At 38.0% G+C, this 109,709-nt stretch overlaps 6 protein-coding genes and 1 non-coding gene across 8 annotated transcripts; 3 read left to right on the top strand and 4 right to left on the bottom strand.

Annotated features, from left to right (window-relative positions):
* Window positions 1–13,199: 13,199 nt before the first annotated feature.
* On the top strand, window positions 13,200–30,968 carry LOC145785080 (tyrosine-protein kinase Src42A-like). The gene is made up of 10 exons (XM_082596781.1): window positions 13,200–13,362; window positions 14,355–14,471; window positions 20,364–20,502; window positions 22,077–22,198; window positions 22,769–22,932; window positions 25,946–26,114; window positions 26,368–26,526; window positions 26,993–27,171; window positions 27,673–27,829; window positions 28,253–30,968. The coding sequence occupies exons 1-10, from the start codon at window positions 13,269–13,271 to the stop codon at window positions 28,462–28,464; spliced, it is 1,512 nt and encodes a 503-aa protein (XP_082452907.1). The 5' UTR covers window positions 13,200–13,268; the 3' UTR covers window positions 28,465–30,968.
* Window positions 30,969–51,110: 20,142 nt separating this feature from the next.
* Window positions 51,111–56,648, top strand: LOC145785718 (N-acetyllactosaminide beta-1,6-N-acetylglucosaminyl-transferase-like). Its single transcript, XM_082597412.1, has 4 exons — window positions 51,111–51,810; window positions 52,636–52,760; window positions 54,384–54,709; window positions 55,414–56,648. Exons 1-4 carry the CDS (start codon window positions 51,133–51,135, stop codon window positions 55,584–55,586), a joined length of 1,302 nt encoding a protein of 433 aa, XP_082453538.1. The 5' UTR covers window positions 51,111–51,132; the 3' UTR covers window positions 55,587–56,648.
* A 3,202-nt stretch (window positions 56,649–59,850) lies between these two features.
* On the bottom strand, window positions 59,851–68,050 carry LOC145785717 (N-acetyllactosaminide beta-1,6-N-acetylglucosaminyl-transferase-like). Its single transcript, XM_082597411.1, has 4 exons — window positions 67,336–68,050; window positions 66,536–66,660; window positions 65,268–65,593; window positions 59,851–61,801 (listed from the first exon to the last, which is right to left on the bottom strand). The coding sequence occupies exons 1-4, from the start codon at window positions 68,011–68,013 to the stop codon at window positions 61,629–61,631; spliced, it is 1,302 nt and encodes a 433-aa protein (XP_082453537.1). The 5' UTR covers window positions 68,014–68,050; the 3' UTR covers window positions 59,851–61,628.
* Window positions 68,051–76,191: 8,141 nt separating this feature from the next.
* On the bottom strand, window positions 76,192–80,574 carry LOC145785280 (uncharacterized). Its single transcript, XM_082596955.1, has one exon. The coding sequence runs from the start codon at window positions 80,572–80,574 to the stop codon at window positions 76,192–76,194; it is 4,383 nt and encodes a 1,460-aa protein (XP_082453081.1).
* Window positions 80,575–87,167: 6,593 nt separating this feature from the next.
* On the top strand, window positions 87,168–88,530 carry LOC145785842 (uncharacterized). The gene is made up of 2 exons (XM_082597550.1): window positions 87,168–87,659; window positions 88,137–88,530. The coding sequence occupies exons 1-2, from the start codon at window positions 87,451–87,453 to the stop codon at window positions 88,528–88,530; spliced, it is 603 nt and encodes a 200-aa protein (XP_082453676.1). The 5' UTR covers window positions 87,168–87,450.
* A 77-nt stretch (window positions 88,531–88,607) lies between these two features.
* LOC145785841 (uncharacterized) lies at window positions 88,608–93,457 on the bottom strand. Of its 2 annotated transcripts, XM_082597548.1 has the most exons (10): window positions 93,108–93,457; window positions 92,743–92,872; window positions 92,204–92,450; window positions 91,601–91,778; window positions 90,897–91,431; window positions 90,450–90,636; window positions 89,976–90,218; window positions 89,611–89,782; window positions 89,320–89,468; window positions 88,608–89,110 (listed from the first exon to the last, which is right to left on the bottom strand). In XM_082597548.1, exons 1-10 carry the CDS (start codon window positions 93,332–93,334, stop codon window positions 88,914–88,916), a joined length of 2,265 nt encoding a protein of 754 aa, XP_082453674.1. In that variant the 5' UTR covers window positions 93,335–93,457; the 3' UTR covers window positions 88,608–88,913. The 2 variants fall into 2 exon arrangements, with proteins under 2 accessions (XP_082453674.1, XP_082453675.1); XM_082597549.1 differs by lacking the exon at window positions 89,320–89,468 and having other exon boundaries at window positions 88,971–89,110.
* A 14,563-nt stretch (window positions 93,458–108,020) lies between these two features.
* On the bottom strand, window positions 108,021–108,122 carry LOC145786049 (U6 spliceosomal RNA). The gene has a single exon (XR_014291267.1). It is a non-coding gene; the product is annotated as a U6 spliceosomal RNA (small nuclear RNA).
* Between the last annotated feature and the right edge of the window lie 1,587 nt (window positions 108,123–109,709).

A 109,709-nucleotide genomic window follows, 5' to 3' on the forward strand; every position in this document is an offset into this window, starting at 1 on the left:
GCAAAAAACAAATCAACAAGAGTAGGCTACTATGCAACTTCACAATGCCCGTGGACTTTGAACAACTTTTACTAGTGTTCATCAAAATCGACAGTAATTAAAAATAAATTTAAGACAACACAGCAGCATATACAGAGGAATGATCAAACAACATCACAATTAATGCTCAACATGAAAAAGTCAAGTACATTTATCACAAAGGATACACACATGATGGTGAGTGGTGACAAATTACAGTAGTACAATTACAAACGATAAGTAAAGTTACCAACTAAATTGCTAACGATTAAGCAAACGTATCGCAACAATAAAACATTAAAATAACGCAACAATAAAATAAATGCAAAGTTTCAAATCAAAACATTCGCATCTTCCAAGCTCTACGTCATTCTGGCAGAATAATTTTTCCGCTTTCCGCCTATAAAATTCATCCGTGAAAAAGTGCTAGATATGTAATGCGACCTGAGCTACTTTTGACAAATCTCAAATAAAACTATAATCCGCAACACATGCCACTTAAATTTTACATGCATCGGATTCAGTATTGAATTACCTTTCCAGGGGTGTGCACCAATAAGTGGGCATTTGGTAGGAACTCCCAGCAGAACGCTTCAAAGATGGAAGATATATTTACGATGATCAAGAGAATAATGCAGCTTTTGCATAATTGACACCTCTCCAATAAACCTCAAATAAAACCATAATCCGCAACACATACCACTTAAATTTTACATGCATCGGATTCAGTATTGAATTACCTTTCCAGGGATGTGCACCAATAGGTTGGCATTTGATAGAAACTCCCAGCAGAACGGTTCAAAGATGGAGGATATATTTATGATAGACATTAAAATAATACGATTTTTGCATAATTAACACTTCTCCAAACATCTTCAAATAAAACTATAATCCACAACACGTGCCACTTTATAGTATTATTTGAGGTTTATTGGAGAGGTGTCAATTATGCAAAAATCGTATTATTTTAATGTCTATCGTAACTATCCTATCCTCCATCTTTGAACCGTTCTGCTGGGAGTTCCTACCAAATTGCCCACCTATTGGTGCACACCAATGTTGCCTATAAGAAAATTTTACGCTGAGCAAATATTTAATATAGTGTGCATGAGCATTTTAATGCTGAGTTAAAATGAAATACCAACTTTGTGAACCGAGTTTGGGAACCATTGGTCTAGAAGAAGTTTAATAAAAAGCTAACAAATTGTGTTTGTTTGTGAAGCAAAAACAAAGAATTGTGATGTAACAAAAGGGTAGCAAAAGGGTAGCCTACTGTATGCTCATGTGCATCAGCACACGGTATAAATGCTATAAACGCAGAAGCGTTCTGTCCAAAAATAATGTTAAAGATTATTTTACTTTTAAATTTGGAAATTGCAAGTGTGCAAGAATGAGATTTTACTGCGCAAATAATCTGATGGTACTGCGCATTTGCTCAGTTGCGCACCTTAGAGGGAACAATGGTGCACACCCCTGGAAAGATAATATAATACTGAATCCGATGCATGTAAAATTTAAGTGGCACGTGCTGCGGATTATAGTTTTATTTGAGGTTTATTGGAGAAGTGTCAATTATGCAAAAACTGCATTATTCTCTTGATCATCGTAAATATATCTTCCATCTTTGAAGCGTTCTGCTGGGAGTTCCTACCAAATGCCCACTTATTGGTGCACACCCCTGGAAAGGTAATTCAATACTGAATCCGATGCATGTAAAATTTAAGTGGCATGTGTTGCGGATTATAGTTTTATTTGAAGTTTATTGGAGAAGTGTCAATCATACAAAAATTGCATTATTTTCTTGATCATCGTAATATCTTCCATCTTTGAACCGTTTTGCTGAGAGTTCCTACCAAATGCTCACCTATCGATGCACACCCTTGGAAAGGTAATTCAATACTGAATCCAATTCATGTAAAATTTAAGTGGCACGTGTTGTGGATTATAATTTTATTCGAAGATGTTTGGACAAGTGTCAATTATGCAAAAAACGTATTATTTTATCATTTATTGTCAATATATCCTCCATCTTTAAACCGTTCTGCTGGGAGTTTCTACCAAATGCCCACCTATTGGTGCACACCCCTAGAAAGGTAATTCAATACTGAATCCGATGCATGTAAAATTTAAGTGGCATGTGTTGCAGGTTATAGTTTTATTTGAGGTTTATTGGAGAGGTGTCAATTATGCAAAAATTGCATTATTCTCTTGATAATCATCAATATATCTTCCATCTTTGAACCGCTCTGCTAGGAGTTCCTACCAAATGCCCACTTTTTGGTGCACATCCCTGGAAAGGTAATGCAATACTGAATCCGATGCATGTAAAATTTAAGTGGCACGTGTTGTGGATTATAGTTTTATTCGAAGATGTTTGGACAAGTGTCAATTATGCAAAAATTGTATTATTTTAATGTCTATCATAAATATATCCTCCATCTTTGATCCGTTCTGCTGGGAGTTCCTACCAAATGCCCACTTATTGGTGCACATCCCTGGAAAGGTAATTCAATACTGAATCCGATGCATGTAAAATTTAAGTAGCACGTAATGCGGATTATAGTTTTATTTGAGGTTTATTGGAGAACTGTCAATTATGCAAAAATTGTATTATTTTAATATTTATTGTCAATATATCCTCCATCTTTGAACTGTCCTGCTGAGAGTTCCTTCTAAATGCCCACCTATTGGTGCAGACCCCTGAAAAGTTAATTCAATACTGAATCCGATGCATAAAAATTTAAGTGGCATGTGTTGCGGATTATAGTTTTATTTGAGATTTGTCGAAAGTAGCTCTCAGGTTGCATTATATACCTCGCACTTATTCATGGATGACTTTTATAGGCGGAAAGCGGAAAAATTATTCTGCCAGAATGACGGTGATAAACAAGGTTGCCAGGTCCGCGGTTTTCCCGCGGAATTGGGCTTGTTTGGTTGAAGAGTTGCGGGAAAAATTGAGCAGTCGCGGGTTGCGGGTTTTTGGGCTTGTTTTTATTTTTTACTGCGGGTTTTTGGGCTTGTTTTTTTGAGCAATATTAAGCATAAAATTGCAAAAAATCGCAACCATTTTCATTGAAATTCTATAAATTTCACTTTGCAGTGAATAAATCAGAGTGAATTTTTTTCTGTTGAACTGGATTACTGTAGCGCATCTAGCGCCTTAGTGTAAAAGTGATGGAAACTTCACGTGAAGGAGAAATGGCATGGTTGCTAGTTTGATCTATTAATTATTAGCCTACCTGCTCCCAGTGCTCTGTCTTACTTTCTACTAGAGTGTCTAGTAGGGTTATATACCGTACCGTAGAGGCAGGCGCGGATTTATGGGGGGGCCCAGGGGGCCCGGCCCCCCCCCCCGAAATTTTGTGAAAAATTGTATGTTTCCGCATCAAATGGTTTGATATGCTTCTAAACAGCTGATATTAGTCCCTCGGCATCACAATTGATGAAAATGGTTGTTTTAATGTCTATTTTCTAGCATATCGTATATGTCGTACAGTCGTAGTATCATTGTTCACATCCTGTAGCGCACCCAGCATGGGGCTAAGGGGGCTCAAGCCCCCCCCAAATCCACCACCAAAAAAATTAATTTTTGTATGTTCTCCATTTATACCTTTTGCTTACAGGTTAGTTATGAATAAGACAAAACAATACAACAGGACTGAGCATCATAACATTATATTTTACATATTTACAAATAGTTTTAACACGTCGAAGGTTTTCGGCTTAACTTTAGCCCCCATCAAGAATCAGAAAATATTTATAAAAATGCAATAAATTTCAACTTCTTGAAGGTAAAATTACATTATAGGAAAAGGCAACTACATAAATAACTACAAAAAATTGCACCGCAGGGAACGTGATACATCAAGTAAATGTTGAAGAGAATGGACGCGCCCCCAGCAAATAATTGTTTGTTTAAATTTGGGTTGTAGCGTTTGATCAACAGTGCTTCCTATCATAACAGTGAATTTTAGTGTCAAATTGGGATTTGCTTTTGCGTGAAATTTTAAATGAGTCGGCAGAGAAATTTCGATCTGTGCAAAAAGAACAATCCATGATATGGTCTTTGATGGCACTTTTCTCCAACTCCCTAAAGTTCAGATGCTCCCGTACTCTCGTGGTCAAATGTCTGGTGGACGTACCGATATGCCGTACGTCAATACCGAATCACACGGACATGTAAAACTGCATACGACATTTGAGTAGAGAGGCGAAGGCGTCTGGGACTTTAGTTGAAAATACGAACTAAATTGGAATGTTTTGTAAGTAGGAAAAACGTCCACGTCAAATTTACTGTTTAAAAAATTAGTGTTTTGTTTCAAACTGTTTTCGTGCTAGTTCTTGTTTTAGCACTTATTTGTGTTGGCAAACGGAAAGCTAATTCTATTTTGTCATACATGACAAAAAATATCGAGATCTATACATAGAAGATTGCGACAGTGGAAGTAGGGATGAAGATGGTGCTAGTAGCATGGGCAGGCGCGGATTTATTGGCGGGCAAGCCCCCCCCCCCGAAATTTTGTGAGGAATTGTTAAAATTGTATGTTTCCGCATCAAATGGATTGATATGCCTCCAAATAGCTGATCTTAGTCCCACGGCGGACTTAACTTATCCCGAAAGGGGATAATTTTTTGTTATTATTATGGTTGAAATTATCCATCGATCAGACTCCGTTATTTTCTTTCATAGAACTTCAAATACATTTCAATAGCAACATTTGTTGGAGCTGACTTAGCTGAAACCAAATGACGTCAGTGAAACAATCTGAAACCTTGAATGGCTGTTTTATAGTTTTTAGTCTTCACATGATCTTCATTATAATTTCAATCAATCACCATATAAGCCTGCAAACATACAAACATCCAATTGGTCATGGACACTGCATACAGGGTTTTAAACCAGATTTCAAGTTTACTTTGCATGAATTTAAGACAAATGTACGACTAGTCCAATTGATGTCAAGTTATCTTGTTGTGTATCGCGATTTCGAATAATAAATTCTCTTCAGCACAACTTTATAACAGGCATAGTAAAATCTTCAGTAGGTCAGTTTAAGAATGCAGCAGTTAAGTTTAGAAAGAAATCAACAATAGTGAAATCAACAATAGTGTTTTTACTTTGCATGCTTAGCAATTTTTTTTCAAGCAAAATTTATTTTTTAAACATTCACAATTGATGAAAATGGCTGTTTTAATGTCTATTTTATAGCATATCGTAAATGTCGTAGCATCATTGTTCATATCTGTTTTATCTTTTTCTTTCTTTTTAATTAATTTTTATATTTTCTGCCCCCCTCCCCGAAAAAAATTCCTAGATCCGCGCCTGAGCATGGGATTCACTAGGCCAACTTCTAGTCTGATTGAGAGAACAAATCCTGATATATCGGCAACCGGTGGATTGTAAGTGCTTTTAAATACCGTATTAATCAAAGGGATGGGCATTGGCCTATTGTCACTGTCACTATTGTCGCAAATCATTCGGCCTGCATTTCTGAATTAGCCCCTCCCTAAATTTTTTTCTGGGTGCGCTACTGTTCATATCTGTTTAGCTTTTTTTTTTTTTTAATTGATTTTCAAATTTTCTGGCCCTCCCCGAAAACAACTCTTAGATTCGCGCCTGCGTAGAGGTCATACCGTAGGAATTCGAATGCAACAGCAACTTCTGCATAACATACTACGTATTCGGGGCTACATGGCTCGTTCTAGTGTTTGTTGCAACAAATTTCAACCGACACGAGCCATGTATTGTTTGTTTACCTCGGATATGTACTCAGTTGCGCCTCTATACTGCTGCATTGACACTGGCTGCTTTGTAAAGCGCTGAGGAGCAACGCATTCTGCGATGGATACAGCGCTATATAAAAACTAACATTATTATTATTATTATATGTATACTGCTGAAAGCGACTCCCAAGCTAACAACGCTAGTGATGTAGTAACTAACTCAGACACTGTTTTTGAACCGCTGATGTGATTTCCAAAGTGTAACAATTTAATGTGTAAGGTTGAGTGTAAATCGTTGCATTTATGTGTACTTTTACAGTATTTAATATGAAGGTTGAAGACTCGAAGGTAGCATCAAACAACATAATATTCCAGCAACTAATCTGTTGAACAATCATTTAGTGGTACAAGCAATTAGGCAGAAAGTAGACAGAATGACAAAATAGTTTCAATGTTTCCTTCATCATTGTTTTTTGTGGGCAACGTTTTTGTTGTTTCTTGATTCAATTAATTTTAAATCTTTATTGTATCTTGCATTATTCATCATTTAGGACTGTGCCTTGCTGTTTAGGTGTTTTTTTTGCAGTGTAAGAAATAAAATCTCTGATGATTGATTGTGTTTCGTCAATTTGGACTGATTTTGTGAACGAATTCTTCTAATTTTGGGCTAGTTTGTACAAGCAACAGTATTGGGCTATTTTGGGCTAGTTTGAAATTGCTTTTGGGCTGGAAATTTTGAATATATCTGGCAACCCTGGTGATAAATCTGCCATAATGACTCTCAGTGGTGCGGTACCACTATGTTACGGTTCGGTACCTACTTGATCCAGAATGATGTTGTTTACTGTTTAGGTCTGCTGTATTGGCTACTCTAAAATAACCTTCTTTTAAACCAAAAATTTTTCGTATCAAAACAAATGTAATGTATGTTTTAAACAGTCCTACATTAATTGTAAGGTTGAGTTAAACTTTCATACCAGATGCAGTTTCCACTTTCAGACTAAGCAGTTTTAATAATGTGAAAGTCTTTTAATAATAAGATGGTGCATTCTGACCTCTTTAAATTGTGCAAACTAAGCAAAAAAAAACTACAAAAACTCATATTACGATATACCAGTACATTAGAAAAAACAATTATTGCCATGACAAGGTAGCGATTGACCGGTAAACTGTATAGTCGTCACGTCACCCTGTCAATGTGGCAATTTGTGTAGTGTAGGCCATAGCCTAGTTACCAATTGTACATGATTAATGCATCCTGGTCTAACTATTATTAGACCGAGAGACTACGACAGAAGATTTCACCCCATAAGGTACAAAAGGTTTGACCCCTTGAAGTTACTGGGGTCAACCATGTCACTCACAAAAAGTATGGAAGATTGACCGCACCGGGTGGATCTGGACCCTAGAGCCCCCTAAAAAGCCCAAAAAGGGGGTTAATTTCACCCCATAAGGTACATGGACCAAACTTGGTGAAAACGAAGTTCTATGTCAGGACATCACAAAAATATCAAATCTAACAATATTTTCGAGTGGAAAGGTGATGTAAGACTCCCCCCAAAGTGACCCCCCAGGGGGTTAATTTCACCCCATAAGGTACATGGACCAAAGTTGGTCAAAACGAAGTCTTATGTCAGGACATCACAAAAATATCAAATCTAACAATATTTTCGGGTGGAAAGGTGATGTAAGATGCCTTCAAAGTGACTTCCCTTAATGTGACCCCCTCGGAAGGTTTATTCCACCCCATAAGGTACATGGACCAAACTTGGTCAAAATGAAGTCTTATGTCAGGACATCACAAAAATATCAAATCTAACAATATTTTCGGGTGGAAAGGTGATGTAAGATGCCTTCAAAGTGACTTCCCTTAATGCAGGGGTTCTTAACCGGGGGTAAATTTACCCCCTGGGGGTAAATTTCACCTACCGAGGGGGTAAATTTACTGAATCATAAATTAAGGCAAACTTCATTTTTTTCAGTTATTAAAAAACTGGTAGGTAGAGTGGTAGTGTTGCTCTCGATTTTGATTCAAAATTATGCCTATTGTAAGTTTTCGTCTCTTTTATCTCCACGGAAGTAGACTACCAGTTTCATTTCAGCAGCGTATGTATGCTACATTTTCACTGTACACAACCTAATTAGGACTTCGACCACAAAGACGAAATTTGAGCTAGTAAGGCAAGAATTAGTCTTCAGCTCGACGAGTCAACTGACTTGTCGAACTGTGCATATTTGTTGGTTTACTGTCGATATGTGCATGCTGGTGAGTTGAAAAAGATATTCTTGATGTGCAAAAGTTTAGAGACGACTACCAAAGCGGTTAATGTTCTGGAAAAAATAGATAATTTTTTTCAACAAAATAATATATCCTGGAATTATGTGGGTTCACTTTGCACAGACGGTGCCCCTTCTATGCTCGGTGCTAAGTCTGGCTTTACAACTCTGGTGTAAAAACGCGCACCTAACATCATTTCTACTCACTGTGCCCTTCATCGACATGCACTGGCAAGTAAAACCCTTCCAGAATATTTGAAAGCAGTATTGAAGCATATGGTTAATGTGTGAATTTTATCAGGGCATGTGCTCTTAGTCATCGTCTTTTCAAAGTGGTTTGTGATCAGATGGGATCAGAACACTCTGTTCTCCTTTATCACACCGAAGTTCGGTGGCCCTCTAGGGGTCTTGTTTTGTCTCGAGTTGTCGAACTACATGGTGAAATTGAGATTTTTCTTCGAGAACGCAAATCCCGTTGAGTAAGCACTTTGGCGACAACAAATTTATTGGTGCATCGGCTTACTTGACAGACATTTTTTCAAGTTTGAACCAGCTCAATATGCAAATGCAAGGAAAAAGCGATACCATTATAGATGTAGGCCTACATGATAAAATTCAGGGCTTTCAGACAAAATTAGATCTGCGGAGTAGAAGAGTTCAAAAAGGAATTTGCACAAATTTTCCAACATTTGATGATTGGAAAATCAGTAGAAGTCGCAACGAGATTTCTGACCACGAAATCTGGACACGGACATCACAAGGGGCCACCAAAACCGTGGGGGTAAATTTTACTTTTTTCATTCGGCAAGGGGTAAACGAGACAAAAAAGGTTAAGAACCCCTGCCTTAATGTGACCCCCTCGGAAGGTTTATTCCACCCCATAAGGTACATGGACCAAACTTGGTCAAAATGAAGTCTTATGTCAGGACATCACAAAAATATCAAATCTAACAATATTTTCGGGTGGAAAGGTGGTGTAAGATGACTTCAAAGTGACTTTCCTTAATGTGACCCCCTCGGAAGGTGTATTTCACCCCATAAAGTACATGGACCAAACTTGGTCAAAACGAAGTCTTATGTCAGGACATCACAAAAATATCAAATCTAACAATATTTTCGGGTGGAAAGGTGATGTAAGATGTCATCAAAGTGACCCCCAGAGGGTTTATTTCACCATAGAGTACATGGACCAAACGTGGTCAAAACGAAGTCTTCTAGGGCACCACAAAATATCAAATCTAACAATACTCTCAGTTGGAAAGGTGATAAAAGACCTACCCAAAAGTGAATCTCCTCCTATAGTTTAATTTACTTCATCCCTTTCTCGAACCAACCTTGGTGTAACGAAAGTGCTATGCCAGGACAGTACGAATGGATTAAATTTAAAAATATTTTTATATAGGTTTTGATGAAATACATTCACAAGCTGTCCCATGATGCATGAAATGGAACTATAGCCTACTTTACAAAAAGTTTTTGTATAAATCATATTAAGTCAATCGAAAAAAGGCAACAGGACATGACAATACATGGCTTTGTAACACCAAAAACAGAAAGTACGTAAGAAGCATATAGGCTACAGTAGCCAGAAAATTGATCCAAGATCTTGATACCACCACTAAATGTGGACTTAATCGAACAACTGACTATCCAAATCAAAACGTTTCGAAATGAATCATTTGGAACGTTAATTTAGGCAGTAATGAACATTTTCCAGCTGCTACAATAAATAACCCAATAAACCCAATGTAGTAAATTTTTGTTTAATGCCATTTGCTTCATGTCTCCAATCAGTTATTGTAACTGTTCATTCATAAACAGAGATTGTTTGTGTAAATGTAAACGGTAACTCAATTGGTTAGCGCGTCACTTCTGGAACGAAGAAGCTTCAAGATCAATAGCGGCGCTGGTTCGACTCTCGGGGTGTGCGCTTGAGCAACGCACGTTAAGGGCTGCTCTCCATTCAGCGGCATCTAATGGATGGAATAATTCCCCGACAACAAGCCTTCAACAATCGGAAACTTCACTCTGTCAATCTCGGTGACCGGGCCTGCGCCAGTGATTCAAAGCCTCTACAAGTATGCGAAACTGCCAGGATTAAGCTCTGCAAGAAGCTTTCCCAGTCCGAGGATAAAGATTCAATCAATCAATCAATCACTGGTGTCGCTTTTACTTTCTTCGTCTTATTCTTCAGATTCATACAATTCTCCTGTTATATACAGAGAAATAAAGACTGTACGAAACAATTGCTATTATGCACTACAGATATGCGTAACATACAATAGTAATTTTATTATCTTTTACAGACGTCTATTTTTCTTCGAATAATGCAACATTGCAACTTACTATTAACTGGAAAAAGTTCAACATTTATTTGTTATTTAGTGCACCCAGGCATTTTTCTCAAGATTGCAGAAACTATTGGTTATAGGTTCCTAAAACGAAACTTTACAGCCAGTTATTGGCTAATGTTTACAGTAAGAAAGTAAACGACTGATAGACCAGGAGAAAGTTTTATATTTATAAAGGGTAACCCAAGCGACATCCAATGCTGTTTACCTTCTTCTTGACTTTCCTGGATGAGATCAGATTCCACGCAGAGACATCTAAAGATGCTTTATACCTTTACCTTCAAACCACACCACTTTATAAGAACCTCCTTCTTCTTTCCAGCCATACTCTAGCAGCAACGTTGCTGCTTGTTCACTTCTAGTTGAAGATAACCACCATCTTGTGATGAGATGTGTGCGCCTTGTCTTCTGGAGAAGTACTCGTAAACAAAGTGGTAGAGTACTACTATCTACAGTAGCTTCTGGTATGCATGATATCCTTTCATTTTCTTTTTTGGGTTTGTAGCCGTCTAAAAACATTTGTAAACGGACTTCGTTGACATAATTAATTTTCTTGTTTTTGTACATGTTACACACAAAGTTCTCTATGGCGATGATAGTGTCTTCACTAATTTCTTTGTTGTGTCCGAGTTGGCTAAAAGCTGCCTGCGCTTCGTGGTTTCCTTGGAGTAATTTCAGCGGCCGCACTTTCCCTTTCCTGCTAAATGACGAGGTGTAATCAGAATCTGTAAAGGCATGATATGCAGGTAAACACTTGCAAATCGTCACTCCAAGTGCGGTAGGCCTATGCAGCTGGTTGATGTTGATGTACCGCTGCGTGTTATTGCTTTGCAAGCCAGCTTCTATCCATATCTTTAATGAAGGATCAAAAGTTCCATAGCAACCTAAGCCAATTACAAGACAGTCAGTGTCAGACGTGCGGATAACCACATTGCTTGGGGCTGGTACATCGCAGACAGCTTGCTTTATCTCTGTATATAACAGGAGAATTGTATGAATCTGAAGAATAAGATGAAGAAAGTGAAAGCGACAGCAGTGACAATGAAGAATAAAGAAACGACCGTTTACATTTACACGAACAATCTCTGTTTATGAATGAACAGTTACGATAACTGATTGGAGACATGAAGCAAATGGCATTAAATAAAAATTTACTGCATTGGGTTTATTAGGTTATTTATTGTAGCAGCTGGAAAATGTTCATTACTGCCTAAATTAACGTTCCAAATGATTCATTTCGAAACGTTTTGATTTGGATAGTCAGCTGTTCGATTAAGTCCACATTTAGTGGTGGTATCAAGATCTTGGATCAATTTTCTGGCTACTGTAGCCTATATGCTTCTTGTGTACTTTCTGTTTTTGGTGTTACAAAGCCATGTATTGTCATGTCCTGTTGCCTTTTTTCGATTGACTTAATATGATTTATACAAAAACTTTTTGTAAAGTAGGCTATAGTTCCATTTCATGCATCATGGGACAGCTTGTGAATGTATTTCATCAAAACCTATATAAAAATATTTTTAAATTTAATCCATTCGTACTGTCCTGGCATAGCACTTTCGTTACACCAAGGTTGGTTCGAGAAAGGGATGAAGTAAATTAAACTATAGGAGGAGATTCACTTTTGGGTAGGTCTTTTATCACCTTTCCAACTGAGAGTATTGTTAGATTTGATATTTTGTGGTGCCCTAGAAGACTTCGTTTTGACCACGTTTGGTCCATGTACTCTATGGTGAAATAAACCCTCTGGGGGTCACTTTGATGACATCTTACATCACCTTTCCACCCGAAAATATTGTTAGATTTGATATTTTTGTGATGTCCTGACATAAGACTTCGTTTTGACCAAGTTTGGTCCATGTACTTTATGGGGTGAAATACACCTTCCGAGGGGGTCACATTAAGGAAAGTCACTTTGAAGTCATCTTACACCACCTTTCCACCCGAAAATATTGTTAGATTTGATATTTTTGTGATGTCCTGACATAAGACTTCATTTTGACCAAGTTTGGTCCATGTACCTTATGGGGTGGAATAAACCTTCCGAGGGGGTCACATTAAGGGAAGTCACTTTGAAGGCATCTTACATCACCTTTCCACCCGAAAATATTGTTAGATTTGATATTTTTGTGATGTCCTGACATAAGACTTCGTTTTGACCAACTTTGGTCCATGTACCTTATGGGGTGAAATTAACCCCCTGGGGGGTCACTTTGGGGGGAGTCTTACATCACCTTTCCACTCGAAAATATTGTTAGATTTGATATTTTTGTGATGTCCTGACATAGAACTTCGTTTTCACCAAGTTTGGTCCATGTACCTTATGGGGTGAAATTAACCCCCTTTTTGGGCTTTTTAGGGGGCTCTAGGGTCCAGATCCACCCGGTGCGGTCAATCTTCCATACTTTTTGTGAGTGACATGGTTGACCCCAGTAACTTCAAGGGGTCAAACCTTTTGTACCTTATGGGGTGAAATCTTCTGTCGTAGGCTCCCAGACTATATTATATATTATATGCAGGCTAAGAAAACCTTATAACTATGAATTGACAATGTGCAAACCTTCTTTAGGGTCATAAGCTAGTAACTACCGGTACCCTTTTACTAATTGTACAAGCCTAACCTTGTAAAGTTTGTGTAGTTTGCAAGTTTTGTGCAATTTAAAGATGCTCAACCATTCTCAAAGCGAAAATTCAAACAGTAAAGTGATTTTAATACTATTATTGCAATAAGTAAACAACTGATTACTTTTTTAATGTGTGTTTAATTTGAAAATTAGTGTTTTGCTGAAACAAACTTTTATTTTAGCATTGAGAATGGCTGCTAAAGTATTGAATATTGATGGTTGACAAAGTTCAAGTTTGATATCTTCCAAAACTTGTACTACGGCAGTTTTTAAAATGGGGATATGCATATCGCGGATACGGCGATGCTTTGTACCTGATGAAAATGAAGCACATAATTCAGGTGCTGTCCAAATGTCACCAGTAAAACGTAAGTACCATGGTTGTATTAATCTTACAATGCAATGACAGAATATTGGTATGAATTGTTCATCAGAATACTTTTGCGGTTCATGATATATATGATATATATAATATATGCATTATGCTTTAGTATTATATGTGGATATTTCATTGGAAAACATAACTTTACAGGGAAGTATTTTCTTTGGTGTTGTTCAAGTTTAGATGACTGAAGTAAATTGCAAGTAATATCAAGAAAATTAAATTTTGTTATGTTTATGAATTTAGAACTTGGAGTTTGTCATGACTTTAAAAATTTAAAACTCAGCATCAATGTAATTTTTCCTCGCATTGAATCTTGATAATTTAATGTGAAAATGTATGTTTTCTATCATATCAAATTTTTGTCATATGCATGCAATTAAAAAAAACCTTTCAAGTGACCCTTTATAGCACAATGTTGCAAATTTGCAACACATTGTAGTGCTAAATAATTTATGTTTGTGATCCTAGGTTACACCTTTTTTTTAAAAAAATTCTGACAATTTGATTGTTTTCTTTGGCCGCTAGGAGTTGACCAATGCCACAGGCGATATGTGCATTGTGCAGCCTATTCTTGTATTGCTGCAGTAGGCTACTACAATGATACAAAAAATTAGATTTATCCAAGGACATGAACTTGACCACAGTCACACACACAGCTTGAACAATTGCACCTCCGAAGCCGGAGTTTTGCCAGAGCTGGAACCGGAGCCAAATGTTGTTCTATCACTATCTATTTGGCAGGCACCTAATTGTCTGCACCTAAAGACGTGGACCCAATATTGCGGATCTAACAATCAAAATGTCGACCATCTAATCAAAGAGTGTCCAGTGACTACAATCAGTAGTAGATGAAAATCAATATATATACATGTGGTGATACTTTCTAACCCTTGTTGAAACATTTCAAACACCACACATGAAATATGCAAACCATATGACTACTTGAGTAGGTTATTAAAAGTTATTTGTGTTTAGCGCAAAGATTTCAACCTGAAGTTCGTATTCCTCAGTCAACCATAAGAAGCGAAGATGTTTATATTGCATTGTATGATTATGAAGCTCGGACGGCAGATGATTTGAGTTTCAAAACTGGTAAGTAAGCAAAAATATATACTTTCAATAGTCAAAAATGTTATATTTGTTTATTTTACTTTGGTACCAGTAATCACTGAATTTTTATTCAAAATCATGTAATGGCCAATTCCCAATATAATTAGCTAATCCTTTTCATACAATTTTGGTAAAGAGGTGACTTTCTTCAACCATAGACAGATAAAACCAAGCAACCACCCGGCATTTAACATAGCCTAATACATTAAAATGGACATAAACTATAAACTACAAACGTTTTCAGCCGTACACATGTTAGCCCTTTTCAAGTAACGAAAAATAACTGATTTTACATCTACATTGAAAATAAATGACTGATCTACACAATGAATTGAAAAACAAAATGCATAAGAATGAAATCGCAAAGCAGGGAAGAAAGGCACATCACATGGCGGTTAATTACGCGAGGCAAAAAAAACGCATCACATGACGAATTAAGAAAAGGCGTTAAGCAGATAGGAAGTGCCAACAGCAAACAATTGCGTATTGAGGCGAGGATTGCAGGATTTTATGAGCAAAGCGTCGTGGATTTTGAAAGCTCAAGGACTTGCTTCTGTCTGATAAAAGGCCTCCACAAATGACTTTTCTTTCCTTATCGCCGTTTCATGCGATGGCACCAACACACTCATCCTCGGAGTCATAACTGGTGTTGGTGTCACTCTTGTCGGTATCAACTGCTTGATGTTTTCTGCAATAGTCAAATGATTTCTGTTTGATTTTTATTCACGCATTGTTGCCATAATCATCATCATCACGTGCCGTCTCCGATCCGAAGGTTGGCTGTCATTTTCTTCCACAAGTCACGTTCTTCCGCTACTCTTTTTGTTTCTCCAATGCTTGACAAATCAGCCCACTGCATTATGTCATCTCCCGATGTTCGTCTCCTTTTTCCCCTGCACTTCGTTGCCATAATAATCTCCAAAAACGAGTTGTTTTTTTAATTTTAAATTGGAAAGTAGCGGGAGTGTGTCTGAAAGAAATGTAGCGCCTCTCCGTCTCCGCTACCGCTACATTAATCTAAGACTACAATCAAAATGTAGCGCCCCTACCATTACAACAACCAAAAAAGTAGTGTGCCACTGTCAACCTCTGATAGTGAGCAAGCAGGGTTGAGAAAAACCCGGGTTTTTTTAAAAAAGCCCAACCCGCCCGGGTTTTTTCAAAAAAAACCCGGGTTTTTTTGGGTTTTATTGGTTTTTTTTAAAAAAGATGCAAAAAAAGGTAGATTCATGCTTATTTCACCTCAAAACTACTTTTTACGAATGAAGTGCCTTTCACTCACAGTACATGCTTGCATAACTCAATAAAATAATGCACTAAGGCTGTTGTTGCTTTGCATCATCCATTAATTTCAAGATCAAGTTGGATGTTGCATATCCACTGATTTCTATACCAAGTTGATGCTACCGTGGTAGAAATCACATTATTGCATCATTTGCTTTAGATTTGAAGGCAAGGAGCATTTATGCCATCATGTTTAAATATTTTTTATCATTTATATATACATACTATATATAGTAATGGATAAGCAATTGAGCGATTGCGTGGCCAATGGCCATTTAGGCAAATGCTCTGAAACAGCCAAGCGTTAGAATCCAGAATCTGCGGTCCACGACATTAAGGCGCGAACAAAACGGCGCAGACAAAACGGCGCCAAAGTCAACGTAACCAGCTCAGAACCTTTTCCTCATTTTGTTAACATTTTTTGGTCAATTCCTCTTTGTCATGAGTTGCCAAGGGTGGTGGGGGGGGGGGACTTGTATACCAGCTCCAAAAATCCTTATTCACACATAAACTTTCGTTATGGTTGCAAAGTATTATCGTTCTATAAATTGAACTTGTTGCGTTGACTTTGGCGCCGTTATGTCTGCGCCGTTTTGTTCGCGCCTTAATGTCCTGCTTCGCAAAATCTGTAATTGGTAAATAGCTTCCTAAATTGCATTTCACATCATATATACAGACTACAGTAGAGTAGTACTTTCAGCAGTTTAACTATAAGGCCTTCTTGCATAAATGAGTTTTAGTGTAGAATACACAAAGGGGCATTACTTGATTTCTGTGTACTGTACAATATCCACTGCGTTTTCAGTTTATTCTTGGAAATTTACTTCACAATCACATCCTTAAGTCCTAATTTAAAGTTTGTTTTAAGTGCCTTGTAGTGTTTTTGTTCATTTTTTCAATTTTCTAATAAAAACTGGACAAATATGATGCTCTGGGTTTTTTTATTGGTTTTTTTAAGTGGGTTTTTTTGAAAAAACCCACCCGGGTTTTTTTGGGTCGGGTAAAATACCGACAACCCTGTGAGCAAGTACTCGTGCGTATCATCAATGAGTAATCAGATCATCTTTGTGTCTTCATTCTTATTACTTTCCAGTTCATAAACTTTTTGTACCACTATATATCTTAATTATTAAGTATATACTTTTTACATTTCTGAATTGAAAAAGTAACTTTCTCAGTTTAGTGGTGCTGAACCCTTTGTTTAACTTTTGGAAGCTAACACAGAGGGGTCTGCTACTATGGTGTCCGACGTTTTTTTCGTAAACAGTTTTTCGTAAAACAATTGTTCGTAAGCAATTGTTCGTAACATCAATTCTTTGTAAAGCAATTCTTCGTAAAGCAATTCTTCGGGCATGCAATTGACCATAATACTAATTGTTCGTAAACAAATGTTCATAAAAGTTAGGCTACGGCTTTTAAAAAAAAAACAGTTACAATTGTTTACGAACAATCAATTAGGGTAGCCTATATGCTAGAGATGTGCTAATTGTGCTTAAAGACGTGCTGTACCTGTAGAGTGTAGAGTCCCTGATTCAGAATGACATTACAGTTTGTGAGCAGCGAAAAAGGAAAACCAAAACTTTTGTATAGTGGCCAGCTTTATTACAAAGATTATAGTGCACTTAACGCACAAGGGCAAGAAACTACTTATTGGAAATGTGAGCATTTAATAAGAAATGTCCTGCACGAGTAACAACTGCTATGGCCGCCATTGTACAATCCAGAGGTGAGCACAATCATGCTGAAGATGCTGGTCATGTCGAAGCAGCAAAGGTTATGGAAAGTATTCGTTGTGCAGCAAAAGACAGTCGTGATGCCTCAAGTTAACTCGTCTCAGCAAAAACTATTGGACTCAGTCAACCCACGGCAGCAAAACTGCCAAGTGTGCAGAGCATGAAAAGGGCAGTCACCCAAGTGCAATTGAAGGAAAATGCAGGCCCGGCAATCCCACATCCTCTCCGTGACATTGTGCTTCCAGTAGAGTACAAGCAAACGTTTGCTGGTGTAACATTCTTGGCCGATGATTCTGGGCCTGGAGATAACCGTATGGTCCTCTTTGCCACTGAAAGAAATCTGCAGCTCCTTGCCCGTTCAAAGCACTGGTATGCTGACGGCACCTTCAAGACAGTGCCTGCACTGTTTGAACAGCTTTACACAATACACGGACTGAAGGAAAACACTTCAGTGCCTCTGGTGTATGCCCTGCTAGGGGACAAAAGGAGAGGGACATACATTCATCTGCTGCAAAAATCAAGGAGTTGTTACCTGCTGTTGCAGAGACAATCATGACTGACTTTGAGATGGCCATGGTTAATGCAGTAAGCAGAGAGTACCCACTTTCAACTCACCGTGGCTGTTTCTTCCATTTGTGCCAGTGCATTTGGAGAAAGACGCAATCAAGTGGCCTGAAGGAGCAGTACGAGACAAGTGCAGAGTTTGCTCTGAGGCTGCGCATGTTGTCTTCTCTGGCCTTTGTGCCTATTGATAAAGTCAGCTGGGCCTTTGACATTCTCATTGATGGGAATGTATTACCAGATGTTGCTCAGCCAGTAATTGACTACTTTGAAGACACTTGGGTTGGGCGCCCAGATCGTCGTCAAGGGCGCCGTCCTCCAATGTTTGCAACTCAAATGTGGAACTGCTATGATGGCGTCCTCAGTGGCCTTCCCCAAAACTAATAATATCATTGAAGGATGGCACAGAGGGTTCATGTTCCAGGTATCTGCAAATCATCCAGATATTTGGAAGTTCATATCTGCAATCAAGCGAGAGCAAAACCTAAATGAGGTTCGCATTGAACAGTATGTCAGTGGCCAGGCAAGACCCCCTCCAAAGAAGAAGTACAAGAAGTAGGCTACAAATTTGCATTACGCACCTTCATCGGAAATTGCAAGACAAACCTTGCTGTTGCGAAAAATTGTTCACGAACAATTCACCTATCACCTGTTTACGAATAATTGACCTATACGAAGAATTGATGCATACGAAGAATTGCTTTACGAAGAATTGCTTTACGAAGAATTGATTTTACGAACAATTGTTTACGAACAATTGCTTTACGAACAATTGCTTTACGAACAACTGTTTACGAACAATTCACCTATAACCTGCTACTATTCGGCGAGTCTAATTCGGCTCGTCCGATTCGGCGAGTGCCCTATTCGGCGATTTTTTGAATTTATTTTTTTAAATTATCGGGTACCGTAGCCTAATTGTCATTGCCGCTTTTGCATCGTTTTAACGTCGCTAAACGTTCAAATAACCCGCTAACCCTTAACCCCCTAACCCTTAAACCCCTAACCCTTAAACCCCTAACCCTTAACCCCCTAACCCTTAACCCCCTAACCCTTAACCCCCTAACCCTTAACCCCCTAACCCTTAACCCCCTAACCCTTAACCCCCTAACCCTTAACCCCCTAACCCTTAACCCCCTAACCCTTAACCCCCTAACCCTTAACCCCCTAACCCTTAACCCCCTAACCCTTAACCCCCTAATCCTTAACCCCCTAACCCTTAACCCCCTAACCCTTAACCCCCTAACCCTTATCCTCCTAACCCTTAACCCCCTAACCCCTAACTCTAAAACGGCAATGATAATTAGGCTACGGTACCCAATAATTTAAAAAAAAAATTAAAAAATCGCCGAATAGGGAACTCGCCGAAAAGGGCTCTCGCCGAATAGGGCACTCGCCGAATCGGACTAGCCGAATTGGACTCGCCGAAACGGGCCATTGCGAACACAGAGTTATATGCATAGTTGCATACGGTAACAGGGTTTTAACGATATTGTTTGTTTCTTTTAAAAACTGTTGTATTACCGGTACCGTAGGACTTTTTCATGTTTTTCTTTCTAAATCATTTACAATGGTTTCATGCAATGTTTTAAGCAATAATGGTATGCATTAAACATTACAAAGAAACTGTGACAACTGAAAACTCAACTGCAATAGGGAATTCGTGATAAGCGTACCGGTACTAGTAATTTAGGTTTAACTAAGTTTTGTGAGTTGGAAGTGCGGCAACCTGCTGATGTTAAAATATTTAAAAGCTCAAGTGAGTTATTTTCAGGATATATTGCTGTGTGGAAAAGTTGTTATTTTTTCAATAAAGAAACTTTTTTTAGTTATGAGTGATATTGAAACGCGGTTTAAAATTGAAGCAAAACCTAGTTATATATATAGGCTATACACTATACAGTATATAAATCATTATTTGTTCAACTACAAAAAGTGAACAAATAATGATTTACATTAGTTCTGTCTTTTAAACATTGAGCACTTTTATTTGCAACTGCTGCAATCAACTTGTGGATTATATATACAGTATATATATTATATACATATATATATAATATACAGTATATATATATATATATATACAAAAAGATGGTCCAAAAAAACTGGTCAAGGAATTTGGAAGTTTTTTTTTGTTTTTTTTAAAGTACAAGAGATCGAAATTGCATTTAATCCCAACCGAAGCCATGAGAGACGTACAGGTTTACAAACATAGTTTGATGTTTATAGTGAATTTATCTTTGGTTGTATGAAGCATGCATTCCATGTGCAACACTTTTATTTTTCCTTTTTGTAGGAGATCAAATGGTGATGCTAAACCGTGATGAAGGAGATTGGTGGAGAGCCAAGTTGCTTCACCCAAGTCCAACCTCTTCTAATGAAGGATACATCCCATCCAACTACGTCGCCAAGCATAATTCGTTGCATTCCCAATCGTAAGTTTGAATTTTTTACTAAATCTTTATTCCATATACAATATGCAGTGGATCATAATCAAAGCATATGTTTTTTGGTTGTGGAAATCCTTCACTAAGAATTTTACTTCCGAAGTTTAAATTACTTCTAATTTGTTTTCCTTAGCACCACTGATGGAGGTTAACAGAATGTATGAAACTTTTCCTTGTTAGTTTTTGATCCATTCTTGTACATGAGTGAGCAATGAGATGAAAGTATCGTGAAGGAAACTAATTATTTATTGTACAGTTACTATTGTAAACTAGACAACACATGTCCGCAAATTTCTCCTAAGGCTAGCTTGCATGTCACATTTATGTTTCTGTTAGGTACATTTTGTATGACGTCGTATATGCGTAATTACGTATGCAAGCTTACTAGGTTAAACCACTTAATAAACAAATTTAGTTCGCGGACATGGCAGTAAAACCTACCCTCCGCCCTTTAGGCTTGTCAGCCACTGCATCCGATCGATCAAATAGCAAACTTGCGATATACGTCAAACCATAATTTTGTGTTTGTACAATTTTTATGATGTTATTTCAATTGTCCTTTCCTTTCATATTTAAACCAACCATCTCTGTTTGGCTGATATGTGATTGCTCTGTTTGCTCACCAATATTTCTTGTTGTCTCTCCGGATTAGCTTGCTAAATTTAGCCTTCACTAAATTTTAATGCCATTCATATGCTGTTGCTAAATGTTTTGCGAGGTAGTAAAGAATGCCTCAAACTGAAAGCAACTTGATTATCTTGTAAACTAGCACTCAGCAAATGGTCCACGATAGTTATATACACTTTACAAAGCAAAGATGCAACGGGTGGTAAAATTTGTTTTTAGTCATCGTCAATACCCTGCTAACGAACCTTAAATCCATACTTGGTGTTTTTATGTGATCAATTTTCTCATGAGCGTAGCGCACGTGGTTTTACAAAGTTAGACTACAAAGTATATAGCCTACTTCTATGACAAGGATTTCCCGATAGGCTACGCAAGTGCGCAACACGCTCAAAGAGACCTGTTTTTTTTTTTTGCAATATTTTTTACCTATTTCCCTGCGGTACCGATAGAATCACAGCATCTTGTTATTCTGACCTTTCTAATAGAACAATGTTGGTCGGATTACGGAGCTCTGGTTGGATTTATAAAATTAAAAAGAAATCACAGCTGTTCTCGTTTAAGAAGACGCTTCAGCTGTCAACTATCGGATGCTCCATTGCTTTAGCTTTGGGAGTGAAGTAATTTTACAATACCGTAAACAGATGACTGACAGTAACTTAATGGGATTGGATAGCATTGTTCAAAACATAAAATGCACTAATAATGTAACAACATAATAAGCTCAAACGTCGTCAGTTCCATTAGTTTTCTTCTTACAGTTAGTTCCTTCTTACACACATTCTCTGCAAGAAATAAACAAAAAACCACGTCCTTTGAATATATGATGCTATAAGGAGTTAGGGACGGGATATGACCCTAAAGATATATGCGCTTCATCCAGTGAAGAGCGAGTCGATTGTCTATCTTAGTGTCTCCATGATTCATCTTTTTTGCAGGTGGTTCCATGGCAACATCAAGCGCACTGATGCGGAACGGTTACTCCTCATGCCTCACAACAGAGATGCTTCATTCCTCGTACGAGGAAGTGAAAGCAAACCCGGAGACTACTCACTCTCGGGTAAGAAGAAACCAGACAAAGCTTTTTGGTGTGCTGTTCAGTAACAACTTTGCTTTATAACTTAGGTTTTCTTAGTAGCCTACCCCCTTGTGACACAAAAATTCAAGCGAAGGGCACACTGAAATAGCCGGGTTGGCCAAACGCTTGACACACCCAATCTTGTGATTCTTTTTCGACATCCAGTGACGATAAATTTTGATAAATTCTTAGTTTTTTATATTAATGGATGGTCTAGGTTGCTGAAGCATTACCACCAATGGCAGCTACGTCTGTGTTCAGACGTCTGTGTTCAGCTGCCATTTGTCTACCCCACATCTTTGTTCAGAAGTTATAACTTGGTTGTACAGTAGTTACACAATGGGTGTTTTTAATATCAATGAGTGCGGCAACAGGGTTGTGTTATATGTATTTTCAGCTGAATTGTTGTTTCCCGGCAAGGATTTATTATATATGTTTAACTGTCTACTTTTTGTTGTTAAGCTTTCTGTGCTCTTGGTATTGTGACAACAAATTTAACTGCCCCACAAACCTAATAATTTGATGAGACATCTTTTACACACCTTCCTCCAGTGCGTGACCAGAACGAAGCCAAGCACTATCGCATTCGCAAAGCTGATGTTGGTGGCTTCTTCATCGCACGGCGAGCTATCTTTCCCACATTAGCAGAACTGGTGCAGCATTATCAGAACGATGCAGATGGGCTCTGTGTACGACTTGGAACACCGTGTCTTGTTGTAAGTAGCTTGTCACATATTAAATAGAGAAACTGATATTGAGAGCAACACTCAAACATTTACTCAACGTTCAGATTTGCTTGTGCTTGCTGTAAATACAAGTTGTGAGGCTATGGAGTTGGACGTCTTGTGTACACAATTTAGGGTGATGACTAAATTTTTTTTTGAGGAAATCGAAAATGCCTGCTATGGGAAACGATGAACTTTTTTATGTGTACCAAGAATGTGAAATTTTTTTTTTTAAATTTTTCAAAAACCTCCCCCACCAATTGATATTTCTAACGTCACCTAAGTACATTTTTCTCCTTTTTTATTCCTCATACATTGTTTAAACTTGTTACAGACTCCTTACCATACTAAAAAGGTGGCCCACAGTATGGTGAAGATTTTGAAAAAAAAATTGTTGAAAAAAGTCGAGGGGGTCCAGAGATTTTACCCTTTTTGTCATTACTTTTCACAACAGCGCCTCTAGCGGAAAAATTTTAATTAGTGTAACTTCAAGAGTTCTTAAGCGATTTCGACAAATTTTTTTGTCAGATGGTTTATTTTTGATACTGGGTGACTTGGTAGTTTGTTAGTTGTTACATTTTTACCACTAGATGGCAGTAATTTGTTTTTTTTTAGTGTAAAACTTGCAAAATCCTCAAATCGACTGCATGATACCCAAATTTATCGTATATTTCCATGTTCTTTTGCAATGTTTCAATATAATCAGTAAAACAACACTTGCAAGTTAATTTCATTTTGTGTTGAACTTGTTGTAGGCTATTTGCATCCATCTTATGAAAATGTCATCCATTTTACGAAAAAGGAGGAAAAGGTTTGCGAAAGGGAGGCGCTAAGCGCCACAGAAAAGTCTTGCGTGACAATATCCAGGGAACCACCAAGCCCGCTATCAGGCGACTCGCTCGTTGAGGCGGTGTCAAGCGCACTTCCGGCTTAATTTACGAAGAAACCCGAGGCGTGTTGAAGGTCTTCCTTGAGAACATGATCCGCGACGCCGTCACCTACACCGAGCACGCTAAACGAAAGACCGCCTCCGCCCTCGATGTCGTTTACGCGCTGAAGCGCCAAGGACGAACCCTGTACGGTTTCGGCGGTTAGAAGACTCATCAATGACAGCAACAACAACCTTTTCGTTGTTTCCAGCTCTTATAACGCTACGCCACACTGCGATGGAGTAGGGAGAGTAACCCCTTCTTCATTCAGAGTGGAGCACACACCCAATGCTTTGTGCGTAGACAAAGAATGGCGAACCACCATTTTTGTTGCTGACAATGTTGACGATCTCCTTTCTTTTCAAACCCATCTTCTTCTGATATTGTGCTCTCGGAATAACTGGAGGCCCTGTCACTTTCAGAATCGTCATCTTTGCTGGACAATTCAGCTATTGTTGAAGCAGGAGGAATTTGTAACTTTAGCCTTTTTGAAGGGTGTATTGCAGAGAGTGGGGAAGGTTTCAGAGTGGTGTAACCAACTCTTCCACGTGACTCAATTTGCTTTTTGTAAAGCTCTTTATCTTCGTTAGACAGCCACTTTCCATCACTCTTAGTAATATCAAAAATGATAGGTAAGTCTTCTTTAAATTTTTCGTTTGGCCTTCGTTTAGATTTTTCGTATTGTGAAACCAACTTGTCGAAACGGGCAATGATTGCCTGTTTACTGAGAACTGGAAAACTAAATGTTTGCCACAACTGGGTCAGTTCTTCTTGCATTGTTGCCATTCTTACTTTTTTTAGCTTTTCAGCTTCCAGCAGCACATGATATCGACCTAAAACCTGGTGATTTGATGGCAGCCGAACACAGGTATTCAAATTCTCCATTCTTGGCAGGTCTCGTCGTTTAGTGTAGCTGGAGGAAGGTAGATTTGCAGCCCAAATTCCTTTGTTCTTGGATACAGCAGTATTCGATTTCAAAAACGACATACTTTTAAAAGTATGGTATAGGTTACAGACAGGTAATTCCTAACAAAACTAAAAATGATAATCTTTATGCCATATAATTACGATATTAACTGCTCTGGACCACATTTACAGCTAATTAACAATCTATAGGCCCATTATTCAATTTCGTAACAGTTGCATGGACAAGGATTAACGAAACATTGGTTCACCATGTTTATTACCATCAAAGTACATAAAGAATGAGCTACCACACAAATGAAAAAGGAGTGGCAGAAATCTATCTCACTCATGATATGCAATCCAAAACAACCAGTTAAGCACCCCCAACTCGGCAACTAAAAAACTAACCCGATAACTAGGCTAACTTGAATTCAATTGCATGATAAATTGCATGATATAGGCCCATTAAATAGACTAAGTTACACTTTCAAGATTTTATGTACAGTACAACAAGCTGCTAATAATTAATAGATCAAATGATTTCAATTATTCTTTTAAATTATTAGCAACTTACAATGCTATTAAAAACTCTTGTCTGGTCTAGCTTTATAGGGTATCAGTTCAGATATAAAGCACTAGTGCCCTCTAGTGACAAAAAGATATCAAAATAAAGTAACAATAAACCTCCTCTGCATTCAAAATGAGCTTATTGACAAAAAAATTTACCGAAATCGCTTAAGAATTCTAGAAGTTGCACTAAATAAAAATTTTCCGCTAGAGGCGCTGTTGCAAAAAGTAATGACAAAAAGGGTAAAATCTCAGAACCCCCTCGACTTTTTTTGACAATTTTTTTTTCAAAATCTTCACCATACTGTGGGCCACCTTTTTAGTATGGTAAGGAATCTGTAACAAGCTTAAACAATGTATGAGGAATAAAAAAGGAGAAAAATGTACCTAGGTGACGTCAGAAATATCAATTGGTGGGGGAGGTTTTTAAAAAATTTTCAAAAAAAAAATTCACATTCTTGGTATGCATAAAAAAGTTCATCGATTCCCATAGCAGGCAAAAAAATTTTTTTTTAGTCATCACCCTAGCACATGCTTTCAATGATTTTTTATATGTTACCAAATAGCGCTTTCAAACGATTTTCACTTTTTTCATGGCCTAGGTTGAAATACCTCAGACCGCCGGTTTATCGCATGACCTCGCAGACAAATGGGAAATAGACCGAACTTCCATCACCCTGTCGACGAAGCTAGGCGAAGGCCAGTTTGGCGAAGTATATGAAGGCCGATGGAACAAAACCACCAAAGTTGCAGTCAAAACTTTAAAAAGAGGTAATTGCCGCACTGAGCAATAAACTTTGCTTCAAATACCTCTTGCCGTTTAATGCTGAATTCCGGTGAAATCTAGTAGTATTTGGTAACTTAACATCCAAAAGAAGTCAGTTAAATATACTTATATATTCTTCGTCTTTTTCATCTTCGAGTTTCTATACCAGAGTCTGGCTCCCGCTCTGAGCAAACAAGTAAATTTCAGTATCCAATCCACTTTTCCGAAAGCTCGCATTAGTGATTTCATCCATTGCAGGTACCATGGACAAGAACGAGTTCTTACGAGAGGCGCAGATCATGAAGAAGCTTCGTCACCCAAAACTGGTGCAGCTTTACGCTGTCTGTACTCGTTCTGACCCGATCTATATCATTACAGAGTTGATGTGCAACGGGGCTCTAAACTCTTATTTACAAGGTTTGTGTGCTGCTCGGAAGTTTGTCAGAAAGGATTTTTACTTTAGCTTTTATGGAACCTGTCTGTAGTTCATCATACTGTCTGTTTGAGTCTTGAAAAGATGTTTTAAATAACTTTGAATGATAAATACCATCGTGACGTTAAATCGGTCACTACGCTTTTAATTCGACGCTTAAGCATGAATATTGAATATACAGTACAGTAGCTCGTTAAGTCAAATTTTCAATTGTTTTCGAGTTCCATCGTATCCGCGCCCACGCCCGGTGGTTGAAGTTTTAAATGAAGTGGACGGGAAGGCAAGGAAGCCAATCTTTGTGACCACCTCCAGCCATGCCTTTAAGTGTCCTGCTAAAGACACAGCCGCATGCTCTTGAGCGGTGTCGAACCGGCGCTTTTTCAATTGCCATTCCAGCCCTCTCACCAATCGGCTGGGTAGTTGATTTTACGTGATGTTGTTCTTTATCAGGTGAGGGCAGAGATCTTGCAATGCCAACGTTGATTGAGATGGGAGGCCAGGTAGCAGCAGGGATGGCGTATCTGGAGGTGAACAACTACATTCACAGGGACTTGGCTGCTAGGAATATCTTGGTTGGAGTAAACAATGTCTGCAAGGTCGCTGACTTTGGACTTGCTAGGGTCACTCAGGTTAGTCAAGTCTGAATATTCATTATTTTTACTAATGTTATTGTTCAGTTTACTGCTCGATTATTATTTTGGACAGGGTTTTAAATATATATTCAAATACTGTTTCACTTGTATTGCTGTACTGTTAAATTGCATGTTTGAATTTCATTCAACTGATTCTTTTTACATTTAAAGTGGCAGCAAAAAGCATTCTGTCTTCCTGGCATCATGAGTGAGCATCAAACTTGCCAATTTTGTTGTCGGTCGAATGCTACTACAACATTCAGACGTTTTTTTACTCATTCTTTGAGCCCAATGAAAGGAATGCTTGATTTATCCCATATGGATATTTGTGTTTTCTTACTCAAGACCTTGCCAAATGCTTTTATATCGTTGTTTAAATACAAAAATCAGTGTAGTTGCTATTTTACATGGTCGCCTGACATTGAAACGATGTAAAAATGGCAACTTCACTGGCTGAGTAAGGTCACATGCAACAACTGTTTGTCCTTTTTATCATAGAATGAAATTTACGAGCCCCATGAAGGGGCAAAGTTCCCCATCAAATGGACAGCCCCTGAGGCGGCCACCATGCAAAGGTTCACCATCAAGTCCGACGTGTGGTCCTTTGGAATCCTGTTGACGGAACTAGTTGGGAAGGGGAGGATTCCATACGCAGGTCTGTACATGTGTCGTGTATGTGTAGTTGTGCGTGTGTGTAATTGTGTCTCAAAAGTTGAGGATGCTTATACTGTGAGTTGTCTGCATTTTAACAGTTTGCATGTGAACGCTTGATAAAAGTTTGGTTCTGAACTTCGGATTGTCGTGACCAAATTCCTGCTTAATTTAAAAAAGTGGTTTTACATGTTCTATCAATGAAACTGAAAATTCTGTTTTCACTGTGAAATCAATTTTCTATAAGCAATATTAAAGCATTAGATAATTGGGTTGTCACGCAAAAGCTACTGCTTTGAGCCGAAGTGATGAGTTTATGTTGTAAGCACCAGTAGAAATTGAACTGGAAAATATAATACAAGCTCCTCGCAAAAGAAAAGTGTTCATAGAGAAACAGACCAAACGTCAACCAACTCCAACACTTTAGGTATGAACAACAGAGAAGTGTTGCAACAAGTTGAACAAGGCTACCGGATGCCAAAGCTTCCGAGCTGTCCGGATGCTTTGTATGAGATCATGCTTGAATGCTGGCATCGCGATCCTCAGCTCCGACCCTCGTTTGAAACTCTACAGTGGAAGTTGGAAGAGTTTTACTTCACGGACGACGGTGTCTACAGAGAGTCGGATAGCGTTATATGAGAGCGTTAGTAACAAGACTTTTTCTCTTCCTAGCCAAGGTCTATAAATCATGCTTTATGAAAATAACTGCAAGTTAATCGTTAAGTTAAATCTTTGACAATCATTTACTTTATGGCTAGAATTAAAACGCGCGATTTAACTTTCATATTTTTGTTATTCTTGTGTTTATTCACTAATGATACCTTGCGCATGTTGCAAGCTCAATTTTGCATTGATTTAAACTTTTTAAAGTCTACACGTCTTGTATAATACTTGTATTTATGACAGTGCAGTGTTGAGGATCATCACGATGACAAGTGTGAGGTGTTGATCGAAACTGTTGGTTCAGAATTATCATGACGGTGTATTTAGATAAATTGTTATCTGGTGTTTCTAAAAACTCAAATCAATTGTTCCAGTCCCGGTACTTGATAAAACGATAAGAAAATAACAACAACGAAACCATATCGTTAATTTTAGTGTTTTGAGACATGGTCGTCTGAAATGAATGGCCTTGACATCGCACACGACCCTTCAGAGCTGAAAGTGAAGTATTTTTATTTCCAAGGTTTGTGATTTGAGCTATTCAAACACATTCCCCAGCAGTTTAGAAATACTGCTGTTTATCCTGACAACGCACTTAGAAGTTTCTTTCTCGGCTGTGATTAGCTTTGCAACGCTCGATGACATTGTTATTCAGTAATATATCTGGCAAACGCTCTTATACAATTACTTTTAGGATACCCTCTCAAAAGTTTCAATAATCGCTCGGTACATTGTTTTGTTGATTATTTTTGGTACGATTTTATTTCAACCCGCTCATACTTGTATTTCCTCTTGCATTACATTTCCATTGCAAAGTATCAAATACTGTATCGACAACTGTTTCACAAGATTTAGCTCGAGCTTACTGAGAAACAAGCTCAACTACTGTAGTTCCAACAAATGCCTTTAAACCTTGGTGCCTTCCTTGATATATTTGAAGCTTTAAACAAAATCGCATTTCTATGAACAATTGAAATTCGTCGACTTCCTCTCCCAAACATCTGTTGCATGATTTTGAGTTCAACCAACAAAGTCGTTGGGTTCGCCCAATAACTTTTCATCAGCAGCCACTAGATTATTTTTGATGAACATGAACAATCTGCAGTCGGATTTTTATGTGCCTTTATTTTCACGTATTGATTTTTTTAATTTTTACCAAGTTTTAACCTAATTATCATTCATATATTTTGATCCTATCTTCGGCACTTTGAATAAATTGTTTTTTCAGTTTTTTGTTTCCTTCGTTGATTCCAAAGCTTGTTATTTTGATATCAACGTCTTTCACAGCCATCTGAAATGAAAGTACCAATTTTATTACAAATATCTCCTTCCTGACTATAACAAATCTGTTGTTATATCTTTACGGTTGACGGTAATTCAGTGTAATTACCCAAACAACAAAATTCTTTTTATGTTGATTTAATGTCAGACGTTGAATCAATGTAAAAGTGACGGATTTTCTTCTCTGGGTGGTTGCCAACATGTGTTTCACCCATGCCAGGGGTGTGCAATCGTTTTTATTCCATGGCTATTCATCTTTTTGTAAATGAACGTTTAATTTAAAAATGTTAACGTTGTTCGCATTACTTGGTTGCAGTATGTGCTTCACGGCCTTATAAAAGATCCCGTGAGTCACGTAATGCACACCCCTTTTTCTAGCTAATCATATATTTTATTCAATAGATTGAGTTTCGCTGTTAGCAGCATGATCGTTGCTTACTTCACAATGTAGATCCTAACGACCTGTTTTAGCCTGATGCTGCGAGTTCGCTGTGGTAATAGCAAATTGCACTAGCTTTCGGAACACAGTTCCCCCGTCATGTGCTATGACGAATGGTGTTGAAGTCAGGGAGTCGTTGTTTTATGCGGTTCTTTGGTTTAGCTTGAGGTTGCTGTCTGTTGATTTTCTGTGTTGTTAGGCGTTATTGCTGTACGGTTTATTCCCGCCTTCTTGTTCAGCTGATTTGCACAAAAGACGAAATCGTGCCTTAGAGTGATTGTTTTCCAAATCACCCCTTTCTGTAGGTTGCTTGTTACTATGCATTAAATTAATGCAAAAATAACGTTGCCGGTTGAAATTTCTAGTCATTGCAATCTGAACAAAGGTACAAAGAAGTAGATGTCAGTTAAGAACATTTTCAGAAAGTGATGTTTGTTGCACTGGTGGAACGGATTACCCAGACAACAAACTCCGGCATTATACATTGATTCAACGTCTGTAGACGTTAACTGTTTAGTTTTTGAGCCGTTTGCTGAACATGAGTTTAGTATCTACATTTTATCATTATTACTTTTTATGTTAGATTGGTTTTCTACAAACTCAATTTTCATTTGTTGGTGCTTCGTCCTGATTTATATTGTTTTAACCTCTTTAGTTTTGTTTTAAATTTTGTGCTAAACGTTGCTTTATCTTTCTCTATACATTCATGTGGTGCCTTTCATTGAAATGCATTAAAGAAAATTAAAATACGTGGCTCTGATGTGTAGTGGTTCATACAGGATTTGGTTGAAAATCTTCTTGGATTTTTAACATCAATGATAAGCATAATCAGGGGTAGTCAGAGAAGGGCAAAGTGGGCAATTGCCCCTCTCTCCTTCCCGAAATATTTTGAATAAACATTTCACCTGTCACAGCATCATTTGACTGAGTCTTACTTCAGATTTAGGCCGAAAGTTGAGAGGATGATTTGGCACCGGGATCAACGAATCTTTCGGTCGTCGAAACATGGCAATGAAAACTAAAACGGTGTACAATTTTTTTTTTTGTATTTGTGGAAGCAAAATAAGTTTAAAAAAAGTACAAATGGTGCAAAATCACTCAACTACGTTAATCATGGCATTGACATTTTTTAAATTACAGATAGGCCTACCGCAAACACCAGAGTTGGGTCAATTACACAGTTTTTAGTTCACTTACACTATTAAATCGTTTAATTACAATTACATTGTTCTGAAATTGTCAAATTACAACTAGGCCTCTTCTAAATCTAATAAATTACAGTTTCAATTACAAAATGAAATGTCCATAATTTTATGTTTACCAATGATTTTTTACAGCTTGATGGTATCAAAGACAGATAGAGTAGCATTTGATCAAGATTGGGTTGCCACTTGCATTGCAATGTAGAAGTCCCTTTTTAAATCCCAACTAGCGGCTTCATCAAAGTATTGGTATCACGCGTGCAACTTACCAAATGTATGCTAATTATGATTTGAACCAAATGTTTTTAAAATTACACAAAGCAAAAGTTTCAATTATAATTACAGTTACATGAAAATGTGTAATTAATTACATTTAATTGCAATTGATTCAACGTTTGCGAAAAGCCTTTACCAACTTTCTAGGCTATGCTGCAACATTCAAAACTTCATTTCAAACGCACGTTTTCAATGTGATTTGAAGCAGCGCCGGATTATCCATACATCTAAACAAGCTGAAGATTTGTCCTGGGCCCACGAAAAGTCGTCCCACTAAGTATAAGAAAATTACTCATTCAAAAGAGACAATTTAAACAAATTTAAAATCGTCAATGCTTTTTTTAAAAACAAGGTAGGCCTACGCAATCGTTGGAACATGCTTGATCAGTAGAAGTCGTGATATTGCAACAGGATAGGTGCACACAAACAGTGTAAAATAGCCAGAGAACGGTTTGCCAAACTGTGTGTTGAGAGTCGCAAGTGTGCCGCGAATACCTGGTGATTTGATGCTGCAGCTGTTGGGTAAAGCTGCGAACTGTCCAATTGGTTTACTTTAGAAAGATGGATTTGCTTTTGTGTTACAGCAGACTTACGATAAATTGTCCACAATTCACTGTGTAAATCTGTTGACCATCAGAGCACTTTCAACTCCCACTGTATAACTGCATAATAAACAAGTAGCGGGAGGTTAATTTTAATTTGAACTGTATAGGCCTGATGTTAAGATACAACAGTATATTCTAGTTAAAAATTTGAAATTCTCCCAATCCTAAAAATTAATTTTCTCCTCAAATCGCCTTACCTATATATTGTATTGACGTCACATTTTGCTTATGGCATATAAAGTTGAAATATTATTTGCTACTTTACTAAAACACGTTGGAAATGTTGCAAGGCAACCGCAAACTTTGTTGTGGTCTCGATTTTGTAGTTTTGTCGATAAATTTCGTTTTTACGGATAGTAGGTCTACATGTAGGCCTATTTTGTTGGCTACTGAGGGTCTCATTGGTAACCTACCGGGCCCAAATTATTCTCTCAACGGCCCTAAGTATTGATCACACTACGCATCCATTTGGATCACTGAAAAATTCAAAAGAAGATTTATGGAAAGTTCATTTACGAAGTCACGCTTCATTGCACAAACATCGCGTTATAACTCCTCCACATCTTATTCTTGCTTCCTACTATCCCAAAACTCAGTGTTTAAACAATATTTTGTATTTGACCATTTAACCTACCTAATAAACCCAAAACTTGGAATGCAATATTATTCATCAATCTATTTTCCTTAACACTACGTCAAGATTCCAAGTAAAAACAGAAAAACAACTTGCTTTAAGCTATTTTTTTAATCAGTTTAAAATGATGAACAAATATTACCACGTTTTAGTTCAGTTCAGTTTTTTTTATTTCTGACCATCACAACGAAAAAAAAAACAATATATGCCAAACATAGCAGAGGTCTAGAAAAAGGTAGAAGCGACAAAACGCGGACGCAATAACGGCATGATACCAAAGCAAAGAAATACCTGCCTTTAAGACTAATAGCTGCAGAGAGAACCTTTGCGTTGTCCTTTCTTGGTCTCATGTGTAGTGATGTGTTGGCGAGGAATCCAACGATCTCAATGAAGGGAAATTGGTGTGTTTTCATTTGTGGTCGCTTACAACTCGCCATAGCCGGTCAAATGCAAATGGCTGAAGATTGTAAGCTACTACAGCACCGTATTTGCGAACAACCTCGCCAAAACTGCACTCATGGACAACCAACTGGCCGTAATCAACAAATCCAACTTTCGTACTCAAAGACGCAGTAGCTCAACTTTGTTCAGCGCCAGGCCAGGCGTTTTACTCATTTTCAGATGTTTATAATACAATTTTGGTAAAGAGGTCACTTTCTTTAACCATAGACAGGTAAAACCAAGCAACCACACGGCATTTAACATAATACATTAAAGTGAACATAAACGTAGTTGCTTGGTTTTATCTGTTATTATCAGATGTGTGCAATAGCGCGCTGCTTTTGTAGTGTAGGCCTAACTAATTTTTTGGTAGCGACAGCAAAAGCGGTGTTTCAATTTTGTTAGAATAGCGGCTACAGTAACGGCACTACTATTTGTTCAATGTAGCGGGTAGGCGCTGCATTTGCTTCAGTTGTACCTCCACTATCCGCTACTTTCCAATTTAAAGCTGAAAAAACTGACTCGTTGTCAGAGATTTTTGATGGAAACACTGGAATGTAACAGTGCAATTACATCCAGAACGAATAATACCATTCACCTTGATAAAATAGCCTACATTTTTCATAACGACGAATGATGATGTAGGTAAATGCGGTACTCAACGTGACATCATTCGTTTTCAAGATCACTTTGACTTCACAAAGTCCTTAAATAAAGCTTTTCAGTATCAAATCAAACCAACAGTAGCGGAAGCGAGCTAGTTTTGAGCCGAGCAGTGCGTTACTTTTTATCTACTGGTAGCCTTGTAAGTAAGCCGTAGGGGGGAGCGTCGCTCTTGTAGCTTCTTGTAGCGGTAGCTACTTTCAAAGTACCGGATGCCCACGTCCCTGGCCCACCTCTGTTCATTTTATTATGAGCTGTCAGTAAATCTACGCTAAAAATCTAATTTAAAACTCCCTTACAATCCAAATCTACGTAAATCTACGCGGGGGAGAGTGGGGTTAGTTGGAAGGCGGGGTTAGTTGAAAAATAATCATTGTTTAACTCTCGATAACTTTTTTAAATATTTACTGCCAACATGTGAAGTAGTTTATAAAAACACATAATCCATGTTAGTTTCGATTTGTTAAGTCAAGGTATACCTGTTTGGCTGACAATTTTCTATTTTCTTACTTTCGAAGTAAAATTTTTGGCGTATTAAAAAACATCTTATGCGTCGATATTGTTAAAGATAGGCAGAATTTTTTTGGTGTGTGTCATCTGTAGGTGTTCTACAACACTAAGAAATGAACAAATTTTAGTCCAATGCGCCATGCTTGAATATTTTAGGAAAATAGTTTGTCATATGCTAATGGGGCTAGTTGGAAAATAGTGGGTGGGGTTAGTTGGAAAGTGGTTTGATAACGGTATGACTATGTAGTATGATACGAGTATGTCGTCGTGGTATGATAATAAGTAGTATAAGCTCCAATGTATTTGTTTTAAGCAGACATACATTGTAAAATTTTAATTTGAATAACTTGGAAAGTGTTATATATACGGCATCACAAGTTTTAACAATGCATTTATTAAAAAATGGTTTTACGATGATTAGGTGTAGAATTCATTGCATATTGATTTGAAAGCAGGTAAACATATTTGCTTACAACCCCATGTAAATGTTTGTTGGTTGAAAAAAGAGTATCCAGTTCATTAGTGGGCATTAAACTGACGTTTTTCAACTAACCCCAGGCATGGGGTTAGTTGAAAAATCAATTGTATGTTTGTTTATTTTAAATTTTCATTAAAAGCTGAATTGACTCAATACTTACTTTTGGTTGCATGATAGAGGACACCATAGATGATAATTTAAGCCACTTCACGTTGTCAGGTTATGCACCCATTGTTTTAAATTTCAATTTAAAAAAAAAATCTTTCCGATTAGCCCCACTCTCCCCTAAATCTCGTCCGCCCCGTTAGCTCACTGGTTACGCGCCCGGCTCAAGATCAAGCGGCGCTGTTCGACTCTCGGGGCGTGCGCTTGAGCAACGCACTTCAGGACTGCTCTCCATTCAGCGGCACCTAGTGAATGGAATAATTCCCCGGCAACAACCCTTCAACAATCGAAAAACTTCACTCTGTCAATCTCGGTAACCGGTCCTGCGTCAAGAGCCTCTAGAAATATGCGAAACTACCAGTAATAACCTATAAAGGCTTTGTCAGTTCGAGGATAGAGATTTAAAACCAACCAACCAAAACTTGAGACTCATACACCGCAATTGTTAGAGTTTGCATTCCCAACAATTAACCCATTTTCAGCGACATGTAAAACAGCAGAAATCGCCCCAATCTGTCACAAATTTCCAGGGCAAATGCATAATACAGAGTGCCAACCAAACCATTTGTTTCAGCAGGTCAATTGCCCTTTTGATTTGTAATTAGAATAACGTTGAATTTGCGCTGTTTTTTTGCTCTCCGTGACGTGGCCTGCCTGCAGACCCAGTTGTTTCACTAATCGCTTCAGCCGCTTGACGGGAGCCGTTGTGTGTGGAGAGACCATTTACCTTGCGTTAAAATTCAGTATTGGTAAAACAAGCAAGATATGATACCAGGACGTCTTTACGAGATGCGTAGGCTACTTTGGATTTGAGTTTAACCATTTTGACGTTCATAAGTGTGTACAAAAAAACAGGTTTTTATCCCCACTTCAAACTCAATAAATAAAAACACATAAACGATAGCAAATTAGGAATGTGAAAGGAAGGAGGGATTGCATGCAAACATTAAGCTCCTACTTTTGTAACCATCACTCAGAAAAGAAATGTAAGCTAAATAATAATGGAGTCATAAATTGGCACTAGCTATAGATCTAGATACAACAGGTTTTCTTGAGATTAAGGTTAAAATCTTCTAGGCGGATTCTAACGTTTTATTGTGATATTAAAAGGGAAAAAGAAAGGCTGTAGCAGTGGCGGATTTAGGGCAATATTTTAGGGGGCGCCAAAGAAGTATGGAACAACCTCGTCGCAAATGGCTTGGGAAATTTTTTTGCGTTTTTATCAATAAAATTGCCTATTTAAGTCAGGTAGGCTACCAGTCATTCCCACATCACAAATCAACACCACAAGTGACAATCAGTTGTAAAGTTGAGGCAATGCCATAATGCCGCTCGTGGCAATTGAAAGCAATAGCGAACGTGAAATGATAATTTAAGTATTTTTCACTAAAATTTTAGGCTATACAATGACAGTGATTGCTCCAAGTGAATGAAAAGGGGTAACTACCAAAATCCATTTCAATAAATCACCAACTTAGAGTGCCTGAAGCTTACTGGTGCATAGCCCAAAAAAATAAATTTAGCTAAGATGTGTTCAAGACCAGATCCAGCTTTACTGTCCAAAAGGTTGATGTATGGCATTCCATCCTAGCATCTCTCTGTCTAAACTGCCATAAAATCTGGATTGCTACCATGCATTATATTATTTAAACTTGAGTTAAAAAAGGTTTCTTTATTAGTTATTAGTATTTTATATAATGTCCATTGACTCTTGTACCGTTATCAGCGGTTAGTAGGTCTACTTGCCGAGACTAAACATCACGCATTGTTTTACGTTAGTAAAATGGAAGTTTACAAGTTAAAAAGTATAGCATAAAAAGGAAATTTGCATGCAGATATAAAAAAATAAATTGGAATTTTAGGGGGCGCCGCGGCGCCCCGGCGCCATAGGTACATCCGCCCCTTGGCTGCTGCCTATTAGTGTATTACGGGACTTCTTTGCCTTCGTACTTCGTTCACAGACTCGATTCAGTAAGCTGTAGTGAGATGCTGTCTGGAAATTAAACTGTGGAACAAGTGACAGGAATGTGGTAACAGATAAGGTTGAAACAGTTGCACTGACAATATGCAGGTTTATTAAGGCAACTCTTACAATTTGGGATTCTCTAGCCCAGACAGCAAAATCAGTCATTTTCTTGTATTGATTCAACGTTTTCAGATATTGAAGCACGTTTGAAGGCTTTGAATCAATGTAAAAATGAAAAATTTTGCTGTCTGGGACGCCTTTGAATGGGTCAGACTATATTGCAAAAGCATTGTGAAAGTTTTATCGAAAATTTAAAATTGCAGTAAATATTACATTCAGTTTATTTGGCCGGAAAAGATTTAGGTTATTAGTTATTTAGCTAAATAAGTAACCCACACGTTGGCATGAAAAAGTGAAGACACGGTTTGCAACTAGATTTCGCTTCATCGATTTGGAAACGGCGAAAAGAAAAAATTTGGAAGAAGAAAGCTTGTCCGCCTGAAGCTAAATTGTGTGCGCTTTCATACAGTAATCAGGAAGAGCAATGCAATATTTCTTTTACATAGAACTGCTATGACCCACAAAAAAATCTATTTTACCAGCCTACATAGTGAATAACCAGAATATCGTTAAATCAAACATGGAATTGAGCAGGATTTAGGTTTCTTTTCTAACTTTGAAAAACCTAGTAGCCTATGTTTAGGGGGATAGTCAGAGGGAGGGTGAGGGGACAATTGTCCTCTAAAGATCTAAAATGCATGTTGTTTTGCTTTTAGCGTTTTGAAATTAGATTTTTGAGCTTTTCCTCTTGTGTGACTGAATGGGATAATTGCAATTGACAGAATGGGATAGAAAAAGCAAGAGCTAAAGTTTAAAACAAACTGATCTGAACTGCCCAAGTGCAAAGCGTTTCCCTCTATCCCCGTTAGCAAACAAAACTCATTCTGTTTAGATTTCATCCACGGATTTAAACGTTTAATCAATGCAAACGTAGGCTAACAATTTCACTTGCTGAGATAACCCAAGTAGCAAGATTGGTCGATTTCATATTGATTCAACGTCTGCAAACGTTGAATCAATATAAACAGGGGCAATTTTGTTGGCTGGTAAATGATTTATGGCAATTGAAAAGTGGCACTTACTTTGGTTAGTGTTTTTCATCACCTTGTTGGTGACCTTCTGTATTATTCTGAAAACCTACGCTGTTCGTGATGTCATCCAGGTTACGTTTCCAGGAAGAACGAAGAAAAAACGTAACAGTTGGCTAAAGACTAAAGTAAGTCAACACTTTGTCGTCATTTGAGTGGCGTAGTGCCGTAGAGGGTGAAGGCGGTAGTAGTTGTTTAGATGACGTGGATTTGATTCTCAGCCCTGCCATAACTCTTTTTTTTCTTTGCCAAACAAAGTTCAAAGCAAGAATCAAATGTCTGACTGAGTGCTAGAAGAGTCACATTTGGACGACAGCTACTTACATTTTGTGATTGCTTGGGGTTGTCGCGGCTGCAATTGGGATCTGATACTAGGAATTAACATGTTTTAGTGGCTTCCCTATAATACAGAAGGCACTGTCGGTATTGAGCAAACACAGACAGCTCAGTTTTTGTGGGCAAAAAAAAAGTACAAACACAACGAATGGCAAATAGTTCGAACAACAAGATGGCAGAGAAAGACCAAAAGATAAGCGAAGCCAGCTGCCACCACCCACCAGTCAAGAGTTTTTACAAGGCTTGGCAGAGCTGTTTCCCAATTTCGCAGATGTAATTGAATGTGTGTAGTGAAATATAATACAAAAGGTTAAAGAATTAAGTTATTACAAAACTTCCCAGTTTTAGCATCGTAGAAAAATGACATATGAAGATGGCAGTGTTGTTAGCAAAGGTAAATTTTGATATAACTTATAAAGTTGTATAATGTTTTAGTGAGTGAGGGGCGAATGTGGCGATCGCCCCCATTCCCCAAAACACATAAAATTAGTTTTATTCACGGTGTGTAGTTGGTTGGTTGGTTTTGAAGCTATCCTCGGACTGACAAAGCCTTTGATAGGTTATTTCTGGTAGTTTCGCATACTTGTAGAGCCTCTTGATGCAGGGCCGATTACCGAGATTGGCAGAGTGAAGTTTTTCGATTGTTGAAGTGCTGTAGCCGGGGAATTATTCCATTCATCAGGTGTCGCTGAATGGAGAGCAGTCCTTAACATGCGATGCTCAAGCGCACACCCCGAGAGTCGAACTTGCGCCGCGTAATCTTGAGCCGGTCGCGTAACCACTGAGCTAACGTATTTACAAGGTCGGGTTAATGTAGATTGTAGACCTACCCCATACACAGGCCCGGATTTAGGGGGGGGCAGAGGGGGCAGTTGCCCCGGGCCCCCCGACTTTTGAAGGGCCCCCTATGTGGAAAAAAATGTGATTTTATGTTATTTTTTTCCTTTTGGCCTTTAAAGTTTCTGCAAAATTCTGTGTAGTACTGGACTGATGCTACTGTAGACGTAGAGATGATTTTTCGCGCCGTAGGAGCGAAAAATTGTTTTGCACGGGGGCCCCCCGATTTAAAAGTGCCCCGGGCCCCCCATCAGCTAAATCCGGTCCTGCCTATAAACCTCATTGTGTTTTGTTGAAATCATTCCCCTCCCCCCAAAGGCTACTTTTTTGATCCGCCCTTGATCATTACAGTCAATAGCTTGGTAAGCATCATTTAGAGATAGAATAATCCTTGTGTAAATTAGTTTGACTGCATGCCATAGGTCATTGTGAGTTGTGACTGATTGCAGTCGGTCTCATCAGATCACGAATTGCTGCGCGGCCCGGAAGTAAGCTTCTGCATTTGCGATGTATTGATTGACGCATTCGCACAGACTTAATTACCCTATAGCTCAAGGGTGGGCAACCAACGGCACACGGGCCGGATACGGCCCGTGTGTTGCTTTTGTGTAGCCCGCGTCAACATTCAAAACAGATCAAACTGATCCATATATCTGGTCCGTAAAATGGTGTTTTTTCCTGGATCGCCAGATGTAATTTATGCTGTATATATGCACGGTACCAACTTGGTTTTTATGCTACAAGTGTTGTAAAATGATTGTGCGTGTGTGTGTGTGCATTAGAACTGTATCATTATAGGGTTGTGCTAAATGGGCACAAAATCAGAAAAGATAAAGTTTGTAGACACGCACAATCTTAACAGCAACATGCTTTGCAGAGGCGGTCAAAGAAGGTGAAAGAAATATTTAAGTGAGTTACGCAGTGTCAAAGCTGGCAGCAGAAAACATGTGTGAAAAGAGAATTTATAAAGGATGGCAGTTACAGAGATCTTTTGTCCAGAGAAAAAGCCGTTATTTTCAGCCATCAGATATCCGAGGGCAGTTACACGACGAATTGAAGACATTTCTGTGAATGTGAGGGAGTTTAAAAAACGCTGAAATGGCAAACTCAAATGAGGTAAAAGCAAGAATAGGTTTCATAAATGCGAGTTAAAATACTTCAAGTTAGCTTCGCCTTTTATGCTAGTGAATGAGTGTAGCCTATCATTGCGGCTCACCATCGCATAACCACTAGCCTACCTCATTTGGCCCTTGCCTGCAAAAAAATGCCAACCCTTGTATAGCTCATACAATCATCAGCTTTTCCAGCTTGTAGCTCAGCGAAAGCTAACAGAGCATTTGAAGAAAAAAGAGAAGGAAATAAAGATTAAGTAAATGAGATCACTATAACCGAAACTTCAACCGCCTGTTTTGCACATTGCATATAGGCTTGCAATGGTTTAGTTTGGCCGTCTAGTCACTCGAGCAAGCTATTGAGTATCAATTTCATTTGAATATCATTTTAAGGAAAATCATGAATTGGCCTTACAATGCCCTAATTTTAAACTACGAAGAGGGTGACAAAAAAATCAAGTAAAATAATCGAGGCAGTATAATGTGAAAGTCAAGTTTTAATGAACAACAGAGTTAAGGAAAGGGTACACAAGCAAAACTATTGTATCGTAGGCCTATTAGTGTGTATAGAAGTCATATAAAACCTATTCAGAATAAGTTGCACTGAAATGTTGCAATCGGCTTCGGTCGGCGCTTGTTAATATTTTCTGACTACAGCATTCCTACAAACAGCCGCACAATCTGGCACCATCTGAGCAGTGGCGTAGCTAGGGAATGTGCGGTAATGTGCCGCCCGGAGCGGATTCAGATTTTGCCGCCCCTTCAAGAAAAAGCATGTGAAAATGAAATGCGTTTTTTATCAGATTATAATCAAAATCAAATATCGTAGTCTGAAAGTGCCGCCCCCAGACCTGCCGTTCGAGGCGGTCCACCCCCCTCCCCGCCCCTAGCTACGCCAGTGCATCTCAGTGTATGTTGATTCGTGGAGAGCATGTGGCAGTGGCGGATTATTGGCATTGGCATTGAGGCAATCGCCTCTCCCTCTAAACCACATAATATTAACTTTATTCAGGGTGTATTAGCAAGGTCGGATTAAAGTAAACCTACGCTTCATTGTGCCTTGTTGGTATCCCCCCCCCCCCCAAGCTTTAGGGGGATGTTAATTTAAAAGCCCTAAAACGCTGTACAAGCGAAATATGTGTGAGCCAATGAAGAGAAGTGGGCCCTTCGGGGATTTGAAAAGCAGTAAATACGGCCTTGCGTGATTTAAAGCTATTGGTTACCGTATGGAATTTCTATAGCAGCTTTTTTTAAACAGTCAAAAATTTTAAACAGACTAAAATAAAAGGGCCCTTAAGCAACCGTGCTCCTCCCCCCGCTTGGGAGGCACGGTGGGCGATGAACACGGCCCTGGCTGTACGACATAGGGGACGAATAGTTAAAGCCAAGATCAAAGCATATAAGATGTGCACACCATACGACTCTACTGGACCTACAATTGTTTCTGGACAAAATAGTGAGCAACAGTGGCAATTTTACTGCTAAGTGTAGTCAAGTGATTTTTGTTGGTTTTTATATTAAAAGAAGTTTTTTCAGAATATCGATACGTTGTTAAAATCGAAACTTTAAAGGAATTCAGTTTTACGCAGAGGAAAGTGGACAAGTTCAGCTCAAGACACATGATGCAATACGTGGCTTTTATTTTTATTTTTTTGGGGGAGGGGCTATTTTTCGTATTGTTTCCGACCAGTTCTGATTTCTCTCGGAGGCCCCGGCCCACATATGTTATAAAGGAAAAGGTAGCAATAAAAGAAATGCTTTTATGACAACTTTCAACTACTTAAGTTACGTTGCGCGATGCACTGAATTACATCATTGCTCAACAATCATTTATTTAAACAAAAATAAACATTAGTATTTTTTGACAGCAGATGCCATTAACAAAAATCAATCTGATAATAACATCAACATAACACTAGCAGCAACCACCCAGACAAGAAATCTAGCTTTTTTCACATTCTGTTTTACGTCTATACACTCTGTTTTTTACATTCGTTTTTACGTCAGTTAGCGTTGAATCAATGTCTTCTTCTTGCGTTTGAGGCCGCCACAGATCACGTTGTTACATCCAGGCGCAGCAGCCAATGGTTTGTGTATTTATCGAGCGTTGTTAGGTCCACATATCTATCTTGTAGTCGGTATACAGGGCATTGATAGATAATGTGGTGTGCAGTTTGAAAATCTGAGCCACACGCACAAGATGGTGAATCGGCGAGAGCCCACTGAAACGGCCCACTCCAGTCCGCATACAATTGAGCTTCACCCATTCCTTCCGGGGTAGTTCTGCTCCAGGTGGGGTGTTGGTATTGGGAAGGACTGTGAATTGGGTTGGTCTCGCAATTTTTTTCCATTTACGATTCCAAACTTCAGAAATGTGGAAGTTGGATTTGCAGATAGCTGCAGCATGTCGTGAGAACTGGCGTCTTGATGTCAAGCGCTGGGGCTTTTGGGTGTGCGAGTTTAGGACAATCTGGTTGAGGGGGTGGTTATCCCTTGTCATAGCTTGTAAGACCAGACTACGTAGCCTACGTGGTTTTTCCTACGAAGTCTGCCTGGGGCGATGCCTGATAGTACCGGCAGAAAGTCAGTGGGAGTTGGAAGCAGGCAACCGGTGATTATTCTCATGGTGGGGTTTGAGGGCAGTGTCAATTTTGGAAGTGTGTACGCTGCGGCACCAAGTGGGGAAAGCATATTCGGAGGTGCTGTGGACAAGTGCAAAAGCACTTGCAGTAGCGTAGCCAGGAATTTTGAAAGGGGGGTTTTGACGACCCAGCGGCGGGGGGTCTGGGGGGCCTCCCCCAGATAATTTTGAAAAATTACTTTGAATTTGGTGCATTCTGAGAGCATTTTCAACAAAAATGTGGTTACTAATATTTCTGTAAAATGGTGGTGTTTGGTGGCATAGCAAAAGGATAAGATCATGGTTTCTTTGGCATTTTTCGGAAATAAAGCTACGTCTCTATGTTTTCTTGTTGCTAATTCCTGGCTGAGATGTTTGGTATTGGCAAAACTTGCTTTTTTAATGCAATTTTCTTTAAAATTAGGCAATTCTTTTTAGATTGAAAGCATCATTCTCAATATCGTGACGTCACACGCGTGCCAAAGGGGGGGTTGTAACCCCCAACCCCCCCCCCCCCTTGGCTACGCCACTGAGCACTTGTACGGAGTGTGGATGTACTAGCACCCCAGGATGTTCCAGCTAGGCATCTCAGCAAGTTGTAGCGTGCTGATAGCTTAGCATGGAGGGCTTCAGCATGGTGTTTGTAGGTTAATTGTCGGTCGAGCTTCACTCCTAGGTAGGTGGGACACCGGTTGTGTGGGAGTGGGTTTCCGTTGAGAGAGACTGACAATGAGCGCGTAGATTCCATGTTGCAAAAGTGAAAAGGTGTGACGGTGGTCTTTGCCAGGCTCAGTTTCAGCATCCACAGCTTCAGGTAGTCTGCGATTTGGGCCATGTCATCTTTAAGTGCTTCCTTTTTTTTCAAAAAAGTGCTTCCTCTACCACATGCCAGAACTTGTCAGAATTGCGTAGTGCCAAATCATCAGCATAGCCGTACTGGCGTGACGTGAAGTCTCTGGCATGTCACTAATGTACATGTTAAATAGTAGTAAGTTGAATCAATGTATGGAACGATTGATTTGCTGTCTAACCATTAGTCCCATAAAGCATCACTCTTATGTGGCAAATACAGAAATAGGTTTTGGAGAGAAACTGAGCTTTATGCAAGTTAGCGTTGTTTTGAGGTAAAAATCCGTTAGCGCAAAGACTTAGGAAGATTGGAAAGGTCGGGATTTCCCCAACCTGCGGTTGTCGAGCAAAACAAATCACCACTTACTTGAGAAGACCAAGCCTTTCAGCATAGCTCGCTTTCAGTGGACAGCAGCAATTGAGTGAAAGCAGTGAAATTCCTTGATAGTTTAGTTTGGTTCAGATCAGTTTGTTTTTATTTCTGACCTTCACAACGAAAAAACAATATACGCCAAACATAGCACGTTCAGATGGATGTTCAGTTTTTCGAAAGGGTTTGTACTGGTTTGAGTTCAAAGCTTTTTTGAAAATGACTAATCGCATGCTTGGGACAGAAATCTAATTGAAATAAAAACGATGCAATCAGCTGTAGTGTAATTGCCTCAAAGCTGCATTTGAACACAGTGATCTTTGATAAATTGCAACTAGCTTTCGTTGCAGAGCTAGTTGGCGACATGAATCTGCTAAAAATAACTTCGTGAAGCACAAAATCTTTAACAAAACATAATCGTATGACTCATCAACGGAAAGTATTACAGTCCTACTGTTTCACCAAAGCTGTCTGCCACAGCATCGTGATGGTTAGCTTTGTATCAGCAGTGAGTCAAAGTGTTAGGATCGTCAGAAATTCGGATATAGCTATTATGAGTCTTAAGGTACGTGCCAGCTGAAGATGCTAGTACTATAGCGAAATCGATTCTCAATAAATAACACTAAGAGGTTAGATTGTTGTGCAAATGCCAGCATTTGATGAATGCCAAATAGCAGTACCATCTTATTATGGCATGTAACTGTAGACCAGTGGCGTAGCCGGCACAAAATTTCCGGGAAAGAGACAAACAAGTATTTTTGTACATGTGAGTGAACCCGGCAACTAAAGGCGGAGCACCCACAGAGAGGTCTGGGAGGCCTCCCCCAGAAAATTTATAGGCTGATGTAGACCTACTCTAGTAAAGGTAGACTTGTAAAAACATTGATATTGATATCACCAATTTTCGCGGCAGTTATACGAGCTTTTATTGCGATCAGGCGTTGAAACTTACCTTATTGCTTTGGCTGGGTATAGCCTACTTGTGATTATTCTGGCAATGACAACAAAGACCTTAATGCTGTTACAGCTGCAGGCTCAGTTCAGATCAGTTTGTTTATGTTTCTGAGCATCACAACGAAAAAAACAATACGTGACAAACATAGCAGAGGTCTAGAAAAAAGTAGAAGCGATAAAACGCGAACGCAATACCGTGCATGATACTAAAGCAGGACAATCAATTTTAAATGTGGCACGGTCGCAACACCGTAGGCAATGTCGAAATTCGTAATTGAAAATATGAAACAGTTGTAAAAAGAGAGTTAGTATCAACATGTAGGCCTAATTAAATGTAGCTTCAGTCCTCGAAATTAGCGGCGGCACACGGTACACGGCAATTGCCGTGGTGGATGCCGCTGCAAACGTCATAATGGCCATTCTGCTACGGCAATAAAAATGCCGTCGCAAAATGAGCATTTAATTCGGACAAAAAGTGTTCAAAATTTCTTCCTGTTTGATTTACTCGCAGCGTGAGTTCAATCAGCAGAAACATCGCACCAAGACCTCACCTCGGACTATTTTACTTGCTGTGTACACTCAAACAGTCTTCGAAATTGGCATATTTTTACTTCGCAAAAACGTTGACGAGGTCAAACGGCAAAAGTGGAAATTGCCTCGGCAATTGCTGTGAACGTTTATTGCGAAAAAATTCTACCAAAACATGTAAAACGAGAAGAGAAAAAAATAATCGATGTCTTAATAGTCTATCGCGACCGCACTGTTTGATTTGTTGTGACGTAATAATACCAAAAGTAGCGATAAAGCGAACAACGCGATACGCACGCTGTTAGGGTAATTCAGGTTAAATAACTCAAGGCGGGAAAAGTAAGTTAATTTTGGGTTGATTCAACGTTCGAGTCAGCACAAGTCGATTTAATTTTCCCGGCGGGTTATATCGCGTAACAACAATGCCCAATAAGAAGTTTACGTTTGTTTTACATTAATTCGACATCTAGCGACGTTGAATTATCATGAAATAACGTTAATTGCTCAATCAGGTACGGTAACAAATCAGCTCCCTGCGAGAAGATTGCTTTGATTTACGCATACACTCACATAATTTCGGCACAATTAGGATACTCCGAGCAACACAAAGTCTGTTGGATAAAGAACCAGTCAGAATCGGAGGATGAGGTTGTCGCCTCGTCACTGGAAGACGCAAAACTGCCCTTTCATGAACGCTCGATACCATATGATCGGAAGCATTACTTTTCTTTACTGCCGAAGAACCATTTATCCAATTTTGTACCACTTTTTATATTCGCAACGACACTGGTAAAAAATAAGCATTCGATGAAAGAATAACTTTTGCGTAACAATTAAGCCAGTATTTGTAAGGTTGCAAACTTTTTACAGTTCACAAGAGCATTGTCAGCGCATAAAATAGCTTGCCTGATGCTCTGGGCTACCGCCGTGTGACACACGATGAAGAAGAAGCGCATAAAATTTCGTTTGATCAAAGCATTACGGCAATTGCCGCCGCAATCCCAGGTTTGTTGATTTGGCGACGGCAATGTTTTTGCCGTCGTAGACGGAAGCTAATTTCGACGGCTGAGCTTAAGACCCACTTTTTTTTAGGATTAATTGGTTCTTTTGTGACTCATGCATAAAACCGTTTGCTAACCCTGCTCTACAGTACACAATCCTTACTTGCCTGGTGTTCAGTTGCCAGCCAAGAATAAACCATTTGTTTTCTTTTTGTTCACAATACTTTTACTGGCAAGAATTGATTTTTGTCCGCTTTTATGATGAGAAGCTCAGGCTATTCCGCTGATAGATTAAATTTCGCTTTTAGCCGAGTTTTTCTGGAGAGTTTTGTCCATGAGGATATTGCTATGGACTAGAGCTTCCCAAAGTTTTTGGCTCTCGACCCCTTTTAATCTACTAAAATTTGTCACCACCCTTCACGGTTAAAATCAGAAACAGTGCAAAATATACATTTTTGATACTTATGGAAAGGCTTAATTCGAACAAAAACTAAAAACAAGCTGCCGGAAGCTACTCAAAGCCTACTACTTTACACACAGTCTAAAAGGGAAACAAAACCAAAAATCAAACATATTTATTTATTCAGTGTGATAGACGCGACTGCTTTCTGCTACAAAGCAAGTCCAGTCGTGGCTCAATGTTTGTTAGTGTTGGTCGATGTCAAGTTTTGCTTAGGATAGAACTGTGCTTTGTTTTGATTGCGGTAAACGTTGAAAACGTAGACTCGCACAAATATGTGGATACAGAAGGTAGGAGTTTAATTACTGCTGAGTGGGATAATTATGGATATTCCGCTCTAACGTTAAGCCAAAAAGGGTGAAGCATTGTTCCAGAAAATTTAAGTCAGAAGATAAATCATTAAGTTCTTCCTGGGATTTGAGAGAAAGCTGCTCAGCAGGCTACGTTGTTTTTGCATTGCAAATACTACAATTTTGGTAAAAAAGTGATTTTCTGAGCCGTTGATAAATAAAACGTAACCACCAGACGACATTTAACGTAATAATAAACTAAAAGTTATAAACGTTTTCGGCCATACTTATGTTAGCCCTTATCAAGTAACCTACTGACTGATGTTCTACATAAATTGAAATGACATTGCAAATAGGTTTTGGATCCAATTTAATTTGGTATTGTCTAATTCTGGAAGAAAATACTTCTGAAACTGTTTCAATAGATTTGACAAATCGTCGATAACCAGAGGCTTAATAACGTTTGGCTTTGCATCATTGCTAACCAAAAACTCTTCAGTAATTGAGAACATTTCAAATACATCATTTTCAACTTGTTTTCTCATGGGAGGGACTAGTTTAGTTCGTTTAGTTTTTCAAGCATAACATAATTTCAAAAACCAGATGTTATTTCAAAAATGATGGACCAAATCTGAATATTTTCCGTTACAAAAATTACGACTTCAATTTTCAACATTGAAGGCCTTTTTAAGGCTGTGGCTTTTGAAAGCTACCTTACTTTACAATGCAGTAAAAGGGTTTTAAACTCCGATTCCATTTCACCACATAAATTGCCAAAAATAAAGGTATTGAGTGCGCGACTCTTATCAAAGCTAATAACTTCCACATCATCTGGCGCCAAAGTGACAAGTAGGATACTTTGTGGAAAATTGGTGTACTCTCTGCTACCCCTGAAGTTCGTTACGCGACCCCTTGTGGGGTCACCACCCCCAGTTTGGGAAGCTCTGCTATGGACTAATCGTGAATGCAAAAAAATACAGTGGAAATTAAGCGGGAATATGAAAAGGTGACAATACTCGATCAATTAGGAACCATTGGTGTTTAAGCAGTTACCAAGGGATAAACCGGGGTAAAAGCTAAGAACCTTGCTTTAGGTTTAGTTTCTGTAGCGCCCAAGAATAAAAAATAAGTTTTTAGTTTTTTTTGGTAGTGTGGTCCAACCAACTATCAAAGGCTTTGTCAGGTGCAGGAAAACGATGCAAAACCAAGCAACCAACCAATACATAGCAGTGGAACTTGTTACAATCTTGCAACATTGGTTTATAAAGTGTCAATTAAAAGCCTGCTTTGTTTTACTTCACAAATATTCATCCTATCTCCCCAAGTCACGTGCTTCCCAAAGATCTTGGTTGCATATTATATTCAACATAGAACGCTATGGGGTTTTCAAGACCAAACCACGTAAACGCTAAAACGAGAGTTGTGTCGATATTTTTCATGATGGATCGGCATTTTTTGTTCTTTTGTTCAGTGCATGAATTAGTTGTCTAAAGACTCTAAAGCAGTGTTCTTCAACGGGGGCGATATCGCCCCCCGGGGGGCGTTTTGGCCATTGCGGGGGCGATTTGTACAACTTTTGAAATTGGGGGGCGATTGGTAAGGCCGAGCGCAATTATCGATCAAGATCGTTCTGGATTCTTAATATCTTAAACTACTTTTTGGTTTGTTCGACTCAGGTTTGAGTCGTTTGTTGCAATGCAAATACGTGTGTGCCTGCGCGATTTTGAGTGTGCTCTGATCAAGCACGTGGTAATTTCGTTCGACAATCGGTAGCTTGCAAGTTGGACGTTTATTTGTCGTAGGGTACTGCACTTCAAAAAACTGACTGATTTGTGCAGGGTGTGTGCGCCGCACACCCATTTTCAGGGTGTGTGCGCCGCACACCCATTTTCAGGGTGTGTGCGCCGCACACCCATCAAAGTTCAAACATGGTTGATTACGGTATTAAGTAGGCTACTTGGTAGCCTTCTCGAGTTACGTGCGGCCGAGCAGAGCTTACTTTCGGTGGCCGTTTCTGAACCCTTCGGTGGCCACGGCCGCCGTTAATTTCGAGGCCTTGTTTGAGGGGGCGATTTGGACCCGCACTATCAACAAAGGGGCGATTTTGTAAAAAAGGTTGAAGACCACTGCTCTAAAGTCTAAATGAAAGCGAAGAAAATACTCATAAAACGCTTATGTTATTTCAAGAACTGCGCCAGCCGTTGCTATTCAAACCGTGACGTTGAATTCGTCTTAGGTAGTTCACATTGTCTTCGCACATGCGCATGAACCTGTGAGAAAGCAACACATTTATTGGTAAGTTCCCAGACAAAAAATTTCGTCATTTTTACATTGATTCAACGCCTGCAGAGGTTGAATGTCGCTGTCTTGGTAGTAGTACTCAAACGTATATTATCTTCAGCAGCCTCACTTTTGAAACAGCACATACCATATAGCTTGACGTCAAATATATGCAGCTGAAAGGGGCAGTATTAGCATATTGCTTGTCAAGGAAACTTTGTCTCTCCTTGGCTAGTTTTACTTCCACATCTCACTTGACCGTGCTATAGGTCGAGTTATCGAGACTAATGAAAACATAACGAATTGAATAAATTTTAAGTCATATTCACACAAGAACCACTTTAAAAGACTTTAGTCAAGACAGAACTACTTCAGTCAAACAAAGGTTTGGTTTTGGTGAAACAAAAATTCTAGAACCACTTCACTAAGAGCTTAGTCTGAACGTTTCAAGCAAAATAATAACTATCCTACTTTAGCTACTACTTTGAATACAATTAAATTTATTTTTCTTTGTTGAAACGCAAAAGAAACGATACTGTGAAAATAAAATACAGCAACAAAACCAACAAAAGGAAAAGGTGGCAAAACCGTAATGGTTTACGTCTTTAACATGTGCATGTACAAGATCTAATTTCATAGTATATTACTATAGCCTATGTATCGATGAATGTAATTAGCCACAGCCACCAAACCTGATAGTTGAAATCAGTAGCTTAGATGCATTGATAGAAAGAATTAGCCGTCTCGTCGATCCTAAAACAACTGGAGTACCAACTGTTGAAGCAATACGAGGACCACTGACGTTGCCTTAATGAAGCAGCTTGAATTATTAACACGGGAAATTAGGTGGATATATTGAACTCCAGTGCTGAAATCCATATTCTTAATTAAATTCCAAATGTTATGGTTTTTAGAAATGAGCTTTTTTCATAGCAGTCAGTCAACTGACTGGTAAAGAAAACGGTAGAAAGTCTGCTTAGCAGGATTTAGTGTTGTACTGATAAATCTAACCTAATAAGCTACCCACGTGACTATTGCTGTCAATTCTTGCCCCTGTACAATCGACTGCCGAGAAATATCATCATTGTTTCATATTTCAATTTGTCGAGACGTTTATGCAGTGACATTGAACATATGCTTTGCAGGGTAAAGAGCAGATAGCGTCTAGTAATTGTAATATGCGTTTGTGATGGTAAGAAATGAACAAAAGTAAGTCATGTTGGAAACATGTCCTTTATATGATTGACTGTAAGTTCATGAACATTAAAGTGATTTGGGTGTTTTTATTAGTTTTCACCTGTCTGGTGTTGCTGCGTTATCGGTCGTACACAATAATAAATTATCCAAGGAGTAGATTGGAACGACCAGTTATCAGAACAACTACAAGTCAGGAATTTGATTCAACATGCTCGACAGTTTTATACGGAAATTTATCTGAATCGAATTGGACACTGCCAACATCACCCGACTTAACCACAGACGAGGAGGTCCTGAATCTCACTCAAGGTGGCTGTTCTGATATAATTAACAAATACTCGCTTGTGACCAGCAATGACTTCATAAGCAGAGATGAAGAAGAACGCCCAGTAGCTTTCAGCCTCCTAGTTCACCAGAATGTCCACCAGATCCTATTGTTGCTCAGTGCGATATATTACCCTCAAAACGCTTATTGCATCCATGTTGATAAAGGATCACCAGAAATATTACTTGCAGCTTTGGAAAACGTTGCGAAATGTTTTTCTAACGTTATACTTGCAACAAAACGAGAACGTGTAATCTACGCCAGTTTTTCAAGACTGCAAGCCGACTTGAACTGCATGGAAGATTTGCTAAGTTCCACCATCAAGTGGAACTACTTGATCAACTTAAGTGGCCAGGTGAGATAATGTCATTTGCAAGAATATTTTACAACGGTAGATTTTTATATTATCATCAACCAATTTTGATGGTGGTGGAAGTGTTGAAGTAATTAATTGCAATGATGTGCACCTAATTGCTCCACTCGTGTATGCTTCCCGGGATAGATATACTTTATATGTGGCTTGCGCACTTCTTCTTCTTTGTCGTGTGAGCCTCTGGGGCCGAGGGTCTATCTTTTTACCACCCCAGAATCACGATGCTCCCGGACGCAACTTTCCAAAAGGTACCATTAAAAAATCCCCTTTGAACTTTGTTTGGTATTTACAGAAGAAAAAAGAGCAATAGCAGTTGTGAGAATCAAACCCACGTCAATGAAATGACTACCATCGCCCTAACCCTCTGCGCCAAGTCAACCGATTGCAAACCGCTGACTTAATTTAGCTAGGATTTACGTTTTCTTTTGTTGCTCAAAGGGGATTTTTTAATATTACCTTTTGGAAAGTTGCCTCCCGGACTACAGTATACACGGAAGTATACAGGGAAGTACACGGAAGTATACACGGAAGTATAAGTATACACGGAAGTACTACAGTATACAGTCTTTGGTTTCATTATCCAAGACGCGTAGATCTTCTACTCCGTTAAGTGGCTTGAAGATGATGGCACAATCGTTGATGGTGTGATATGTGGTCTGCAGTTTGTTCCTCAGTATCACATTCACATGAAGAGGAAGAGGCCACCGATTTTCCATTGGTGCAGGGTTGAGCAGAAAAGCCTACGTACTTGATAAGAGCGTTAATCGTCGGCCATCGATGTCTTTCAATTCAATTTGATTTGTTCAGGACTATCCAATTAAAACAAATATTGAAATAGTTCGAGAACTGAAGAAATTGAACGGGAGAAACAAGATTCCAGGTCAAGCGCAACTCAACGAAGATAATCTGAAACGAACAATATTCGTTCACAGGTAAAATATATTACTACTCTTGATAGCAGAAGCGGGATAGGCTATATGGATGGGTTATAGGCAAATTGTTCGTAAGCAATTGTTCGTAAAGCAATTGTTCGTAAAACAATTGTTCGTAAACTGTTTTTCATAAAATGAAATCCGTAAAACAATTCTTCGTAAAGCATTTCTTCGTATACATCAAATTTTAACTGCATGCACGAAGAAATGCTTTAGGAAGAATTGTTCTACGAAGAATTAATTTTACGAACAATTGTTTTACGAACAATTGCTTACGAACAATTGCTTTACGAACAATTGCTTACGAACAATTTATCGGACACCATATTGATGTACATTTTTTTTCAGTTTTTTTTTCAGTTTACATTCATTTTTTATCTAGCCTACGTTTTTGTGGATATTAGGCAAGCAACCAGTACCTGTGATGTGCTAAACTGAGTACCTAACTGCCAGTGCCTGTGATGTGCTACAAAAAATATGTAAAGTTTTGCCCCACAAATGAAATATGGTTAAATAATATTTTGCGCACTTGTGCGTATAATTTCAATGCAACATTTTATCGCAATTTAAATATTCATACCGATGCTATCGCGTATTCAAAAGCTCGTTACAATAGGTAGGCTATCGGAAGTTACAGTGAACTAGCAATCACCAGGCATTGTGACAAAATAAGGCAAGTGGTAGTGAGCATGTTCGCTTCACTGTCGTGCAACCAGTTTGTCTGTGACGTTTCTCTTAGAAAGCTCTCTTTGTGCGTAATATGACATTAGAAAACATTTTTCTGTGACGGTTGGGTATTAATTGAAACGTTTTTATTGTTGTTTTTTTTAGAAAAAGCGTGTTTCATATTTCTCTACTGTAAATGCAATATCTGTAATGCCATATTTAAACAAGGAAAGCATAATTATGTAGGTCTTTATTCGTGCTTGACTTGTAGCATTTCACGCGGCCTCAAAATTGCCAGGAAAACAATTTACTGTACACTTATACGTTTCAGAGCAAAATGAAAAAAAATAATACATCTTACATCAAAAGCAATTTATTGCGAAGTAGGTAGAGCTCGTGGGAGTAATTAAAATTGGACTTCCTCAAAAGTTGAAAAATGAGAAACGACTCATTTGTCCTTAACAACATTAAACGAAGGAGGCAATTATTTACTTTTCTATTCTTTATAACAACACACCGTGTAGGGTAAGATATTGGTTAAACTGTAGTACTGATTGAACGCTTTTTAAAATTAGTTTATTCTTTGAAAATATAACAACATTCTATACCTATATGTCAAATAAAATCTGGAAATTACAACAGTTTCTTGAACGTTATTTGCACTTTCCGTTCTTGTCAATCGCCAAGTATATTGTGACACCACAGTTGGGTTTCACAAACTCCCTTTCATCGTGTCGGCATGATCTTCTTCTTGCTTATGTAGCAGCAATTCAGGCAACATCTCTCAATTGTTGCAACCAGTGCAATGTCTTCAAATCTGGGTCTATGAGATCCACATTTTCTGCAGGTCGAAACACTGGACAGTGATTTATGACTCACTTAGAACTCAGATACTTTATTCAGAGTTCTGGAAGTCATTGCAATCTGTTTCAACCTGTAGGCTACATTTTGTTTCAGAGTTGAAAACAGAACAACAAGCGAAGGAAAGGTTGAAAAGTTTATGGTTCAAACAACGACATTGAAGTCTCCTCCTCCGTACAACATGACTGTGCGGAAGAATCTTGCATACAATGTTTACACAAGAAAGTTCTTGAACTGGGTGATATTTGAAAGTGAAAAAGCAAAAGCGCTCTTAGAATGGTCACGTGATACTTTGACTCCAGATGAACATTTCTGGTTGATGTTGGACTCTCAAGAGGAGGCTCCTGGTGGAAGCGGAGTTATCAATTGGGGATCTCTAACTCCTTATGTAAAATGGAGCTCTGCTAACGACCCCTGTGCAGGTGAGTCCCGTAACGGCTTCAAGCAGAATAATTTAAGTGTTTGAGGAAAATAAACTTTAGGAAATGCCTCTCGCAACTCATACCTGAACAAACCCTGACTGAATGTATTTGTTTGTTTTTTTTTTGTTTGTGATCGGTTTTTACGCGGATTAAGCGAGTATCTGTCAAATGTTATTACAGCTTTGGGAAAGGGAGTGTCAGAACCACTATACTGGATTCATATAAGTTTACAGTTCCGAAAAAGGAACAAAACAGTGTCTTACAGTATCCCTACGGTCCTGAGACATTCCGTTCCTGCATTGTGGTTGGTTTCTTCCATATAATATACTAGTAAGCAGAAGCGATGACAGGGGTTTTCAAAAGATACGTTTCTGACGTCCAAGGATCCCTTTCCAGGGTTGGTTTTAGTGGCGTGAGGTCTCACCAGGAGATGAAAACTCAAAGGAAGCGCTGCACCTCTGTCATGAGTTTGCGGCCAATTCAAAGACAACTACGGCTCTTGGAAAAAATTATCTTTCTCCTCAATGACTATGTTAGTATTGCTCGTTCTTGGAGGAACTGTAGTTTTGCGCTTTTCAAGTGGTATCTTTTTTGAGATGTGTGCTGTTTTTCAGGGCGAGATCTAATTATTACCGGGTCCAAATTATCTTCTTTAATTTGTTACTTTTATGGCAATGATAACGAAAACTTCATTTTATTTTCAGGTTACTACAAACATTCCAGCTGTGTTTTCGGAAGTGGAGATGTGAAGCGATTGTTACAACAAAATAAATTGTTTGCAAACAAATTTGATATTATCTACGACGCTCTTCCTATGAAATGTATTCGAAAGTGGCTTGGTAAAAGACGGTTAAGAATGAACGACGTACCACAGTAAATGCATAATTTGTCAGCTCTGCGTTAGAGGCTTTACAAGGAAGATTCATGGAAATGTGGTTATTTTACAATTTGGGTAGAGAGGTTACCTTTTTAAACCATAAACAGGCATAAGTAAGCAACAGCACTACATTTAGCATTGTAATAACAAAAATAATAAGAGAACGTTTTCGGCTATTCATATAGCGCTTTTCAAGTATTTTAGTATTCCTGTTGCAATATTTCTTTTATTGCAACGGGTTTAAAAAAGGCTATATGACTAACCGATAACGTTCACTTATTGTTTTTATAATATTTGAGTGTAAAGTTATTGCCTAAGTATTCCTGTTTATGCGGTTACTTATCAATAAACTGTTTTGAATGGTAATTATTTTACATGTCCGTTGCACTTTTGTGTACTTTTATCCAGTTTACAGCTTTCCGAATACAGCTAAATGTTTTCTAAACCGCACAACGATCAATCGTTCAAAATCCCAGTTCTTCCCCGTTTACTTCCACAAAGCCAATTCATTAAGGCCAACACCCACACGGCATCACTCCTGCGTGTCGATGGGCTATAACAACCTACTGTAGATGGTGACAACACCCCAAAACCATCTACATTTAACAGCCTATTTCCCCCTAATCATGAACCTTCTGCCCTTCAATCAACTCTTCAGCATAGTGATTAGTTTCAGCATAGTGATCAGTTTTTTCCCCTTATGAACTTCGAAATGAGAAATGTCATGATGATACAATCTGAGAGGGATTAACAGACTGATGTGGCGCGGGAGCTGAATGCTTTAACCAAAGCGTTGGCTTTGAGCCTGCTGCATTGCTTTTAGCTCAGTAGCTATTACAGCTATTACAGCTATTACAGCTATCAGCTATCCCATGGTAACCCAAATAAAGGTTGACATATCAAATTAATATACTTAACTATCTTTTATTGCCTTCCGGCCAATATAAACGATTTCCTTAAACCTAATTTGTTCGTAATCTTGTAGGCCTACTGTTACCATCAGCACTAATACCCGATAAGTGTATTTTGTTGCCTTATTTATTATGCGCTTGTGTATGAACTGTTGTGAATTGCTATTTTTACCTTTGCAATCAAAATATAATTTTATTAATAATTTTTATATTATTGTTTGGCATTTTTCAGTTTTCCATCTTGATGAAAAAGATACGCATTCAACTGGCTATTATTTTAGGGCTGTATGTTGAAAGTAGTTCAAAACAACGTTTTGGCAAAGCATGACGTACTTTTGAGTTTAGCATTTTTTGACGTTTGGTACTCATAGTGGCTGCACAAGGTTGTGGCAGGCCATTGGTTACTACCAGTAATGTGACTTATCAACAGGATTAGAATGAGGTCACATAAATGGTTGTGGAAACCTTGTTGAAATGTTTAGCAAGAAACAATATCTGTACTTCAATTGTATTTGGTTTAAGGAAGTTTCTGCGTAGGCTACGTCTCTAAGCTGGTTTTGACAGTGCTGTGAACAGTGGTAGCCATTTGCACAAAACTCATCAGTGCGAAATTTGCTTGCAACATTGCACTTCATTGAAGGTGTTTGTTCTGGCGGCTCGATTGCCCCCTTGATTTGTAATTGTGCTGACGTTGAGTTTGCGTTGTTTGTTCTCTGTGAAGTGACACGCCTAGGATTCAAGCGTTTCATTCTTAATTGTCGCTTGACTCGCTTCTGCCGCGTGCCGGGAGCCGTTGTGTGTGCAGAGATCACTTACTTTTTGTGTTAAATTCAGAATTGGAAAAACAAGCGAGAGATATGCCAGGACGCGTTTAAGGTATGTGTGTACTTCGGATTTGAGTTTAACCGTAGTGAAGAATCATAACTGTGTAAAAAAACAGGTTTTTATCTCCACTCCAGACTCAACAAATCAAAACAAATAAACGATAGCAAGTTATGGATGTGACAAGAAGAAGAAGAGATTGGTTACAAGAGTTTGTGCTTGTCTGCAATGTCAAAAGCAAAATTAATACTATTTGATTAGAAATTTAGCATAGACCACTACCTATAATTCAATAGTTCAGTAACATAATTGATATTCGACCCTAATAAATTTCATCGTTTCTGAATTTTCTACTGTCCAGCTTCTAAGTAGGCTATGAACTACTGTAATTTCGTTTTGTTTTAAAATTGGTTTATTTATTGCAAAACACTTTGAAAACCTTTAGGTTATTGGAGTTCTAACTTTAGGCTATAAGCAGTTATAGTTTTTAAGAAACTCGAATGCTAATTCATAAACTGCATTTGAGTTACCAAGTAGATTAGTCTACAAAGGGCGGGGAAACCCAAATTAACTTTGCGAGTTTTTTGTTTCAGCGTGATGTCATTGTGTACAACATGCGTTTTAGCAATAAAAAAATCCAAATTTTGTTGCCCTCATCTCGCTAAGGCCGCTTTTGTTTGATACCCGTTTGCGAGGTCTCGTTGCGCATCAAGCTGTGATGCTGTTCGCTGTGACGTCACAAGGTACATATAGTTGTGGCCAAAAGTTTAAGACCAGACTTGATTTATGACCATTTTTGCATTACTTCAAAATACTGCATCAGATATAAGATGATGCAACTGAAACAATATATGATGCAGTATTTTGAAGAAATGCAAAAATGGTCATAAATCAAGTCTGGTCTTAAACTTTTGGCCACAACTATATGTACCTTGTGACGTCACAGCGAACAGCATCACAGCTTGATGCGCGCGAGACCTCGCAAACGGGTATCAAACAAAAGCGGCCTTAGCGAGACGAGGGCAACAAAATTTGGATTTTTTTTTGCTAAAACGCATGTTGTACACAATGACATCACGCTGAAACAAAAAACTTGCAAAAAGTTAATTTGGGTTTCCCCACCCTAGCGCAAAATCTTCTCACATTGTATCAGAGTTATAGTGTCATAACGCGAAGTTACAGTGTGTGATTGGATTTGGAATCGACCTTAAATCATTTTAGGTACGGGGTTAGTGCACTGGCGTAGCTAGTTCAAAATTTCGAAGTGGGCCAAATATTTTGACTTTGTTTAATAAACAATAAACTTACTTTGTTTGAAGCGCCGTCTAGCCAAGCATATTATGACGAAAGAACCTACTGAATCAGCAAACTCATTTGGAAGATAAGTCGTTAGCTTTTATCGATATAAATCCATTAGTAGTAAAATCCATTTTTTCAAACTTATTTTCTCTGAAACAGCAGAAATGTTTACAACGCTATTAGCAAATGACCCCACAATTAAATTCCATTTTCCCCAACTAGACTCGTGACAATCTATTTATCTTCCCATTGACCCTTTCACGATGGCAATGAAGCACACACAAGCCTGGAATGAGATGTAAAGTCATCGCTGAAAGTAGCCATGTCTTGACTTGTTTCTCGCACCAAAAAGACTTCTCAGCCTCAACAGTTGATGAGGGCTATGCCACGATGACTTGGTTGGTTGGTTTTTGAATCTTTATCCTCGAACTGACAAAGCTTTGATTGGTTATTCCTGGTAGTTTCGCATAGGCCTACTTGTAGAGGCTCTTGACGCAGGGTCGGTTACCGAGATTGACAGAGTGAAGTTTTCGATTGTTGAAGTGTTGTTGCCGGGGAATTATTCCATTCACTAAGTGCCGCTGAATGGAGAGCAGTCCTGAAGTGCGTTACTCAAACGCACACTCCGAGAGTCGAACCAGCGCGGCGTGGTCTTGAGCAGGGCGCGTAACTACTGAGCTAACGGAGACTTGGATTGCCAATGTGTGTTTGTACTGCACACCACTCAAGTGACTATCCATAGTTGATGTTCCACATAGCCCTGCCTGACAAGTTTCTGAAATCTACTCTGTTTACAGAAATAGACTAAAATGGCCGCCACTGGAGACCTTACCTGAAGCACAGAACATCACAGTATTAACAATGGCAGCCATTATGTTTCTGTTTTCTTTCGTTTGCATACACATTTTGCCTCTAAAAGTTTACACACATTTTGGACAGTTTCTGTGCTTTTGAAGAAATTTTTACTTCTTTTTTGTAACCAACTTTTCACTGGTCAACAGCGCTCTCAATCAATTACTTGAAACCTTGAGATTTTGTCAAAAAAAACAAAACAATTGTGCTTGTTAAGTGTTTTTCTGTGAATAATCTGCGGCAGCCTATGCAAAACTAAACTAACAAGCCAATGAAACGCTTGAATTGAAATCGCTGAGTCTAAATCTCGACCCAGCCAAAATTGACTGAAACTAAGACAAAATACTTTTTCAATGGCAATAATCATAGTGGGTTGATAAAAGCATAGGACTACATGATCTGCGATGTAGGGTAACACAGTATCGGACAGGTATACTACAGACCGATCTGTTACTTCTAGATGTAGATTTTCACCTTCACAGTCGGGAAATGCATGACAGCCTTGCTGCAAATTTATTGTCCAGCAGTTTGTTTGTCGTATCCAGGCTTACACTTGGTGATTGAAGATTTAGATTAAGTGGACGGGAAGGCAAGGAAGCCAATCTTCGTGTCTACCTTCAGGCATGCCTTTAAGTGTCCTGCTAAAGACACAGCCGCATGCTCTTGAGCGGTATAATTGTATTTATCAAAAGAGACATTGTTGCGTTGCATTACAAAATAAAACATGACAAAATAATCAAATATTGGACCATTTCTAGCCAACAGTGAGTTTTTCAACCCTGTGCGGAAGGAAAAAATCGCCCAATTTTGCAGAAAAAAAACGAATCAATAAATTTACTTTGCAAATACAAAATGTAAGCCAGCAGAAAAAAAGCGCATATTAATTAATTACATTTTTAAAACATTTCAAACAACGAAACATCTTTATCGATCAAAATAAACAAAAACACGATAGGTAAGCTAATCCATCAAATAAATACAAACATGTAGGTACAAGAAGCATCATAATACAAACTTTAGTGAATTTGTAAACAATTTATTGTAGCGGCTATAACGGAATTTCAGACTTGCTATCTAAATAAATAAAAGCAAGATCTCAGAGTAATCTATTCATGTAAAACCAGGACATTAAAAATAAAAAAGAAAACAGTATCACACTCAGGTTTGGAAAGCAGTAAATACGGCCTTGCATGATTTAAGCTATTGATAATTATCGAGCTTCTTTAGTAGCTTTTTTAGAACAGCCAAAGGCATTAAACAGAGTGAAATGAGTGGGCCTTCCATCAGCCGACCCCTCTCCCCCAGTCAGGGGATGTAGATACCACGCCTTCATCATACTAAATTGATAAAAACAAGTTTATTACTTGCTCTTGTTGCTTGATTTAGATAAATTAATATGAAAAGGATCCATATAAATATAAGGTAATGAGACAAGAAAAATTAAAAAAGACAATTAAAAAAATAACACAACCTGAGAGCAGAGCCTACAAATTTTAAATGTTGTTGCATGTTGTTTTTGCTTAAAATGTAGGCCTATCGAATCTATTTCCTGAGTAATACTAAAATTGACAATGCAGGCTGCCGGCCCAGATTGGCCAAACCACAATTTTTTTGAACGACGGTTTTGAAAACTTGTTTGGGCCACGTCATGAAGGAAGAAAAGTTAAAGCATAACGATTTTCATGGAAAGATCAATGGGTAACGTGCAAAATACCCTCTCACTTTCTTCAACACCTTTAAAGATTGTTTGTTGCTACGTCCTAGACATCTTTGGATATAGTTAAACACAAAGACAAATAGAAAGAACTTTGCACGCAGGCCTTACGCTGAAACGAGCATGGCACACAAAGACTGAGTAACATAGTCTTGAGTGTGTCAATTTGAATTTCACCACACGATATGTGCGTAACAGGTCATACGCTTTGCGTACGTAAAGTTGTCGTGAACGTGCGTGGTGCGTGCGTAACGGTTTGCGTTTATTTTTTTTACTTGTTGGATGTGTCCAAACTTAACACAACTTTTGCCTTATCAATCGGTGTGACATGCAACAGTTGTTTCAACCGACCGGGACCTTGCATCTCTTCTGTGACGAACCCTTGAGTAATAGACGTCAGTCAACGAAAACTTTACCGAATGTATCAATGAGGCTGACATGTTGTCACAACTTTCCTGAGTGTTTTTCCAACTTTTTTCTCTCAAGCCACTTTCGAATGCACGTCATAGGCAGAGAATCGTAGGTTATATCGAATTTGTTGGCAAAGAGTTTTTTTTGCAAAAGCATTCTTTTTACATCCCCGCTTCCAAACACACAGCTGTAATGTTTGATGTAACCTAAAAAAAATTATCAGATATTTATGCCGATAGAGCATTAAAAATCAACGAAATAAGAAACATGATACTAAACTAATCACCAGTCGTGTAAGGTGACAATCTGCGTTTATTCCGACGGACTGACATTTTCAGTTCACTCCGTCGCGTCTGATTGATTGACGAAATGTCGAAAAAACGCATATCATCTGCTTATACAACTTGTGATAGTTCAGCTTAGTTTACACTAGAAGAACGTACATCATGTTATTAGACTAAATCAAATATAGTTATTACTATCTGAAGCCTTTACAAATTGTTTCACCTAACGGATCATCAGAAGGTCTGAAAAAACATGCAAACAGTAAAGATCGATAATTCTGAAAAGATATTAAATATTACAACTGTAATTTAATCTGTCAAAAAAGACCTCTAAACCTGTACTTCCTGAGAAGATATTAAATATTACAACTGTAATTTAATTTGCAAAAAAAAACCTCTGAACCTGAATTCCAGAAAAGTGCCTGGTGATATAAGATACGTTAAAATTTTCTACACTATTAAATTTTAAGTAAACTTTTACTAGTCATAAACTTTCATTTCAACATAATTATTCATACAAGAAAGGACATAACATCGTCTTCAAATATTTTTTCAAGACATATAAAAAGAAAGAAAGAAAAGGACATATAAAGAAAGGACATAAACAAGAAAGGACATATATTTTTTCATGCAGCAGCCATACGTAACTATAGGTAACTATTTTTCATGCAGCCGTAAGAGATTGTTATTGTTTCTAGCACTAGTGCTAGAAACGATAATTGTTCTGATGAACACCCAAACTTTTCAGAATTGAGATTGTTATTGTTAGTTTCAGTGCAAGCAGATTTATAGGTGTTACGGACAATCTTCAAACCAAACGTCACATAGAACCGTTGTCTACTGAACCTGACGTTTTACGTCATATGGACTATTGCTAGAAATAAGCAAAGATTGCATCACCTTTGTCACACCTGTGAAGCATTACATCATCGTTAAATCTTGAATTACGAGATATGGTGTAAGACAAATTTAACAGGTGCTTGAATAGCTTCATAATGCTTATCATTATTACGTTACAGAAGATGGTTACGTGCGTTTGAAATATCGTAATCTATTCTCTCATTCTTAAAATTGTTGCTTGAAAAGTTGGTCGCATATTAAAACGGTTTTGCTTGTGTTTACCAATTAGACGAAATTTCCGTTTTTATCTCAGTAATTTGTATTGTAGTGACAAGTTTTAGTGGGTACGGTGTTGTCTCCATTCTTCGACAGCCTTGGGGCTATTTTTACAGAAATACAATTCTTGATAGACGTTTTCAAAAGAGTGTTTCTTTCGGTCATTGACGAACGGATCTGGAAAATTTATGTTACAATTTTTCCACGAAGAGATTATGGTTTACCGTTGTGACCAATAGGCAGAGATGGGCAAGATCACCAGTATTGGTGATCTTGAAGATCAAGATCAAGATCACCAAACTATGTGATCTTGAAGATCAAGATCGTGATCCTGAAGATCAATATCACTTTCAAGATCGCTTTTTGTGCACATGAAAATAAATGAAGTTTTTGATCACTGATGTTGCAAAAAATAATTATTACAAGCAACCTGGGTAAAGGTATATAGTTGGTATTGCTAACTTTTACTTTTAGCTACTCGATCGCTGGCCTAAGAATTGTAATAAGTTAGTGACTGTTGCTATTAGGCCTATCAATTGTTGACGTAGTTTGCGTAGAATCTCAACGTCGCACCCAAGGCCCGGGTTAATTACAATAGTAAGCTATTGAAAAAATCGCAAAATTTGCAATTAGTTTTATAGTTTTTATTTATAATAAATAAATAAAAATAAACTTTGAACTGCATCATTTTTACCAAAATTTTGTCTGGTTCATGTGGGAGTTTTTATACGTGTTACTACGTAGTTTTAACTTTCACTGTGTTATGTCAATGTTTATTGCATTATTTATCCATCTGGCAATCTTAATACTGTTGTCTGCTTTCAAAAAAGTTCAGAGGTTTGAGGTCAGACAAACAGCTCCATACTCAGACCCTAAACAAATCTTGGTCTGGTTGATTTGCTGCAATAAACCACTTTACATGACCAAAGTCGGCTAGTGTCCAGATTTTTTAACACCGCCATTCTAGACTTTCAAACATCAAACATCTAAAATTGGGTCAAAGAAAGCAAACATTTTTTTAAAATTCACACATGCAAATTGTGAACAAAGTTAGATCATTTTTATTATACGTCAACATAAAGTACACGGAAGTTGACTTCTTTATTATGACCAACACAGAAAACTTTTTCAATTTTAAAATGGCAACACTGACCAGATTAGATGGAGACTTTAAATCACCTTTTGTTGGACACATATCATATTAACAGTGGCTTAACGTTAGTAGTTGCCACTAACTACTTTGTACAGTATACGAGTTCTAAAAAAATGCCTCTATCTTGTAAGTAAACTTTAATTTTAAAGTGATCTTGATCTTATTGTTCTTCAAGATCAAGATCACACAAAAAAAAGTGATCTTGAAGATCAAGATCAAGATCACGCCCATCTCTGCCAATAGGTAATATTGTAAAAAAGAATTGAAAATTCAATGAGGCTGTTCACCAGGCATTTAGTTATACTGTATAACATGATGCGTTCTACTGGTGCAAATTAAGCTAAACTATCACACGATGTATAAAGTGACAATCTGCTTTTTATTCCGACGTTTCATCCATCAGACACGACTGACATAGTCAGGGAGCTGAACCAGGTAGTGACTAGTGACTATCTGTCTAGCATGGCAAAACACAGGATCATGTTGCTGAAATCAACTAAACATGCTTCACATGTTTGAAAGAAGGCAAGGAAACACTCAACATTCATATGCTAAGTTACACATATTTTTTTGGTTTTTATGTTCTAAAACTTCAGTCACTGAATTTTAGTGATCCATTTAATGCGTGAAACTCGGCTGTAAAGTTTTTGCATTCCGTTTTCTTGTTCAGCGGTGGGATGCCGCAACGTATCAGGCGTTGGCTTTCCAATTATGCAAACCTGGTTCAACACCCAGCAAGCTAATTGTTGATAAACACCGCTCACCTCTGCTCAGGGTATAATAAATTGGGTAGGCACAGTTGCTGATGGAAAAGTGACCGAGAGAAAGTGCTAAAATTCGTTGAACTTTCTTGCCTTTTCCTATATTTATGAGATTTTCTGGTTGTAGTGTAGGTGATACGCGAACACTGTATGAAACTGCTAAATCGTACGCGAATAGAAAAGGTTTGAGAATCACTGGACTCTAAGCCAATCAGACTCCTCACTACACCAGCAATAATAAAGGTAAAGGTCTCGCACTCAGCCTACTTAGCCTCTAGAAATGAATTCAATGATAAATACGAAAATTAATAAACATTTTTTTAAATATTTGCTAGATATGAAAAAGCATCAAAATTACCGGCACAGTTGTCTTTCCCAAATCTCCATTTGATGAAATGAGTAAGATGTGACATAGTGAAATCATTGTTCCCACCAGGAGCCTCCTCTTGAGAGTCCAACATCAACCAGAAATGTTCATCTGGAGTCAAAGTGTCACGTGACCATTCTAAGAGCGCTTTTGCTTTTTCACTTTCAAATATCACCCAGCTTAAGAACGTTCTCGTGTAAACATTGTATGCAAGATTCTTCCGCACAGTCATGTTGTACGGAGGAGGAGACTTCAATGTCGTTGTTTGAACCATAAACTTTTCAACCTTTCCTTCGCTTGTTGTTCTGTTTTCAACTCTGAAACAAAATGTAGCCTACAGGTTGAAACAGATTGCAATGACTTCCAGAACTCTGAGTAAAGTCTATTGTTAACACTTTTGTCGTGTCCAGCCTTTACGCAAGAATCAGTAGCATTGACATATAGCATTGTCATTGTCACTGTCATTGTCATTGACATATAGCATATAGCATATACATAGCATTGACAGGGGGAGTCCAGAGGGTATTTTTGAAACCGATCCGGGATAATTTTAAGCGCCCTTAACCATTCCAAATGATGGTTCTTTGTCTTCTTCAACAGATCAATCATCTTTGATCAGCTGTGGTCTCCCATATGAACTTTCTCCAAACAAAGCAAAATGGAGGCAGTTCATATGGGAGGCCACAGCTGATCAAACATGATTGATCTGTAGAAGAAGAAGAGGAAGAAGAAGAAGAACCATTCCAAAGGGGCTAGGGAACTTAAAAAAATCACCTCATATCTGTTAGATGTTGTGAGTTGTTCTTAGAAGTGTCTAAATTTGGGCCCCGATAATTTTATTGTTTCCGGGCCCAAATTATTTTTTTAACGGCCCTGCGCCCGAAAGTTGGGGACTTCGATTAAGAGAACACAAAAGCAAGAAAGCCACTTTTCTTGTCCATTTTTAGACATGTCATTTAGTATCCCACCAAAGATACAGCTGCATGCTCTTGAGCGCTGTCGAACTGGTGCCCTTTCAAGCCACGTAGCCTACTCTATTGAAACAACGTGTGAAAACGTTGAATCTATAATAAAAACGATAATCTTTGTCTGAAAATATATTTTTAAAACATCTTATGGGTTTATTTTGAAAATAAATTGATGGGTAAAATTTTTTTCAAAAGAACTTTTATACTGCCCGTCAATTGCTTGCTACGAATACATTAAGCTGCACCATAGCTGCACTTAGCCTACAGTGGTTATGCAGCATCTTAAGTTACCTGTGTACAAACTTTGTTCTGTCCAAGATAAGCTTGTTAGGTTTTTCGTAACCAGCGATTCTATTTTTTCCCTTTAACTTCTTCAAGGTTTGGACAATTTGAAAATTTGTTTTAATTGGAAAATCCTGAATAAAACATACTTTAACATAATGATTCAAACGTTTTTCTAAGCGACACTTCCACAAGCAATTTTCCAGTTGCCCATTTTATTACCGTAAAGTTGTAACAAAACTACGGTAGGGAATGCAGGTGATTATATTAGGATATTAATAATACCAATGTTAACAGGCTTGTGAAACCTATAACAAATTTTTTGAAATATTTTCAAACAACCTATGTCTTACCGTAAGGTTTTTAAATGAAATAACAGTGGTAGAAGGGTAGCCTATTACAGGTAATGCTTTATACATTCACTAGATAAATTTTGATGGATCAAAGAATCATTATCAATTTAAAGTAAACAAGCCTTAATATACGGTAGTTAGAATCTAATAATTTCTTACCTACCAAGACAGAAAAATCCATCTTTTTTACATTGATTTAACGTCTGCAGACGTTGAATCAATATAAAAATGACGATTTGCTGTTTAGACAACGACTCAGCAATAGGTGTAGGCGGCCAAACAATGGGAAAAGAGTAGGCTAGCACTATTGTATGTAGCCTATCTTTCCGCAATGCATCAGTAATTTTATTCAAAAACCCTACTTAGCATTACAACTTTGGAATAAGCTCTCAGCTGAGCTTTGCATTGATAAAATCAACAAAGTTGGAATAAATTTGACAAATGACAACATCTCACCTGGCCACTTAAGTTGATCAAGTAGTTCCACTTAATGGTGGAACTTAGCAAATCTTCCATGCAGTTCAAGTCGGCTTGCAGTCTTGAAAAACTGGCGTAGATTACACGTTCTCGTTTGGTTGCAAGTATAACGTTAGAAAAACATTTCGCAACGTTTTCCAAAGCTGCAAGTAATATTTCTGGTGATCCTTTATCAACATGGATGCAATAAGCGTTTTGAGGGTAATATATCGCACTGAGCAACAACAGGATCTGATGAACATTCTGGTGAACTAGGAGGCTGAAAGCTACTGGGTGTTTTTCTTCATCTCTGCTTATGAAGTCATTGCTGGTCACAAACGAGTATCTGTTAATTATATCAGAGCAGCCGCCTTGAGTGAGATTCAGGACCTGCTCGTCTGTGGTTAAGATGGGTGATGTTGGCAGTGTCTTATTTGATTCAGATAAATTTCCGTATAAAACTGTCGAGCATGTTGAATCATATTCCTGACTTGTAGTTGTTCTGATAACTGGTCGTTCCAATCTACCCCTTGGATGATTTATTCTTGTGTATGACCCATAATGCAGCAACACCAGACAGGTGAACATTAACAAAAATACCCAAATCACTTTAATGTTCACGAACTTACACTCAATCATATAAAGGACGTGTTTCCAACATGACCTACTTTTGTTCATTTCTTAGCGTCACATACGCAAAACGACATTAGCTCTTTACCCTGTAAAGATATAATAAAGCATAGTAATCAAGAAAATGAAATATCTTCTGACAGGTGTCAAACCCGCAACAATGCTTTATATGAACGACTCGGCTACATGTCTTGTAATACAAAAGAAATTATTTTCACAGGAGTCATTTCAATCATAAATAGCTAAAATTCTATTTGAATAAGCTTAGCTGAAGATGATCTAGCTGCTAGCTGATCGAAATCGAATTTTAGCTATTTATGATTGAACTGACTCGTGCGAAAATAAATTCCTTTACAAAGCTTAGTAAAAAGTTAATTTTGATTTTTGTAAAGTAGACTAAAGAACAAACCAATGTTGATAGGTTGATTTGCTTCAGTCTTGGTATTGGAAATTTTTACTTTGGCATTTGTCCCAACTTAGATTTATACTGTAGTCTGCTCGTGTAAACAAAGCAATAATACCATTCTCTTTATTCACACACAGCAAGTGACTTTGTTTGTTGAAAACTTCAGAGTCCGTTAGGGCAAGGTAGTATGTAATAATGAATAAGCTAGGTTGGTATCGAATTACGGTAATAGTTTGTTAAATATATCTATGTACAACAATGCACAAAACGAAAAAAATAGTCTCCAAACAAAAACAACTTTTCATGATGTCATTCCACCTTTTTGCAGACCTCTGCGATGTTTGGCATGGATTGTTTTTTGTTTTGTTGTGTTGTGTGATGGTCTGCAATAAAAACAAACTGAACTGATCTGTCGTCTGACAAGCTCCTGAAGAGAGATAAACGAAATGAACTGCAGCTTCAAACTATGAAAAACCTCCTACTCGCCGTATTTAAGTTTTGTGGGCTACAGTCATGGCGATCTTTACACACAGGCCATGCCAACGTGCAACTTCAACTTTGACTAAAGGCCGGCCTGTTAGAGGCCAAAATCGCTAGTATAAATTGAAAGTTTGAATATTAGTTAATAAATACAGTCTTTGTTTACATCAAATATAGTTATTAATCTCTAAAACCTCTACAGCCTGTTTTACAGCCAGGTTTTTGAGATTAATAACTATATAGGCTACTGTATATATGATGTAATTCGCTCTGCTTGGCTTTTTGCCTGGCACTGAGTACTTTTTGTAGTATTAATAGTCTTTTTTTATATTTTGTATGATTTTGAGTTGCTTTTTTGCTATCAATACCTTACAAATTAGGGTCTAGACTTTGACACGTATGCTGGAAATCCAAACATCGTATGGCAACACTGGGAATAGGAAAATATTTGTTATTTTTTGACGTAAAATTAGGGGTTTTGCGGTGCATTGAGATTCAGTAATCACACATTTTTGAAATTTCGATTTTTAAATTCTCATTTCAAAAGAATATACAGTAAAGTAAATGTAGCTTACACGTCACAATCGAAATTATATCGGCCTCCAGTAAGGCCTCCATTTCGCCCGTTGGCAAGGCATGTGTATGTAGATTACAAATGGCTACCACAAATCCATCCTAACCGTTATATGCTAACTTTTCTAAGGTAAAGTGTCTTGATACAAACAAAGCTTAATCCAACAAAACCTCACAGCAATAACGCCTAACAGCACAGAAACTCAACAGCCGGCAGCCTCAAGCTAAAACAAAGAGCCATTTTAAAAAACCACTCACTGACTTCAACACCATTCGTCATAGCACATGACTAGGGAACTGTGTTCCGAAAGCTAGTGTAATTTGATATTGCCAAAAAGAACCCGCAGCATCAGGCTATAACAGATCGTTTGAATCTACACTATGAAGGAAAGCTTAATCGACCACTGTTGCTTTTTGTCAACTTTCTGCTGCATACGAACGACGACCAAGCACCTTTTTCTATATTTACAAAAGTTTTGTTTTCTACTTTTAAAATTTATAAATTTCATTGCAAACTATCAACTAGCAACAGTTGAGGGTAAAAGCTGCTGCTTGTGTTCTTGAAACTTTGTTACATTATTCAGAAGTGGTTTTGCTCTAAAATAACTTACACATTTCAGCAGCACTGAGACAAGAAGCCAGCATATGTGCATATGTGTGCATTTCAGCAGCACTGAAACAAGAAGCCAGCATAATTCGAAAATAGTATTTAAATTATTCATAAGCTATCCGTGGACTCAGTGCAACCAATGCGTTGATTATTCTTATTGTAGTTATTTTTGGAAAAGCAAGAAGACTTGTCAAAAGAAAAATGTGTCTTTTGATCTTTTTCAGCATTTCATCTTTTGATTCAGTTATTGAGCAGCACTCAGCATCAGACGCATAAGAACTACAGATGCTGACGTCATAACGTGCTGACGTAATAACGTGTAAGTTACAATTTAACACATATTCACACAGAGCTGAGTGCTTGATGGTACTGAACCTAAACTATGGTGATGCATGGCTACCTAAAGATACGGCCTGATTTGTCGCATTTTGCAGAAATTTCCAGATTTTGCCATCTTTGGGCGACTGTTTAAATGAATTTTTCTAACAATTATAATTTTTTGCCTTCTTTACTGTTTTCCCCAGATGACCAATCAAACACTAGCAGTAACGGTAGTAAAAATCTGCAAAATGTGACAAATCAGGCCGCATCTCCAGGTGGCCATGAGTGATGTTCCTTGATAACACGATTACCGAAATGGCGTATGGGTGAAAAAAAAATTGAAAAGTTTCCTCAAAAAGCGAGGATTTATCATTCAAAGAAAGACGACGGTCTTTTCCAGGGATCAACGTCTGCAGATGTCCAATTAACGTAACCAAGAGGCTGATTTGATGGTGGAAGGGGGTTCTTATCTAAGCTTAATCTATAACTTTAACCGCTGGGCACCACTCAGTCTGAAAGGTACTGACAGACGGCTTGACAATATCACGGCCTGGCAGGCTATTTTTCCTACATGTAGAAATTTCCAATAAAACGTTGTAACTTCAGTGGAAACCTCATATCAATCACGGCCAATCCATTTTCACAACAACATCTTGCAATTTAAATAAGTTTTAAACCCTCACTTGTTCAACAGGAAACGTTTGTACAGTCTCTGTAGAAAAGGGTCGTGTAGCTATTTTTCGCAATGAGCCAAAACGTACAACTATTGTGATACTTTGGCCAAAAAAATGAACATTAGCCAATATAAAAGCAAAATTTTTGAACATTTTATTTATTGAACACACAATTTTCTCACTGAGTTAAGTACTTAGCGTAGTGGGCTATCTGACATCGTCTCTCTAGATTTATTGTCAATATCGGTTAATATAAAAGAATTGGCACAACATGTAGCTAAAACACGAAATCTGTGCGGTCCATATTAGTAGCTTCCGCCTTCCGGGGTCGTGATCTGACCCATCGTATTGGGTCGTGATCTGCCCGTAAGTTGCACGCCTCTTCTCTATATAGTCGTGCTCTAGAACAGTATTTTCAACCTATTTTGAGCGTCAGATTGCTTTATGTATTAAAAGAATCTTGCCAAACACCAAACGAAATTTTATATTGATGCAATAAAATAATGCAATAAACAACACAACAATTTAATCATTTTCAGTTTTTCTCAATGCGACATCTGGGCCTGTTTGGATGAGCACAAAATTGATATTCTGGAAGAAATTGCAGAAAGAAGCTCATGTGATTTTAATTTTTGCAAAGTGTTCCATGGAACACTGGGCAAACTAATTAACCTTTTTGCGGAACAACTGATGTTCTTTCACGGAACATTATTGTTCTATATTAGAACATGGTAATGGTAGGATATGTAAAATATTTTTCAATCTGTGGTCAATTAATTGTAAAACAAGTAAGAACTTCGGGACAAAAAGTTACAGAAAATTATCTTAAATTTAACTTCATTTTTATAAGTTTGCATTGCAAAACTCACCGACAACTATCCACAGAATTGTAAACAGTTCATGATTGTCGCATTGAAAATCGTTTCATTCCCTTGTCATCTGTGAAACGTCGAATAAATTTTACGGCTTAAGCGCTCACTTTTGCTGCTGCTGTAGACAAAACTAAATTATTTCTATAACTGGCTAACAACTATTGAAACCAATGCCGATTTGTAAACTGGAGATTTAGAACAATTTACTGTTTATACGCAGCACAACAAAATATTTAAGAAACATAACACGCTGCTCAGGATGTAGGCTAAGATCTGGAATCAACACCATTTACTTTCTTGGGACTACAAAAACAACTTCTTTTGTTTATGTAATCCCACAGAAGCCAGTCATAGCATATTTCTAGCTTCATTCTGATGCTCCGTTAGCTTACGATGCTGTTTCCTTCTGTTTCTTATTATTTAATCATTCAAACGAACAATACAAGGAAAAATACTGCTCACACAAATTAATAATTCGAATTAAATTGCATAACATCTCAAGATTCTAATTCTTTTATCAACAGCTTCTTGACACTGTCTGCTGTGTAAAACGCTGACAGCAACACATATCTGTGATGGAAATAGCGCTATAAGAACAGTAGAACACTATATCACTGTTATATTGTGCTATATTCCTTTTCAGTACCATCGTATGCAAACATAGGCCTACTATAAATAATGTCAGGTTTTTATCGTCTAAATTCCCGCAAATTATAATATTTTCAAATCATAATCACGATCACCATGATAGGCTATGGCTCATACTATATGATCGGAAGTTGAAACCAACCATTGTCACAAAAGCGCAGGAAGATACTCGAAGTTACGGCATTTCAAAGGAAGGTGATTTGAAACGCTCGTGCATAAATGCAACTTACGACTGTAACTTTATTTGCGAGAAGAAATGCCAGAAGTTGAACTGCTTTCAGTTGGACTTCTTTTTGAAGGTTGAACTTTTCTCCAGAAGTCCTTTCACCCAATTTTGAGTTTGAAACCACTAATGTGCTCGGCTGCGCCTCTACTGACACTGCCAGCACTGACACTGTCTGCTTTTTAAAGGGAAGAGCAACGCATATCTGAGATGGACAATTGGACATAGCGCTATATACAAACACACATTATTATCACTACAGCCGAAGGTCGCCACTTCTCGCAAGATATACACATACATTGCATTGCTAAACTTCCACAGTTTTGATGGCTATATCATTTTTTACACCAAAAACAATTTAATTGTTTATGGATGGAGTCTAATGAAAGCGTTACAATTTCGGCATACACACAACACTGGGTTCTTTGCTAATCAAAAACTCACGACAACCTCTGGCTGTCCCTTAACCAAGCATTAAAAGCGTTGATTTGTGCTTGACTTGTTGTTAGATTAGCTTTAAAATATGCTTGGTTAAATGTATGACCGAACTGCAGGACATCTCTCATTAATCGTTACTGTCCAATTACAGTGCTTTGTTCAAGCAATGACAATGTTGACATATTTGCTGTCAGTATAGCCAGATGAATGATAAATGCAACTACATAGTTTATGCTGGTTTATGTTTCATATAAAAATTAAATATAATAACAGTCAATCAATAGATGAAGAGGCTCTACATTTTAATTGTTTGATCTACGCTATGTTTTGGCAACTAAATTTTGAATAGAATTTAAAGAAAAAAAATAACACTAGGTAGATTTTTGAACATGTTCAAAACATTTGATACTATTGATCACCTAGTTCTGCTATACATACTTTACTACTTTGGTATCAGGGATATAGCCCGTGGGTTGTTTAGAAGTTACTGGCAAAATAAATTTTAAGTTGTAGAAGTACTTTACTCAATGTCCGCTAAACGAAAAATATGTTTCGGGGTACCTCAGGGTTAATCTTGGGACCGTTGATATTTTCGATCTATGTTAAACGAGTCTTCGAGATGTTCAGTAAACTCTGAATCTGTAATATTTGCTGACGATGCCAATTTATTTTTTGAAGATAAAATACTGAAAAGCTTTTCAAAATAACAAATAAGGAAATAACGGGAGCAAAAATTTGGTTTGCATTGAATAAGCTATCAAAAAGTGCAAAAAAAGACAAGTTATTCAATGATATTAATAAGCTTTCAAATCACTATTACACGCTGTCTGCACGTAATCAACTCATTGAACGTGTCAAAACTATTGTCTGACTTGGCATTGCTCTGAGCGAAAAGGTATTATGGAAACTCACATGCTTTCTTCACTACAAAAACTGCAAAACAATTTTGGAGTATTCTGCAATTCAATTTGCTTTATTGTTTTTTGATTAAAAACAATTTGAGATATTGCAATTTCAGTTATAAAAACATGAACATGCGATTACAGTAAATAAATGCCAAAAGATTTGCAATAAGTTTAAAAATATGATTGCAAAGCATAGATCACAACACTGCGGATTCCACAGTTTTTTAGCAACTAACAAACTTTATACGATAGAAACCACAAAATTCGTGTTTACATTCAAGCCCAACCACCAACCTCAACACTGTCATTCCCTATTCCAATTCAGCAACAATTTGCACTCAATATCAACAAGAAACACAATCACTTCCTTTTTTCCTACTTCTCCGAAAAGCTGACTCAACAAACCATTTAATTCCGTGTAGTCAAAGTGTCAAATGATCTCCCTCAAACTATTATCATTGAAATTGAATTTTTTTTAATATTTTGCAGTAAATCACAAAAGCATTTACAACTCAAAATCAATTTGATTAACACCATATGCTGTAACTGTCTTCCTTCTCATAGTTAGTGTAGGTCTAATTATCGCTCTAGTTATTGATTTGTGTAACATATGCTGGTGTAAGCTTGCCTTTCCAGATTCCACTATTGTAAATTTCGATATCGTTAGTTTTGTTCTTCCATAACTGCAAACAATGTTGCACAATATCACATTCATCAGGTATATTTTTATCACTGCTGCAAAAGCAATATGTATATTGGCTTGTATTCAATTGCTGTAGACGTACTGCATACTATACAGTTCACATTCAAAAGACCGCTTGGCTTTTCGTTGTCATTACAATACTGTATTTACTGTAGTTAAGTTGATTTGAAAAGAATCGAAACAACTCAGACACTCCATCTCACACTGGCGCTAGCAAAAGCACTCCAGCTTTCACTGGTGATTACAAATAATTTCATTGATTTCATCAAGGTATATCACCATCGTCTTTTTTATGTTCCTCATGACGATATTTTCCACACGAGACAATTTATTTACATTCAAAACAATGATTTATCAACAATTTAATGTAGGTATTAAGCTGCTATGTGGTATAACTTATTTATCTCTGCAATTTGTGTTTATAGTTGCTGCGACCACTTTACTTCTGTGTGAAAATAATAAATTGCCCTTGTATAAGTCATCATCATCCGTTCAGTCGTATTATAAGTATGTTTCTTTCGGCGTCAATCTACGTGTGTGCTTTAGTTTGTTTTTTCTAATGGTTGTTAGGTTCAGTTGTCCTCGGGTTCCTTTAAGATTTGGCACTCTTCTGTTGTTTTAAATATGACACGACGACTGATTCTTTCTGATCCTGAAACCACTAGTTATAGATATTCGGAGCAAAAAAACTTTCCAACTAGTGCAAGATTGAAATAAATTTCATTACTAATGTAACGTCCGCTTTGTCTATTTGATTGCTACGTTACAGTGACGTATTTTGTTTGTCGTTGACCTTTGCTCTATTGAACTGCCTGGTCAGTTTCTTCTGTCTAGATTGCTTCCAACAACACGACACATGAATTTGAATTGGTTTTTTTGTGTTCTTTTAATGTGCGTTTTTAGACAATCTTTTAAACACAGGTAACTTTGAGATTTCTTAATTTGCGACCGTCCAGAGAAAAGCAATTTTGTAGAATGAAACAAATCGATTTACAGTACAATTTACGAATTCCCTTTCTCAAGGATTGACAATTATTGAAAAACGAATAGGTCATAATGGTTGTATAATTCAATGAAAACTGACGTTGTATCGTCGACTAATAAGTTACTGATTTAACGAAAACAGACCACAGGTGCCAAACGCATATGCGAAAGAGGCCAAACAATATAAAAGAGAAACAAAAACAGGTGGCTTTTTTAGTACAGTGGTCGGCAAAAGAGAAAAAATCCAAATATTAACAAACGAGTCACAAATGAACGCAGAGGGCTTAACTTAAGAAAATTGGCAGTAACATTCCCTCCCCTTTAAGGCCTCGTACATTTGTTCAAATACACAGGTATAAACAACATGAGAAAACAAAATCAGCACAAATTTACATTGGTTTTGCAGGAACGATCAAGCATAACTTTTGAATTGGTCTGACAATCAAGGACTGTTTAGTTTGAACGCTAACGCTACGGACAATGCCATTTTTGTCGGGAAACGTTTGAATTACGCGACCCATGAGCCAATTGTTTCGGGGTGTGTTATCTGCGATTAAAACTATGTCCCCCACAGTCAGATTAGGAGATTTTTTGGTCCACCTTTGTTTTTGCTGGAGCAAAGGTAAGTACTCTTTTACCCACCGTGTCCAAAAGACGTCGGCCATGTATTGGACTTGTCTCCAGCGTTTTCGAGAGTAAAGCTCTTTTTTGTTTGTGAATGAGCCTGGAGGAAGGTTTATTTGCTGTTTTAGAAGAAGCAAATGGTTCGGTGTGAGAGCCTCCATATCATTAGGATCGTCTGACGATTTTGTAAGTGGACGACTGTTAATAATGTTTTCTACTTCACACATGAAGGTAGTCAGCGTTTCATCTGTTAAAGTTTGGCCTTTACAGATAGCTGATAAGATTTTCCTAATGGATCTGATTTGTCTTTCCCACACACCTCCATGATGGGATGCACTTGGAGAGTTAAAGATCCACTTGATGCTTTTCTGTGTTAAAGCATCTTCGATTTGACTGTTGTTCCATGATTTGATGGCTTCTCTCATTTCTCGTTCACCACCAACAAAGTTTGAACCATTGTCAGATCTAATTTCTTCTACTTGCCCTCTTCTTGCGATGAATCGTCGTAGAGCGAGTATAAAAGATGAAGTGTCAAGAGAGTTTGCGATTTCAATGTGTACGGCTCTTATTACAAGGCAAGTAAAAATGACACCGTATCTTTTATGTTCTGTTCTACCCTTTTTAATAATAAATGGGCCAAAATAGTCTACACCAACATAGGTGAATGGAGGTTTGTCTGGTGTCAATCTGTTTTTAGGAAGATCAGCCATTTTTTGTGTGCTGAGTTTTCCGCTTCTTTTGCGGCAATCAACACATTTGGATAAAACCTTGCGGACTGCTGAATTGGCTTTTATAATCCATAGATTTTCGCGCAGGGCAGACAGGACGTGTTCCCTGCCACTGTGACCAAATGTGTCGTGCGTTTCTTGAATGATGAGAGGAACTATTTGGGAGCGATTTGGAAGGATAATTTGATGTTTTGCATCGTGTTTGAGAGGTGCAGCTTTGATGCGGCCACCAATTCTTAGTAAATTGTTTTCTAAGAAAGGGTCGAATTTTATTAAGCTACTGCAGTTGTTTAATGGCTTTTGTGCTTTCAGTTGGCTGATTTCGTTGGCAAAGTGTTTTGACTGAACAAAGGTAAAAATAAAGTCTTGTGCCTTTGTGAGCTCATCTGGAGACAAGCAAAGATTGTGTGCTGGGGCATTTTGTTTATTTGCAAGGTTAGTCAGTCTTAAAGTCAGAAATTTATGCTTACAACGGAAAAGCCAAGCAACGATTCTTTTCAGCTTGTACCAAGAAGAATACTTACCCAAAAGATCTTCCAGAAAGTGGGATTCGCTTTGGGTTGCAAAACACGTTTGCTTTGGTTGTTTAATTTCTGGGTCATTGTCCACGACTTCGAGAAATTTTGGTTGCTTAGGCCATTGAGATTGTGGTTTCCATAGAAATTCAGGGCCGTTTTTCCATTGATTGCATTGAAGAAAGTTTGGAATTGAGAGACCCCTTGAAGCATGATCAGCAGGATTACATTTAGTGGGAACGTATCTCCATTGGGAAATTGTTGAAGCATCTTTAATCTGTTGAACTCGATTTGAGACGAAGGTATGAAACGCTTTGTTTGAGTTGTTGAGATAGCGCAAGACAGTTGTGCTGTCGGTCCAAAAAATTGACTCTTTATTAAGATAAGATGCCTTTAACTCTCTTTGTAGTATTTTTTCAGAGCTAATTGGGATTGTAGCAGCTGATAACTCCAATCGAGGAATCGTCATTGCCTTCATTGGTGCAAGTCGAGTTTGGTAGTGCGAGTCTTCCAAAAGTTTGATACTAGAGTTAACAGATTTCATGAATTGAGCTTGTTGAACAGATAATTCGGGTTTACAGTTAACAATTGAGTCAACAGCGTCAAAGCACATGTCGCACATTGGATGGGTAGAAGTTTTGGTAAAGAAATTTTTAGTTTTACTTTGATCCTGTTTGCTGTTAGGACAATTCACTAGCCAGCCAACGGCCGTTTTGATGGCATAATAGCCACCTTTTGCTTGTATTACTTCTTGTGGTTGGAGAACGTACGGATTGTCATTGCCGATAAGAAGTCCTACCTCTGCGTCAACATCGGGAATCGAGATGTTTGCAAATTCTGGAAAGTGTTTAGTGTCTTCTAGGGTAGGAATATCTGTATTTGAAACAGGAATTTGAAAAGTGGAGTAAAGAGAGCTTAGAGAAATGTATTTGTTTTCGTCAAAATCTGACATTTCGACATTTGTGACCACCTTTACCTTGTTACGTTTGCCAGTGTTGTTTAGCGTGATGGTACAAATATTAGTTTCTTGACAGTCGGCAATTTGCAACTTTTCTATCAAATCATTTGTTATGAAAGATGTTGTACTTCCACTGTCCAAAAACGCTTGTGTAGTGATAGTTTGATTACTTCCTTGCAGGCGAACCTTTACTGGGATTATGGGAAGCAGACTGCGAGAATTTGTTCGTGTGTTGACAAACCCATTGCGTATTGCTTGTGTAGGTTGATTGATATTAATTTTTTGAGTTGTGTCTTTAGGTGTGATATTTGTGGTGATTTGTGTTGCATCTGGGGGATGCAAGAGAGTAGTGTGGCGTTCAGTGCATCCTAGTTTTATGCAAGGGTCCTTCCTTTTACATTGATATGCCCAGTGACCAGCATTTAAACAGCACTTGCAGAGTTTGTTGTCGATTACAAATTTAAGCCTTTGGTCAATATTCATCATTCGAAATTGTTTGCATTGATTGAGAAAATGTTTATCTCTGCACAGATGGCATGTCCTTTCATGGTTCGACGATTTTATTTGCGTTGCAAAGGTTACGCTGCTCCTACGTTTGGAGTTGGAATCATCGAATTGTTTTTTAGTAGATTTTAGAATATCGCATGCCAAATTGGTCGTTTCTCTCGTTTTGCGCGAGACGTACCGTGAGAGATCTGAAAGGCTTATTTCTTGATTTCTTTCATGCAAAGTTACGTCAACTTCGCGTAACCAGCTAGAATACCAGCCACTTGGCAAGCGTCTTATTATTTTTGTTATGGTATCCATGTTGTCCATTTTCTGTAAGTAATTCATGCCAGACAAAGTACATATGCAGGAAGTTAGTTCCGAAGAGAACTTGATTAGAGAATCCTTGTTAGAATTTTGAAGAGATGGGCCGTTTATGACGGAATCAACACATGCGCGAGCTATTTGAAATTTTTGACCGAAGGTTTGTTGTAGCAAAGCTCTTGCTTTTGTGTAACCTTCGTGGGGAAGCATGTATTGACACCCTTTTACCAAAGTGTGCGCAGAGCCTTTGGTGTATTGCAACAGATAAAAAAGTTTACGTTTAGGCTCTGTGAAATTACAATCAATTAACGTATCAAATGCGTCTATAAAACCACAGTATTCAGCAGAATTTCCATCAAAGATTGGGGGTTCTACAGACAACAGTGGGGACGGGTTGATAGTAATATTTGGAATTTGTTTCGAGTTTACTGATTGATTATTGTTTATTTGATTTAGTACAGGGGTCTGGGCATACGACGTACTCGGCTCATGTCTCACAAACGATTTATTTGTTACTGTTTGTGAAGGATTAATTTTGTTTGAAACGACAATAGATTCGTGAATGTTAGACCTGGCTTCTACGCCACTCAACGTTAATTGGGATAACATAGGATACACAGAATTATTGTTTACATTAGTTGCTAAATTCGATTGAAATTGTCCGTTTATATCAACATTGTCTTTAGACATTTTATAGCGCTCACCAGCATCTTCTTCCGATTCTTCCGAAAGTTGGGCAATTGTCTCTTGGAGCTCTGCCTTTAGTTTAGCTTCCTGGACTTGTTGCAGGAATTTTCTTTCTTGTTCTTCACGTAGCTGACTTTGTTTTAGGACCATTGTTTCAAATTCTGCCCTTGCTTTCGCTTGCTCTTGTTCCAACTCGCAGATCCTTTTTTGTGATTCCAATCGAGCTAATATTACCGCCTTCTTAATTTTAGCGCTCATTGTAGAGGAGCGGCTTTTGCTGGAAACTTTGCTGGTGCTGTCGCTTGGGTGCAGACTGCCATTTTCTGCTTGGTAGAGCATTTTTGATTGTGATCTTGTTGTCACCTTTGATGTTTGGGGTTCTGGATTTGTTGATTCTTCGGCATTTGATTTATCTGCCACGTCTGTCGCCTTTACAGAATTTGTTGCCATTTTCTTGGCATTCAACTTCGCTCACTGTCAACAACGACGACTTTCTTGATTGAAATGTCTAAAAACTGAATGTAACGTCCGCTTTGTCTATTTGATTGCTACGTTACAGTGACGTATTTTGTTTGTCGTTGACCTTTGCTCTATTGAACTGCCTGGTCAGTTTCTTCTGTCTAGATTGCTTCCAACAACACGACACATGAATTTGAATTGGTTTTTTTGTGTTCTTTTAATGTGCGTTTTTAGACAATCTTTTAAACACAGGTAACTTTGAGATTTCTTAATTTGCGACCGTCCAGAGAAAAGCAATTTTGTAGAATGAAACAAATCGATTTACAGTACAATTTACGAATTCCCTTTCTCAAGGATTGACAATTATTGAAAAACGAATAGGTCATAATGGTTGTATAATTCAATGAAAACTGACGTTGTATCGTCGACTAATAAGTTACTGATTTAACGAAAACAGACCACAGGTGCCAAACGCATATGCGAAAGAGGCCAAACAATATAAAAGAGAAACAAAAACAGGTGGCTTTTTTAGTACAGTGGTCGGCAAAAGAGAAAAAATCCAAATATTAACAAACGAGTCACAAATGAACGCAGAGGGCTTAACTTAAGAAAATTGGCAGTAACAACTAAATCTAAACAAAATTTTGTCTCTTTGTGTTTTTGCACCGCACGAGCATTCCAGAACACACAAAGCTCTGGAAATTGAATTTTCAAGTAGTCCCTTGACGGTGTATGCAATTGTTCAAGCTTGTGGCATCCAAAATAAAACTTCATTACAAAAAAAGTGAAGAAACATTGTTTTTTTAGACAAATTTTTGTTTTGATTTTGGTTCAAATTAATTTTCTTAGTAAATACTTTCTTTGTTAAACCGCTTTTCACAATATCTCGTTCAGTCTATTCAAAGTTTCTTCTAAACAGCTCTTGTGAAGAGTGAAGAGCGAGCCTGTTTTGAAAAAATTTAAGGATGCTTGGGCTGTTTCAACTAGCAATACAAGCAAATGAGTAACTGTTAGATAAATTTACTGTAGAATTCTGTAATGAGATAGTTTGCAGTTTTCAAAATTCTCAAGTCGGTTGCACGCTATGAAGATGAGAATTTTTTTGTTTTCTGTAATGAGATAGTTTGCAGTTTTCAAAATTCTCAAGTCTGTTACACGCTATGAAGATGAGGATTTTTTTGCTGCACATTGAGCAAAAACACTAAAGCTTGCTTACAAAAATTAAATTTGCAAAAAAGGATTACAGAAGGTGTGGCACTTTTCCCGACCAAATGAGTTTGAAAATTAGGTTTTTCTTCACCAAGCGCAACAGCTGTATCGCCATCACCTTCGAAAAGTCTCATACTTGTAATTCACCATGCACGTCACCATGCACCATGCACGCAGACGAGCTGTGGTCAAGAAGTTTCGCCTTTGGCTTTACTGCTGGTAGATCTGAGATCGATTCTAGGTCGGGTCAAACCGAAGACTTTAAAAACGGTACCGATTGTGTTCTTTCTTGCATAACGTAGTGAAAATAAGTCGGGTAATAATGTGATAACATCGTGAACTTCATATAAAATTGAAAATGATCCTGGTCGCTATGGACCATAGCAGTTGTATAGCGACAATAAATAAAACCATAACATTATTGCCATGCATAGACTACAGCTATGACATAAGCTTGACTTTCGGAGAAGCTGGAGTGAAAATTTCTGGTTTAAGGTCTTGCGAAACTAAAAATTAGTTTTCATTGACAAAATATTTCAATGATTTGTTTGACAAAGCTTTGAAAACTTTTTGTGTTAATTAGGGAAATATTGATACTGTTTGAATAGGGAGATATTTCTTACAAGCCATTTCCGTTTTGTTTTTGTTTTTTTGTTGTCCAGGCCCAATGGTCTCTCGTAAGCGAAAAAGTGATCTAGTTTACAAACAACGTAAAACGACCTAAAGATTTTCCTGACAAGCAAAGTCAGAGAATTTTGAACATTTTTATATTTTCTGCCTTAATCGAACTTTAAATAAGCTATAAGAAGTTTATTGTGCCACCTCTCGCCACGAGGAAGGAACCAAATAAAGATTACAGTGAATAATTTATTTTGCCTAAAACGAATTTGATGGAAGTTCGTTCATGGGTAGAATTCAGATTAGTCTGAAAGTTGCCCAAAACGTTTCTGCAATCGCAAACAAATAGAAAATTTATACAAAAATTCAAAAAGTTTTGAGCATGCGTTGAGGAAATTTGAACTAAAATTGAAATGATTGAAAGACTTTACACGCAGGGTAATACTGAATTTTCTATTTAGCCTACATTTCTTCTTGTCTTGTTGAAAAGCTTTGGGTAGCCTATTACTATATCGCTAGAACGTGAACCATAGAGAACGTGATCTAATATCCCACCAGGATCAGAGTTATCCTGCAAAGATTGGGTAAAGCTCATTTGTCTTTGCACTGGTGTGGGACGTTCTATTTATGTTGTGTATTTTGGTTTGTTTTCGTTGAAACAATGTACCTTGCTTTCGTTCCCCCTAGGACCTAGGTCTTCTCTTTTGCGTTTTTGTTAATCAGCGCATCTTGTTTTGTTTCAACAATATATTTTGATTTCACGCCTTTTTGAAAGTATAGTTTCATTCTTGCGATTTTGAATACAAGTAGAAAACTTTTGTATGACTCTTGTTGAATGAGTTAAAAACACAACAATTTATAATATGTTTCAATAGAAGTTTGAACCAAAGTTTGGAAGCAAGTTGACCGAACCGTCATCCTGTGTATGTGGATCAGTCTCCCAAACCGCACAACACAGCATTCTTTATTGCTCCATTTACGGACCTCAAAATGAGAATGTTAACCTTACCGCGCTTGATAGCAACACAGTCAAATGGCTGCACCGCCTGGATGGAATAACGTGATTGCCACCACCTCATACCCAAGAAGAAGATCGCTAGAACGTGACTAAGTAGCTTATCATTGACATAATGGGTTGATTAGCCTCAAAATTTCGAAAATTATTCTATTTTTTTAGGGATTTAGAGACGCTTAACTACGTTTTCAGCAAACCGGTTGAATGGTTACCAACCTGACTATGCGCTCTACCATTGGGCACAACGTAAAAAGATAGCCAAGCATAAAAAGAAAGTAAACAGCTTTTGATGCAAGCTTTCTTCTGTATACTGGCTATGTCAGTGTGTGCAAATAAAGCAGCTTCTGCTCAATGAATGGCTTGAAAATGTCTATTTATTTTGTATTTTTTAAAATTTATATGCCTTCTCTATCAATTGATTGTGCTATGTATCCTACATGCAAAGATGGTTTGTTTTGATCACGCCAATATTGTTTGAACTTTTCAAACCTTTTTTCCGATGTCTTATTACAAAGGAGGAGACTTACAACACATTCATGTCGTAAAATATATCTGTGTATGTTCGCATATTAGATTTTTACCATAGCTTCTTTGCGTTTTTTGTTTTTTGCAATGATTTTCCAACAAAATGAGCATAAATTATTTTCTGTGCTTTTTCTGACTTTCACACAACCGTAAAATTTTGTTTTAACTTTGTTTAAATCACACTCACCTAAACCCGCATGCCCTTACGTAACCTGTAAAGACTTCACTATGTGAATACGCGATTCTAATTAAAAGCAAATTTTTCTGAGTTTTGAAGGAGCCTCAGCCTCTCTCGATCTTCTGCTGAGTTGATGCTTGTTACACAACTCCATTTAGTAGCCTGCATCTTCTTCTTCTTGTTGTTTATGAGGCAGCAATTCAGGCAACATCTCCCATAGCCTGCATCTGAATTGTGGACTATGTTAATTCAACGTACTGTATTCCGTAGCTCACCATCTGCGTGAAAAATTCAGAAAATCAAGTGGTTTTCTTGTCTTAAATTAAATTGACTGGTCACTTTTGTTATGTAATTTATCATGAAAAGTGAAAAAGTACTACTGTGCTTGCAACACCATTATTATTGTTATTATTAAATTGGCTTATTATTCATTGTCCAAATGGTCGCTTTGGGAAAGATAGTACCAGCTACCGTGGATATCCACTCATTTGCTGTACAATAAACGTTGCCCCAGTACGCAAATGACTTGAAAAAAGGTTGCAAAACTTAAAAGGGTTCAAACGTTAAAACGTACTTAAAGTGCTATTTGGGTAGAAAAGCAAGCTACATGCCGACAATTAACACACTTATAAAATTCGGATCATCATCATCATCGGCCATGCCTAAATATGGCGTCGGCTACTGTGATTTTCTTCAACGTTCGATCGCCCATTATTCTAATCAAATTTTAAAAAATCCATGTTTGTCCATGAAAAATTTCCGAACGTGAACGCCCCCGGTGCCTATGACCAGAAAGTCGCCCCATCATTACCGAGTGCTCTATTCCTCGCTTACGATAAACATGCCCGATATATGTCATTTACCTTTTTTTGATAGTTGTGATGAGGACGCCAGGAGTGCACCCAGAGCGTCTCCACACTTCTTCGTTAGTGATCTTATCCATCCAGTTAATTTCCATCACTTTCCTTATGAACCGAATTTCAGCACTGTTGATCTTCTTTTCTATCTGCGGGCATGTAGTCCAAGATTCACAGCCATTTAGCAGAACTAACCAAACGTACACATGTATAATTCTTATTCTAGTGTTCAAAGAGATTGAGTTTGACTTCAGTATTTTGGCCATTTTGATAAAAGCTTGTTTGGATTGTGCAATTCATGATTTGACATCTTCCCAGTAAAATTCGGATAAGAAGCATAAAAGCAAATACATTCCAACATCTTGCAGTTTGAAGGTTAATGCCAAAAATGTCCATGCCAGTCTTAAGTTCGATATGTGTACGACTATGTTTTATGGGTTTAGTTTTCCCAATAAGCACTGTTACCTGAGTAGTCGTTAGAATATGAATATATCGCTTTCAATCAGAGGGTCTTAACCTTTTTACTCTTAATCATCTCAAGATAAATTCACTCCTTCGTGTGTTTTTTTCAGTGCATAATTCACCCAATTGGTAGATGAAATCTACACCCAAGAAGCAAAGTGTACCTCCAGTCTAGAGTCTTTGCGATGATCCTTTCTCAAGTTCGTGTGTTTGGCTAAATTAAATCGAACTGGTTCACAACAATTTCTTGTAAAACTTTAACTGAACTTCCACCATTGGATACAAAAGTCCAGAACGATTGTATCATTTATGGTACGTGGCTGTTTTATTAACTACAATTTCCAGATTTGAAACGAAAACCGATCTGTAACTTGCACTTGCCAGTCACCAAATCCGTCATTTCTCTGTCTGCAGACGTTGAATCAATGTCAAAAAAATTGATTTACTGTCTGGGTTGCCACTGTTCAAATTCACTCGTTTAGGTACCTTCGTTATACATTAATAAATTGTTACAATTTTCAATAGCCTGATAGGCCTACCATTTCATTAAAACCACAAATAGTTTATTGTTTTAACTTGCGCACTGCGCAGCATGCACCTCCAAGCAGGTCCATAATGGCTCTTCAAAAATGTAAGAGCAAAATGGTTGGAACGTCTGGTTAATGTAATCAAAAAATGATGTGATCAGATTTTTTGGTTAGTTTATTGTTGTTTTTAAATTTAAGGTACCAGTAATTTAACTTTGTGATGTTAGTCAATTTTGCCTAATTCGGTAAATTCATTTTTCCTCTCTAACGTTTGATGCCAGATCACAAGATTTTTATGCCTAGTCTGCTTTTCATTAAAGATGAAGCATTTTCTAACTTGTGATATAGCCTACTCTACTGGGTAATAAAGTGTTGACTAATTTTATCAAAGAAATTATTTGCTGATAAACTTTACACTTGCGCAACTGTTGTGGTATTTCACAATTTTAGAAATACTGGAAGTCGTTGCCAAAAGATTGAAAAGCTATCAACTTTGTAAGGTTTTCCCATCTTAAACTCTGGACATCAAAATGTTTAAATATTCTTTAATTAAATAAATTAAGTTAACCTGTTGGCCTGTAGACTCAAAAAAATCTTTAATTTTCTCTGAAACTACTTATCTTGCTAAACAAAACAAATCAAAAGGTTTATGGTTCTGAGCTTTCCTTTTATCACTGGCTAAGATAGGCTAAAACAACACAAACATGTTTTCCTGCAAACGAGTCAAAACTTTCAGTTGCCAGGTGCTTCTTCACTTGTTCTAGAAATACAAAATAAAATACAAACAAAAATTTTACTTTCGCAACATAATTTTTTCTTCACTTAGTAGTGAAGTCAGAGGAAAATGCAAGAAGCCTTTTAAAAGAAAAAACAGCTACGCTGTTGTTTAATTGGATTTTCAAACGCCAACACTGGTAAGCAGCAGACCATGAACATGGAAATATGTTAATTAACTAATAGACATTGCACACACGCCTTGAAGTGGCAAAAATACTGTTGCTCTCTGGCCCACCAATTCTCAACCAAGAGTAAGGTTATCTCTAACGGATAATTTCTTCATTTCTAGAGGTATTTTGATTCTTAATCATAAATCACTTCCAACAACTGCCAGAATCAGTTGCATAGCCTAACCAAAAATGCTTTTTACTTTGTTTTTGTGATTTTAAATGCTGTGTTGTACCAGGGCTAGGGACATGAAAAAAAATTTTTTCTACAAAAGTGATTTTCTGATTTTATACGTGGTCAATAAGAATGCCTGAAAAAAAAAAGTTTTTTTGAGCTGTATTTGGGGTGCTTTGAGGGCCTTTTATTTTCACTTTCTGATAGTTGACGATCCGACACGCGTCACTGCGTAAAGGCGACTGTTGAGCGATGACGTTTCACCGGGAATTCTCTCGCATCGATGTCAGATCGCACTGCAGAAATAAGTAATTCGGACAAGCAGCAAGTGAAGTTATTTTGTTTCAATAACGTGGTATGGAGACATTACAAGATTTTAGCAGCGGTTCTGATGAAGAGGCTGAAGTATTTTGTGACTTTGGAAATGAACATCTTCCGATGCAATCTGATCACGACCATGTTCAACCGTACATGTTCGAGCCTTTGGCAAGCAGCTCAGAAGAGGAGATTGAAGTATGTGAAGCAATGGATTCGGATATTGAGCTTCGAACGAACAGCTTAAACTGGTATGTTGTCAGCGTTTGTATTTTTACACACTAAATTTAATTAGCATTACACAATATAGATACCAATTGTAAACAAACATTTGTCTGCGGCCTATAAATGGCTTAAACTGTGGGAAAGGCAATAACTTTTTTGCTGTGTAGCATTGCGCAATATTAGGCTACTCAATTTACTTTGAAGTTATTATATAACAACATGTGGCCTTCTATAAACATTCCTTTTCATCGATGCGACCATTACGGTAATCATCCCAAGCATTTCTATAAGTAGGCCTACCGGTAGTAGACTGCGTTACCCACCAGGTTTCACTTCTTGGACGACCGCGTTTCCTCTTCTCATCCACCTTTAGATCTAGTGCCTTTCTAAGAAAACTTCCTTACACTGATATCAAAACAGTGTTTATTTTAACACCACAGTACACAAGTGATATGCATGCCGTATGGCTATTGCAATTTGATTTTTTTTTTATAAAATTACAGGTGCAAGTGCGACAACTGCGATATCCTTCCAACAGTAGCGGAATGCAGGTGTTGCACCGAAATAGAGTGCATTGCCCAAAAAGTAAGAGAAGGACGGGAGACGTATGGCTGCGAAATAAAGTGCATAACAGAGCACCCTGGGTTTCAGGCAGCCTGTCTCAATGTGGATGTGTTAGAAATTGCCTGGCTGCAGTACAAGCAGCAGTATGGAGTTCATGGGGCTCCTGAACATAAGCGCCATAGGCACATTGCATATAGGCAATTAGCCCGTTGGTGTTGGGGGTACCTTGGTCGAAACCTTAGAGTGGTTCTTCCAGCATGCGCCGTGACTTGTATAAGAACCCAATTCTCGCTCCAAAACAATGAGGACGATTTCGTTGGATTTCAACTGTAAATACCTGAAGAACAACCTAAGACTTGATATGGCTTCTTCTGAAGAAGCCATATCAAGTCTTAGGTTATATCGATATTATTGTTTAATACGTAATGTTTCGCCCCCTTAATAAAGTACTTTTACAAGACTCACCAATGTGTGTTATCTAGTTTGATACAAATATGGTGCAATAGGCTACTAACTTATGTTGCATTGTAAGTTACTTTATAGCGGTTAAGTATGTCCGCGATGGTATTAAGCAATAAGTCAAAGAAATGGCAATGGTGAAAAATGAAATCAATGAAAGATAAACTAATACGACCACCAATCCCAAACGAAAGCGAAATATGAAATAATATGCTGTACGGCGTACATTCAAAAAACACAGAAGTACATCTATAAGGTTATGAACTTTCACTGTTATTAACTGGTGCGCTTGTAAGAAAACGCGATATATGATTGTTGACGACACTCTGTTTATCTGGACGCTTGAGATTGTGACATAAAGGAGGAGGGGTTTCCCATGACAACTCCTCTGGAATGTCATTACTAGCATCTTCAACTCTTGAAGTCACTTCAGCTATAAGTTCAGCAACGTAACCTGCAAAGCAAGGGTTATAAAATATATTTCTAGTCAATGTTCATCGCGTAATTTAACCGAAGCAAGCAGCTGCAACTGTCGAAGAATAGCTGGCTGAGTGTTTAGGGACTAGCAAATGCTTATGAGTTTTAGAAACGAATAAACGCACTATTAGGTTGTTTAAGTAGACTTTAGCACATATTTCAATTTTAGAAGACATGTATTCTTACTGAAGGTACATTCTTGCATTATCTTTTTTAGCGTGTGAGAACCTCCTTTGCCTTTTGGAAAGGAAAGAGAAAACTGCAAATTTCCGTCTTTTGTTTTAGCTTGCTCCTTTCTACTATTTTCATTGTAATGAAGGGCCGCAAGTAACAATCTAAAGTTAAACATAAGCGTTGATTACTGACGATGACAAGCTGTTTTTTAGCAATCTCATTGCATTATAACTCTGTAGGCTTATTACATTCTTAAAAGCCTCTTTAACAATGGTTAGGCAGAATATTTGCTGAATGGCTTACCTGCATTTCATGGCAGCATAACCAAAGTGAAACATTTTGGGTGCAAATTGATTGACAAGACTGTGGTAGGCCTCTATGGAAAACGTCTGCCCTTCCGGGGACAATTTCGTGACATCTTTTCGTAGATTCTTGCTTCCCAACAATCCTGTCAAAGCTTCATAACATTCAGATCCTGAAAATAAAGAGTCTTGCTACTAAACTTCACATGTCAACTTAAAACACTTAAAAGCCAAGTCGAAAATTGCACAAGGTACTTTATCCAACACTGAGCGAATATAAGCAGTTAGCATGCTTTTGAAACAGCCTTCTTTTATGTTACTGCAATCACACTTGAGGTTAATAAAGACAATAAGTACAGAACAAACCTGCTGTGAAGTACTTCCTTTTCGCAAGTGGCAGATGTAAGCACGAAGGAAATAACTCACTGTGTCCAGTGTGGATGTCACATATGTGATTTGGCAGAGAGTCCCATTTAGCTAAAGCTAAATCACCATTTCCATCACTTGTCAAACCACACCAATACAGATGGTTTATAATGCTTTGTCGCCATTTCGAAACAAGCTCAAATCCCTTCTTCTTTTCTACAGCAACAAGTTTTTTCGAAAGACCTTAACCAAAGGAAATTTACAGAATTAGCGAGTTGCCTGCAGTATAAAATGGTTTACGAATGACTAGATCACTAAATGCTCCATTCACATTGCAATAACTAATGCATTTAGCAAGATCTTTTTTGGCACAAACTAAACTACATGAAAAATGAGTAGACTAATAGAGTTAAACTTGTTGTTTAGATCGTTAATCGTTTTATGGTTTTCTTTGCTTCAATGTTTAGCGCTTACCTTTTGCAACATGCCATATATCAAAGTAATGCGTCATTTCTTCATGATCCTCCCTAATCCACTTCTGTATCTGCAGGTGTCTGTCCGTAATCAATGTGCATATGTTGACTCCAGCACTAGAAAGGGTATGGAGACACCTTTTCAATCCCTCTAATTCCATGTGGTAACTTCCCTTGACCTCATTACTCTAAACACACGTCTTACATTAGGTAGAACAGTAGTAACTACTGAGGGAAAACATGTATTCGTTGTATACAATACTCATGTAACTTTTGGGGAGCTTTCCATTACATTTGTGATTTGCGGAAATAGCAAAATTACGACATCAGAATTGTGGGTAACTCCATTCAATATTATATATATTCCTTTGAAAGATGAAAATACAACATAACATAATTCAGGACACGATTTTGTAGCAAGTAGCATCGTAAGAACATGTAAACTTACCTGGACAATTTCCATGCTTAAAATACGGTTTTGCTTCACATCCATCAGAGTATAGCTTCCGTATTTAGCAGAGTGGCCCATAGAGTCACATCTTGCATCACCACCACAAATAAGATTAACATCCTTCTTTGCTTCTTGCAGTACATTCTGTTGCTTCATACTCCAGACATGGTTGACAGCAGGTATTAAAAACTTTTTTTGATGTCGAAAAAAGGTACGCTTTTCGTAACACTGAACACCCCAAAAGCGCAAAAAACGTAAAGTTTTTGTAGGTAGTGCTCCACTGAACAAAATAGAGGAACTTAACGAAATATTTCCTTCTGGTATTCCACCCACAAATGGCTGACTAAACCATTTGTAAGACTGACGGCAGTGATGGCAGATTTGTTTAACTGCCAACAGTGTTCCCTTGCATGTACTGGAAGTTGTTGCTCCTGCCTTACCACATAATTGACAGATTAAAAACAAACTCATGAGCATGCTATGGAAAATCACATATTTATTTTCCGGTATTGATTTTTGATTAGCTTCTGATCTGGAAAATACAAAGAAAATATCAATACATGTTTCAAAGTGGATGTAGCTGGACAAATTGAGGCATTCTGCCAATAAAGACCTGACCTACTCCAGCTCAATAGGCAGCTATGAACTCCAGTTAGACATTCCAAGTGTCAACACAAGCCAGAATATTATGCATCACTTACTCATTACATTCGAAAGAAATGGAATCATAAGATTCATTGTAATCTTCATCCAAACATTCATGCATGTCTTCTTCATTTTCACTATGGATGGGAGTAGAAGATTGAATAAAATCCATTACCGGTATTACACATTGAGTTGCGGCATCACTACATCTTATCGGTACATTGCATTGGATGCCTAAAACATTGCAGAAATTAAATGTGGCTGATACAGCTAGTCATAAATTATGTTAACTAGTATGTATGTTATGTTAACTAATGTTTACAGTAGTATTATGACTGTGGTATTGTCTCAATGAAGGATTTGCTTTTTTTCATTGTAACACTAACATTAATCTTTGATACTTTTAATGCAATGTTAACTATTGGATGACACTACAATAACTTTAGTGGATCATTGAAAACTTTTAGCACATGTGGATTGTGTAACAATTTACCAGTAGCCTACATACAATATATTTCACTGCAGTACAATAAGTTATTTACAACTTGATGAAGAAGGAAAAAATAATTTATTTTAAACCTTGGGCAGTGTAGCATGATTATGAAATCGACTAACATCGATAGGCTAGCATCTAGTAACCTATTTAACAAGTTTATTACCTATACTTCTGGTATTGGAAACATTAACGGTTTGGGTCATTGCAACTTTGCATTGTGGATTTATAAACATGGCTTCATAAATCATCAAAGGCTGTTCCTGTTCATCAATTGCTTCTTTTGTTATACTAGTAGAGTTTTGACCAGCAATTAACTCTGTTTCCACAGACACCACTTGTTGATCTACAAGGCTGCTACCAATATTTTGGGTTTCTTTCGAATGCACTGTAGTTACTTCATGTTGCAAAAGCTGAAATATTTTTTGGCATCAGTACCACATAAAATACTCTCTAAGTAGACTAATACAGCAGTGCACTTGACATGCCAGTATAGAACTTAACATATGTGTTAATTAAAGAAAAAGTACGGTACTTAAAGGCAGTCTTATGAGTAGAAAAGAAAATTGATCATTAACACCTTTATATGTAGGCTACGAGATAATTTACTAACCTTCACGTAGTATAAACACAAAACCTGAATAGTATGAGAGAATATAACTAGTAGGTTTGCAATTTATAGGCTAGCTATGGTAGCTAATTTACTTGTTGAACTCGGCGCTTTCTGACAGCACTCCTCTCTGTCTTTGCATGTGGTTCAGCCGTAGACGTACAAGCTACGTTTTGCCGCAGGCTAAGAATTGATGGAACTGCACGTTTCTTGAGAATCCTTTTACTGAAAGTTTAATTATCTTACAGTTAACTCTCAAGATTATTTAAAAAAAAAAACTTTCTTGTCCTGCTGTAAACCTTATCAAAGATCAACTTTGAAATAACGACATTAGACTAACCCAATTAATGTGTGACAGTGGTAGTCTAGCTTAATAACACTATGGTAGTTTAGTATAGCAATGCAGCAATGAGCACTATTGGAAATGCAGTCTAACCCAGGCTAGGCTGTAGAAACTTACCTGCCTGAAAACCCCAATTGTACTTGTAGACTCGATTCTTCAAATTGGTTACTGTCAAAGTGTACGGAACAAATTTGTGAGCTTGCTTTAGCCTTCCAATACTTTCGGTTTTGTTGAACAAATTTCTGCCATTTTTTAAACAGGTTTGGATCTTTGGGAAACTGATGAACACTTATCCCAGGCTTCGGATTATTGCTGCATCCCCAAACAACACATCTTCCAGGCATTTTTGCTCCAACAAATAACTTTTACAAATGAATTAACAGTTTACTTTGTAGCCTAAACCTCAACTAAGCAAATGAAACGTCGCTTTCAGCTGTCTTAATGCAGTATATGTCTTTATGTTGTCGTGTAATTGTCTTTGCTGTGAAGGTTGGGAATAAAAACAACTGAACTGAACTGAACAGTGAAAAACTACAATCGTTCATCAATTCACCGGTGTGACGTAGAAAGGGAATTTCCCGAAGACATTTTCGGAAAGGGGCTACAAAAACCTTATGTGTTGGATTCGTGATTTCAAAAAATAAAAACACACACTTTCAGCTTGTTTTAACCAATTTTGTTGATAGGGGTTGTTCATGATACTATTCTCTACAAGAATAATCCAAAAAACCTCAATCAAAAAAATCATGTCCCTAGCCCTTTAAGTACAGAAAAAGATAACCTAACGCTTGTTTGCTTCAAGAAACGCATGAACACAATGTTCCAGCTTCCCAATTTTGTACCGTATTTTATGTGGGCCTACGATAAACCAACACATTTTTATAAAGCATATCACAGAAAATAATTGGTGGAGAGAATATGTAGCAACTCACAATATACATTGTATTCATCATTTTGATAAGCAATTTAAACACCGAGTGCAGTTACCAAAATGCAGTTGGGTTGAATGGGATGTTTGCATCAGGTGATTCAATCACCTGATGCAAACATCCCATTCAACCCAACTGCATGGTGATTCAGACAGCCCCGTAGGAATGACGTAACTTAACAGTATAATTTTTTTGTTTTCAGACAGCAAAATCCGTCATTTTTACATTGATTCCAAGTCTGCAGACGTTGAATCAATGTAAAAATGACGAATTTTGCTGTCTGTATTGGTTGAAATTTTCACACTTGGCAAACCTTTCTATCGGTTCATGTGGTTATTGTAATGTTTGTATGACAGAAGCATAAGTTGCTGGTCTTTTGGCCAACACCAAACGAAATCAATACAAGATACTAAAAAATAATGGTCATACTCATAGCACATGACTATGGAACTGTGTTCCGAAAGCTAGTGCAATTCGCTATCACAACAGCAAACTCGCAGCATCAGGCTAAATCAGCTCATTAATATCTACATAGTGAAGTAAGAAACGATCATGCTGCTAAAAGCGAAACTCAATCTATTATCGATAAAATTGTTACTAAATCCCGGAAATATGGGGGTTTCAAATATGCAAAAAAAAACTAGGCTAATTAGTTGATTTGTAAAATTGAACAAATTGTCCAACTAACAAAACTTAAACAGCCATGAGATTTGGTTCAAATGTTTCAGTCTTAAAAAAAACGTTTGGACCCATGCAACAAACTTCTTATCTAATAAACTCCCTTTTATGCTATTCCATATTGGTAGATTACTGTGCTTGGTATTCAGCTGTGGCTGCCGTTTTAGACACTTTACAATTGAAGACCTGAGTTGAAGAACCAAAGTTCAAAATACGACTTTTGGATAAGCAGCTGAAGTTCCTTCACCGTTGTTTAATCTTTTATTTGCTAACACCAGCACGTTTCATAGCGAAATCAAGTCGTTTTTTAAATGAAATTTGCTCTGGACAGGCCAGGCATTCACCATCATACAACATGTGTTTGATGAAAACACAATTTTAACACAATGTGACTAAAGTATTTTTACAATCCAGGTCATAAATTTACTGTTCTACAAACCAAACTGAATTAAACTGTGGCTCTTTGTATAACTCTGTGAAATTGCTCTAATAAATTGGCTCAGTCAAGTTTTTATTAAAATAACTGCATAACGTATTGCCTGACATCTATCGGTGAAGTTTTTCGCAGTTTGAAGATTTTTTTAGATATCTAAACGGAAGCGTAAAAAGTCAAAAAAACACAGAATGTTTGTAGTTTGTCAGATATTTTAGTCATTTAAGGCATTTTCAAAAGAAAATACGCAAATTTGTAAACATACTGTAAAAGACTGTTGAAAATGCAACAACTTTCATGTTTTGATTTTTTTCTAGCAGTTATCGTTCTCAAAATACAGCAGTTCAAAATTAAAGCCTTGTTCAAGCTAAATTCTGAAAACTTCATCAAAAAAGCGTGGCAGTGATAGTGTTAATTTATTTTTTTCTTGGCTAAGGAATTTTTTTGAGAGCTAAACTGGTTCAAGATACTTCAAGTTGCAGCCTGCATTTATTACGACTCTTTGTTATCAAATGCAAAACACAGAGATGTTGGTACGAACAGTCAAACAATTTCACATGTAAAATAAAAATCTTCACTTTAAAAGCAAATTAGTTATTATCGCAGATCATACCTTCTCAAATATTTAACCAAGCAAAGGAGATTGAAATGCCTGAGCTATGAAAATTGAATTCACTCTTGACTCTGCGCTGTGCCTCATAAAATCAAAGTAAAAACAGGCAATTAAAATTACTCAAAGAAGAGTTTAAAACACTTTCTTGTTGCAAACAGCAGGAAATGAGGGCTCCTAGTTGTGGCTCAACTCATCCAAAGCTGACAAAATCTGTCAGGTTTACGTAAATGCAACGTCTACAGGCGTTGAAGCGATGTGGAATAGATAGATTTTGCTGTCTGATTCAGCATTTAAATTACTAAAATAGGTTTCCAAAAGCAATAGCTTTACGCAATTACTTTCCGTTTTAAAGAACTTTCACAATGTTCCATATTGTTTTGCAATAACCAGTTCAGTGGCGGAGTGGTTAGTCTATCGCCTTCAGTTTTTGTGCTTGTATGTATGAAATCGATTTCAGGTAGGGTCATACCAAAGACTTCAAAAACCGTAACGATTGTGTTTTTTCTTGAATAAACAGACGTAACCCAGCAACAACACTACATGTAACATTGTAAAAACAAAAACAATAAACTAACGTTTTCGGCTAGTCATACAGCCCTTTTCAAGCCTATATAAGAAAAATATTTTAAAAATGAAATACAAAAGAATAATTCACTATCACAACAAAATATGGACAAATCTAAACATTTGAGAAACTTGCCTGGATCACACTTGAATAATAGCTTTTTTGAATAATGCATTAAGAATAAGTCGGTTACGCCGGTTAGTAATGTGATGACATCGTAAATCTCATGAAATTTCAAAAATGATCCCTGTCGCTACAAGACCTTAAGTTATAGCTTGGCCTTGCTTTTAGGTTAGGGTCGTCAATAGAGGTCTGATATCCCCAAGAACACACTTCAAAAAAACAAGGCAATACCCCAAAACAGAGAATATTTTGAAAAAATAGGCAGCTCTTCACTAATAAAGCAGGAATTGTCTCGAAAAAAATTCGATAATAAAGAATGTAGGATGTAAATTAGGCTACACATAACTTTCTGCCTCAATAGATTTCCAAGAACGCGTGCTTAACCAACAACAATCATGAAAATCAACCACTCCTCTGCCTAATTTAAATAGTTTGTGTTATTTTCCACATGTAAGAGAGGTTTATGTCAAAATTTGATGTATAAAGGTTTCGTATGGGTAGGACATAAAGTTTTTCTTTGGTTAGGCTACAGAGAAAAGTAACATTGTATTTGCTTTAAAATAAGATGCAACAGTTGTGTTATTGGCTATTTTGAAGTCATTTTTTTTTACTCTTTTTAAGTTTTTACCAATTACTTGAATAGATTTCAAGGTTACTATTTCCGAGTGAAACGACTTTTTATTATACTTGACAGGGAATGTCAACCCAGTTGTCTACCTGTAAGTTAACTTAACTAGTGCATTTTTTACGGTGTTTAGGCCCAATCAAAAACTCTTAATATCTAACAAAATACCTTTGGCCAACTATTATTGAACTATTTCTTTTTATATTTGCTCTTTATTTTTTAGATGCTGAGTATTCTCAGATTACTGAATATTTTTGTCTGAATAGCAGTTTTATTCTGTTTATCGTTAATTCTGGCCTTCATTGCATATAGCCTAAATTGAGAACATAATGCAGCAAGATTTCTAAAAACGCAGCAACGACAAAACTGACTGAAACTAAGGCTTAAGATCGAAAGCGAATTAATCTTGATATAAAAATCCTGGCTAATTTTTAATGTGTAACATAGAGCCCAAAAACTACAAAAAATTTTGAAGTCTAGAAAATTATTAAGTTTACTTTAGCCTAGTCTAGTTGATTCAATTAGTCGGCAGCAATGGCGAGTGGTTAGAGCGTTGGGCTCACAGTCGAAAGCCTCCATGTTCGACTCCAGCCACCCGCACTTGCTGTTGTTTCTCTGGGCAAGAAACTTTACGATAATTGCCTCTACCCAGTGATCGATTTCGAGTAATGGATAGTACCAAATTTAAGTCATAAGTAAAGTAGACAACCGGAAACAGACATTGCCGTCGGCTGCAGCGTGGGTCAGGTGTACGTCGGAAGGCGTACACCGATGCATAGCGCTCAAGTCCGCTTTCCCGCAATGCAGGATAAAAACAAACAATTACTTTTTTGTGTTTTTACTGATATCGATTAGTTTTCCAATAAGGTCAAAAGTCATCTTAAACATGATTATTTTATTTGTGGTAGTAGCCTATTGCAACAAATGATTATCCTCTAAGTCTAAGGTACATTTCCGGATATTTTTCTTAATTGGATAATTCTCAAATTCATTTTGAAATTATTTACAAAAATTCTTTAAAATTCTATTGGTAGGATATCTAGGCTATCTATCTATCTATCTATCTATCTATCTATCTATCTATCTATCTATCTATCTATCTATCTATCTATCTATCTATCTATCTATCTATCTATCTATCTATCTATCTATCTATCTATCTATCTATCTATCTATCTATCTTAAACGTTTTAATCACAATGAAAAACTTTCTACTGTTAAATAAGCAATATTTAAATATAGGCCTACTCCTACCTAACTTAATAACTCATACCAAATACACATCCTCCTACCTTCAACTAAACTAAATAAACATACTCCAGCCTAACTAACAATAACTTGTAGGCTACATATATGTATAATACTTCTCGGCAGCCGATTACTACATTCGGCTGCCGAGAAGCATAGCCTATAGTTGATTGGATGGTCTGAATGGCTAGCGTGGAAGCTACACCGTTATGGTTAGCGAATCGCAACTACTCGCAGTGCTAGTGAGTGCTCAGCATTGTGCTGATAGCCGCGAAGAAAGCTCCTTTCTTCACAACTTGTAGGCTATTGCGTTCATGGTCATATAGTTATTTGGTGTATTTAACATTATGCATACATGTAGGCTAAGCTTTTTAAAACACTCGGCATACTTTTGCTTTTAGTTTAGACTGTAGGGTAGCAGCAAATTTTAACTTCATTAAAAATAATTGAAACCTTCAAATCTCTCTTCTTTCATGTTTAAGCAATGCCATGAAAATACGCTTACAAACGTGACACGGTAACATGAACAAATGTTTGTTTCTGTACTCTTGCATATGCTTTTAAGCTGCCTCATAAAGCCGGAAGTAATTCACAACTCACAGTCTACTTTGTACCTGAAGACGTGTCGTGGAAGACGCGATGGAAAGGTCTCTTGGCTATTTTGTCGCACCTGCTAGGTCAGTGCGAGGATTTGAAGATTCGGATCGGAAAGTTATGAAGGTTAACTGTCTCCATCTAATTGTCTTTGTTGTTGATGATGTACCAACGTTGTTGGTGATGTACCAACGTTGTTGGTGATGTACCAACGTTGTTGATGATGTACCAATGTTGTTGGTGATGTACCAACGTTGTTGGTGATGTACCAATGTTGTTGGTGATGTGCCAATGTTGTTGATGATGTACCAACGTTGTTGGTGATGTACCAACGTTGTTGGTGATGTACCAACGTTGTTGGTGATGTACCAATGTTGTTGGTGATGTGCCAATGTTGTTGATGATGTACCAACGTTGTTAGTGATGTACCAATGTTGTTGGTGATGTGCCAATGTTGTTGGTGATGTACCAACGTGTTTTGCACGTCATGCCAGCGCTCTTACCGTTTGAACACACAACTGATCAAACGTGTTATTGTCTTATCAAGCCAACGACTGGTGATCTTGAGGTAGCCTACCAGACCTGCGTCCTTACAAGCATGGCCGTTGAGAGGGTAATTTGGGCCCGGTACCAATAACATGGCGGTAGGATGGAGCAGCGGGTAAGGCGCTCGCTTTACAATCACGCAATCTTGGTTCGACTTCCGGCTTAAGCTGGTTGTTGGAAAACACCGCTCACCTCTACCCAGGTTGTAATAAATTGGGTGGGCGTAATTTCTGAAGTAAAGGCGGCCGAGAGAAAGGAACTGGCCACCTACTCTCGTTAGTACAGAAGGCTTAGTATAATGAGAACCTTATCTTCTCATTCCCCGATGCTTGGATTCAAGTATGGGACCCACCTTTTTACCAATAAGATCTTCGGGCCTCAAATCAAGGCAATTAGTAAAAACGCGCACTATATCCAAACAACACGGGATATCTTCAAATTCCCTGGTCCCTTGGAAAGGTTACTAGCCCCCTAAAATCATCCCGAGTTACGGTCTAAAAGTACCCCTTAAATCTCTCTGTCAACGCTACTGCTTACGAGCGACACATCGAACCTCTCCTCACTTGGCCAAGTAGGCAAGTAGCAAAGGAACTTGAAGAGGTGTGAACGAAAATAACTGTCACATTTGAAAACAATGAATTCAGAGCTAGTCCACCCGTTAGCTTAGTCACTTAGTGGTTAAGTGCCCGACTCAAGATCAAGCGGTGCTGGTTCGACTCTTGGGGTGTGCGCTTGAGCAACGCATTTCAGGACTGCTCTCCATTCAGCGGCAACTAGTGGATGGAACAATTTCCCGGCAAGATCACTTCAACAACAATCGGACTCTGCCAATCTCGGTGACCGAGCCTGCGTCAGTGGCTCAAAGCTTCTAATAGTTTGCGAAACTGCCAGGATCAAGCTCTCAAAGAAGCTTTCCAAGTCTGAGGAGAAAGATTCAATCAATCAATTAATTACAGGACAGGCTACCATGAAGCACACCTTGCCAAGATAACTACACCAGAAAAAGTACCTTTGGACACTCAGGTGTAGGCTACCAATTTTAGGAATAGATATTTTGGCAATGTGTTCAGTGTTCATGGTAGGCTACAGATGCTTGATGGGGTCTGAATTGATTTAATTCGAATGTGACTCAAGTAGGCTACTTTACGTTCTCACTCCTTCTCTTTCATAACGGCATGTCGGTTAGACAACGTCTCTGCGATCGATGGAATTTCCAGAATTAGGTTAATTCTTAATCTCCATCGAAATTTTCTGTCAACCGTTCTAAAGAGTGAGTTCACCTAAATATATCCAATTATTGTTCAAACATTTTAGATCTATACAAGGACAGGCTTCCATTACAAAAGTGATTGAGTTGCATTAAAACATTTTTGGTTCATTGCAAAGCTTGGTGTGTCCCAAAAAGTTTTTCTTATATTCGCTACTGGTTGTGAGATTTTGTAAATTTGGAATAGATTTACCAAACAAACATTATTTTTTTTTTAAAAACACCTGATAGCCTGTCTATTTAACACACCCAACTCTGAAAAGGTAGTTTTGCATCACGCACGTCTACAAATCCCTGATTAAATGTATCCGATTGTATTAATACAGTAAATGATTGCCCTAAAAGTATCTGCAATAAATAGAAGGTTTATGTTTCTGCTTTCTAACTGTAGGCTAGTTCATATCAATTGGCACAATCCTATGGTGCATTGGCACACGAGCTCATTTTGACGTAATTTGTGAACTGACGCACTGAGTTCATAAGTTTACCGACCCCTGGTCTTGTCTATCTAAAACTCATCAATGTAAACTGCGTGTATCAGCTGCCTTGTACCGCTGTCTATTGCGATCGATGTCTTCAGCTGTTTTATTGCTGTAGATAGGCTAGGCTACATAGATAGCCTGCATGACATCACAGGCTACAGCTTTTAGCTACCAGCTTCTCATTCAAATGTAATGACCTTGTTGACCGTGTAATTTCACGTGGCTATTTAACGGCTTTACTATTTTAATTATCAATTAGCCTATATACTAAAGTCAAGAATAGACTTTAGCAGAGATGTACGTATACGCCGCAAATTCTACGCCGTAGACTTGCAGCGTAGACTTTTTGTTTGCGCTAACGCTTACCGTCACATTTTTTGGATAGTTGTCGCTTGAGGCTACGCCGTAAAGATTTCGCGGTTTTTTAGCGCATTGCGTCAACGCATACTTTTTAATGTCTTTTTTTCGCTACAATACGCCAATATCTTCCATCGCTCCAGTTGAAAGAATGTTTTCAATGGGTAAAGACATAGGCTATTGGAACCAAAACACAGCAAAATATCAAATAAACACTTTCAGATGCTTGTGCTTCTTCGTGGAAATTCACAACAAACCTTGTTTGTTTCGAGTGGTTTATACCGTGTGAATGTTTGTCACCTAGCAAACAAAATTAGTTTACGCTAGTGTATGCGCTGACGCTGACGCCGCCAACCTTTTTTACAAGTTACGTTGACGCATACGGCGTATGGTTTTTCGAACGTTTGCGTTTACACTGACGGCGTCAATATTTTTTGTATGCGCGTATATCACTGGGCTTTAGTAAGTAAAAAATCGTATAAAAGTAAAGGGTTTCTTTTAAGCCGAAGCGACCACAGGTTATTTTCAGATAGGTTACTTCAGTGTATCAATGTATCAGTGTATTTTGGCATATATATAACTTTTATTATTACCCTACTGTTAGTTCTAGCCAGTAGATGGCAGCTGATAAATACACAATATAGCACTAGCAGCTCATTACCAAGATCACATAGTTAATGAACATTTTTTTATAAGTTTTCTGCACATGTTTGAGCGTAAGAAGAAAAAAATGATCGTCGTCGTCTGAGCTTCTGGGGCCGAGGGTCTATCCTTTTACCACCCCAGATTCACGATGTTCCCGGACTACACTGGAAGGCTGCTAGAGAGCAGCCAGTCTTTAGTTTCATCATCCATGACGCGCAGACCTTCCACTCCGTTAGGTGGCTTGAAGATGGTACAGTCATTGATGATGTGGTCTGCGGTCTGTTCCTCGGCACCACATTCACAGGAGGAGGAAGAGGCCATTCCCCATTGGTGCATGGTTGAGCGGAAAAGGCCGACGCCCGTACGGAGACGGTTGAGGCGCACCCACGCCTGTCTCTGTAGTGTCAGGCCGATTGGGCGTGTGTCGGCGTCGGGGATGAATGAATGGAGTCTGGTGGTGCTTGACCTCCATTCAGAATTCCATTTATGGTCCGCCCAAGTAGCCGCAGAGATGTCTTGTTCATCAGCTTCGTTGATCAGAAGCCGAGCGGCTGGCACGAATGGGTGTCTTGATTTCAGTCGGCGGGGGTGCCCGCTTGGGAAGGCAGAGATCTTGTGGTGGAGAAGATGATTAGGCTCCAGTGCCCGTCGACCGAGGGACAGAGTGGCTTCTTCGCGACGAAGCTCAGCAGGTTGGATGCCAGCGAGAATGGGGAGATTGTCCAATGGTGTGGGACGCAGGCATCCGGTCACTGTGCGCAGGGCGCTGTTTATGGCAGTGTCGATGTTGTGGCAGTGAGCACTGCGGCACCAGACAGGTGCACAGTACTCTGCTGAAGAGTAGACAAGGGCTAAGGCTGCTATACGCAAAGTATCAGCCCTCGCCCCCCAGCTAGAGCCTGCCAGGCGCTTCAGTAATGCAGCGCGGGATGTCAGTTTCTTGCGCAGTGACACCAAATGGTGGCGGTATGTGAGCGATCTGTCTAGTGTCACCCCAAGGTACCTTGGCTCGGGGCAGAAGGACAGAGGTTTTCCGTTGTTGTGGACATGTAGCTCACGATCAGCTTCCCGATTGTGTAGGTGGAAAGCTGCCGCCACAGTTTTGGTTTCGCTGAGTTTCAGTCGCCAGTTCTGGAGATAAGCTGAGATGGTTTGCATGTCCTGGCTCAGGGTGTCTTCTAGATTTTCCCACGACTTTGTGGAGTGGAGAATTGCCAGATCGTCCGCATAAGCGTATTTTGCGGAGACCGTGGTTGGCAGGTCGTGGGTGTAGATGTTGAAAAGAAGTGGAGCCAGGACCGATCCCTGTGGGACGCCGTTTTTCAGGCGTCTCAGTCTGCTTCGCCGTGGGTTGCCGGTGGTGAGGGTGAAGCTTCGATTCCTGACAAGTTCCATAATCATATGGACCATATGTCGGTCAGGAAGCAGGCGAAGCAGCTTGTAAGTAAGGCCGCGATGCCATACGGTATCGTAGGCAGCTGTGAGGTCTAGAAAGACAGCGCCGGCCTTCCTTTTTGCCTCGTGGCAGTGAGCACTGATAATAATAGCAGAGTGTTTCTTGGTATCGCCAATGAGTAGCATATACCCTATTTTCATTTCGGTCCAGACAACACAACATCAGATATTATGCTTAAGTAGCTTTGCTTTTTTTACTATTCTCTTTTAATAAAAATAAAAAAGGTAAGACTGATTCACCCCTAGACTGATTACCTTGCAAAATGGAAATTCTTACAAATAGAGTAAACAAAACTATTGTTTTCATTAATATGGTCCTTGAATAAACAATAAATAGCCTACTATTAATACTACAAAAAGTGCTCAATGCCAAGCAAAAAGCCAAGCAGAGCGTAATAAATCAAATATAGCCTACTTATTACCAGAGATGTACGTATACGCCGCAAATTCTACGCCGCATACTTGCGGCGTAGACTTTTTGTTTACGCTAACGCTTGCGACCACATTTTTATGGATAGCTTGCGCTTGAGGCTACGCCGTAAAGTTTTCGCGTTTTTTTAGCGCATAGCGTCAACGCATACTTTTTAATGTATTTTTTTCGCTACAACACGCCAATACCTTCCATCGCTGCAGTTGAAAGAATGTTTTCAATGGGCAAAGACATATTGAAATCCAAACACTAAAAAATGTCAGATGAACACTTTCAGATGCTTGTGTTTCTTCGTGGAAATTCAAAATAAAACTTGTTTGTTTCGAGTGGTTTATACCGTGTGAATGTTTGGCACCTAGCAAACAAAATTAGTTTACGCTAGTGTATGCGCTGACGTTGACGCCACCAACTTTTTTTACAAGTTGCGTTGACGCATACGGCGTATGGTTTTTCGAACGTTTGCGTTAACGCTGACGGCGTCAATGTTTTTTGGATGCGCGTACATCACTGCTTATTACTCTCTAAACCCTTGACAGCCTGTTTCACCATAAAAGAGGGATCATCAGAACTCCGTATTGATTGATTGATTGGCGTTTATTTTGTTGCGAGTATAAATACACACATTCAAAGCAAAGTCAAATAGCACAAACGATCACATAGAATGTGTGGATACTGCAACCAGGTGGCTGCGAAGTGACCTGGAAGGTTTTCTAGTCAAGCAGCCATCCCCAACAAAAGAAAAGGTACCGGTAACAAATTAAAAATAAAAGAAACAAACGAATCAAAAGAATTGAAACATAAGTTTACAGTTGCTGAAATGAACACAATACGAGTCACCTAATAAGAGATCTTAGGCTAGGCCTGAATAAGCTATCAACATTAGTAATATGATAGGAGAATTTTTTTATAATGGTAGCCTATTTAAATGAGTTATGTGAATTTTTTCTCATTTCCAACGGGATTGAGTTCCAAATTTCCACACCTTTATGTTTGAAGCTACGTTGATTGAAGCTTTGAAGTTGAAGATGAGTAGCCTATTGAGGAACATAAAAATTACACATGTCAATTGCATTTCTGGTAACGCAAAAATGAACAACTTTTGTCTTTTTAAAATAGTTAGAAAAATTACATGGTAGTGAATTGTTTTCATATTTATGCATTACTTTTGCAGTTTCGAGTTTAAACAAATTATTTATTTTAAGAAAATTTAGTTCAGGCATGGCCACCTGGAGATGCGGCCTGATTTGTTACATTTTGCAGATTTTGATTATAGCTACTGCTAGTGCTTGACTGACATTTTTTGAGATGTTTTTACTTTTTGCGGTTTCCTAATGACAAAAAACTTTTTTGTTACCGTGGGGAAGCAGTAGCAAGTAAGAAAAAGTAAGTTGAAAAACGCAAAATCAGACTGTTATTTGAAAATTAACAGTCTGACTAAAATCTACAAAATCAAATTTTCTTTGTTTTTCAACATGTGAGAATGTTAAAACCTATTGTGTCATCTGGGGAAAAGAATAAAGAAAGCGTAAAAATCTAATTTTTAGAAAAATTTATTTAAACGTTTGCCCAAAGTTAGAAAAACCTGGAAATTTGTGCAAAATGTGACAAATCAGGCCGTATCTTTAGGTGGCCATGGTTCAGGGGTGGCCAACCAGTCAGAGACTAGGAGCCTCATTTCTTACTGTGTTAACCACAAAGAGCCACATCATACACATTGGCAGTAGCGTAGCCAGGAATTTAGAAAGGGGGTTTGACGGCCGGTGGGCAAAGCCCGACGGCGTTTTTGGCAAAGGCGACACCAAGCGTCTGGGGGGCCTACCCCAGAAATTTTTAAAAAATTACTTTGAATTTGGTGCATTCTGAGAGCATTTTCACCAAAAATGTGGGTATAAATATTCCTGTAAAATGGTGCTGTCTGGTGGCATAGCAAAAGGATAAGATCATGTTTTCTTGAGCATTTTTCGGTAATAAAGCTAAGTCTCTATGTTTTGTTTTTGCTAATTCCTAAAAAACACAAATACAATATGAACGAAAGAGCCGCATAATACCGGGCAAAGAGCCGCATGCGGCTCGCGAGCCGCTGGTTGGCCAGGCCTGATATAGTTGTTTTGAAATATGGAGTCACGTGATCCAACCATCTACCTCCGCAACGATTTTTATTGCTTTGTTTTGGAATGCTTGGAATTTGTCGACATGTGTCTTAAAAGTGGAACCCCATATTGTTATTGCGTATTGTATATGGAGATGCACAACCGAGTGATATAAGTTAATTGAAGTTTGGTTTTCGGAAGAATGAAAGATTTCAATTTAGACAATAGATACCGACGGACCTAGCAAGTTTCGATTTCAGATCATCGATGTGGGGTTTTAAACGAAAGTTGATGGTCTGTAGTTACTCCAAGATATTCAATTTAGACAATAGATACCGACGGACCTAGCAAGTTTCAGCATATTTCAGCATCTCAGCATATTTCATACAGATCGCCTCCGTGATTATTGCCCTGCCCTTCTCAAATCTTATTAACTATTCCTTTCAGTTCGGTATTTTCCCTGATACATTTAAACTTGCCAAAGTTGTACCCGTCTTCAAATCTGGAGACAAACTTGAGGTAAATAATTATAGACCTATCTCCCTTTTATCGTCTTTCGAAAAAATTTTGGAAAAGCTCATATATAAAAGGGTATCTTCCTTTCTAGACAAACATTCTGTCCTTGCTCCTACGCAATTTGGATTTCGGTCTGGCTCCTCTACTTCATATGCCGCTATTGATATTATTAGTGCCACCTATGAACACGTAAAAAGCAACCTGTACACAGGTTTGGTTCTCTTGGATCTCAAAAAAGCCTTTGACACAGTATACCATCCCATTCTACTATACAAACTCAACCACTATGGAATCCGAGGTACAGCAAACGAATTATTCTCCTCCTACCTAAAAGACAGAATGCAGTATGTCGCGATTAATGAACAGGAATCTGAACAGAGATGCATAACACACGGTGTACCTCAGGGTTCAACGCTGGGTCCATTACTGTTTTTATTGTACGTAAACGACTTACCAAACTGCACGTCTTCTGTTCCAAGACTTTTCGCAGACGATACCTGCCTGGTAATTAACGCTCCTAATCTAACCTACTTAGAAAAGGAAATATCGTCTGAATTACTTAACATCAAGAACTGGATTAATGCCAATAAATTAGTTATCAATCCTTCCAAATCAAATGTCATTGTAATCCCTCCTAAAAAATGCAGCTACCCAGAAGATATCAATGTACTTTATAATTGTGTTCAGATCGAACAAGTTAAGTTTGCCAAATACCTTGGCATTATTTTTGACAATGGTCTAAATTTTGAACCTCATATTAATATGCTCCACAAGAAACTTTCTATATCTGTAGGGATATTGTCGAAACTCAAATACATTCTTCCAAACAAAACATTATTACAATTATACTACGCACTGGTACATTCTCATATCGTATATGGCAGGGGTCACCAAATGGCGGCCCGCGGGCCGCATGCGGCCCGCCACGCTGTATCGCTGCGGCCCGCGGAAGGTATCAGCGTACAAGTATAACAAAAAATACTTTTCTTAAGGAGTTAAAGAGCATGAAGGCAAAAAATACTTTCCGGGAAGCATATTTTCGCTTTGCATACGATTCCACCGACCAACCAATAAGATTATAGTTCTTGGTGGGGGTTGCTTAAAGTTATTCCAATGCGATGTCCAGCCACACTGCCCCAGTGGTTGATTAAAACGTCTGTTTTCGAATTTCGAAATTGTCTGTGAGCATAGGGTTGCTTATTTTAAGTTTGCAATTGCCATGTAGGCCTAAACACTAGTGTGCGTTTCACCGTTATTGTGTTTCCTGAGCAGTATGCCCTTTATGCAAGTTTTTGTTGGCAAAATAGGTCGGTGTGCCAACTCAATTTATAATAAATTGGCAAAATATTATATATAAATTTAAAGACGTTTTCTAATTGTATTATGAAAATATTTAGCTTAGTATCGCAAAACTTTTTTTTTTTTTTTTTTTTAAGAAATATGGAACGCTTCACGATTTTGCGTGTCATCCTTGCGCAGGGCCATGCTAATCTTCTCTGTATCGTTCCAATTTTAGTATATGTTCTGCCGAAGAAAGTATTGCAAAATGTTGTTAATCAACAATTCTTGCCATGCTGATAAGCACCGTAAGTGGGAGTTGTCAATAATAAAGGAAAGACGGTTTTATAGACTCTCACAAAAAGGATGAAAAACCAAATCATTGCTTTTTTAGAAAGAAGACTGTTCATGAATTACGATAGAATTACAATTTTTCGGTGATTTCCCCAAGCGTTTGTTTCATGGTACCTGGTTTCTTTTTCCATGTTATTGGAGCCTCTTTTTCGCTGATATGTTTGCAGGTCACTGTTGTTGCCTGTATTTCGATGTGTCAAACATTTCCTTGTTTACTGAAACTGTTAATTGCAAGATATCTTTTGCGAAGTAACAACACCACTCTTGCTTGGCGATGAATATTTTGATGAAACCGCTCGCCTCGCTATAAGTGCACAAAACAAGTGGCCTCGTTTATTAGGCATTGTTAAAAAAGTCAAAAGTGTTGTAAAAGAAGCTTGGCCTGGCAGTTGCTTTGTTCGATTAATTTTGTTGCTGCGGTATTCTAACATAAATATGAACAACATGTAACGCTGGATACTGGGTACGAAATGCGTTCTTTTCTAGCATAAGCGTCAACCTACATAAAATTTTATTAGTGCGGCCCGCCACAGCTCTCCTTAGTGCCAAAGTGGCCCGCATGCAAAAAAGGTTGGTGACCCCTGGTATATGGGATAACGATTTAGGGTTCATGCTGCAAGACACAAATGAACAAGCTTAGCACCTTACAAAATAAGGCTGTCAGAATAGTAGCAGATGGCAGGTGGTCTGATCATGTCACACCTTTCTATAAGAAACTTAACATACTCAAGCTTAAAGATTTGTACGAACATGAAATTGCTAAATTCATGTTTAAATTTGATACGGATGTATTGCCTCTGCCTTTCGCACACTACTTTGAAAAAACCAAACTCATGTATAATGCACGTCTTACTAGACACTCTTCCAATGATTGTTATTTTGTCCCACGTTACGCCTCATCCCGACTCCAGCGCAGCATTAAATATGCCGGAGTGAAAGTCTGGAACTCCTTACCAACGAGCTTGCGTAAATTGTCATTTTATTCTTTTAAAAAACAACACAAATATTCACTCATCGCCAAATATTAGCACGATTAATTTTGTATTACCTTTATGCTACCGATAGACTACTAAATATATTTCTCTATGACCATCTTCTAACACCTTGTCTCAATTTTCGTTATTGAATTATTCTTATCGCAATTTTAGAACTTCTATTAGAATCTGGGGTATCTGCTTGACTCGAAGACCCATGGTCTCTTCGCAGATTCCCGTTGCTGGAAATTCCTTTTTTATTGCTGTATTTATTGTATTATATTTACCTACAACGAAATAAAATCAATCAATCAATCAATCAATATTTAGCGTGGCCAACTATTTCTAATTTATCATCGTTGTAGAGAGCATGGATTTTATCAAGATTACTGTAGTTTTTTTTTTTTTGCGGACTTACTAATAAATTTGATTTAGAAGCATTGATAGTGAACTTGTTGGCATTTATCCAGCTATTAACTTCAGCTAGGCCTCGTTCCAAATTGAGCTTGTTTTTTAA

The sequence above is a fragment of the Aplidium turbinatum genome, chromosome 16, assembly GCF_918807975.1.
Source record: "Aplidium turbinatum chromosome 16, kaAplTurb1.1, whole genome shotgun sequence".
Classification (NCBI taxonomy): domain Eukaryota; kingdom Metazoa; phylum Chordata; class Ascidiacea; order Aplousobranchia; family Polyclinidae; genus Aplidium; species Aplidium turbinatum.

Bases quoted from the DNA above. Each gene is read 5' to 3' on its own strand.
- LOC145785080 (XM_082596781.1), top strand. From the start codon at position 13,269: ATGGGGATATGCATATCGCGGATACGGCGATGCTTTGTACCTGATGAA. The intron at 26,527-26,992 runs GTTTGTGTGCTG...GTTCTTTATCAG, and splicing joins TCTAAACTCTTATTTACAAG to GTGAGGGCAGAGATCTTGCA. The intron at 27,830-28,252 runs GTCTGTACATGT...CCAACACTTTAG, and splicing joins GGGGAGGATTCCATACGCAG to GTATGAACAACAGAGAAGTG.
- LOC145785718 (XM_082597412.1), top strand. From the start codon at position 51,133: ATGAACAAAAGTAAGTCATGTTGGAAACATGTCCTTTATATGATTGAC. The intron at 52,761-54,383 runs GTAAAATATATT...ATTTTGTTTCAG, and splicing joins CGAACAATATTCGTTCACAG to AGTTGAAAACAGAACAACAA. The intron at 54,710-55,413 runs GTGAGTCCCGTA...TTTTATTTTCAG, and splicing joins TGCTAACGACCCCTGTGCAG to GTTACTACAAACATTCCAGC.
- LOC145785717 (XM_082597411.1), bottom strand. From the start codon at position 68,013: ATGAACAAAAGTAGGTCATGTTGGAAACACGTCCTTTATATGATTGAG. The intron at 65,594-66,535 runs GTAACTTAAGAT...ATTTTGTTTCAG, and splicing joins AGAACAAAGTTTGTACACAG to AGTTGAAAACAGAACAACAA. The intron at 61,802-65,267 runs GTAATTTTGATG...AATTTTTTTTAG, and splicing joins TGGGAAAGACAACTGTGCCG to GTTACATCAAACATTACAGC.
- LOC145785280 (XM_082596955.1), bottom strand. From the start codon at position 80,574: ATGGCAACAAATTCTGTAAAGGCGACAGACGTGGCAGATAAATCAAAT.
- LOC145785842 (XM_082597550.1), top strand. From the start codon at position 87,451: ATGGAGACATTACAAGATTTTAGCAGCGGTTCTGATGAAGAGGCTGAA. The intron at 87,660-88,136 runs GTATGTTGTCAG...ATAAAATTACAG, and splicing joins CGAACGAACAGCTTAAACTG to GTGCAAGTGCGACAACTGCG.
- LOC145785841 (XM_082597548.1), bottom strand. From the start codon at position 93,334: ATGCCTGGAAGATGTGTTGTTTGGGGATGCAGCAATAATCCGAAGCCT. The intron at 91,432-91,600 runs GTAAGTGATGCA...TGTATTTTCCAG, and splicing joins ATTTCTTTCGAATGTAATGA to ATCAGAAGCTAATCAAAAAT. The intron at 90,637-90,896 runs GTAAGTTTACAT...ACGTGTGTTTAG, and splicing joins TAAGCATGGAAATTGTCCAG to AGTAATGAGGTCAAGGGAAG.